Source organism: Lissotriton helveticus, chromosome 12 (assembly GCF_964261635.1).
Source record: "Lissotriton helveticus chromosome 12, aLisHel1.1, whole genome shotgun sequence".
NCBI lineage: Eukaryota > Metazoa > Chordata > Amphibia > Caudata > Salamandridae > Lissotriton > Lissotriton helveticus.
Window position 1 is genome coordinate 897032314 of NC_136073.1, and position 144179 is coordinate 897176492.

The 144179-nt window shown below is 48.3% G+C and overlaps 1 protein-coding gene across 1 annotated transcript; it reads left to right on the plus strand.

Annotated features, from left to right (window-relative positions):
- The first annotated feature begins 10993 nt into the window (after positions 1-10993).
- On the plus strand, positions 10994-119473 carry ZMYND15 (zinc finger MYND-type containing 15). The gene is made up of 14 exons (XM_078669537.1): positions 10994-11121; positions 15381-15737; positions 19555-19777; positions 23222-23377; positions 24227-24387; positions 32339-32473; positions 32678-32770; positions 36563-36679; positions 55663-55751; positions 58739-58840; positions 86516-86645; positions 96410-96468; positions 112649-112809; positions 119198-119473. The coding sequence occupies exons 2-14, from the start codon at positions 15383-15385 to the stop codon at positions 119382-119384; spliced, it is 1968 nt and encodes a 655-aa protein (XP_078525663.1). The 5' UTR covers positions 10994-11121; positions 15381-15382; the 3' UTR covers positions 119385-119473.
- Positions 119474-144179: the final 24706 nt, after the last annotated feature.

The following is a 144179-nucleotide window of genomic DNA, read 5'->3' on the forward strand; positions in this document are numbered from 1 at the left end:
CACAGCTCTTTATGCGCCACATGAAAATGGCCAAGTGGAATGTTTCAAACGGGTGTTGAAGGGTTACATTTCTGATGTTGTCAAACAGAGAGGTGATTGGAAGAACTTATTGAGAGAAAGATTATGGACGTACAGAATTACCCCACATACCATTACAGAAGTTAGTCCTTTCCGCCTTTTCAAGGGAAGGGATTCTGCCACATATATATGTCCATGGTGGTTTAAAGACAAATGTAAGGATAATCTCAGGAATGAGCATAATCTACACATTACTTGTGAAAGGGTTAAAGGAAAACAAACGAAGAACAAAGTGTGGTTTCATAAGAAGTGGAATACTGAGGAGCATGATTTAAAAGTTGGAGACAGGGTGAGAATTAAGAAACCAGGTTTTATTGGCAAGGGTATGAGCAAATTAAGTAAACCCATAAAGATTACTAAAATTGTCAGAAATAGTGTTATTACTCAAGATGGTAAATTGTGGAATGTCAGATGTGTTGCTGTTTTCTGAAGATTTTAGAATCACTACTGAATCCAATAGGCTTAACATTTATAATCCAAATACCAACTTGGAGATGCCTTACACGTCAGATTATGTACCACAAACTGCCACAGATTCTACAATTTCTTTGAATGACCCTGTGGCTTCTAGAGTTAAGGATTCAGGGGCCAGCTGTAGGTAATCTCAATTTACCTATTCTTAAATACCGAATTTTACCGATTCGGTATTTAAGAATAGGTAAATGGGATGTAGATCATTTTTAGGAAAAAATTACCGAATTGGTGAGATTCGGTAATTAAGAATCGGCATTTACCGATTCGGTATTTACCAAATCGTTAAATACCGATTCAGTAATTCCCATTCATTCCTATGGGTCTAGAGGCCCATAGGAATGAATGGGAATTACCGATTTGGTATTTACCGATTCTGTAAATACCGATTCTGTAAATACCGAATCGGTAATAGGGGGAACCCTTTCAAGGGTGGCAGGGTGTCACTTAGACACCCTGTTGCACCCCTGAATTGTGCATGGGTGCACATGTGGCACACATAATGCCCTAAGGGCATGTATGTCTGCCACATGGCACTGTCATTAAATGCAAAAAATTGCTTTTTTAGGGTTTTTGTAATATACCACCAACTTGTAGTTGGTGGTAAATAACGAATCCTTACAGGTGAAAAGCACTCACTTGAGTGCTTCCTACATTTCAGATTCAGTAATTTTCCGAATCGGTAATTTACCAAATTCTTAAATACCGATTCGGTAAATTACCGAATCTGAAATGTAGCCACCTTCATCCCAGATGCCTAATACCAGTCGGTAACGGCCGAAATTCAGTAATTTCAGCCGTTACTAGGGTTCCTACATCTGGCCCCTAGTCGCTCAAGATTGCTACAAGTGAAATTATTCGATTTTGCAAAATAGAGGGTTTTTTTGTTTTCTTTCTCATTGTGTACTATATTGTTTTTTTATATGAGGGAGATGTGTTACATTCCATCTTTTCCCTGTAACCTGCATAACATGTTATTGTATGTTTCACATTCTGATTCCACTTAGAATTCTTGTTAAGAACTGTTTGTATCTGAAAGGTCAGTTGCACCGAGCCTTAAGGATGATCAGACCGCTCAATGTTGCTGTGCTGCAATTTACATTAAGATATTAATAATTCAACCTTGATTTAATACTTTCAATAGATACCCCAATAAGTTAGAGGCAACACAGGGGGGTTGGGGTTCAGGCTTGTGGTGGTCTCTATTGTCAACCAAAATGATGCATCTCACAGGCCTACTGTGGTTCTGGTATTGAAAGGGGCAACAAGGAACATGTCATTCATTCATTTCATTTATTTCATTTGTAAAGCGCATCAATCACCCGAAGGTCTCAGAGCGCTAGCAGGCAAACAGGAACCTCAAGACCAACTGTTGCAGGAAGTAGGAGGGCTTAGCTGGCTAGAAGAGCTAGGTTTTAAGCTGTCTTCGAAATTTCATATGATCAGGCTCTAACCTCAGCTGGATGGGGAGGGAGTTCCAGGCTTCTGGGGCAGATTTACTGAAGGCTCTGTCTCCATTTCTGACTGTTCGAACTCTAGGTACAGAGAGAAGGGCTTTGCTGGAAGAACGTAACGTTCTACTTGAGACGTGGGCCTTGAGCTTATGTTCGAGATAGACAGGTCCGTGGCCATTTACAGTTTTATGGACTAGGCAGCATAATTTGAACTTTATGCGTGTTGGTATTGGTAGCCAGTGCAGAGTCTTGAGACAGGCGGCTGAAGGGGTATGAGGGGGTAGATCTAGTACTAACCTGGCAGCAGTATTTTGGAGGACCTGCAGTTTTTTCAATAGTGTTAGATTGATGGCTGAGAAAAGGGCATTACCGTAGTCTATCCTGTTAATAATGAGTCCTTGGACTAGGGGCATACGTGCTGAGAGTGGGATCCATTTAAAGATCTTCCTCAGCCTGCGCATCTGGCTGTAGCTATTTCCCACTATTTTCCTGATGTGTTCAGACATGGTTAACTTATCGTCTATTGTTATACCAAGATTCCTGACAGAGGGCTTGGGGACTGGGCAAAGCCCGAGGGAGACTGGCCACCAGTCTGATGTCCAAATTTGGTCAGCTTTGCCAAAAAGCATGTCCTCAGACTTTCCAGCATTCATCATCAGATAATTCCTGGACATCCATTCTTGTATACTGACCATACAATTTTGGAACCTACTCTTTATATCATCAGGTGGTGGGATTCTTGGGGGGGCTGGGCTCCCCGTGATTTTATTGCCCCGTCTCAGGACATGTTACAAGGTCCCTTGGTATGATTGTATTGAAAACAGATGCATTGGCACTGAAAGGAAGGGGCATGTTGAGAAGAGTGTCCTCCATTTTTTATTGCCCACCCTAGGGGGACATTCATATGGGGATGCTGCAATTGACAGTATTAAAAGGGGTCCCATGTTGTGTAGAAGGATTGAGAGTATGGGGGGATGTCTTGTGCGATATCCACTTGTTTATTTTCACACCCCAAGGGGTGCACCCAAAAAGGGACACTTGGTGTGGTGGTGGTGAAAGGGGTGATACAAGGTAGAGAAAGGGAAGGATTGAGAGCATGGAGTGACACTTGGAGGAGTGGACATCTGACCACAGATGGGCTACTCACAGAGAGATGCTATTAGTGCTCTCAGATGCCACTGCCTCTGAGAGCACTAATATTTGGTAAATAAGGAAGGTTTGGGACAGGATCCAAATGAGGCATGGAGAGGGTACCTGTGGTAAGTGGTTGGATGGGGCTGAGAAAATAATTATGGCATAATAAAAGGCAGCAGTAGATGGACTGGCAGCCTCTGCAGAGAGTTTGACTGGGCATATGATCCACAGAGCATAGTCCAGGGCATGCTGTGAGGCAGATTATGTGTATGGGCATTAAAGCAGTGTAGTCTGTGTGTGCTGAGCAGGACTGCATTGGGTGGTAAGTACCTGGAGAGGCCAACAATGTGAATTCAACCCATCACTAGACACTGAGCAGTGACAGAAGCTCCTAGCTTACTGAGTGAAGGCAAATTGAGGGTGAAGAGGAAGGGTTGTTATGGTCACTCAAAGTTGGAACATGGGTTGGTACACTACCAAAGGTGGGGTACTTGGAGGGAATGTTTGATGGGGCAATGGGGTGGGCTTATTGAGAGGTCAAAAAAGATGTCAAATGCACAGGTGTGTGGGGATCCAGGTCCCACTGTGGGGTTAAAAAAACCCTGTTAGAGTTTTCCTTTACCACTCTGGCCATTGTTGTGCAGCCTGGCTCCCTCTGTAATTTCTCTCCAGTGTCTTTCTATCCTGCAGGTGGTTGGAGCAAGCTCCGAAAGTTTTTCTTGGCCTTATACCTCCAAAGAAGTACCTGTCATGTTGACGCTAAAGACTCTCCCAAAGAGTGTGCTGCTGATATTCTGGGCAGCGCCTCACCAACTCTGCACATCTATACACCAAACATGGCAAATCCTCCAACCTGCAAAGCATCAAATTGCACATGGAAGCTTTGAGGTGGTGTAAAGGTTTTCCTTTTGGGGGAAATATCCTTCTGTGCTTCTCCAACCTGAGGACTTTAGAGCTGTTGTCCTTCTTTCACTTGTCCCTTCAATGGGACAGGTGACACACTCTCTCAATCCCTCATCAAACATCTATGCTTTGACACTTATACTGCTTTTTTCTTCCAAATCCACCACTCACCACAAATACAGGACAATGATTTCGCATTACTCATTCACTCAATAATTGCAGCCCTCCACTCCATAGGCCCATCAAAGGCCAACATGAACAAGAGGTATTAGCTAGATTTAAAGCCCCTCTGTGCCCTTATGTTCACACTGCTGCCCTCCAGTAATGCTACATACCAACTGCTATCGGGAGAAACAAAAATTAAATCAAGCAAAACTATGTTATGGACAAAAGTATGGATTCAATCAACTCATAAGTTCATAACAAATACATCAACTCCTGGTAAAATTTAACAAACAACCAGAAAAATTAAATTAGAGATGGTCGTCTGTTGGTGCCAATGCAACGTTTCTTGGAGATGATGGAAGTGTCGACGTCTGCAAGACGTGTAATCGCATGCCCATGTCGATGGTTGCCGTGTTCACGACATCTTTTCAAATAACTGTGCCTTCATTTGAAGTATATATAGAGTCTTACCTGACCGGATATAATACCACTATTAGGAGTTGTCTCCCTTTGGCTGTTGTACAGATTACCCCTACTCAGCTGCTTTAGACTGCAATCCGTCTCGATTTGATTCATCGCTTCAAACTTCCATCTTTCTTCAAATACAGGGGGTTGTCCCAGCAACGATCTAATACTGTCCTGATGATGGTCTTCTTGACGACAGCAATATAGACCGAAACGTCGACACTTCCATCATCTCCAAGAAACGTTGCATTGGCACCAACAGACGACCATCTCTAATTTAATTTTTCTGGTTGTTTGTTAAATTTTACCAGGAGTTGATGTATTTGTTATGAACTTATGAGTTGATTGAATCCATACTTTTGTCCATAACATAGTTTTGCTTGATTTAATTTTTGTTTCTCCCCATAAGATGCTTTGACACTGAATATAAAATAATTCTTTTGCATTTAATTTATTTATCTCCGTGTTTCTTTTTCCTTCCATTCCTTGCTTGATGAATTCTAGCTTTTAAGTGTGTAATCAAACTTGATTTACTGGAGGATGATATTTTTATACTACTCCCAACTATAACTAATTGTCACTCTCAAGCAAATCCCTTGTAGTACATACTGACCTCAAACGTTAGCTGCCCAAACCTACAAGGGTCTATTGGGTTCCCCTGTTCCCTTGTTACATACCAACTGCAGCAGCATAATAATGGGATTGAGAAGAGGGCTGTCCTACGCAAATAATATCCTCCCATGCTTACTCCCTTCTGAGGCAGTCGTCGGCTTACGCTGTGATACTGCCTCCAACATATGGTCTTCAGCAGAACTCTAAAGCTGCAGCCCTGTCTTATGCTAAGGATTTTACCTTTCAAAGGCTGCAGAGAAGGATGCCACCTTCATTTGGCAGGGTCCAGTACTGCCTGCAGTCATCCTCTGTACAGAACCTGGGCATTTGTGGGCTTACTGCAAGGGTTACTGATTGACACTGGGCTGTCTAAAGTGCCAGGCCCAGAGCCAGGCATGCCTGGTTAGGCCAGGCCAGGCCACATGCTCCACCCTACACCAGCTGCATCAGGCATGTTGAAGACCTGTGGAACTAAAGGCCTGACTATGTGCCCTTTTCTAGCTCTTACAAAATACAACATGTCTAGCTTCTGATTGCAGCTAATAAAGGGACTTCCACCTGCCCAGAACTTTACTGGGCATTTCATGAGCAGGAGCTCATGCTCTGCTTTTAGGCCTAGCCAACCAGACAAGCGCCATCCACCCAATCTGAGAGCCTGGCTCACACCAAAATGAAAAGCCAGCACCCGTCGATCTGTGTAATTACCTGTATGGCACCATCACCTAGGCCATAGTTGTGTTCTCCAATGACCAACTTTTATGAAAAATTGAATACATTGATAAATGAGGATAAGGCTTTGACCCTATTTGAGCAGGAAGTTTTAAGGGGAATAAGTTGTAATTTGCAGGCCCTAGCGCAATAGAATAAGGGCTCAAATTGCTCCTCTGTGTTTTTTTAAATAAACATTATATTTCTAAATGAAAAAAAAATAAAGCTCATTATTTTGCCACCTAAAAAGACTTAACAACTTTGGCTGGATCCAAACCCTCGTATGGGGGTGGGGGCGCTTCCCACCAGAGGTACTAGGCCTTGCCACTGAGCTATAGCTCCTTGATGTTTTCCTGGAATGCAGGAGATGCTTTCAGCAACATACAGACAGGCCTTGGTAGCATTGTGGCTCAGTGGGTATGTGTCCTGACTTCCATACAGGCAACCAGGGCTCGTATCCCAGGGTTGCCATCAGGTCAGTGATGTTAGCACCAGCCTGATCTGGGTCTAGATAGAGTGCCTCACGGAATGACGTGGCACAGCGTCCAAAGCGGCTGACTCCAGAGTGCGGGATTCACGGTTCGATCCCCGGCGCCAACGGTTGCTCTGCCCAAAACAATGTGACTCTGGGCAATAGCTCACTCGATCTTTCCGATGGCCCCAGCGACTTGAGACCCTTAGGGGTGATTAGTTTGCGCTTTACAAATACCGGAATACTGGACTTGAGCTTCTGTGGGTGCTGATGAGCTGTATAGGAAGCAGAAATGGACATTGTTTGCAAATCGCTGGTCCCAGCCCTGCCAGCCTTCACATGATTTGTAAGAAAGGTAAGAGCCTGCTGGGGGGGGGGGGGTTGAAAGGCAGCAAACCCTGGTGGGGTCTGCCCACTCATAAAGAGGCAAAGAATGCTGCGGGGTCGCCAGTGGTGCCACCCCATTCATGGAAGCAGTCGGGAGTGACTCTGAAGGACTATAAAACCTAATCAATGAGAGCGAGAGCTGCCCCTCGCTGACCATTGAGACATATCCACTGACAGCAAGAGAGAGCCCTCTCGCTGACCACAGGGACATATCCACTGACGGGAAAAGAGCTAACCACACACACAAACACTGACAGAAAGATGTGCTTCTCACTGACCGTAGAGACAGTCACACTGACAGCGAGAGAGGGGCCCTGTTAGATTTGGGGGTCTCTAGTTGGCACAGGTAGGTACTTGTGACAAATAAGAACCCTTGCCTCTAGTCAGGGTAAGGGGGTACACTCCTAAAATAACCCCTGCTCACCCCCTTGGTAGCTTGGCACGAGCAGGCAGGCTTATCTCAGAGGCAGTGTGTAAAGCATTTGTGACCACATACAGTAACCCAGTGACAACACTAAAATTGGATACCACACAAGGGGCCTCATTTATGAGGCTGTGCGTCACTTTTACGCCGCCGGTGCGTCACTTTTTGTGACGCACCAGTGGCGTAAAAAAATGCACCTTGTTGCATCATATTTACAAAATTACGCATCTAGGTAGATGCGTTACTTTGTAAACCCCTGCGCCACATTATACCTGCACCAGGTATAATGTATGCAAGGGGTGGTATTGACGCAAGAAAGGGTCGTAGAAGTGACGGAGTGAAATCTATGAGATTTCACTGCACCACTTCTAGGACACAAATGCGTCAATTTCTTACGCTTGCCTCACAGCAGGCGTAAGACTGACGCTGACCCTTTCACATGGGGCTTGCCCCATGTATTGTATTGTATTGTAATTGCATTTATATAGCGCTTACTACCCCTGACGAGGCGTCGAAGTGCTTTTTCGGCGGGTAGCACGCTACTCCGGGACCCATAGAGGATTAGTGTTGAATTAGTATAGTGAAACATGCAATTACATTTTAAGTGGTGAATAGGTTAGTCAGTTATTTGGATTTGGAATGATAGCAGAAGGATAGAGGAGGACAAAGGTTTGTATTTATTTATCGCTCGCTTGTTGACGCACGCTATTCAGGAAGCCTATAAAGGATTAGTGGTGAATTAATATGGTGAAATATGAGGTAATTTCAGTGGTGGATATTAGTCTGTTACTTGGAGTGAGAAGGTTAGCGGATGGGTAAAAGGGGAAGAAAGATTTACATTCATATAGCACTTGTTACCCCTGATGGGTGTTGAAGTGCTTTTCTGGCGAGTAGCACGCCACTCCGGAACCCATAAAGGATTAGTGTTGAAAATTAGTATAGTATAAATATGAAGTAATTTGAGTAGTTGATATGTTACTCAGTTATTTGGGCAGTATATTAGTATAGTTGAATATGGAATATGGAATTTGAGAAGTGAACATGTTAGTCTATTAATTTTGATTGAAACACTATCCAATCACAACACTAGCCCTAACATCTAGAACTAATAGGAGACCAGGACCTTGCAGCCAATCTTAGCCCTAGTCCAAGCACCCAATCAGTTCAAAAACCCTGATCTCTTTGTCCAATAAAGGCCTTAGCCCTACCACTAGTCCCAACCCAAGTCCAAGCAGCCAATGGTACAGGTAGCCCTAGTCCCTACTTCCAATAGAAAGCCTAACCCTACTCTTAGTCCCACAACTAGTCCAACAACCAATCACACCAGAAGCCCTACATAGCTACTTCCAACTAAAGGTCTAACCCTAGCCTTAGTCCCACCCTACCCCCAACAACCAATAACATATGAAGCCCTAGTCCCTACTTCCAATAGAAATCCTAACTCTAGCCCTAGTCCCAAACCTACAATGATTGAATCACAGACCGAGAAACCAATCAGAACCCTCAAATACCCAACCAATGAGGACATTAACCCTAACCCAATAGAAACACCAGATACAACCGCCAATCAGTGTACACATGTGCCAACCACTAGCAGACCATATAAGGTCCCAGCGACCTCAGACAAGGTTTGCTAGCCAGGGAGTTGGAAGCTGCTTCTCCTGTTCAGAATCTCCTAGGAGACAGACAGGCTCAATCCACAACTTTGGACTTCTGCAGGTAAAGGCTTCACTAACTCGAAATCTAACAATATTGTTTGAATAAAGCTTTACTCCCCCTGCTGGCCAAAAAACGAAGTGCACAGGCCCCAGTAAATACAGCTCACAGAAGCACCCTCTGATGTAGAAAATCCCTGTAGCTAGGGGGGGGGCAGGGGGGCTGGCCTCACTGGCTTGTGAACACAAAATGATGGCTGGGGGTGCACTGTTTTAGCACACAGGCCTAAGCACAGAGCAAAGGAGAAATTTGGAGGGAAAACAGATTTGTCACCAGGTAATGAGAGGGACAAACTACAGAGGTTGGACAGCAAATCCCACAATTCAACACACTAAATGGAGGCAATCATGAGTCCCTTGCTCACTTTGCCACTGGATTCAAGCAAGCCGGGCTGAAGACGGCTGAAATGCCAGAAACCGGTCCTCGGAAGCTTGTTTCCGGTCCAGGGAAGGCATGGCTTGGCAGTTCGGGCTGGACTGTTCCCATGAGGCACAGGGTCAGACTGATTTGCATATAGGCATGTCTGAACTGGGGTGGCAGAGTGGGCTAAAGAACGGTGATGGATTAAACCCAGATCTGTTGACTGGGTGTGAGTGTTTGATTGGTTCAGATGCTCCGTCCATCACCACCCCCTTTTGTACTGCTCATGAGAACAGACCCGCCACTGCGTTCCAACACACATGGAAGTCTTTTTAGTAACTTTTGATCTGTTTGAATTACAAACAATGTTTTGGTTCATATCAGCACATTATTGGCAGTTTGTGACAAATGTGTCAAATCCACAATTACAAAGAAATCACACCCTCCACATAATCACAAAATCCCACCGACAATGGCCATATGTCATCACTTGAGCACTGTGGGGCAGATTTACAAGCCCCTTGCGCCACTTTTTCCATGTGAAAAGTGACGCAAAAGTGGCGCAAAGGCTTGTAAATCTGCCCCTGTGTAACTCTCTCCAGCCACTCAAGGACCCACCGCACTGGTGATTGTCAGAAAGTTTTCCAATTAATCTCAGAAAGCAAGCTTCAGGCCCATGTGAAACATTGGAAAACTATATTTTGTTTTTTTCTAATTTATGTGTGATTTGGGAGAACCAGGGGGCTACCCTGGGAGGGCCTGGCCCGCCCACACCCCCTGCTGACCTCAGAGACATAAACAGAGCCAAGGAAAGACTTCCCACAGAATCACAACAAAGACAACGCACTTCCAAGCAAACACCCGCAGTGCAGCCTGCTACCCATGTAGACAAGCGCTTCATCGCCCCACATAGGGGTAGGAAGCGCTATATAAATGCTGCAATGCACAGTGCAAGGGAGGCATCTCGCACAAACCATGGAACATGTCACGGGGAGAAGGAAGGGGCCCCTCACACAGAAATGACTGCGGTGACAGGAAGAGGGCGCCACAGGCCTAGAAATGAATCTTACAACCCCTAAAATCATCCTTATTTATGTCTCTGGCGCTGAGACGCCCTCACAGAGGATGGGCGTGTCACGCGTGTGATCTGGCTGTGGGAGGCACGCACACAGGATGGACCTGTCACGCGTGTGATCTGGCTGTGGGAGGCACGCACACAGGATGGACCTGTCACGCGTGTGATCTGGCTGTGGGAGGCACGCACACAGGATGGACCTGTCACGCGTGTGATCAGAGGATGGGCTTGTCACGGGTGTGATCAGAGGATGGGCGTGTCACGCGTGTGATCTGCCTGTGAGGCGCACGCACACAGGATGAACGTGTCACGCGTGTGATCAGAGGATGGACCTGTCACGCGTGTGATCAGAGGATGGGCGTGTCACGGGTGTGATCAGAGGATGGGCGTGTCACGGGTGTGTCCTGCCTGTGAGGCGCACACACACAGGATGAACGTGTCACGCGTGTGATCAGAGGATGGGCGTGTCACGCGTGTGATCAGAGGACGGACGTGTCACGCGTGTAATCTGCCTGTGAGGCGCACGCACATGGGATGGACATGTCACGCGTGTAATGCTTTGAATGCGCGGACCCGCGCTCTGTGACGTCACGGAGGCTCCGCGCCAGAAGTATTTTCCTTCAAACGCCGCCAGCGGAGACAGACGCGCTCTGACGTCATCGGCTGCAGGGGAGACAGCGGCGGACCCCCGGGGAGGGTGAGTATGCGGGGGCCCCTCTACTGACAAGCAGGGCAGCATGGGCAGGGTTCACAGGGGGGGGTGAAGGGGCATCAGAGGGAGGGTAAGTGGCGGGGACCCCCTGTTCTGACCCTCGGGTGTCATGAGGGTTCACAGTGGGGGGTGAAGGGGGCATTAGAGGGGTTAGGGCGGGTAAAGGGCAGGGACCACTGCTCTTACTCTCAGGGTGTGGTCAGGGTTATCAGTGGGGCATCGGAGGGGGTCAGAGAGGGGCCCTCCAGGGTAAGTGGCAGGGACCCCCCCTTCTGACCCCCAGGGCGGGGGTCAGGGTTCACGGTGGGACCCCAGAGGCGCCTCTGCCCGTTGATGCGTTGGGACAGCACCAGGATAGATGCCCCCCCCCCCCCCCCCCCGGCGTCAGACCTGCCTCCTGAGCCCGGATACTGCCTCCTCCCTCGGTCCAGAGGGCTCGACCCTAATGTCAGGTGCGTCCTCCTGACGGCATCCTTTCCCTGGTGGCTCTGAACACCCCCGGACTTAGAAAGTGGCGGCACTAGTTTTACCCCCCAACCCCCCCTTCAGCCTTCATCCCCAGCAGCACAAGGGGGTTTATGAGAATGACGAGTTAGTCGAGTGCTGTGAAAGGAAACACAGAGGGGCATGTGCATAAGAAAGTGGCGGAGCGCGGGTTAGCGCCAACATTGCTGTGCCCCACCACTTTAGAAACGCAGGGATGTGCCATATTTACAAGAATGCAGCGCACCCCTGCATTGGGGCTAAATTCTGCTGCCTGGGGCCAACGCAGGCCCCCTTGCACCAGAGTGCAAGGGGGCCTGGGGGCAATGATTGTTTATGTGCAGGAAGGTGACCTTTCCTGCACATAAACAATTCAAAACAGCAGTTTGTATCTTCTATGTCTGCTGCATTGTGCCGCACACATACAAGTTACAAATCGTCAATTTTTAAATGGAAGGTCCGGCACATAAACAATCATTGATGGCGTTTGCTGTTTCTGTGTGCTGCACAACGCAGCGCACGTAGAAACAGCGAAAACGAGGAGAAATAAAGCATTTTTCCTTGTTTCGCCATGTTAGGACCAGATTTTCCCTGGTCTTAATTCTGGTGCTGCCTTTTATTTACGCCACCATTGTCAGTGTCAAAATCAATGGGTGTTCCGGCGGAACGCCCACTGCAACACCCATTGCACACCCTTTTATCGCTACGTGTAGCGTGAAAGGGGACTTATTTACAGAGTGATATTAAGCCATGTTAAGTGGCGTAACACCGCCTTGTAAATAAGGCAAAGGGTTTATCAGCACCGGAACATCACTAAAAGTGACATTCCTGTGGCGATAGGGGCTTGTAAATATGCGCAGCTCAAACATAACACACTCTCCCGATAAGTGCAACATTCTTTTGCCTCAGTTTCTCTTTGCAAATCGCTTCTAATCAGGGTATGTTAAACCCCAGTTTTGTTTTCACATAAAATATCGGTTGTGTAACTTCAAGTATCTCTTCCTGACTTTGGATAACCCCTTAGAACGGGGACGTACATCCATCTCCATATAGTTTCGCCCCGGCTTCAAGCACACTCTGAATTCTGGGAGAGTGCATAACCCCTACAGCTAGCATGTATATTGGCCACTTATCCTAGCAGTAAAACCAGGATGTGTTGACCCTGCTCATCCAAGGTTGCTACTGCCTCTAAATGTCCTTAACAACTTATTTATTTATTTATAAAAACTTAAGAGCCAGAGCAGCGCTTCTTCCTGTAGTTTCAACCCAGCACAGCCCGTTTCAGTCCCTAGTCCAAGAGCCTTCTTCAGGACATTGTCTCAGGTAATGAGATTTCTTGTGCTGGATTAGGAATGTTGACAGTCACAGGGATAGCTGCGTTACACCCACTCATGGGCTTCAGACAAACATTGGCCCCGGGCTCTAGTGCATCTTTACCACAAGAGAGCATTGGAAACCACAACAGGAGTCAAGTGAGACACCAAATCACTCAAAGGAGCACAGGTGCTTTCAATAATGAAGAAGAGCCCTGATGGGTGATTTGATGACAGCTCTTGTACCTCCCCTTGTATATTCTAGTTTTAAGCACCTAACATTGAAAAACTGGCATTCAGACCTAGATCACCTTCCTAGAAAGACCAAACAGTCTTAAGAAAAAAGTTTCCCACGAGTAACTCAAGATGCAGTGAAGAAGCTGAGGGGCCGATTCACAGAACTAACTTAAGCCAAAATCCTAAACTTACTACTTTTGGTATTTACAGAAGTTAGGATTTTGTCTTAAGTTTGTCTTAAGACAGACGTAAGACAGACTTAGGACAAACTTAAGACAAAATCCTAACTTAAGTCTGTCTTAAGTCTGTCTTAAATCTGTCTTAAATCTGTCTTAAGTCTGTCTTAAATCTGTCTTAAATCTGTCCTAAATCTGTCTTAAGTCTGTCTTAAATCTGTCTTAAATCTGTCTTAAGTCTGTCTTAAATCTGTCTTAAATCTGTCTTAAATCTGTCCTAAATCTGTCTTAAGTCTGTCTTAAATCTGTCTTAAATCTGTCTTAAGTCTGCCTTAACTCTGTCTTAAGTCTGTCCTAAATCTGTCTTAAGTCTGTCTTAAATCTGTCTTAAGTCTGTCTTAAATCTGTCTTAAATCTGTCTTAAATCTGTCTTAAATCTGTCCTAAATCTGTCTTAAGTCTGTCTTAAATCTGTCTTAAGTCTGTCTTAAGTCTGTCTTAAATCTGTCTTAAGTCTGTCTTAAATCTGTCTTAAGTCTGTCTTAAATCTGTCTTAAATCTGTCTTAAGTCTGTCTTAAATCTGTCTTAAGTCTGTCCTAAATCTGTCTTAAGTCTGTCTTAAATCTGTCTTAAATCTGTCTTAAGTCTGTCTTAAATCTGTCTTAAATCTGTCTTAAATCTGTCCTAAATCTGTCTTAAATCTGTCCTAAATCTGTCTTAAATCTGTTTTAAGTCTGTCTTAAATCTGTCTTAAGTCTGTCTTAAATTTGTCTTAAGTCTGTCTTAAATCTGTCTTAAATCTGTCTTAAGTCTGTCTTAAAGTTGCCTTAAGTGTGTCTTAAGTTTGTCTTAAGACAAACTTAAGACAAAGTCCTAACTTCTGTGAATACCAAAAGTAGTAAGTTTAGGATTTTGTCTTAAGTTAGTTCTGTGAATCGGGCCCTGAGAGTAAAAAGCAGACAGTGAGCCAGAAGTGTGAGACAAGGCCCATAACTAGCTTTCACCATAGGTGCGTCTTGAGTATCACTGGTAGACCCATAGTCCAGGGTTCAAGGGTCTATGGCTGGACGGTGTCTTCATCAGGCATGTGATTGTGATGAAAACCTGGGGGATCTGCAAGAAATCCAAATTCTTGCAGACACAGCTGGTTCCCCAGACATAAAACTAAAATTAAACAGAGCAATGAGAAATGTGTCAGCTGTTACAATAGTCTGTCAATGCACCCCTCCCCAAGCCAACTTCTTGTATTAAGCTAGTGAAATAATGATTTACTATATGCCATTTTAAGGCCAGCACGTCTAAGGGAAGGCATCAGGCATCTGTGGTACCAGGCTGTGTGGACAAGAGCTCATTTTCAGAGGAATAGTTTGACCCCTCAGAAGACCAGGGGCGTGGTGTGGGGGTGCCTTGGGTCTGGCACTCAAGGGTACCCGAAACAATGCAGAAAGTGTGGGCCCAAGCAGCCACTATGCAAACTCCATGATTAAACAGGCTGTCCACTCTCCACTGACTCCTGCTCCCAGGGCATCACTCACGCTCTCTGGTTCGAACAGCTCCCTCGGTTCAGGATTTCATTCCTCACAAATAGTTCCCAGGGCATTGTTTATTTCACCTTCCATTCCTTATTTCCCATCCCATTTCCCATCCTACTCCAGTGCTTTTTCTTGTTTCATGCCTTCTTTCTTCAGCAGCCTCATACTTCCTCTATTCCCTCATACATCCACCTTTTCCTGTCTTCCAGGTTCTCTCCATAGTCATTTGTAATACCAAGTCCTACAAAATCTCATTTATTCCTGCCTCTCTCCCTTCCTCCAACCAATATAGATCCCAGTATCTCCTTGCCTCCTTTATCTCATTCCCTACCTGCTTCACACCTTCTCTTCCTACCTGCATCACTTACCTCTTGCTCACATCTTCCTCTATTTCATCATTGCTTCCTTTACCCACTAAATCCTACTGTCTTCACCATATATGTTCACCAAGGAAGCCAAGACCAGCTATCCATCCATCAAGCCTAACACACTCTCTTCCTCAGCGATGGAGTTTGTGACCGGGTACCGCGAGTCCATCCTGGACTTCTCCGAGTTGCTCTTCAGCTGGTATCGCAAGTACTTGATGGACCACGCGGACAACCAGGGACTGCGAGCCGAGGAGAAGCAGCAGAAGTTGGAGGACACCATCCGGCAGCTCCCTGCGGACCAGGCGCAATGGGTGGTCCACGTGCTCCGGAACCACAGCCTGAGCTTCCGGGTCAAGAACCCTGACCAGCAGATCCAGGACAAGTTCTACAACGAGGAAGCCCTCAGCCTGGAGGACCTCGACAAGTTCATCAGCTTCGTTAGCCTGACCGGCGACGAACCGGAGGAAGACAGCGAAGGGGAGCAGGAGGAAGGTATGTGAGACCTCTGGAGCAGACAGAAATGTAAGTGAGATTGTTTAATTAGTTACTCTAGAAGGGAACTGATTTAATTATTTTTTCAGAATTTCTTAGACGGTAACAACTTACAGCTCATGAGGGGAACAAACATAGCGTCCTCGAAAAACAATACTTATTGGTCAAACACACCTCTATTCTGGATCATATAGGCTTGTGTAGCTAGAAGGGCCTGATGCAGTCACATGTAGGCTTGACAACAGCAAGCAGCATACTCCTGCCAGAGTTCCATCACTTAAGATAGATGAACCATGCCTGGTTGTCAAATATGGCCACTGGCGGGGACCATGGAAAGTAAAGGTTCTACAAGGGATAAAGGACGCGGGCAGGGTGGTGTTTCGATTTTTGTGGGTGTTTCTCCTACCGGTGTTTTGAAATGTTCCTTATCGGTAGTATAAGTTCTACAGGAACCGATTCATCACCATTAGAAATACTGCCCTTTTCTCAGGGTCCCAATTTACTCATTTGACAATGATCCCAAAATGTGGTACAAGCCTCATTTTACGTGATTGCCTTCTGAGTAACTATGGCATATCTTAAGTTATGACAATGATCAAACAATTGTCGAGGTCTCCTACCAGAGTACTGCCCACAGCTGCCTGTAGTGGAGCCTAGCCTTTGAAACAAGAATATGAGCAGTGCTGGGGAGTTACTTTGTTGTTTACGGTAACCCTGGGCGTAGTCCGCGTAGTAGCACTACGCGTAGCTACGCGAAGTGCACGTGGCGAGCTACGCGTAGCACTACGCTAACTGCGTAGTGCGGTAGGAAATGCTGTTCGCAATGATTGCACAGTGCCGGATGCTTGTTCGCACTGTGCAATCATTGCAAACGGCATCTTGCACAGTGCAATCGGTCGTTGTCTGCCGCTCAAGTAGATTTGTACTCGAGCAGCAGTTTTCTCAACACGGACTGGTAGTTTCTTATCGGAAGCGGTCGTGAGTATATGCGACCACTCGCAATGAGAAACCTGGCCTCCCCGCGTAGAGAATCTCGCCAGGAGGTTTATTTTCCATACTCGCGATCAGCAACTTGATGTTGCTGATCACAAATAAGGAAAAAGTCTTGCCGAATTGTCATTTTGCTCGCTCGCGGTCGCCAACTTGACGTTGAGGACAGCGAGCAAGCAAAAAATGCCCGCAATGCTATGCATTTTTGCACTTTTCTACGTGCAATTCGCGTAGCGCGTAGTTGCGCAAACTATGCGAACTACGCGAGCGTAGGGTAGTTTTCCGCCCAGTCCTAGTTTGCGGTCCACAGACAGCAAGCGGTGAGACTGTGACCTTTACACCGTTTAATGGAAGACAGAAAAGAAGGGTGCTATAACTGTCCCAACAAGCCTAGATTCAGAAAGGTCATTCACATCACAGCATATTTATAACACCACACCCAGCTTGGGAGGCTTACTCCAAGGGCGCCCCGTCTTTTAATGCTGAGAAACAAGGGTTAGCTACAGAGTTGTTCATGGCTCCGATGCGGGAATAGCTGAGTTCCTACCCTTGGACACCCTTCGAGGATCTCAGGACTGTTCTACACAAGGGTACAATGGTGGGCCAGGGAACACATATACAATCTACATACTGGGGCTTTACGGTCAGAGATTAAAGTGTTAAAGGGCGAATGGCCTCAAGATTGGTGCACCCGCCACTGACCAATCCACACGCTCCCTGAGTAAATTCAAACCTGGAACACTTAATCCTCAAGGAGGTAATAGGACCAGGACCAAGGGGTCGAAAGGCTGCTCTGTGTTCAAAGACCTGGTCATCTATGACAAAGAATGTGAGGACCACTCTAGGAAGACAGGATATCACCTATTGGAATAGGACCTCCTCGGTACACTGATAACATCCTAGGTAGACAACATGACTGACACCCCCCTTACTGACCAAACGATTCAAAGGTGGCTATGCTAAATACTTACACAAAATTTCAATCATAGAGGGTAGTAAATAAAGAGGTCCGGTATCCAAGTGTAAAAAGGAAGTCCTTTTCAGTGGTGCTCACATGGTGACATCACCGAGCCACCTAAGGTGCAAAATACCGTACTGCAGGACAGTGCGGAAACTTGACAATAAAGCACCAAAGCACACACTCTGCTGTTTCTGTAGAATCCTTGATAAGAAAGTTGAATGAATGAGCAGGTCATTTCAAATTCTCTGTTTAATTTGCATAAAAATCCTGTAAATGTCATGGACAATTTTGCCATGAAAACAGCCGACACGTGTTTCGTTCACAGGACTTTTTCAAGGCTCAAAAAATGTCCAACTCCCGAAATAGTAGACTGTTAGTTAGACAAGGCAAATCTGCCACGCTCAATATGTCCTTCCTGCAAGAAGTCAGTTTGTAAAGTTGCCAAGCAATCGCCCCAGTTTAAAAAAAGTAGTATTGACGGGCAACCCGGCCAAAGTAAAACACTTGAAGCAATTGGGTTGGAAATAGAAAAAAAATCTAAACCCAGCACTTTTTCCAAGTAACGGCCCGAAGACACCGAATGTAGGAGAGTCTCATACTTTTGGCATCTCTGGGCCGTTACTGGTGGCACCGAGCTTATCATGGTTCTGCTAGGAAAGAGTTCCTGATTTGGTTTTATTTAATTGACAACCCCCATTTGATGATGATTTTATGGCGTCTTCGGGTCGTTACTAGTGTTGGCAGGCGTTTTATTGGTCTTGTTTGGAAAAAGTGCCTGGTTTGGATTTTTTCTTTTGCAACCCCCGCTTAATGTGAAAGAACCCCGCAGTATGGGTACAAAATACCCTCCTCGATGTTCAACCCCTTGCGTGCTATGATAATTCTCCCGCTGTGTGGGAGAATTATAGAGCAGGCGGGGTTTGGACGGCCCCCGGCCGTCCTCCGCACACGCCCACCGTGACATATGACGGCCGGGGGCCATCCTGAGCACCGAAGGGGTTAAGGACATTTAGATGCTGGATATGAAGATGGGGTTGAAGGAGCTATTGCTGTGGGCTCCTGTAGCCATGGGGCAAGGGAGGCTTCTGAGAAGTCTACAAGTGAAACAAGGGTATAAATAAGACATCTATAGATTCTTTAGATGATTGCTGGGTTGTAGGCCTAACGTCTTCCCATATAAGACTCAGCTATGGATGACACAGACCTGGAGAAGATGGTAAGCACACAGTGCCTACAGGTAAGTAGCATTTCCATACCAAAAGCAGACAAGATGGTTTTCACACACGTATTCTGCAATGAACATCTATGGAATCATACTGTTCTGTCAGCGCTTGTCGACCTCACCGCTGGTTGTTCTCTTCCACCTGCACAGATCAGCCAGACACACAGTCAGGGCTTAATTTGTAAAAAAAAAAAATATGTGCCAGGGCTTTCGTCAGGAGACCACTGCAGCTTACACCGCCCATTGCCCCTTCCATGTGGACAGTGACGACACAAATACTAACCATCAGACTCCTACAAGTGTGACAGTTCAGACTATTTTAGGCCCCAAAACTATAAGAATGGCTTGGGCAGCAGATAATAGTCATTTTTAATGTGTACTGAATTAATAATTAACTTTTGTTGTGGTCATCTCTAAATTAGCCAGGCAGCGCCACCTTGTGGCAGACTGTCAAAACCACTGGTGTTGACAATTAAGTACCAGTGCCGGCCACCAGAAACCACTGGCTCAAATTAAGCACTGTCCTTGCAGGGTTCAGCTGTATTCCTATACTACAGACTACAAATGAACTGCCTGTCTAAGGGCTCTTCTTGCACAGTGCTTGCTCGTCAACGCTAACGAACCGCCCTTCTCTCCCCTTCCAGAAGAAGACCTGTTCCACTTGGACTACTTCCTGCTGGTGACCGACGACACTGGCACTGTCATGGGCATTGACTTTCTCTTCAGTTGCAACTGTCAATGTCCGAAGAAGAAGATGCTGGCGCGGCGGGCGTTCAACCTGCTCTGCTACAGCATGGCCTTCCCGATGGCGGCGGGCGAGCCTCACCGGCCGAAGCAGGTCACGACCGGAGACATCGTCGTGCATGGGTGAGGAGGAAAAGCCTGGGCATGGCTTTGGCTAGATTGGGATGTACCTGGTAGCAGAAATCTTTAGGTTCCTTTACTTTACCCTGGTTTCTGATTGCCCCCGTCATGCTCCACTCGAAGCTTTTGCTCAAAGTCTCTTGAGCTTTTGAGCGAGCATTGTTAGAGGATGGCGAGTGCACAGGCATGGGGGAATCCAAACATTCCCACGAGCCCCTCACACTGGGTTTTTAGGCAGAAGTGTGTATCGTAGCAGACTGCCTCATATCCCAGCAGAGCTCCCCCCTTTGCATTATGGTGAATGCAGTTCACAATTAGCGCTTTCTTGAATGCTGGGGTGTGAGGCACTACGCTCTCACCCCCCTATTGTTTAAAAGGCTCCCTTGAGCCAATCAGCTGATGAGCTTTTGAAGATGCACTTGTGCGCCAGAGAGAGGTACTGAGACCTGAGAAAACTGTGGCAGTATTCTCAGCGATCCCTGATAAAATTATCTTTTGATCTCTACTGATGAAGGATGAAATCCAGAAACACACGTGCCTAGAGTTAAACAGCACTATCAATCAATCAATCAACGCATTTGTAAAGCGCACTACATACCCGTGAGGGTCTCAAGGCGCTGGGGCGGGGGCTTCTACTGTTTGAAGAGCAGTCTTTTGAAGGTCAGCAGATCTTGGGTCTGCCGTAGGCGGATGGGGAGAGTGTTCCATGTCTTGGCGGCGAGGTGGGAGAATGATCTGCCGCCGGCTGTCACTCTTCGGATGTGGGGGACGGTGGCGAGGGCGCGGTCTGCGGAGCGGAGCTCACGGGTGGGGGTGTATGGGCTGAGCCGGCTGTTGAGGTACGCTGGTCCGGTGTTGTGGAGTGCCTTGTGTGCGTGGGTGAAATACTCAAGAAAGCGTAAATTGTGAACTGCAATCACCATAATGCACAGGGGCGAACTCTGCTGGGATGTGAGGCAGTGTGCTCCCAAACCCCCACTGGGTTTTTATGGTCTGGCTTGACAGCGGAGATGGTGCCAGACAATTATGTGAGCATCACTAGAGAGAGGCCTTGGCTCCGCCCACATGCTGAGAGCTAGGAGTACATGTTTTGATTGGACTGATGTTGTGTGCTTCCATAAAAAAGAGTGCTTGTCCACCACGCAACTGTGGACATTTTGTTTATCCAGCTGCCTAAGCTTGAACTTTTAGGGGCGCACACACAACATCGTAAAGCTACTAAGGTGTTTTAGATAACTAGATAATTTATGTTGTTTTTCTCTGGCAGCAGCACAGATGGGAGGAGGGCAGTCCTTAACTTACATGGATTATTAGGTCTGGCTTGACAGTGCAACTGTTACCTGACCTTTTAACCTACACCAATATTGTTCTACAGTTCTTTGCTTCCACACAATAGATATGCATTCCCATGATATTTACTTGTTGTTTATGGCACTGCTCAATGGACATTGGTCCACTGTTAAGCGGCACTTTGTCTCAAATCTCTGGAACATGTCCTTTTAAATAATCCTCAAGCTCACACAGGCCTTTGCTTTCTGCCACAGAAAGGATGGAGTAGTGTATGGAAGCCGAAGTGTGTGAGTTTGCAGGTTCACACACATCTGAGCCATAGTACTGCGAAAGACGGGGGCACTAGTAACAGGACAAACATTTTCCATATACCAATAGGTTTTTAAGTTTAAGAGAACATTCTGTGACATCCAAGAGTGGAACCCGTCTCATTACAGAGCCGCGGCGAGATGCTGCACCGATGCGAGAGACATCGAGTCTAAGTGGATGGTCCTTTCTAGTGGTTCTGGTGCCATGCCTATGGTAGGTGCTCTGAGGCAGTCATTAGATAGCACATTTACACTATAAATGCATCCCCTAAAATAGAGTTTAAATAACCAACAGGAAGAGAGACAAAAACAATGAAATAATATCAAATTAGAGGTTCTCCAGCAGCCCCGTACATCCTAGGTAGAGGACTGACCTTACATCTACCTCCTCAGCTGACATGAACCTTCCATTACCCAATAAGAAGTGAGACCATCCTTAGCAGTTCCATGGGAAGTGACACCAACCTCACACTGTCCAATGAGAAGGGACACCAATCTCACACTGTCCAATGAGAAGTGACACCAACCTCACACTGTCCAATGAGAAGTGACACCAACTTCTCACTGTCCAATGAGAAGTGACACCAACCTCACACTGTCCAATGAGAAGTGACACCAACCTCACACTGTCCAACGAGAAGTGACACCAACCTCACACTGTCCAACGAGAAGTGACGCCAACCTCACACTGTCCAATGAGAAGTGACGCCAACCTCACACTGTCCAATGAGAAGTGACACCAACCTCACACTGTCCAATGAGAAGTGAGACGCTGCCCTTACTGTGTTCAATGGAAAGACCCAGGGCCAGATTTAGATATTGGCTGGTGGGCTACTCCGTCGCAACGATGATGGATATCCTGCCCACCGAAATATAAATCCCATAGGATATAATGGGATTTATATTTCAGCGGACGGGATATCTGTCACCGTTGTGACAGAGTAACCCGCCCGCCAAGATCTAAATCAGGCTCCTAGTCCGGCTGTATAGTATCCAGAAGGGCATGAGAGCAACATTATATTATCCAATGGGAAATAATACATCAATCTAATATTATCCAATGAGAATTATATTATCCAATGGGAAGTAAGACATCACTCTCATATTATCCAATGGGAATTATATTATCCAATGGGAAGTAAGACATCAATCTTATATTATCCAACGGGAAGTAAGACATCACTCTTATATTATCCAATGGGAATTATATTGTCCAATGGAAAGTAAGACATCACTCTCATATTATCCAATGGGAAGTAAGACATCAATCTTATATTATCCAATGGGAATTATATTATCCATTGGGAAGTAAGACATCACTCTCATATTATCCAATGGGAAGTAAGACATCATTCCTATATTATCCAATGGGAATTATATTATCCAATGGGAAGTAAGATATCACTCCTATATTATCCAATGGGAATTATATTATCCAATGGGAAGTAAGACATCACTCTTATATTATCCAATGGGAAGTAAGACATCACTCTTATATTATCCAATGGGAATTATATTATCCATTGGGAAGCAAGACATCACTCTTATATTATCCAATGGGAATTAAGACATCACTCTTATATTATCCAATGGGGAGCGTGCATCCTCTCTACACCCCATGGAACGCGAGGCTCCAACCTCTCAATGTGCAATGTGAAGCCCTGCATAAACCCAAAAACTAGAGAAATACGTTTTATATCAGCCATATAACCTCCAGTACGAGACGGTCCTTGTAATATCAGCTCCAAAACTGGTAGCACCTGTAAAAACCAGTGCACCTCCCACCAAACCTGCACGGCGAATGGGAATTCATCACTTTGATCTTTTGCTCTTCTCCTGTGTTCTTTAGGTTGTTGGATCAGCTTGTGACCAAGCTGGGCGTGAAGATGGCCAAGAACCCGATGCGCGCCTGGTCGCAGCGACCGAACTTCACCTTCCCCGCCATGAGAGTGAAGGGGTGTCACGTATGTAAGAGGCGCAGCTTTGAGACGCAACTGGCTCCATGGTAAGGCAAGACTTTCGCTTAAGGGGCTGGCTGTGCAGCTGTTGATGGGTGCGGGGGCCCAGTATCTAGAGAGATGCCCTCTGGACATCCAGGTAAGGTGCCCATGGATCGGCAGGGTTGGCCCCTAGAAGCCTGTCCAGAAATGGCACACAGGACAGGTGACTTGCCAACCTAAGGCACATTATCTGTTCATGAATATGGTCTGTTATAAACATAACTACTGACACAGCCAAGGTGTTCAAAGGCAATGATACATAAGAAAATTTTAACCAATACTTCATGATCTGTAACTTGATATTCCAATGATTACCTCCTGTTATTGCCACATACTAGCAGTCCATGTCAACCTGTGTTCAGTCTTTATGGGCACCTTCTCAGGTTTGTGACTACAAAGCCATCCAAGGGAATCTCCTGCTCTAGATGAGCCCTTCAGAAAAAACGTCAATCTCCCCCTCAGCTGTGTCTTCTGGAGTACCTTCAGAGGCATCCGACATATGGTTGGTGGTTGAGAATCTGGGGCAAGCAACTACTCCAGGGAGCCCCACTTTTAGACCAGCACACGCAGTAGGGGTTTAACAACTGAGCGCATCTGACTCAGAGCATCTAAGGTTAATAAATCGCCCCGCCACCAGACGAATCTCATTGACCGCGATATCTTGTGATGAAAAAATCAGGCAGCACCGAATGATGTACCACTGTCATATAACTTGTTGCAATACTTTACTACTCAGCAGTGGTAGCTGTTGAAAGGTTCCCTTAATTCACCCTTTTTCCCAGGACTGTAAGAGGTCACACACCCCTTCTAACTAGTAATCCCCTGCCTGACTGACAATCCCTCTTCCTGTACAGCACAAGATGTAAGGCTGTCCTTTACTGCTCCGAGCGATGCAGGAAGATCGACTGGAAGAAGAGCCCTGAAGACGTTAGCCACCAGTACTGGTGCGAGAAGATGCGCGGGTACATGAGCCACGTCCAGGAGCTGGCCGACTTCCCCTTCAAATATACAGCTGGTAAGACTTCATACGCCGGTGGACCACCACAGCTGCAAGCCTTCATCCATTACAATGGATATGGCTAACTTTATTTGTCAGTAAACCTCTTTATTTTATCCAGATAGTGTCATTTATGTAAGCTTGGTCCTTGCTCTACCTTCCTCCTTGTATTTCCATCTGGACGTCCCCCCATCTCCCATCACAACTCTCTGTTCTCACCCTCACCATCTGCCTTGGTATCCCTAAGGTTTACTTCCACCTTGGCTCTTCACAATCCCCTTAACCACCTGAGTGTCTCCTGAGCTCCCCTTCTATCTCACATAACTTCCCACTCAAGGTTGCATGACCTCCCTCTGCACCTCAGAGTCACGTGATCACCCCTCCCATTTCAATGTCACATGGTCTCACCATCTCAGTAGCTGCTGATTTTTCTTTGTGTACCCTTCTCGATCCCATCCACTCGCACTATCACATCATCACCTTACCCTGCCCAGTTTCACATGACACATCCCACATCAGGGCCTGCTGACCTCCTCTCCCACATTCATGAACATTTCTCTTCCCTTCACACGCAGGGCCTGATTTCGATCTCAGCGGATGGGTTAATCCATCACAACGGCGATGGATATTCCATCCACAGAAAAAAAACTTGCTATATCCTGTAGGATTTATATTTCAGCGGACAAGATGGCCTTCACCGTTGTGACAGAGTAACCCATCCACAGATACCCAATCAGGCCTTTAGTAACTCATGCTGTAATCTACCTCCTCATGATATCTCTGGTCAGTCACCCCTCAGTGTTTCATGATGTAATCCCCCTTCATCGTCACATGATCTCCTCAGTCACCTGAGACCTCATCATCCCTGCCATATAGGATGGGACTTCATGTCTGCCATAAATACTTACCGCTTACCCTCTGGCATTCATGAAGGTACCATGACATAAAGGACCTGATTCTGATGCGGTTGGGTAAGCTTCCCAACCGAAGGGATTTGGGAATGGTTTCCAACCAAATCGGATCGGGAGAGTCCAACTGACCAAGTACGATGCACCCGGATGCTTCCAAATATGATTTGGTTGGACTCCCATTGTTAATGCATAGTTCATTTTCTCCAAACATATTGATAATTCCAAATTTTGACCACAAGTTGGAGAAAATGAACAATGCATTAACTGAAGACAATAAACATGGTGAAAACAAAGAGAAAATAGTTGGAACTCATCTGTTGGTGAACACATTACATTGCTGTGCATCCTGGGTTGTGTCCTGATGAGGTTCCTGCATATTGTTCAGTTCAGGTCACGCGCATGGATGAAGTGCGTTCCACGGTAGCACGCGAACATTCTACACCTTTGAGCATCATTAGAAGTTGATATGAGTAACTAAGTGTCCATCCTACAACATTTGAATGAATGAATAGTTCCGCACCATCCCTGGCATGAATGGTTCCGCACCATCCCTGGCATGAATGGTTCCACACCATCCCTGGCATGAATGGTTCCGCACCATCCATGGCATGAATGGTTCCGCACCATCCATGGCATGAATGGTTCCCCACCATCCCTGGCATGAATGGTTCCACACCATCCCCGGCATGAATGGTTCCGCACCATCCATGGCATGAATGGTTCCACACCATCCCTGGCATGAATGGTTCCGCACCATCCATGGCATGAATGGTTCCGCACCATCCATGGCATGAATGGTTCCGCACCATCCCTGGCATGAATGGTTCCGCACCATCCCTGGCATGAATGGTTCCGCACCATCCATGGCATGAATGGTTCCCCACCATCCCTGGCATGAATGGTTCCCCACCATCCATGGCATGAATGGTTCTGCACTATCCCTGGTATGAATGGTTCCGCACCATCCCTGGCATGAATGGTTCCCCACCATCCCTGGCATGAATGGTTCCCCACCATCCATGGCATGAATGGTTCTGCACTATCCCTGGTATGAATGGTTCCGCACCATCTCTGGTATGAATGGTTCCGCACCATCCCTGGCATGAATGGTTCCGCACCATCCCTGGCATGAATGGTTCCGCACTATCCCTGGTATGAATGGTTCCCCACCATCCATGGCATGAATGGTTCTGCACTATCCCTGGTATGAATGGTTCCGCACCATCCCTGGCATGAATGGTTCCGCACTATCCCTGGCATGAATGGTTCCACACCATCCCTGGCATGAATGGTTCCACTCCATTCCTGGCATGAATGGTTCCACACCATCCCTGGCATGAATGGTTCCACTCCATCCCTGGCATGAATGGTTCCACACCATCCCTGGCATGAATGGTTCCGCACCATCCATGGCATGAATGGTTCCGCACCATCCATGGCATGAATGGTTCCCCACCATCCCTGGCATGAATGGTTCCACACCATCCCCGGCATGAATGGTTCCGCACCATCCATGGCATGAATGGTTCCACACCATCCCTGGCATGAATGGTTCCACACCATCCCTGGCATGAATGGTTCCGCACCATCCCTGGCATGAATGGTTCCACACCATCCCTGGCATGAATGGTTCCGCACCATCCATGGCATGAATGGTTCCGCACCATCCATGGCATGAATGGTTCCCCACCATCCCTGGCATGAATGGTTCCACACCATCCCCGGCATGAATGGTTCCGCACCATCCATGGCATGAATGGTTCCACACCATCCCTGGCATGAATGGTTCCGCACCATCCATGGCATGAATGGTTCCGCACCATCCATGGCATGAATGGTTCCGCACCATCCCTGGCATGAATGGTTCCGCACCATCCCTGGCATGAATGGTTCCGCACCATCCATGGCATGAATGGTTCCCCACCATCCCTGGCATGAATGGTTCCCCACCATCCATGGCATGAATGGTTCTGCACTATCCCTGGTATGAATGGTTCCGCACCATCCCTGGCATGAATGGTTCCCCACCATCCCTGGCATGAATGGTTCCCCACCATCCATGGCATGAATGGTTCTGCACTATCCCTGGTATGAATGGTTCCGCACCATCTCTGGTATGAATGGTTCCGCACCATCCCTGGCATGAATGGTTCCGCACCATCCCTGGCATGAATGGTTCCGCACTATCCCTGGTATGAATGGTTCCCCACCATCCATGGCATGAATGGTTCTGCACTATCCCTGGTATGAATGGTTCCGCACCATCCCTGGCATGAATGGTTCCGCACTATCCCTGGCATGAATGGTTCCACACCATCCCTGGCATGAATGGTTCCACTCCATTCCTGGCATGAATGGTTCCACACCATCCCTGGCATGAATGGTTCCACTCCATCCCTGGCATGAATGGTTCCACACCATCCCTGGCATGAATGGTTCCACTCCATCCCTGGCATGAATGGTTCCCCACCATCCCTGGCATGAATGGTTCCGCACTATCCCTGGTATGAATGGTTCCACACCATCCCTGGCATGAATGGTTCTGCACCATCCCTGGCGTGAATGGTTCCACACCATCCCTGGCATGAATGGTTCCACACCATCCCTGGCATGAATGGTTCCGCACCATCCCTGGCATGAATGGTTCCACACCATCCCTGGCATGAATGGTTCCTCACCACCCCTCGCACGAATGGTTCCTCACCATCCCTGGCATGAATGGTTCCGCACCATCCCTGGCATGAATGATTCCTCACCATCCCTGGCATGAATGGTTCCGCACCATCCCTGGCATGAATGGTTCCACACCATCCATGGCATGAATGGTTCCCCACCATCCCTGGTATGAATGGTTCCCCACCATCCATGGCATGAATGGTTCCACACCATCCCTGGCATGAATGGTTCCACACCATCCCTGGCACGAATGGTTCTGCACCATCCCTGGTATGAATGGTTCCCCACCATCCATGGCATGAATGGTTCCGCACCATCCCTGGCATCAATGGTTCCTCACCATCCCTGGCACGAATGGTTCCGCCCCATCCCTGGCACGAAAGGTTCCGCACCATCCCTGGCATGAATGGTTCCCCACCATCCGTGGCATCAATGGTTCCTCACCATCCCTGGCATGAATGGTTCCGCACCATCCCTGGCACGAATGGTTCCGCACCATCCCTGGCATGAATGGTTCCCCACCATCCATGGCATGAATGGTTCCGCACCATCCCTGGCATCAATGGTTCCTCACCATCCCTGGCATGAATGGTTCCGCACTATCCCTGGCATGAATGGTTCCGCACCATCCCTGGCATGAATGGTTCCCCACCATCCATGGCATCAATGGTTCCGCACCATCCCTGGCATGAATGGTTCCACACCATCCCTGGCATGAATGGTTCCACACCATCCCTGGCATGAATGGTTCCGCACCATCCATGGCATCAATGGTTCCGCACCATCCCTGGCATGAATGGTTCCGCACTATCCCTGGCATGAATGGTTCCGCACCATCCCTGGCATCAATGGTTCCGCACCATCCCTGGCATGAATGGTTCCACACCATCCCTGGCATGAATGGTTCCACACCATCCCTGGCATGAATGGTTCCGCACTATCCCTGGCATGAATGGTTCCACACCATCCCTGGCACGAATGGTTCCACACCATCCCTGGCATGAAGGGTTCCACACCATCCCTGGTATGAATGGTTCCGCACCATCCATGGCATGAATGGTTCTGCACCATCCCTGGCATGAATGGTTCTACACCATCCCTGGCATGAATGGTTCCGCACCATCCCTGGCATGAATGGTTCCGCACCATCCCTGGCATGAATGGTTCCACACCATCCCTGGCACGAATGGTTCCACACCATCCCTGGCACGAATGGTTCCGCACCATCCCTGGCATGAATGGTTCCACACCATCCCTGGCATGAATGGTTCCGCACCATCCCTGGCACGAATGGTTCTGCACCATCCCTGGCATGAATGGTTCCGCACTATCCCTGGCATGAATGGTTCCGCACCATCACTGGCATGAATGGTTCTGCACCATCCCTGGCATGAATGGTTCCGCACTATCCCTGGTATGAATGGTTCCGCACTATCCCTGGCATGAATGGTTCCGCACTATCCCTGGTATGAATGGTTCCGCACTATCCCTGGCATGAATGGTTCCACACCATCCCTGGCATGAATGGTTCCACACCATCCCTGGCATGAATGGTTCCGCACCATCCCTGGCATGAATGGTTCCGCACTATCCCTGGCATGAATGGTTCCGCACCATCCCTGGCATGAATGGTTCCGCACCATCCCTGGCATGAATGGTTCCGCACTATCCCTGGTATGAATGGTTCCACACCATCTCTGGCATGAATGGTTCTGCACCATCCCTGGCATGAATGGTTCCACACCATCCCGGGCATGAATGGTTCCGCACCATCCCTGGCATGAATGGTTCCACACCATCCCTGGCATGAATGGTTCCGCACCATCCCTGGCATGAATGGTTCCACACCATCCCTGGCATGAATGGTTCCACACCATCCCTGGCATGAATGGTTCCCCACCATCCCTGGCACGAATGGTTTCACACCATCCCTGGCATGAATGGTTCCCCACCATCCATGGCATGAATGGTTCTGCACCATCCCTGGTATGAATGGTTCCCCACCATCCATGGCATGAATGGTTCCACACCATCCATGGCATGAATGGTTCCGCACCATCCCTGGCATCAATGGTTCCTCACCATCCCTGGCATGAATGGTTCCGCACCATCCCTGGCATGAATGGTTCCACACCATCCCTGGCATGAATGGTTCTGCACCATCCCTGGCATGAATGGTTCCGCACTATCCCTGGTATGAATGGTTCTGCACCATCCCTGGCATGAATGGTTCCGCACTATCCCTGGCATGAATGGTTTCACACCATCCCTGGCATGAATGGTTCCGCACCATCCCTGGCATGAATGGTTCCACACCATCCCTGGCATGAATGGTTCCACACCATCCCTGGCATGAATGGTTCCGCACTATCCCTGGCATGAATGGTTCCACACCATCCCTGGCATGAATGGTTCCCCACCATCCATGGCATGAATGGTTCCGCACTATCCCTGGCATGAATGGTTCCACACCATCCCTGGCATGAATGGTTCCCCACCATCCATGGCATGAATGGTTCTGCACCATCCCTGGTATGAATGGTTCCGCACTATCCCTGGTATGAATGGTTCCGCACCATCCCTGGCATGAATGGTTCCGCACCATCCCTGGCATGAATGGTTCCGCACCATCCCTGGCATGAATGGTTCCGCACTATCCCTGGTATGAATGGTTCCCCACCATCCATGGCATGAATGGTTCCACACCATCCCTGGCATGAATGGTTCCGCACCATCCCTGGCATGAATGGTTCCGCACTATCCCTGGTATGAATGGTTCCCCACCATCCATGGCATGAATGGTTCTGCACCATCCCAGGCATGAATGGTTCCACACCATCCCTGGCATGAATGGTTCCTCACCATCCCTGGCATGAATGGTTCCGCACCATCCCTGGCATGAATGGTTCCACACCATCCCTGGCATGAATGGTTCCACACCATCCCTGGCATGAATGGTTCCGCACTATCCCTGGTATGAATGGTTCCGCACTATCCCTGGTATGAATGGTTCCCCACCATCCATGGCATGAATGGTTTCACACCATCCCTGCCATGAATGGTTCCACACCATCCCTGGCAGGAATGGTTCCGCACCATCCCTGGCATGAATGGTTCCGCACCATCCCTGGCATTATTGATTCCACACCATCCCTGGCATGAATGGTTCCGCACCATCCCTGGCATGAATGGTTCCGCACTATCCCTGGCATGAATGGTTCCCCACCATCCATGGCATGAATGGTTCCGCACCATCCCTGGCATCAATGGTTCCTCACCATCCCTGGCACAAATGGTTCCTCACCATCCCTGGCGTGAATGGTTCTGCACCATCCCTGGCATGAATGGTTCCTCACCATCCCTGGCATGAATGGTTCCGCACCATCCCTGGCATCAATGGTTCCTCACCATCTCTGGCATGAATGGTTCCTCACCATCCCTGGCATGAATGGTTCCGCACCATCCCTGGCATGAATGGTTCTGCACCATCCCTGGCATGAATGGTTCCGCACCATCTCTGGCATGAATGATTCCGCACCATTCCTGGCATAAATGATTCCGCACCATCCCTGGCATGAATGGTTCCACACCATCCCTGGCACGAATGGTTCCTCACCATCCCTGGCATGAATGGTTCCACACCATCCCTGGCATGAATGGTTCCACACCATCCCTGGCATGAATGGTTCCACACCATCCCTGGCATGAATGGTTCCACACCATCCCTGGCACGAATGGTTTCACACCATCCCTGGCATGAATGGTTCCACACCATCCCTGGCACGAATGGTTTCACACCATCCCTGGCATGAATGGTTCCACACCATCCCTGGCACGAATGGTTTCGCACCATCCCTGGCACGAATGGTTTCGCACCATCCCTGGCATGAATGGTTCCGCACCATCCCTGGCACGAATGGTTCCGCACCATCCCTGGCACGAATGGTTCCACACCATCCCTGGCATGAATGGTTCCACACCATCCCTGGCGTGAATGGTTCCGCACCATCCCTGGCACGAATGGTTCCGCACCATCCCTGGCACGAATGGTTCCACACCATCCCTGGCATGAATGGTTCCACACCATCCCTGGCATGAATGGTTCCACACCATCCCTGGCACGAATGGTTCCGCACCATCCCTGGCACGAATGGTTCCACACCATCCCTGGCATGAATGGTTCCACACCATCCCTGGCACGAATGGTTCCGCACCATCCCTGGTATGAATGGTTCCACACCATCCCTGGCATGAATGGTTCCGCACCATCTCCGGCATGCTTTAGGTTTCCTCATTCCTCTGTAGCACCTGATGTAATCATTCTGATACAGATAGTCAGTGATTTGGAAGATCAAATGACAGCATTGCTCCCTCTCTTTCAGAAGTGACCAGCGACATCTTCGACAAGGAGATGTTTCTGGCTTCCAGGGATCTGAACACTGGATACTGGGCCAAGGAGAGCATGAACGACGCGGGGGTGCGCCACGGCCAGGAGAAGCGCTCCTGGTTCCCGCCAGGTGAGTCCGGCGAGGACCGCCGCAGTAAAGGTCTTTATATGTGAAACTGGACTTGAAGTCCTTCCCGTGGGGTGCTAGACAAAAACTGGATTACAAACCAACCTTAAATCTCTTTGAAGTTCTGCTACCCTGTGAGCCAGTCAAAGCAAGCTGCCATATGGCCTTAATGTGAGCCTTGAATCTCTTGTTTTTATCTTCATGCAGAGAAGACTGGCCCCTACCACCCTCTCAAGAAAGATGAGGAAATTCTGCTTGGCAGCTTCCCGGCAGAAATGGCCAGCACCAAGGCACCACATGGTAAGCAAAGATGGGGACAGAAATAGAGAACAAAGGTACAAGTGCAAGTCTTGTTCCCAACTCCTTCCCGGCATCCCTTAGAAGTCAGCAGCCAGAAGTCGGCTTCAGAAAATTTCTTAAAACCCAACTTTCCTGAAGCAGGGGCTCTAACCATATAGGTCCTGTGGGTATTCCGGAGAGGTTGTTGCAATAAGCGCCGGGAGGCTTGGTCGGGTAGCTATGCGCCTTGAGACCCTCACGGGTGAGTAGTGGGCTCTATAAACCACTGATTGGTTGATTGATTGATGCGCTATATAAAAACAACTTGAATTGAAGTACCAAGATGCAAGACCTATCCTGCGGTAGAGGTGTGGGGAACTATTCAGCCTCCTCTTCCTCCGTTGCATGCCAGTGCCCAGCCTCCTCGCCTCTGCCTCGCCTTGGTTTTCCAGTGATGCCTTCCCCCTGCACCGGTTGGAAAACTGGTGCTGGATGGGAGCCATATCAGGAGAACCTGCGAGGAACAAGGTCTGGTTCGCCCTGAACTCACTGGCACTGCGGTTTGCAGAGACCCGCAAGGGGTTGGACAGAAGGCTGCAGGGTAGGAAGAACCCACCGCTGCCAGGGAGAAGGTCGTAGATGCATACATGCCAACATTGTACAGCTGGAAAGTGTGAGATTTTGAAATAAAAACCAGGGGTATGTATTTTCCCCCATTGACTTATATTTTTGCAGAGGTAATTTTAGGCAGGCGACAGCTGAGATACCATTTTGGAGTGGAAGTGAGCGAAGTGGAGAGGAGTGAAACACTACTTTAGAGAAGAAACAGATTAAATATTGCCTCTCCCTTCGTTTAGCCACACCTTCTTGCTTTTGCTGGTGTGCTTAGCCCTTAGCTGTCACCTCACCTTGACCACTTAAACACCTGCTGGCTAGACTGCCCAGATCCTTCGCTCAGGGGGTGCTGAGTACACCACCACCTCTTGCCCACACACACTCTGTAGTGTCGAGGCCAGCCTGGGAAAAGTGTTTGGCCACGTCATGGCCATCGTGAACCATCTGGGCAGAAGTATTTTCCACATGAGTGAAATGAGCATTTCTAACATCATATACCTCTTTGTGCTGAAAAACATAACCATAGACTGCATGTCTGGAGGTCATTTTATTTTTTTAATGTCAATTTGCGTAACTAGAATTCAAGTTAAACATCAGCAGTGCCCTGTCACTGAAGCAAAACTGAAAGACATAAGGCATTGGATGCCCAAGATGTACAAGGTTGGATAAACAGCCAAGAATACTGCTTTAAGATCACAAATGATCACAGCTATATACTCTTCTGACTGAGGAACAATTTCCCAGGTCAGAACAGTTCTGAAACAGAGTTCATGGTCCTCGGAAACAATGTCAGCTCTGCGCTTCGCTTCGACTGCCGCTAGAAGTATGCACCAGTGCAGAGTGTAAACAATCTGGGTGACTGGTTAGTCCACAAAATATCTTTAACCAACAGATATGTTCAGTCATTAAAACATTACCATCCAGAAAGAACGTTCCCGAAGGTAAGTAGCTTGTTCATCTGATGGATACTTCTAGCTGCAGATTCCTCAAGTTGTAGAGTCTACGGAACTTTGAACTCTGCGTTAAAATCTGCTAAGCACTGGCAAAGAAGCAGCCTTCAGAAGGACTCAGGGCCCTTTCCAACAGGGCTACGGCTGCGCCACTGCACTGGCATGCTTAGCTCCTGTCCTTGACATCTGGTAGGCCATGACGTGGGCATGAGTGCACACGTTCACAAAGCTCTGTTGCCTCGACGACCAGGACCAATGGGAAGGGCATTTCACCCATTCTGCCCTGAAGGACTTGTCGGTCTGAGCCGTTCCGTAGACTCTACAACTTGAGGAATCTGCATCTTAAAAAACACTAGAGTGAGCTTTTATATAAGAATAATCAGGATGATAGTGCCTTGGAACTGATTTCCAAGAGGCTGCCTTACATATGATGGGAGCAGGAATGCTTCTCAGCCAGGCCGTTGCGGCTGCTTTCGCTCTAGTGGAATGGATTCTGGGTTTCCATGGTCCATGTATTGATAATACAGGGATATGCAGGCTACAGGCACCCAATGGTCTGGTTTGATGTGGCCAGATCTTGGTAAATTTGATCATAGTTAAGAAAGAGTTGGACAGGTCACACCGCGAAAAGGTATCTTGCACGAGTGGGGCAAACCGTGGTTTATCTTTTATCCACTGCAGAGAACTATCCGCCTCGTCAGAGTCCTTTACTTTACTCCAACACCATCCCTACTGTTGCACACACTGGAGTTGGAATATAAAATTAATCTATTCCAACTTCCAGCGCTGCCCCGACTGAAAGTCGATGCAAAAGTTGGCCTTACAGCGGCATGCGATGTAATGGCATATGTTGTAACGTCACATGTTCGTTGCTTGTAGTCCTGGCTCCTCATCGTTGGAACCTTCATTAACAACCATCTCCCCTGTCTTCTTTTCTCACGTGTTTGGATAAACACCTTCCACATTTTTTTCTAACATCAACTTTTTGCTTCAAAACCCATCATCAGAGTGTACAGTCCTTACCAGACAGTAGTTAATGCTGTACGGGTCAAGTGTCATACGAAGACCTCTGAACCCATGACACTCGATGCGACAGACCCTTTTCATAATAGGCATTTTATACTGTATCCTATTGTTCTATACCTTGCCCTCCGAACTCTATATAATATTTTAAATTGTTGTTTTACACCTTGCTCTGTGAAATCTTTGTACAGAGCATCTTATGTGACAGGTGTTTTAATGCACTGCAACCCTCTTCAACTCCCTCGTTGTATAGCTCTCTGATACAGTGATGGTTATATTCTTACTTTTTAAAACACTATAAATAAATAAAAAATAATTTAAAAAATCCTGCCCATCCCTCTCAGTTATATACACAGAGGATGTATGACATTACAACGCATTTTTTACAACACAACATCCTTTACAATGCATTCCATTACAACGCATGCTACCTTTACAATGCATACCATTACAACACATACTATTACATTGCATGTATGGTAAGCATTGGATAGTGTAGGGGTAAAAATTACTATTCTCCCTCCAGGGGGTGCAACCGTAGGGTAAGTGTTGGATAGTGTAAGGGTACTACGCGTTGTAATTGTATGCGTTGTAATGGTATGCGTTGTAATGATTGCGTTGTAATGACATGAATTGTAATTGTAAGCGTTGTAGTGTCATGCGTGATAATGGTTGCGTTGTAATAGCATGTGTTGTAAGGGATGTTGCGTTGTAATGACGGCGTTGTAATGGTGGTGCGTTGTAAAAGTTGCGTTGTAAAGGTTGTTTCCCATACACAGATACAGTGAGACACAGTGGCATTATATCCTCGTTCACTCATGTGCACAGAAGCAGTGCACATGAGTGAGAGAGTCAGTTCCTGTGGTATGATATACCTTCCTCCTCCCCCCACCTCCCAAGCCTCTACAGAGAGAGAGGGTGAACCATCCTGGGCAGCATAAACAGCCTGCCTTGGTGTCATATGCAGAGATGCAATGAGCCATCTTGGGCCCCCTAGCCTCTCCCCTCCCATCCCCCAGCCACATGCATGGAGACAGTGACCTGTCCAGTGTTTGCAGTCACTGCGTCCCTCCTATACAGGCACAAAAATACAGCCACAACCCCAGAGGATGACATACCTTCCCAGTCCTCCCCTTGTCCAAGGTGCATTACTCTGTAGGAAAGTCTCAAGAAAGGTCCACATATAAACGTGACGTAACACCTGTGCTTCTTTTGACCCTGCCAGTGACCTGGAAGGAGTACTACCAATGGAGGGCGCTGGACCTGGATTCACCAATGGCGGCCCTCCTGACCTACCCGCTGACGATCTACCACATCATCACTCACCTGGCTCCTCAGCACTGTGAGTACCAACCTCTGTCTCCTCTCGTCCAGCAGGAGCAGCTGTGACCTAGAGTGAAATGACAGCAGTGTAAATGTTATGCACTGAAAGAACTCTTGTACGCGCTGTGCTGAGGGTACAAACGGCAGCTCCCTCCAGTGGTAAACAGCGTTTATTTCGCATCCAATATTTCGCATGCTATTACAACGTGGTTGTTACAACGTCCGCATTAGTTCGCATAACTTTACTACGCGAGTCGGAACAAAGACTTGCGTTAGGAGGGAGAAGGTGTTGAATTTAAAATCCAACACCTTCCCTGGTGTCCGCACAGAGTGGAGTTGGAATAGTAAATTATACTATTCCAACATCCAGCGCCCCCTACAGCAATTCGTTGTTCTAAATTGCGTAGTAAAGGTATGCGAACTAACAACGCGGTCATTCTAACGACCTCGTTGTAATGGCATGTGTAGTAAACGCATGCGAAGAAACGAGTGCTATCCATACATTCATTTGATCAGCGTGCCAGCCTCGTGGCATCCGCGCCCCATTTAGAAGTAGAGCAACAGGTTTCTTTCTGAAGGCGGTTGGGCCATCAGACGCGACTACCTGGTGGACCATCCACCAAATGGTGGTCGGCTTCTGAGTATCGGTGGGCTCTCTCGTTTCAGTCAGGAGTATTTCTATTGGTTTCCCAATAGGGGTTTGTTTCAGAAGATTAAACAAAGCTGAGTGGCCTTCCATGGCATGGTAGCCCACATCAGCAGGAGGCTAGGGCCACATTGGTCAAGAGATCCGATGTCTTCCGAGGTCGCCCCATTGCAGATCTAGGTTGCTTGAGGCAGGGCAGCTCTGCCCACTCCTTGTCATTCACCTCAGTCTTCTTTCCTGTAGCAGAGTAGGGCTATCTTGCAATAGGACAGATATAAGTAGAAGAGGAGGTTAGTTCATTAAAGTGGTGGCTCCTCACCAGGGGCTTCAGGGCACAGCCCTACAATTATTTAAGGGGTGTGTTCATGAAAACACGGCCTATATGTTTTCATGGAATCTATGACGTTACAACGCATACATTTACAACGCATGCACTTACAATGCAGTTTTTACATCGCAACATCCACTACAACGCATTCCATTACATCGCATACTACCTTTACAATGCACACCATTACAACGCATACCGTTACATTGCTTCTAAGGTAAGTATTGGATAGTATAGGTGTAAAAATTAAAATTCTAACTCCAGGGGGTGCAACAGTAGGGTAAGTGTTGGATAGTGTAGGGGTAAAAATTACTATTCTAATTCCAGGGTGTGAAAAAGTAGTGAAAGTGTGGGATAGTGTAGGGGTACTATGCGTTGTAAGGGTATGCGTTGTAATGGTATGCATTGTAATGCCTGCGTTGTAGTGACATGCGATGTAGTGTCATGCATTGTAATGGTATGCATTGTAATGCCTGCGTTGTAGTGACATGCGTTGTAAAGGATGTTGCGATGTAATGACTGCATAGTAAAGGTTGTTTCCCATTTTCATGAACACTGCCAGGGCGCAAGTCAGCCCCTTCGGCCTCGTCTCTAAGCTCCTCGTGACAGGATGGAGAACGAGGGGGCTGACGTGGCTGGGTTACGATACAGCTACAGAGTTTGAAAACAGATCACGCAGGAAAATCCATTGTATTTAGCAGACATACAGCACATGCCTCGGGTAGCACAGTGTATCTGTTACAACAAGGCGGTCAGGGTACACATCAGTGCCTCACTGGGACCAGCAAGAAGCCTGTGTCATAACAGGGGCCCTTATCTTTTCTGTTTGAATGCTTCCAAGGGATGATGCTGATCCCCCATGCCTGGTGTTTCAGCTTACTTAACAGTGGTGGCTGGAATGCTTCAATTGATCTCATCCACTGGTAAACACTTGGGCCGCATCCCAATCCGAGAAACGGCCTTTACAACGAAGCCGTTTCCACGAAATCTTTAACCACGCATGCAGTACAACGCATGCATGGTTACCACTAAAGCCTTTACCACGCATACCTTTACTACGAGGTTTGTAGTAAAGGCATATGTGGTAAAGGTAAAAAATAAAACAGGGGGGGCTTGGGGGGGGTCTCCCCCCCAAATAAAAAACTCACCAGAAGTCACGTCGGGATCTGCACATAATCAGCGTTGTTTAAGAGAAATAGGAAAAAATATTCAATTTCCTCTTAACGACGTATGACGTCACCACGCAAGTAGTCGAGGTAAAGGTTATGCGTGGTAAACGAATTCCGTTGTAACGCATGCGTGGTAGAGGCATGCGTTGCAACGGAATTCGTTGTAACGTCATACATTCCCCAATCCATCGTTTTTTTGCTCACCAAGCCACCTCAGTTTGGACCCAGCATATGAAATCAGTCTGATCCTGTGCCTCATGGGAACAGTCCAGCCTGAACTGCCAAGCCAGGTCTTCCTAGGACCGGTTTCAGGGTAACACTCCCCATCAGCCGGATAACTTGACTCCAGTGGTGTAGTGAGTACGGGACCCACTTCTGAGCATACCCATTTAACTCGGGGTGACAAACGCAAAAACACAGTTGATGGAAAGAATGCAGAACATTGTCATACATTCACCCCAGTACAAGGATCTGGGCCTAAATCCATCGTTTTTTTGCTCACCTAGTTTGGACCCAGCCATATGCAAATCAGTCTTGACCCTGTGCCCCATGGTGACACTGCAGTCCATCCTGAACTGCCAGGCCAGGTCCTCCCTGAACTGGACCAGAAGTATCCCAGGACTAGTTTTGCCCTAGTTAAACTGGGTCCAAACTAGGTGAGGAAAAAAACTATGGATTTAAGCCCAGATCTCTGTACTGGGGTGAATGTTTGACATTGTTCGCATACAGTCTGCTACCAGGGTCATGCGGCTGCTGCACTTGGTTCTGCTGGTGTCTGCTTTGTCCGTCAGGGAGGAGATGTGTTGGGTGTCATCCGTGTAGGAGTTGACGGCGTTTCTGCTACAAACATGAATCTAAGAACTGAAGCTGCAGCCCAGAGTTCTGCCAGGAGACCAGAGGCCTCCTTTACAGCTCATTGATCATGGAAAATCCTCCTTTATGAAGGAAGCGCTACAACCCCAGGAGGATGAACCCCTGCATTTTCCTCCACCAAGAACTTAGTATGAAGAAGGAAACATCCCTGGTGGCTTCTTCGTCGTATTTAGTAGATCCTCCAGAAATCGGCCATGTAAATTACCATGCAACTCCAACAAAGGTAGTTAGTGCGGATGCACAATCCTTTCAGCTGGAACTAAAGCCCGGCCTCCTGCAGCGCTCCAGAGCCTGACTGTGTGGAGAGAGGGCTGTTCGTCCTCCACAATGCTCCAGACTGATTGAGAATTAAGAACTCTCCACCAGGGTCTCCGCTCCATGGATCCACCCGCGTACTCTTGACCAGCTCGTCCCTCATGGTTGGTCCCCATTGGAACCTCAGACTCAGTCTTGGAAGGTTTCTGAATATTCCATGAGTGATCATGGGAAACAACCTTTACAACGCAGTCATTACATCGCAACATCCTTTACATAGCATGTCATTACAGCGCAGCCATTACATTGCATGTCACTACAACGCATGTCATTACAGTGCATACCATTACAACGCATAGTACCCCTACACTATCCAACACTTACCTGAAATGCAATGTAATGGTATGCGTTGTAGAGGTATAATGAGACGTAATGGAATGCGTTGTAAAGGTAGTTTCTGAAAATCCAATGTAGTGGCATGCAATGTAAAAGAATGCGTTGTTAAGGATGGTGCGATGTAAAAACTGCGTTGTAATGGCATGCCTTGTAAATGTATGCGTTGTAACGTCATACATTCAATGTCCATCGCTTCCCGCGGCCCTGATCTGCCTACGACAGATGGGGCCTCACTACGCGGCCCCTCTCAGTTCCAATGTGGCCGGGAACAATAGTGACTGGACCCTACAGGAATCGATCAGAATTGTTTAAAAGCCCTCAGAGATATCAGCAGCTGAAAGCAGCAGGTATGTCTGGGTAAACGTCCATGGGGGAATGAGGAATTACCAAGGGAATCAGCCATTCTCCCAGTAATTCACCATTTTACAAGGGATTTTCATGGATTCAGCTGGAATCCAATTTAATCCTTCAGCACTAGGATAACAGCTTGCAATTATGGCCAGAACTGAGTAAAGAGCACTTACATTAGAAGCATCCTTCACCTCAAGTGAGATTTGGACCACTGAAGCTAGAATGCCTGAGCCTCCACTGAGTGTAAGAGCCCAGGGATGGAGGAGTGAGGCAGACTCACTGAGTGTAGGAGGCCAGGGAAGGAGGAGTGAGGCAGACTCACTGAGTGTAAAAGGCCAGGGAAGAAGGAGTGAGGCAGACTCACTGAGTGTAAGAGGCCAGGGAAGGAGGAGTGAGGCAGACTCACTGAGTGTAGGAGGCCAGGGAAGTAAGAGTGAGGCAGACTCACTGAGTGTAAGAGGCCAGGGAAGGAGGAGTGAGGCAGACTCACTGAGTGTAAGAGGCCAGGGAAGGAGGAGTGAGGCAGACTCACTGAGTGTAAGAGGCCAGGGAAGGAGGAGTGAGGCAGACTCACTGAGTGTAAGAGGCCAGGGAAGGAGGAGTGAGGCAGACTCACTGAGTGTAAGAGGCCAGGGAAGGAGGAGTGAGGCAGACTCACTGAGTTTAAGAGTCCAGGGAAGGAGGAGTGAGGCAGACTCACTGAGTGTAAGAGGCCAGGGAAGGAGGAGTGAGGCAGACTCACTGAGGGTAGGAGGCCAGGGAAGTAAGAGTGAGGCAGACTCACTGAGGGTAGGAGGCCAGGGAAGGAGGAGTGAGGCAGACTCACTGAGTGTAAGAGGCTAGGGAAGGAGGAGTGAGGCAGACTCACTGAGTGTAAGAGGCCAGGGAAGGAGGAGTGAGGCAGACTCACTGAGTGTAAGAGGCCAGGGAAGGAGGAGTGAGGCAGACTCACTGAGTGTAAGAGGCCAGGGAAGGAGGAGTGAGGCAGACTCACTGAGTGTAAGAGGCTAGGGAAGGAGGAGTGAGGCAGACACACTGAGTGTAAGAGGCCAGGGAAGGAGGAGTGAGGCAGACTCACTGAGTGTAAGAGGCCAGGGATGGAGGAGTGAGGCAGACTCACTGAGTGTAAGAGGCCAGGGAAGGAGGAGTGAGGCAGACTCACTGAGTGTAAGAGGCCAGGGAAGGAGGAGTGAGGCAGACTCACTGAGTGTAAGAGGCCAGGGAAGGGGGAGTGAGGCAGACTCACTGAGTGTAAGAGTCCAGGGAAGGAGGAGTGAGGCAGACTCACTGAGTGTAAGAGGCCAGGGAAGGGGGAGTGAGGCAGACTCACTGAGTGTAAGAGGCCAGGGAAGTAAGAGTGAGGCAGACACACTGAGTGTAAGAGGCCAGGGAAGGAGGAGTGAGGCATACTCACTGAGTGTAAGAGGCCAGGGAAGGAGGAGTGAGGCAGACTCACTGAGTGTAAGAGGCCGGGGAAGGAGGAGTGAGGCAGACTCACTGAGTGTAAGAGGCCAGGGAAGTAAGAGTGAGGCAGACTCACTGAGGGTAGGAGGCCAGGGAAGTAAGAGTGAGGCAGACTCACTGAGTGTAAGAGGCCAGGGAAGGAGGAGTGAGGCAGACTCACTGAGTGTAAGAGGCCAGGGAAGGAGGAGTGAGGCAGACTCACTGAGTGTAAGAGGCCAGGGAAGGAGGAGTGAGGCAGACTCACTGAGTGTAAGAGGCCAGGGAAGGAGGAGTGAGGCAGACTCACTGAGTGTAAGAGGCCAGGGAAGGAGGAGTGAGGCAGACTCACCGAGTGTAAGAGGCCAGGGAAGGAGGAGTGAGGCAGACTCACTGAGTGTAAGAGGCCAGGGAAGGAGGAGTGAGGCAGACTCACTGAGTGTAAGAGGCCAGGGAAGGGGGAGTGAGGCAGACTCACTGAGTGTAAGAGGCCAGGGAAGGAGGAGTGAGGCAGACACACTGAGTGTAAGAGGCCAGGGAAGGAGGAGTGATCCAGACTCACTGAGTGTAAGAGGCCAGGGAAGGAGGAGTGAGGCAGACTCACTGAGTGTAAGAGGCCAGGGAAGGAGGGGTGAGGCAGCCTCACTGAGTGTAAGAGGCCAGGGAAGGAGGAGTGAGGCAGACTCACTGAGTGTAAGAGGCCAGGGAAGGAGGAGTGAGGCAGACTCACTGAGTGTAAGAGGCCAGGGAAGGGGGAGTGAGGCAGACTCACTGAGTGTAAGAGGCCAGGGAAGGAGGAGTGAGGCAGACACACTGAGTGTAAGAGGCCAGGGAAGGAGGAGTGATCCAGACTCACTGAGTGTAAGAGGCCAGGGAAGGAGGAGTGAGGCAGACTCACTGAGTGTAAGAGGCCAGGGAAGGAGGAGTGAGGCAGACTCACTGAGTGTAAGAGGCCAGGGAAGGAGGAGTGAGGCAGACTCACTGAGTGTAAGAGGCCAGGGAAGGAGGAGTGAGGCAGACTCACTGAGTGTAAGAGGCCAGGGAAGGGGGAGTGAGGCAGACTCACTGAGTGTAAGAGGCCAGGGAAGGGGGAGTGAGGCAGACTCATTGAGTGTAAGAGGCCAGGGTAGAAGGAGTGAGGCAGACTCACTGAGTGTAAGAGGCCAGGGAAGGAGGAGTGAGGCAGACACACTGAGTGTAAGAGGCCAGGGAAGGAGGAGTGATCCAGACTCACTGAGTGTAAGAGGCCAGGGAAGGAGGAGTGAGGCAGACTCACTGAGTGTAAGAGGCCAGGGAAGGAGGAGTGAGGCAGACTCACTGAGTGTAAGAGGCCAGGGATGGAGGAGTGAGGCAGACTCACTGAGTGTAAGAGGCCAGGGAAGGAGGAGTGAGGCAGACTCACTGAGTTTAAGAGTCCAGGGAAGGAGGAGTGAGGCAGACTCACTGAGTGTAAGAGGCCAGGGAAGTAAGAGTGAGGCAGACTCACTGAGGGTAGGAGGCCAGGGAAGTAAGAGTGAGGCAGACTCACTGAGTGTAAGAGGCTAGGGAAGGAGGAGTGAGGCAGACTCACCGAGTGTAAGAGGCCAGGGAAGGAGGAGTGAGGCAGACTCACTGAGTGTAAGAGGCCAGGGAAGGAGGAGTGAGGCAGACTCACTGAGTGTAAGAGGCCAGGGAAGGAGGAGTGAGGCAGACTCACTGAGTGTAAGAGGCCAGGGAAGGAGGAGTGAGGCAGACTCACTGAGTGTAAGAGGCCAGGGATGGAGGAGTGAGGCAGACTCACTGAGTGTAAGAGGCCAGGGAAGGAGGAGTGAGGCAGACTCACTGAGTTTAAGAGTCCAGGGAAGGAGGAGTGAGGCAGACTCACTGAGTGTAAGAGGCCAGGGAAGGAGGAGTGAGGCAGACTCACTGAGTGTAAGAGGCCAGGGAAGGAGGAGTGAGGCAGACACACTGAGTGTAAGAGGCCAGGGAAGGAGGAGTGATCCAGACTCACTGAGTGTAAGAGGCCAGGGAAGGAGGAGTGAGGCAGACTCACTGAGTGTAAGAGGCCAGGGAAGGAGGAGTGAGGCAGCCTCACTGAGTGTAAGAGGCCAGGGAAGGAGGAGTGAGGCAGACTCACTGAGTGTAAGAGGCCAGGGAAGGAGGAGTGAGGCAGACTCACTGAGTGTAAGAGGCCAGGGAAGGGGGAGTGAGGCAGACTCACTGAGTGTAAGAGGCCAGGGAAGGAGGAGTGAGGCAGACACACTGAGTGTAAGAGGCCAGGGAAGGAGGAGTGATCCAGACTCACTGAGTGTAAGAGGCCAGGGAAGGAGGAGTGAGGCAGACTCACTGAGTGTAAGAGGTCAGGGAAGGAGGAGTGAGGCAGACTCACTGAGTGTAAGAGGCCAGGGAAGGAGGAGTGAGGCAGACTCACTGAGTGTAAGAGGCCAGGGAAGGGGGAGTGAGGCAGACTCACTGAGTGTAAGAGGCCAGGGAAGGGGGAGTGAGGCAGACTCATTGAGTGTAAGAGGCCAGGGTAGAAGGAGTGAGGCAGACTCACTGAGTGTAAGAGGCCAGGGAAGGAGGAGTGAGGCAGACACACTGAGTGTAAGAGGCCAGGGAAGGAGGAGTGATCCAGACTCACTGAGTGTAAGAGGCCAGGGAAGGAGGAGTGAGGCAGACTCACTGAGTGTAAGAGGCCAGGGAAGGAGGAGTGAGGCAGACTCACTGAGTGTAAGAGGCCAGGGATGGAGGAGTGAGGCAGACTCACTGAGTGTAAGAGGCCAGGGAAGGAGGAGTGAGGCAGACTCACTGAGTTTAAGAGTCCAGGGAAGGAGGAGTGAGGCAGACTCACTGAGTGTAAGAGGCCAGGGAAGTAAGAGTGAGGCAGACTCACTGAGGGTAGGAGGCCAGGGAAGTAAGAGTGAGGCAGACTCACTGAGTGTAAGAGGCTAGGGAAGGAGGAGTGAGGCAGACTCACCGAGTGTAAGAGGCCAGGGAAGGAGGAGTGAGGCAGACTCACTGAGTGTAAGAGGCCAGGGAAGGAGGAGTGAGGCAGACTCACTGAGTGTAAGAGGCCAGGGAAGGAGGAGTGAGGCAGACTCACTGAGTGTAAGAGGCCAGGGAAGGAGGAGTGAGGCAGACTCACTGAGTGTAAGAGGCCAGGGATGGAGGAGTGAGGCAGACTCACTGAGTGTAAGAGGCCAGGGAAGGAGGAGTGAGGCAGACTCACTGAGTTTAAGAGTCCAGGGAAGGAGGAGTGAGGCAGACTCACTGAGTGTAAGAGGCCAGGGAAGGAGGAGTGAGGCAGACTCACTGAGTGTAAGAGGCCAGGGAAGGAGGAGTGAGGCAGACTCACTGAGTGTAAGAGGCCAGGGAAGGAGGAGTGAGGCAGACTCACTGAGTGTAAGAGGCCAGGGAAGGAGGAGTGAGGCAGCCTCACTGAGTGTAAGAGGCCAGGGAAGGAGGAGTGAGGCAGACTCACTGAGTGTAAGAGGCCAGGGAAGGAGGAGTGAGGCAGACTCACTGAGTGTAAGAGGCCAGGGAAGGGGGAGTGAGGCAGACTCACTGAGTGTAAGGGGCCAGGGAAGGAGGAGTGAGGCAGACACACTGAGTGTAAGAGGCCAGGGAAGGAGGAGTGAGGCAGACTCACTGAGTGTAAGAGGCCAGGGTAGAAGGAGTGAGGCAGACTCACTGAGTGTAAGAGGCCAGGGAAGGAGGAGTGAGGCAGACACACTGAGTGTAAGAGGCCAGGGAAGGAGGAGTGATCCAGACTCACTGAGTGTAAGAGGCCAGGGAAGGAGGAGTGAGGCAGACTCACTGAGTGTAAGAGGCCAGGGAAGGAGGAGTGAGGCAGACTCACTGAGTGTAAGAGGCCAGGGATGGAGGAGTGAGGCAGACTCACTGAGTGTAAGAGGCCAGGGAAGGAGGAGTGAGGCAGACTCACTGAGTTTAAGAGTCCAGGGAAGGAGGAGTGAGGCAGACTCACTGAGTGTAAGAGGCCAGGGAAGTAAGAGTGAGGCAGACTCACTGAGGGTAGGAGGCCAGGGAAGTAAGAGTGAGGCAGACTCACTGAGTGTAAGAGGCTAGGGAAGGAGGAGTGAGGCAGACTCACCGAGTGTAAGAGGCCAGGGAAGGAGGAGTGAGGCAGACTCACTGAGTGTAAGAGGCCAGGGAAGGAGGAGTGAGGCAGACTCACTGAGTGTAAGAGGCCAGGGAAGGAGGAGTGAGGCAGACTCACTGAGTGTAAGAGGCCAGGGAAGGAGGAGTGAGGCAGACTCACTGAGTGTAAGAGGCCAGGGAAGGGGGAGTGAGGCAGACTCACTGAGTGTAAGAGGCCAGGGAAGGAGGAGTGAGGCAGACACACTGAGTGTAAGAGGCCAGGGAAGGAGGAGTGATCCAGACTCACTGAGTGTAAGAGGCCAGGGAAGGAGGAGTGAGGCAGACTCACTGAGTGTAAGAGGCCTGGGAAGGAGGAGTGAGGCAGACTCACTGAGTGTAAGAGGCCAGGGATGGAGGAGTGAGGCAGACTCACTGAGTTTAAGAGTCCAGGGAAGGAGGAGTGAGGCAGACTCACTGAGTGTAAGAGGCCAGGGAAGGAGGAGTGAGGCAGACTCACTGAGTTTAAGAGTCCAGGGAAGGAGGAGTGAGGCAGACTCACTGAGTGTAAGAGGCCAGGGAAGTAAGAGTGAGGCAGACTCACTGAGGGTAGGAGGCCAGGGAAGTAAGAGTGAGGCAGACTCACTGAGTGTAAGAGGCTAGGGAAGGAGGAGTGAGGCAGACTCACTGAGTGTAAGAGGCCAGGGAAGGAGGAGTGAGGCAGACTCACTGAGTGTAAGAGGCCAGGGAAGGAGGAGTGAGGCAGACTCACTGAGTGTAAGAGGCCAGGGAAGGAGGAGTGAGGCAGACTCACTGAGTGTAAGAGGCCAGGGAAGGAGGAGTGAGGCAGACTCACTGAGTGTAAGAGGCCAGGGAAGGGGGAGTGAGGCAGACTTACTGAGTGTAAGAGGCCAGGGAAGGAGGAGTGAGGCAGACACACTGAGTGTAAGAGGCCAGGGAAGGAGGAGTGATCCAGACTCACTGAGTGTAAGAGGCCAGGGAAGGAGGAGTGAGGCAGACTCACTGAGTGTAAGAGGCCAGGGAAGGAGGAGTGAGGCAGACTCACTGAGTGTAAGAGGCCAGGGAAGGAGGAGTGAGGCAGACTCACTGAGTTTAAGAGTCCAGGGAAGGAGGAGTGAGGCAGACTCACTGAGTGTAAGAGGCCAGGGAAGTAAGAGTGAGGCAGACTCACTGAGGGTAGGAGGCCAGGGAAGTAAGAGTGAGGCAGACTCACTGAGTGTAAGAGGCCAGGGAAGGAGGAGTGAGGCAGACTCACTGAGTGTAAGAGGCCAGGGAAGGAGGAGTGAGGCAGACTCACTGAGTGTAAGAGGCCAGGGAAGTAAGAGTGAGGCAGACTCACTGAGGGTAGGAGGCCAGGGAAGTAAGAGTGAGGCAGACTCACTGAGTGTAAGAGGCCAGGGAAGGAGGAGTGAGGCAGACTCACTGAGTGTAAGAGGCCAGGGAAGGAGGAGTGAGGCAGACTCACTGAGTGTAAGAGGCCAGGGAAGGAGGAGTGAGGCAGACTCACTGAGTGTAAGAGGCCAGGGAAGGAGGAGTGAGGCAGACTCACTGAGTGTAAGAGGCCAGGGAAGGGGGAGTGAGGCAGACTCACTGAGTGTAAGAGGCCAGGGAAGGGGGAGTGAGGCAGACTCATTGAGTGTAAGAGGCCAGGGTAGAAGGAGTGAGGCAGACTCACTGAGTGTAAGAGGCCAGGGAAGGAGGAGTGAGGCAGACACACTGAGTGTAAGAGGCCAGGGAAGGAGGAGTGATCCAGACTCACTGAGTGTAAGAGGCCAGGGAAGGAGGAGTGAGGCAGACTCACTGAGTGTAAGAGGCCAGGGAAGGAGGAGTGAGGCAGACTCACTGAGTGTAAGAGGCCAGGGATGGAGGAGTGAGGCAGACTCACTGAGTGTAAGAGGCCAGGGAAGGAGGAGTGAGGCAGACTCACTGAGTTTAAGAGTCCAGGGAAGGAGGAGTGAGGCAGACTCACTGAGTGTAAGAGGCCAGGGAAGTAAGAGTGAGGCAGACTCACTGAGGGTAGGAGGCCAGGGAAGTAAGAGTGAGGCAGACTCACTGAGTGTAAGAGGCTAGGGAAGGAGGAGTGAGGCAGACTCACCGAGTGTAAGAGGCCAGGGAAGGAGGAGTGAGGCAGACTCACTGAGTGTAAGAGGCCAGGGAAGGAGGAGTGAGGCAGACTCACTGAGTGTAAGAGGCCAGGGAAGGAGGAGTGAGGCAGACTCACTGAGTGTAAGAGGCCAGGGAAGGAGGAGTGAGGCAGACTCACTGAGTGTAAGAGGCCAGGGATGGAGGAGTGAGGCAGACTCACTGAGTGTAAGAGGCCAGGGAAGGAGGAGTGAGGCAGACTCACTGAGTTTAAGAGTCCAGGGAAGGAGGAGTGAGGCAGACTCACTGAGTGTAAGAGGCCAGGGAAGGAGGAGTGAGGCAGACTCACTGAGTGTAAGAGGCCAGGGAAGGAGGAGTGAGGCAGACACACTGAGTGTAAGAGGCCAGGGAAGGAGGAGTGATCCAGACTCACTGAGTGTAAGAGGCCAGGGAAGGAGGAGTGAGGCAGACTCACTGAGTGTAAGAGGCCAGGGAAGGAGGAGTGAGGCAGCCTCACTGAGTGTAAGAGGCCAGGGAAGGAGGAGTGAGGCAGACTCACTGAGTGTAAGAGGCCAGGGAAGGAGGAGTGAGGCAGACTCACTGAGTGTAAGAGGCCAGGGAAGGGGGAGTGAGGCAGACTCACTGAGTGTAAGAGGCCAGGGAAGGAGGAGTGAGGCAGACACACTGAGTGTAAGAGGCCAGGGAAGGAGGAGTGATCCAGACTCACTGAGTGTAAGAGGCCAGGGAAGGAGGAGTGAGGCAGACTCACTGAGTGTAAGAGGTCAGGGAAGGAGGAGTGAGGCAGACTCACTGAGTGTAAGAGGCCAGGGAAGGAGGAGTGAGGCAGACTCACTGAGTGTAAGAGGCCAGGGAAGGGGGAGTGAGGCAGACTCACTGAGTGTAAGAGGCCAGGGAAGGGGGAGTGAGGCAGACTCATTGAGTGTAAGAGGCCAGGGTAGAAGGAGTGAGGCAGACTCACTGAGTGTAAGAGGCCAGGGAAGGAGGAGTGAGGCAGACACACTGAGTGTAAGAGGCCAGGGAAGGAGGAGTGATCCAGACTCACTGAGTGTAAGAGGCCAGGGAAGGAGGAGTGAGGCAGACTCACTGAGTGTAAGAGGCCAGGGAAGGAGGAGTGAGGCAGACTCACTGAGTGTAAGAGGCCAGGGATGGAGGAGTGAGGCAGACTCACTGAGTGTAAGAGGCCAGGGAAGGAGGAGTGAGGCAGACTCACTGAGTTTAAGAGTCCAGGGAAGGAGGAGTGAGGCAGACTCACTGAGTGTAAGAGGCCAGGGAAGTAAGAGTGAGGCAGACTCACTGAGGGTAGGAGGCCAGGGAAGTAAGAGTGAGGCAGACTCACTGAGTGTAAGAGGCTAGGGAAGGAGGAGTGAGGCAGACTCACCGAGTGTAAGAGGCCAGGGAAGGAGGAGTGAGGCAGACTCACTGAGTGTAAGAGGCCAGGGAAGGAGGAGTGAGGCAGACTCACTGAGTGTAAGAGGCCAGGGAAGGAGGAGTGAGGCAGACTCACTGAGTGTAAGAGGCCAGGGAAGGAGGAGTGAGGCAGACTCACTGAGTGTAAGAGGCCAGGGATGGAGGAGTGAGGCAGACTCACTGAGTGTAAGAGGCCAGGGAAGGAGGAGTGAGGCAGACTCACTGAGTTTAAGAGTCCAGGGAAGGAGGAGTGAGGCAGACTCACTGAGTGTAAGAGGCCAGGGAAGGAGGAGTGAGGCAGACTCACTGAGTGTAAGAGGCCAGGGAAGGAGGAGTGAGGCAGACTCACTGAGTGTAAGAGGCCAGGGAAGGAGGAGTGAGGCAGACTCACTGAGTGTAAGAGGCCAGGGAAGGAGGAGTGAGGCAGCCTCACTGAGTGTAAGAGGCCAGGGAAGGAGGAGTGAGGCAGACTCACTGAGTGTAAGAGGCCAGGGAAGGAGGAGTGAGGCAGACTCACTGAGTGTAAGAGGCCAGGGAAGGGGGAGTGAGGCAGACTCACTGAGTGTAAGGGGCCAGGGAAGGAGGAGTGAGGCAGACACACTGAGTGTAAGAGGCCAGGGAAGGAGGAGTGATCCAGACTCACTGAGTGTAAGAGGCCAGGGAAGGAGGAGTGAGGCAGACTCACTGAGTGTAAGAGGCCAGGGAAGGAGGAGTGAGGCAGACTCACTGAGTGTAAGAGGCCAGGGATGGAGGAGTGAGGCAGACTCACTGAGTGTAAGAGGCCAGGGAAGGAGGAGTGAGGCAGACTCACTGAGTTTAAGAGTCCAGGGAAGGAGGAGTGAGGCAGACTCACTGAGTGTAAGAGGCCAGGGAAGGAGGAGTGAGGCAGACTCACTGAGTGTAAGAGGCCAGGGAAGGAGGAGTGAGGCAGACTCACTGAGTGTAAGAGGCCAGGGAAGGAGGAGTGAGGCAGACTCACTGAGTGTAAGAGGCCAGGGAAGGAGGAGTGAGGCAGCCTCACTGAGTGTAAGAGGCCAGGGAAGGAGGAGTGAGGCAGACTCACTGAGTGTAAGAGGCCAGGGAAGGAGGAGTGAGGCAGACTCACTGAGTGTAAGAGGCCAGGGTAGAAGGAGTGAGGCAGACTCACTGAGTGTAAGAGGCCAGGGAAGGAGGAGTGAGGCAGACACACTGAGTGTAAGAGGCCAGGGAAGGAGGAGTGATCCAGACTCACTGAGTGTAAGAGGCCAGGGAAGGAGGAGTGAGGCAGACTCACTGAGTGTAAGAGGCCAGGGAAGGAGGAGTGAGGCAGACTCACTGAGTGTAAGAGGCCAGGGATGGAGGAGTGAGGCAGACTCACTGAGTGTAAGAGGCCAGGGAAGGAGGAGTGAGGCAGACTCACTGAGTTTAAGAGTCCAGGGAAGGAGGAGTGAGGCAGACTCACTGAGTGTAAGAGGCCAGGGAAGTAAGAGTGAGGCAGACTCACTGAGGGTAGGAGGCCAGGGAAGTAAGAGTGAGGCAGACTCACTGAGTGTAAGAGGCTAGGGAAGGAGGAGTGAGGCAGACTCACCGAGTGTAAGAGGCCAGGGAAGGAGGAGTGAGGCAGACTCACTGAGTGTAAGAGGCCAGGGAAGGAGGAGTGAGGCAGACTCACTGAGTGTAAGAGGCCAGGGAAGGAGGAGTGAGGCAGACTCACTGAGTGTAAGAGGCCAGGGAAGGAGGAGTGAGGCAGACTCACTGAGTGTAAGAGGCCAGGGAAGGGGGAGTGAGGCAGACTCACTGAGTGTAAGAGGCCAGGGAAGGAGGAGTGAGGCAGACACACTGAGTGTAAGAGGCCAGGGAAGGAGGAGTGATCCAGACTCACTGAGTGTAAGAGGCCAGGGAAGGAGGAGTGAGGCAGACTCACTGAGTGTAAGAGGCCTGGGAAGGAGGAGTGAGGCAGACTCACTGAGTGTAAGAGGCCAGGGATGGAGGAGTGAGGCAGACTCACTGAGTTTAAGAGTCCAGGGAAGGAGGAGTGAGGCAGACTCACTGAGTGTAAGAGGCCAGGGAAGGAGGAGTGAGGCAGACTCACTGAGTTTAAGAGTCCAGGGAAGGAGGAGTGAGGCAGACTCACTGAGTGTAAGAGGCCAGGGAAGTAAGAGTGAGGCAGACTCACTGAGGGTAGGAGGCCAGGGAAGTAAGAGTGAGGCAGACTCACTGAGTGTAAGAGGCTAGGGAAGGAGGAGTGAGGCAGACTCACCGAGTGTAAGAGGCCAGGGAAGGAGGAGTGAGGCAGACTCACTGAGTGTAAGAGGCCAGGGAAGGAGGAGTGAGGCAGACTCACTGAGTGTAAGAGGCCAGGGAAGGAGGAGTGAGGCAGACTCACTGAGTGTAAGAGGCCAGGGAAGGAGGAGTGAGGCAGACTCACTGAGTGTAAGAGGCCAGGGAAGGGGGAGTGAGGCAGACTTACTGAGTGTAAGAGGCCAGGGAAGGAGGAGTGAGGCAGACACACTGAGTGTAAGAGGCCAGGGAAGGAGGAGTGATCCAGACTCACTGAGTGTAAGAGGCCAGGGAAGGAGGAGTGAGGCAGACTCACTGAGTGTAAGAGGCCAGGGAAGGAGGAGTGAGGCAGACTCACTGAGTGTAAGAGGCCAGGGAAGGAGGAGTGAGGCAGACTCACTGAGTTTAAGAGTCCAGGGAAGGAGGAGTGAGGCAGACTCACTGAGTGTAAGAGGCCAGGGAAGTAAGAGTGAGGCAGACTCACTGAGGGTAGGAGGCCAGGGAAGGAGGAGTGATCCAGACTCACTGAGTGTAAGAGGCCAGGGAAGGAGGAGTGATCCAGACTCACTGAGTGTAAGAGGCCAGGGAAGGAGGAGTGAGGCAGACTCACTGAGTGTAAGAGGCCTGGGAAGGAGGAGTGAGGCAGACTCACTGAGTGTAAGAGGCCAGGGATGGAGGAGTGAGGCAGACTCACTGAGTTTAAGAGTCCAGGGAAGGAGGAGTGAGGCAGACTCACTGAGTGTAAGAGGCCAGGGAAGGAGGAGTGAGGCAGACTCACTGAGTTTAAGAGTCCAGGGAAGGAGGAGTGAGGCAGACTCACTGAGTGTAAGAGGCCAGGGAAGTAAGAGTGAGGCAGACTCACTGAGGGTAGGAGGCCAGGGAAGTAAGAGTGAGGCAGACTCACTGAGTGTAAGAGGCTAGGGAAGGAGGAGTGAGGCAGACTCACCGAGTGTAAGAGGCCAGGGAAGGAGGAGTGAGGCAGACTCACTGAGTGTAAGAGGCCAGGGAAGGAGGAGTGAGGCAGACTCACTGAGTGTAAGAGGCCAGGGAAGGAGGAGTGAGGCAGACTCACTGAGTGTAAGAGGCCAGGGAAGGAGGAGTGAGGCAGACTCACTGAGTGTAAGAGGCCAGGGAAGGGGGAGTGAGGCAGACTTACTGAGTGTAAGAGGCCAGGGAAGGAGGAGTGAGGCAGACACACTGAGTGTAAGAGGCCAGGGAAGGAGGAGTGATCCAGACTCACTGAGTGTAAGAGGCCAGGGAAGGAGGAGTGAGGCAGACTCACTGAGTGTAAGAGGCCAGGGAAGGAGGAGTGAGGCAGACTCACTGAGTGTAAGAGGCCAGGGAAGGAGGAGTGAGGCAGACTCACTGAGTTTAAGAGTCCAGGGAAGGAGGAGTGAGGCAGACTCACTGAGTGTAAGAGGCCAGGGAAGTAAGAGTGAGGCAGACTCACTGAGGGTAGGAGGCCAGGGAAGTAAGAGTGAGGCAGACTCACTGAGTGTAAGAGGCCAGGGAAGGAGGAGTGAGGCAGACTCACTGAGTGTAAGAGGCCAGGGAAGGAGGAGTGAGGCAGACTCACTGAGTGTAAGAGGCCAGGGAAGTAAGAGTGAGGCAGACTCACTGAGGGTAGGAGGCCAGGGAAGTAAGAGTGAGGCAGACTCACTGAGTGTAAGAGGCCAGGGAAGGAGGAGTGAGGCAGACTCACTGAGTGTAAGAGGCCAGGGAAGGAGGAGTGAGGCAGACTCACTGAGTGTAAGAGGCCAGGGAAGTAAGAGTGAGGCAGACTCACTGAGGGTAGGAGGCCAGGGAAGTAAGAGTGAGGCAGACTCACTGAGTGTAAGAGGCCAGGGATGGAGGAGTGAGGCAGACTCACTGAGTGTAAGAGGCCAGGGAAGGAGGAGTGAGGCAGACTCACTGAGTTTAAGAGGCCAGGGAAGAAGGAGTGAGGCAGACTCACTGAGTGTAAGAGGCCAGGGAAGGAGGAGTGAGGCAGACTCACTGAGTGTAAGAGGCCAGGGATGGAGGAGTGAGGCAGACTCACTGAGTGTAAGAGGCCAGGGAAGGAGGAGTGAGGCAGACTCACTGAGTTTAAGAGTCCAGGGAAGGAGGAGTGAGGCAGACTCACTGAGTGTAAGAGGCCAGGGAAGTAAGAGTGAGGCAGACTCACTGAGGGTAGGAGGCCAGGGAAGTAAGAGTGAGGCAGACTCACTGAGTGTAAGAGGCTAGGGAAGGAGGAGTGAGGCAGACTCACCGAGTGTAAGAGGCCAGGGAAGGAGGAGTGAGGCAGACTCACCGAGTGTAAGAGGCCAGGGAAGGAGGAGTGAGGCAGACTCACTGAGTGTAAGAGGCCAGGGATGGAGGAGTGAGGCAGACTCACTGAGTGTAAGAGGCCAGGGAAGGAGGAGTGAGGCAGACTCACTGAGTTTAAGAGGCCAGGGAAGAAGGAGTGAGCTAGACTCACTGAAGTGTAAGAGGCCAGGGAAGGAGGAGTGAGGCAGACTCACTGAGTGTAAGAGGCCAGGGATGGAGGAGTGAGGCAGACTCACTGAGTGTAAGAGGCCAGGGATGGAGGAGTGAGGCAGACTCACTGAGTGTAAGAGGCCAGGGAAGGAGGAGTGAGGCAGACTCACTGAGTTTAAGAGTCCAGGGAAGGAGGAGTGAGGCAGACTCACTGAGTGTAAGAGGCCAGGGAAGTAAGAGTGAGGCAGACTCACTGAGGGTAGGAGGCCAGGGAAGTAAGAGTGAGGCAGACTCACTGAGTGTAAGAGGCTAGGGAAGGAGGAGTGAGGCAGACTCACCGAGTGTAAGAGGCCAGGGAAGGAGGAGTGAGGCAGACTCACCGAGTGTAAGAGGCCAGGGAAGGAGGAGTGAGGCAGACTCACCGAGTGTAAGAGGCCAGGGAAGTAAGAGTGAGGCAGACTCACCGAGTGTAAGAGGCCAGGGAAGGAGGAGTGAGGCAGACTCACTGAGTGTAAGAGGCCAGGGAAGAAGGAGTGAGGCAGACTCACTGAGGGTAGGAGGCCAGGGAAGTAAGAGTGAGGCAGACTCACTGAGGGTAGGAGGCCAGGGAAGGAGGAGTGAGGCAGACTCACTGAGTGTAAGAGGCCAGGGAAGGAGGAGTGAGGCAGACTCACTGAGTTTAAGAGTCCAGGGAAGGAGGAGTGAGGCAGACTCACTGAGTGTAAGAGGCCAGGGAAGTAAGAGTGAGGCAGACTCACTGAGGGTAGGAGGCCAGGGAAGTAAGAGTGAGGCAGACTCACTGAGTGTAAGAGGCTAGGGAGGGAGGAGTGAGGCAGACTCACCGAGTGTAAGAGGCCAGGGAAGGAGGAGTGAGGCAGACTCACCGAGTGTAAGAGGCCAGGGAAGGAGGAGTGAGGCAGACTCACCGAGTGTAAGAGGCCAGGGAAGTAAGAGTGAGGCAGACTCACCGAGTGTAAGAGGCCAGGGAAGGAGGAGTGAGGCAGACTCACTGAGTGTAAGAGGCCAGGGAAGGAGGAGTGAGGCAGACTCACTGAGTTTAAGAGGCCAGGGAAGGAGGAGTGAGGCAGACTCACTGAGTTTAAGAGGCCAGGGAAGAAGGAGTGAGGCAGACTCACTGAAGTGTATAAATGTGGTAGTGACTTAACTTATTCTCCGCACAGTGTCCGACCGCTGGTTCTTATTCACCTCCATTTTTCTCTTAGTTCCGGAGCTCAACATCCTGAACAAGCAGTCCCTGAAGATCCACATTATCGAGGCGCACAAGGAGCTGGACCTCATCATGGTGTTCTGGGTAGGAGGCTCAATCAATCAATCAATCAATCAGGGATTCGTGAAGCGCTCTACTACACCCTTTAGGCTCTCAAGGCGCTGGGTTCAGCTCAGAGTCAGCCGAAGAGCCAGGTCTTGAGGCTCCTGCTGAAGGTGTGCAAAGTGGGGCAACATCTGATTTTGAGTGGGAGCTCCTTCCAGGTCTTTGCCGTGATGTAGGAGAAGGCTCTTCCACCCGCTCGGGCTCTGCGGATGCGAGGGGGTTTGGCGAGGGCGAGGTCAGCAGAGCAGAGGTCTCTCTTGTGTATGTGTAAGGAGACTCTTCGTTGAGGTATTGGGGTCCGGTGTTGTGGAGGCATTTGTAGGCATGGGTGAGTAGCTTGAAGGTCACTCTCATCTCGACGGGGAGCCAGTGGAAGTCTTGAAGGTGCTGGGTGATGTGTTTGTGTCATGGGATGCCGAGAACGAGTCTGGCCTCTGTGTTCTGCATGGTCTGGAGTTTGCGGAGCAGGGGTTTGTTGATTCTGGCATAGAGGGAGTTTCCGTAGTCTAGTCTGCTTGTTATGAGTGCGTGGGTGACAGTCTTTTTGGATTCGAAGGGGGGTGGGGGGATCCACTTGAAGGTCTTGAGAAGGATGTGGAGGGTTTTGAAGCAGGTAGAGGAGATGGCGTTGATCTGTCGGGTCATGGTGAGGAAGGAGTCGAGTATGATGCTGAGGTTCTGGCCGTGGTCTGTGGGTGTGGGCGGTTCGCCGAAAACGGCAGGCTAACAGGTGTTATCCCATGCTGAGGGGGTGGGTCCGAGGACGAGGACTTCTGTCTTTTGCGAGTTGAGCTTTAGACAGCTGCTGCTCATCCAGGATGCGACGTCTTTCATTCCTTCCTGGAAGATGAGTCTGGTGGTGTGGGGATCCTTCATGAAGTAGAGGATGAGCAGGGTGTCATCGGAGTAAGATACTATGCTGAGTCCATGCTGTCTGATGATGGCAGCAAAGGGGGCCATGACGATGTTGAAGAGTGTGGGGCTGAGTGATGATCCTTGGGTGACTCCGCAGTTGATCTCTGTGGGTTCGGAGAGGAAAGGCGGGAGTCTGATTCTTTGGGTTCAGCTGGTGAGGAAGGAGTGGATCCAGTCGAGGATTCCCCCGTCCTTGCGGCACCAGTGTCCTGAGTATGAAGACCCTCGCACCCCCCAAGAGACTGAGCATGTTCTATGTATGAGAAACCTTGACCACACCCCCCAGATTTGAGATTGCTCTGTGAATGAGAAGCCTGAACCCCTCCCCCAAAGTCTAAGCATGTTCTCTGTTTGAGAAGCCTAAACCACCTCTCAAGAGTCTGAGCATGTCCTTTATATGAGAACTCTGAACCCCCCCCGTTAGTCTGAGCATGTTCGGTGTAGTGAGTCCTTCATGCTCTGTGTCTAGAAGGTGTTCTGGGTACAAAGAAACCCTTTCTGGTCTCATGGTGGTGTTCTGAGTGAGATGAGCCCAGTGTTTAGAAGGTGTTCGGGATACAAGATGCCCCTTCTGGTCCATGGTGTTCTGCGTATGATGAGTGCTTGATGTTCTGGGTGCAAGGAATAATTACGCTAAATCAACTTTTGCACCCCCATAGTTTTTTGTATGTGGAGCACTTCCTGTCCTGGGTTAACATTGTGGTCTTGGTGAGATGAGCCCTTCTTGTCCTGAATCTTTTCCTATTCAAGAGGAGCTATTCCTGTTCTTAAAATGTTTCCCATATGAGGAGCCTTTCCTGGTTGTGCGGTGTTTCAGATGTGAGGGGCCCATCCAGACCTGGGTCCCAGGGTGGTTTGTCGAAAGCTCTTACCAGTCTGAAAGTATTTCAGGTATCGTGCTGCGTTCCTGGTGTGGGAGTCTTGGCGCTATGAGAGGAGATGTCTCGGTCCTAGGGCTCAAGGTGTTCTAAGAACGCCTCGAATCGGAAGCAGTGAGTGTGAAGCTGCTTTTAGTTTCCTTTCCTGTTAGGTGGCTAAACATTTAAGAAACCATCCAGAGGTCTACCTCCACACAGGGGTCTACAGGGACAATTGAACTCATCCTTTCCTTTACCTCTTGGCAGGGTCATGACACCTGCGTTCTCTTTGCTGGATGGAGTAGACTTCTCAGTATTCACAGATTCTCCAGACTCTCGCGAGAAGAGCTTGGGGGCATATTATCAAGAAACGGAGTTAAAATTATCGCCACATTAGCAGCAGGAAACTGCCGCTAAAGCGGCGATAATGGGCTTGATAATGTGCCCTTGAGAATTCCAATAGAAGCCCAGGTTCTGGTGCATATTATCAAGCCCATTATCGCCGCTTTAGCAGCAGTTTTCTGCCGCTAAAGCGGCGAAAATTTTAACTTCGTGATTGATAATATGCCCCCTGGTTCTGTAATAGAAGGAGGCCTGCAGCCCTGCACACCTGTATTTGAGTCCTCAACTGGAATAGCTGAGTGCACTCTGGTTAACACTGAGATGCACTGGCAGAGCTGTGCAAGACTACAGCAGTGCAATAGCATGACTGAGGCCCGGAGGAAGAGTAGTGTGTAGGCCTAGTACTCAAATAGTAGGTGTACACCAAGTCAGGGTTGAAATCCACTGGCAGAGCTGGGTATGGGTCCAGTCTCGGAATAGCAGGATCTACCGCGGCAGGTCAAGATTGAGGTGTCATGGAAGAGCACTCTGTGGGGGTCTGGAATAGCAGAGAGTGTTGAAGGACAGGGTTGAGGTGCATTGGAAGGGCTGTGTGGGGGCCCCAGTACAAGAATAGAAGAGTGATGTGTGTGTGTGTGTGTGTACTTCTGGCCAGTAGTGAGATGTATTGGCCAAGCCCAGGTGAGGGCCAGTGGCAGAGATCTCTGTGGGATCAGAGGGGCAGGGGATGGGAGAGAAATGATCAGTTGCGTGGTTTCGATGGTTGCGACCGATGCACACTTCTTGTCGGTCAGTGTAAAAGTTGCCCTTCCTCAAAGTGTCCACTTGCTAACCTCAGTTCCTCCCTCCCAGGAGCTGTCCATCTTGTTGCCACACGTGGCCCTGGAGTTGCACTTCGTTGGTGATCTTCTGCCCCAGGAGGTCGATGAGGAACACTTCGTCCTACAAAGAAAGGTATGAACCACAGAACCGGGGCGAGGCGATGGAGGTGGGAGAATAGGGAGCAGTAATGTTGTGTCCCCGCGTGTGCTGGAGCTGGACATCAGCACCGTCACTGCTGGTTCTCCAGGGCTGGAATCATCCATAGATCTGCACACTTCCTTCACTAATTTAGTGGAATATTGAGCATGTGGGCTTACATAGAATCCAACAATGTTTCTCCAACACTGAAATCTACAGATGACTGCATGCTTTATTGACGTTTGCCCACACTGTGGAATAATGAGCATGTGAATCTTTGTAGGATCCAAGAAAGGTTCACCAGCACTGCAATCGTCAATAGACTTACATGCTTCATGGAATATTGAGCATGTGAATCTATGTAGGATCCAAGAAAGGTTCTCCAGCACTGCAATCTTCAATAGACTTACATGCTTCATGGAATATTGAGCATGCGAATCTATGTAGGATCCAACAAAGGTTCTCCAGCACTGCAATCTTCAATAGACTCACATGCTTCATGGAATATTGAGCATGCGAATCTATGTAGGATCCAACAAAGGTTCCCCAGCACTGCAATCTTCAATAGACTCACATGCTTCATGGAATATTGAGCATGCAAATCTATGTAGGATCCAACAAAGGTTCTCCAGCACTGCAATCTTCAATAGACTTACATGCTTCATGGAATATTGAGCATGTGAATCTTTGTAGGATCCAAGAAAGGTTCACCAGCACTGCAATCTTCAATAGACTTACATGCTTCATGGAATATTGAGCATGTGAATCTTTGTAGGATCCAAGAAAGGTTCTTCAGCACTGCAATCGTCAATAGACTTAAATGCTTCATGGAATATTGAGCATGCAAATCTATGTAGGATCCAACAAAGGTTCTCCAGCACTGCAACAAAGGTTCACCAGCACTGCAATCTTCAATAGGCTCACATGCTTCATGGAATATTGAGCATGCAAATCTATGTAGGACCAACAAAGGTTCTCCAGCACTGCAATCTTCAATAGACTTACATGCTTCAAGGAATATTGAGCATGCAAATCTATGTAGGATCCAACAAAGGTTCTCCAGCACTGCAATCTTCAATAGACATGCATGCTTCATGGAATATTGAGCATGCGAATCTATGTAGGATCCAACAAAGGTTCTCCAGCACTGCAATCTTCAATAGACATGCATGTTTCATGGAATATTGAGCATGCGAATCTATGTAGGATCCAACAAAGGTTCTCCAGCACTGCAATCTTCAATAGACTTACATGCTTCATGGAATATTGAGCATGCGAATCTATGTAGGATCCAACAAAGGTTCTCCAGCACTGCAATCTCCAATAGACATGCATGCTTCATGGAATATTGAGCATGCAAATCTATGTAGGATCCAACAAAGGTTCTCCAGCACTGCAATCTTCAATAGACATGCATGCTTCTCTGACCTTTGCCCACACTGTGGAATAAAGAGCATGTGAATCTATGTACTACATAATACTACACGTTTCATAAAAACAGCTTGGTTTGGGGATTCTCAAGTGTAAGGTAAACTCTTGGGGGCATATTTATAACAAACTGACGCAACGCAGCTCTGCAAGCAAGCTTGCTCTGGCACACTGTGCCATAAGGAAAGTACAGGGATGTTTCATATTTACAACAATACAATGCATCCCTGTCCTTTCCTTTGCGCTGGCGCACAATGGCTGTCTCACACCAACACAGGCTGCCTTGCACCATGGTGCAAGGGTGTCTTCGGTGGAGGGATTATTGTTTTTGTGAGGGAAAGGACACCTTCCTGCACAAAAACAATCAATGGAGGGGTTTTCCTCCTTCAATGCGTGATGCAGAATGCAAAATGCAGGACACATAGAAAGAGTTAAAAGCGAGGAGAAATAAAGATATTTTCCCCAGGGGCTTTTGACACATTCCCAGGTTTAAAAGTCCTTGTAAATATGGGAATATGTCAAAATCCATGGGTGTTGCGTGGGAACACCCATCGCAACGCCCATGGACCGCCTCCCCGATCCAGAGTAACTCAAGGCAGCGACTTGTGCTGCTTTGCCTTACTTCATATCTACGAGGCCATGAAAAGCGGGAAACATCCTTTACAACGAAACTTTCACCACGCAGTACCTTTACAACGCAGGTAAAACAACGCAAGTCATTACAACGACTTGCGCTGGGGGGCGCTGTTGGATAGGGAATAGTTTAATTTACTATCCAACACCTTCCCTACTATCCACGGGGACTGGAGTTGGAATAGAAAATTAAACTATCCACTAACCAGCGCCCCCAACGCAAGTCGTTGTAACGACTTGCGTTGTAATACCTGCGTTGTAAAGGCATGCGTGGTAAAAGCATGCGTTGTAACAACATACATCCATGAAAAGCCATGTAAAGTGGCTTTGCGTGGCTTTCTAAACATGGATCTGCAATGCTGCTGCATCAAAAAAATTATACTGCAGTGGTTCAGGCTCCTTGTAAATTTGCCCTTTTGTGCGCAGATAGAGCACGTCTTATGACTATGGAACCTGAGACACCTGAAGTTCCTCCTTCAGTCGTACAGGTTCCGAAGGATGCAGTTAGAAGTGGTGCATTACTCACGAATCTCCCTTGCGTCCTGTACGTTGAGTATCTTTCTATTCCTGGAGTCAAGGCTCCACCTTCAGTCGCTGGCTCTCAGGTAATCCTGGTGGTAGCCCGACATCACGCAAAGGGGCGTCTTTCCTAGGCTTTCTACTTCCCTTTTACTGCAGCTTACTCTCACATGAGGGAGCGATGAAGGGATGAACCTTCGGCTCTTTTGATCTTGCAGGGCCTTAGCTGAAGCTCAGGTGATCAGAACCGGTAAGTGGCTCCTTATTCTCCTCTTAGGGCCCGATTTACAAAGATAAAGTTAGACCAAAAGTTTAAGTTGGATCAAAAGTCTAACTGTACTACTAATACTATTTGTCATTGTTACATTTAGGTCCCTACGGCCAAATGTGCGACGCATTTTACCAGTCGCAAACGGCCCATTGGGCCATTTGCGACGGGTAAAATGCCTTTTCCTATGTACCAACCCTATTTTGCAAGTTGGTAACTTATTAACAACTTGCAAAATAGGGTTTGCAAGCCGCTATTAGGAATGGGGAACAGCGTTTACAACGCAACTTTTACAACGAAGTACCTTTACGACGCAACCATTACAACGCAACTTTTACAGTGACTTGCGCTGGGGGGCGCTCTAGGATAGGGAATAGTGTTAATTTACTATCCAACACCTTCACTACTATCCACGGGGACTGGAGTTGGAATAGTAAACGAAACTATTCACTATCCAGCGGCCCCCAACGCAAGTCGTTTTTGCGACTTGCGTTGTAAAACTTGCGTCGTAAAGGCATGCGTTGTAAAAGCATGCGTTGTAACGACGTACATCCATTAGGAATGGGTGTGTAAAGGGTGTCCATTCCGAATAGTGCGTCGCACTGGTTTGTATGAATGTTTTGTGCCCGGTAATGCAGTCGCAAAGCATTTGCAGATTACCACCAATTTCAAATTGGTGGTAAGCCATTTGCAACTGCAAGGGGTCCCCAAGTGCCCCCTCCCCTATGGATTGGGTACGCCAACAATTTTTCTAAGCAGGCAGTGGTTCCCTCTAAAAAAAATTAAAAGAAAGCTTTTCATTTTATTTTTGAAATGTATCCAGTTTTCTTTTGAGGAAATTGGGCTGCATTTAAAAAAAAAACTGCTTTATTTAAAAAGCAGTCACAGACATGGTACTCTTCTGACCACAGCAGGCCACCATGAGTGCCGGCCATTCCCGATGGGTCGCATCGTAATCTGCCTCTGAATATTAATGGGGCAGGTCGCTTTTGACCTATTTGGGAATCGCTAAACAGTGTCTGAGACACTGTTGTCCATCAAGTTTTGTGACTCACAATTTGTGACTCGTAAAACCTGGCGGTCGTACATGTGGCCCCAAGGGGGCAGAGAGAGGTGCTGATGCTTGGTATCACTAAGGTTACTCATGACCTGCAGCTCTCTCAAAGCGCTCCCTGCTCTCATATATTCTGCAGGAGGACCAGGGGTGTGGCTTGGGCAGAAAAGTTGGGGGTGTGAGCGTCAGATTTTCCATCAATCTGGGTGGCCTATGATGTTAAAAACATTACACGACAATCAGGGTGCATGAGAGGGGCCGGAGGGGCGGTGGAAAGAGAAAGGAATGCGGATTGGTAGAAGTACTGAGAGAAAACACAATATTTTGTAAAATAACCAACATTTTTGAAGAGTTCAAACCAGAGAGTGCTTTTTTGTATGTGTGTCTGTAAACATTCCTGGTGAAATCCGACAGCCACCTCACAAAATCCAACTGGAAGCACCTGTACCCAACTATTTACCCCACAATACATTTATTATGGGGTGTAACACCCCCAAACATCCTCTCTGAAGCTATGCCCCTGAGGAGCACTGTCCTTCCAATATGCCGTGTTGGAGGGACGGCTCTGCCCTCTGCGGAAACAGGGTTGAGTGCGTGGGTGAGAGTTATCCTGAGAGGACATGACCAGGGGTTGCTGTGTTTGTAAAGCGCACGTGCACCCAGAAGGGTATCTTGGCGCTGCATGGCAGATGTTTATTGTTACCCAACTCAATGGTACTCAGAAAGGAGTGACAGAAGGTGGCGGGTGAGAGAAGAGAGTGGCCGTGAGAGAGGGATTATCTTGTTCAGTTAATGAGGGGAAAAGAAACACAAGTGCGTGTCCTAAGTAGGAGGGAAACACATCCCCACACGTGGAAGCTCACCAGGCTCTCGGATCACTTTTTCACGGGTAGGGTGGAGGGTGGACCTCCAGCTCTCATTGCTGCTGGATTGGAAGACCCCTGAAGGCGCAAACAGAGATGAGAAACACTACTTGCTTGAGACAAGGACCCCGCTGCCACCAGTCAGATCACGCAGGGGCCGAGTGCTGAGCACCAGCAGTTTTTTAAAGGGGGCCTCGAAACGGGTCTCTATCGGGCTCAGATGGTCCGTTTGTTCTCGGACTGCAGTGACAGCAGGCACATCCATCAGGCCCGGACTGACTGTTGCGGGCACCGGGCAATCCCCCGGTGCGCCGCAAGGGTGGGGGCCGGTTTTGGGCCCCTGGGGACCGTTTTTGTTACAGGGCCGTTTATGCAGCATAGCTGCAAAATCGGTCCTGTAATAAAATCGGCTGAAAACCGGCCCCGGAAGAGAGCTCGATCGCACCCCCAACCTCCCCCAGGTGGGAAGCAAAGCACTTTGCCGGGCCGGTTTTGGTTCCCAGTCTGGCCCTGACATCCATGTGCGCGTGCTCACACTGCTCCCTTCTCACTAGTAAAGAAGTTACAGCATGACGTCACGCCAGGGGAGCCTTGTAGGGGACGAGAAATCCTTTAAAGAGAGTCATTTTCTCTCAGGATTTCTCTTCTCTTTTTGAAACTCAGGAGCAGCAACATTGTCGTGGTGTCACCAGGGCTTCATGTGGAAGCTTTTTCAATATCATATACAAGCCATACTTGCTGCTTATTTATCTTATGCAACTGACAACCATTGATCTCACAAAAAAGAGAGTTTCCCAGGGACCAGAAAGGACTGGGTCAAAAGTTATATCAAAAAAGGTTCCTTTCTGGGTACTTATTTTACCAGGTGACCATGAGGCCTATCCGTAACAATTGGCTGTATGTAACATTTACGTTTGGCAAATTCAAGAAGTCAAAATTTAAGTCTCCACACTAGGATATTTGTACTTTTTACTCAAAGTTTATTTTATAGAAATTCATATTTAGGCATTCATTTTAAATACACTGTATGATTTAACACCGTGGTCCTCTGGTACACATATATATCTAATAGCTAACAAATCCGTATTACGGTTATCTAACACAGAGTCACCACTTTATAGTATGCATTCAAGAAAAATTAAAATACAATAATACCACAAATTAATAAAAAAACATTTTATCACAGTTTTAAAAGGGTCCAAAGAGTCGACGCGTTTCGGTGCGTTTATTATACTGAATGCACCTTCATCAGGACAGAATGAATTAAAAACAGGTATTCATCTTCTTTCTGAAAAAATGAATAGAATGCATGTTAATGGTGCGAAATTTCTAATTTGAGTTTTTTATCCTAGTGTATGGGCTTAATATTTTGAATTTGCGGCACACTTTCCTTACTTTAAGTTTAAGAAAAAAGCTCGTCCTACAAATGAATTTCTGGGACGTATTGTTCTCTGGTTATTCTGGTAGCACGTGTTTATTAATTCACGGCCGTCAGTGATCTGTAAACATAATTTTCCTTATTAGTGATGTCTATACATTGTTTGTATTTTCAATTTACAACTCGATTATGATTTAATAGGCTGCACTTACTTATATTAATATTCAGAAACATGTAATCACAACACCGGGATAAATGATGTCTTCTCCAGGAGGCGTATTTTTCTTCGAGTATATACTCCCCTCTTGTGCGGTCTCCCGACAAAGCTCTTAAATAAGGGAAATATAACACGTCTTTTAAGGCTTTTGACATGTTTTAGAGGAACTGAATAACCAACATGCTGGTTTTCTACCTACCAACTCTGTGAATCCTGTCAGTTTCAAAGGCTTTTAGCTCATTCAGTTGATCTTGACGGTTCTAAGAATTGCTGTCGTTGCCCTCTCTTGCCAGCCGTGCTCCTTTTATTTAATTCAGAGCTGTTGGTTGGATATAACAGGAGTATAGATATTAATATAATGTAGACAGTTTGTACGCTGTCTTTACAACACATGTATTCTTATTATTCCCTGATAGTCTAATGTGGCCGTACTTTGCATTTATACCGACCCTTTTAGCATGACACTACGTAAGCAACAAACTATTTTCATAAGTCCCCATTTAAATTGAGACTATCCTGGTGTCCAGTTTTGGTTATGCGGGCACTCTTTAAGTATGAATATCAATATTTTCATAAGTCCCCGTTTAGATTTGGGAATATCCTCGTGCCTCGTTTTAGTTATGCGAGCACTCTTTAAGTATGCACCGTTAGAGTTTCCCCCGCCATCCCGCTAAACCTGCGGGCTCTCTCTTCTCTATACTAAGCGTACTTGCATTGTTCTCATGCTCCTTTAACTCCGGGTAGCGAATTACCGAGAGCGTTCTTACCTCAAGTTTGGCTCGTGCTTCCTTCGTGTGGCTGGCGTCCGCTTCACTGGAGATGACAACCACACGAAGGCTGCCGGGTACTATTTATACCGAAGGTAATTGAATTATTGTAACCTCGGCTGCATATCCTTAAGCGTTAAATATCCTTAATTTAGTTCGTTTCGACCATGATTGTAGTTTTTTTAGTCCAGCTTGCTTCATATGACCCGGGCACTTTCTAACGACACACCGGAAGTATTAAATGTTTGCTACGCACGGCGGCCATATTTGTAGTTTATCGACCGTGCACTCCCAACTACAGGACCAAAATTGCTAGACACACGGCAAATCTAATAGCTGGTGTCTAGCAATTTTGGTCCTGTAGTTGGGAGTGCACGGTCGATAAACTACAAATATGGCCGCCGTGCGTAGCAAACATTTAATACTTCCGGTGTGTCGTTAGAAAGTGCCCGGGTCATATGAAGCAAGCTGGACTAAAAAAACTACAATCATGGTCGAAACGAACTAAATTAAGGATATTTAACGCTTAAGGATATGCAGCCGAGGTTACAATAATTCAATTACCTTCGGTATAAATAGTACCCGGCAGCCTTCGTGTGGTTGTCATCTCCAGTGAAGCGGACGCCAGCCACACGAAGGAAGCACGAGCCAAACTTGAGGTAAGAACGCTCTCGGTAATTCGCTACCCGGAGTTAAAGGAGCATGAGAACAATGCAAGTACGCTTAGTATAGAGAAGAGAGAGCCCGCAGGTTTAGCGGGATGGCGGGGGAAACTCTAACGGTGCATACTTAAAGAGTGCTCGCATAACTAAAACGAGGCACGAGGATATTCCCAAATCTAAACGGGGACTTATGAAAATATTGATATTCATACTTAAAGAGTGCCCGCATAACCAAAACTGGACACCAGGATAGTCTCAATTTAAATGGGGACTTATGAAAATAGTTTGTTGCTTACGTAGTGTCATGCTAAAAGGGTCGGTATAAATGCAAAGTACGGCCACATTAGACTATCAGGGAATAATAAGAATACATGTGTTGTAAAGACAGCGTACAAACTGTCTACATTATATTAATATCTATACTCCTGTTATATCCAACCAACAGCTCTGAATTAAATAAAAGGAGCACGGCTGGCAAGAGAGGGCAACGACAGCAATTCTTAGAACCGTCAAGATCAACTGAATGAGCTAAAAGCCTTTGAAACTGACAGGATTCACAGAGTTGGTAGGTAGAAAACCAGCATGTTGGTTATTCAGTTCCTCTAAAACATGTCAAAAGCCTTAAAAGACGTGTTATATTTCCCTTATTTAAGAGCTTTGTCGGGAGACCGCACAAGAGGGGAGTATATACTCGAAGAAAAATACGCCTCCTGGAGAAGACATCATTTATCCCGGTGTTGTGATTACATGTTTCTGAATATTAATATAAGTAAGTGCAGCCTATTAAATCATAATCGAGTTGTAAATTGAAAATACAAACAATGTATAGACATCACTAATAAGGAAAATTATGTTTACAGATCACTGACGGCCGTGAATTAATAAACACGTGCTACCAGAATAACCAGAGAACAATACGTCCCAGAAATTCATTTGTAGGACGAGCTTTTTTCTTAAACTTAAAGTAAGGAAAGTGTGCCGCAAATTCAAAATATTAAGCCCATACACTAGGATAAAAAACTCAAATTAGAAATTTCGCACCATTAACATGCATTCTATTCATTTTTTCAGAAAGAAGATGAATACCTGTTTTTAATTCATTCTGTCCTGATGAAGGTGCATTCAGTATAATAAACGCACCGAAACGCGTCGACTCTTTGGACCCTTTTAAAACTGTGATAAAATGTTTTTTTATTAATTTGTGGTATTATTGTATTTTAATTTTTCTTGAATGCATACTATAAAGTGGTGACTCTGTGTTAGATAACCGTAATACGGATTTGTTAGCTATTAGATATATATGTGTACCAGAGGACCACGGTGTTAAATCATACAGTGTATTTAAAATGAATGCCTAAATATGAATTTCTATAAAATAAACTTTGAGTAAAAAGTACAAATATCCTAGTGTGGAGACTTAAATTTTGACTTCTTGAATTTGCCAAACGTAAATGTTACATACAGCCAATTGTTACGGATAGGCCTCATGGTCACCTGGTAAAATAAGTACCCAGAAAGGAACCTTTTTTGATATAACTGACAACCATTGACAAAGCCAATAGTTCTGACTTCTACTAGGTATGATGTTACTTGTTGTATCCTACATCTCGATGCAATGACAGAAACAGCAAAATACAAGTCGGGCGGCACACTATGCTAAGCACAGATTTTTAGCTTACGTGTTTTTAAGCCACACCCTTAATTACATTGACCACCCCCCAGTTTTTTCATCCTATTTAAACATTTTTTTATTTTTTTTTATTTCAAAGTATTTTATTGAAGATTTGTATATATATACAGTACAGTAGTAGTGCGCGAGGGTGAATACAGACGCCTTGGGGGTTACATAAGGCATAGTGGCTCGTATGGCTTGAAGTAAGTCACAAACGCTCGAATTGCTGGTTGGCGTAAATTGTTCCAGGTAACACTGTTGTACCCTCACTAAGAAGAAAGAGAGGAGTGAGGAAAGGAGGAGTAGAGGAAGGTAGGTGTGGGGGGGGAGACAGAGCATTATGATGTTTGATGTTTCTCCGCGGTGAGCATCCAGTGCCCATTATTGGCTTCGGTGGGCAGAGTACGACGGCTTCTATGGGGGTTTGTTTGAACCCAAGTGTCTATCCAGCGAGGCCCACATTTCGCCCCTTGCTGTGTGGTTGGGTGCATGCAGTGCCGTTATGTTGTCCGCCCCTCTGAGGAAGGTGATCCAGTTGACCCAGCCTTTGAAGGTCGCCTTCCCTGTGTCTTTCCAGTTCGCTAGTATTGTTTTGACTGCTGTAGTGAGGAGAAGGTCTATCCGGTCCCTGTCCCCCTTGGAGTCTAGATCTGGGGCCATGAATGCAGTGGCTAATACTACAAAGCCTGGTTGTATTTCCCGTCTCGCTATCCTTGTGATGAAGTCCCTAACCTTGTTCCAGAAACTCGTAACTTTGGTGCAGTAAAAAATCAGGTGAGCGAGGTCGCCTCTCTCCTTTTGGCAGTTCCAGCAGATGTCGTTTTCTCTGACTCCGACCTCCGCTACGCGGGCCGGTGTCCAGTAGGCCCTGTGTAGCAGCCAGTATTTAGTTTGTGCCACCTGGGGGAAGACTTTGTTTTGGGAGGCCGAGATCCACAGGCGACATTTTTCCCTCTCGCTCGGTTGTCTCTCGAGCAGCGTTTCCCAGAACACTACCGCCTTAGTGTTGAGGTTCGATGTCATAGGGCTTAGGAGTTTGTATATGTGGGAAGTCTCGTGGCCTATCTTATTCAGGTTGTGCATATATTGAATGATGGAGGGGACCTTCTTGTCTAAGTTTGCTTTTGTGATGGCCGCTTTAATTTTGAGAAATTCATAGAACTCTACCGTTGGTAGACTATGGGCTTGTTTTAGGGCTTCGAACGTTAGTGGTGTCCTGTTCTTTTCGAGTTGTGTGGGGGTGGAGATTCCTTTCCCGTACCAGGTGTTGTTGTCTAGAATCTTCGCTTTGTATTGCACCTTAGAGTTAAACCAGATGGATTCCCAACTAGTATTCCTGATTGTCTGTTCCATCTTTCTGTCTACTTTTAGGAGGGCGGCCTTTGTGTTCCTGAGGACTGTGTTCCTGATCTCTGGGTGTTTGTTAGCTGTGAGCATGGCTATGGGGTCTAGTCCACCTAGGGTCGCCCTCTCCAGTGCTAGCCAAACTGGTGTGTACTCCTGGTTAGGGACGGGGAAACATTCTTTAAAACGCAACTTTTACCACGCAGTGCCTTTACGACGCAACTTTTACAACGCAAACCATTACAACGCATTGCGCTGGGGTGCGCTCTAGGATAGGGAATAGATTTAATTTACTATTTAACACCTTCCCTACTATCCACGGGGACTGGAGTTGGAATAGTAAATTTAACTATTCACTATCCAGCGCCCCAAAGCACTATGCGTTGTAAAGGTATTCGTTGTAAATTCCGCGTTGTAAAGGCATGCGTGGTAAAAGCATGCGTTGTAATGTCATACATCCTTAGGGACGAGCCAGTGGGCTCCCTGTTTGGCTAAGCATGCTGTTTGGAATATTTTGAAGTTTGTAACGTTTAGCCCTCCTAAGCTTTTGTTCAGCCTTAGCTTCTGCAAACATTTAAAGCCATGGGATCACTCATCCCTGGAGCAGGTGTGTAGCATTCTTCATTCTTCAGCACTAGAAACACAGGTTTCATGAGTCGTGTTACTGTCGGCGCCCACTGGAGGGCAGTGTTGGCTCACAGAACTCACTGTAGGAACCTAGCAGGTTTTCAGAGGATGTGGGGGGGAGGAGGGGGGCACAGGAGCTTCTCACACCTTGACTGTTGCCACTACTACAGTCCACGTCCGCCTGGCACGTTAACACTGCTTCCATGACACTTTCCAAGAACGTAAAGAAGCTTTCCTGAGTTCACTGGTAATCTTTCCCAATGCAGCATCTAATGAATGGGATGGAGAAATCCACTCCAGCAGGGCTTCAAGTGGGAAGAAAAAAGGGGGAGGGGCGTCCCCCGAAGGGGGCGTGGTCTCTGCAAACAAGGGCGTGAGCTAACCCCAAATTCAATCCCTGTGATTGCCATAGTGCCATCGAACCAGTGGCTTGGTTCCTCCCTGAGTCTTTGCTGCATCCAGATATAACTGACACACCTAAAACCAGCCAGGACTACTGGCTTTGTCAATGGTTGTTGAATGTTTAAGCTACATGTGCAAGGACAATGTTTTTCTTGTAAATAATTAGTATTGAAAATGTTTCAATTCTGAAATTGCTGATCTGCCAACTTTAACAACAATATCATGTGAGGTGGGAGAGGGCCTCGGAGGGGGCGGGGCTAGTGCTGAGAAGCACATAAGAGGCACTTTTGCCCCCACCCTTCCCACAAGCTCCCCCCCCACCAAAAAAAAGAAAACCTTGCTGAGGCTGGTGCTGATGTCCTGGTATTTTTTAGTGTTTTTTTTTTGCAGTTTTATATAGCGTGAATTCAACTTGAAGGTGTCAGAGCGCTTTACATGAGCACCAGTTACTTTACACGAGGACGCATTTGTTTTTTTGTTTTTTTTGGGAGGCTCGGGGAAATTGAGGGGCACATTAGCAAGGAGTAGCGATATTTATCGCTAAATGCGCTTAACACACTTTTTTTATCGCTGCCTATCGCCGGATATTATCGCAGAGATAACGTGCTATTATCAACGTTTATCTCCAATGCGATAAATTATCCAGCGATAGCGGCTCAATGCGAGAATATCGCTGAATTAACCTCTTCCATGCTCATGTTTTGTTTGGGAGGCATGTGGAAATTCAGTGATTTGTCCAGAATCACAGGATATTGAGCTGACGCTGAGACTCAAACCTGGTTTCCCAGCTCCAAGGTCGGCAGCTCTGGCCATTAGGCCACATCCACACCCCTTAATGGACGTTGGTAGTTCAAGGCTGCGGGAAACGAGCTGGAAACCAATATTTACAGTGTTTTCTCCGATCGTCTTTCCTGCCACCGAGTGATATCGGCTCCTCACCGGGAGACTGTGTGATGGAAGCCGATACTGTGCGTCACAGGGCGACACCACGTGAGTTGGCAGGTCTGAAATTGTGAGTCTGTGCATTAAACATTCCTGAGGCCTGTGGAAGGGGCGGCGGCCTTCAGAGAGTCTCAGTCACTCCTCTTAGGTTCACTCGTGTGACGTGTGCTCTTTTTCTCTCCACATCTCGCCCATCTGCCCACCTTGCACCTCGTCTCCTTCTGCCCTCGTTTCTCTCTCACCAGGATGCACTTCCTCGCGTCTGCTTCACTTCACCCCCCAAACACTCAACGCACCCACGCACCTGTAAGCGCAGCATTTTCTTTTACTTTTGCCTCGTCAATATTTTGACAACTGTGTACCTCCCTCGCACACGTTTGCATAAAATCACAATTGCAACTGTACTACGTGACCATTGCTCTGTGCACTCTGCAGAGAGGCCAAGCATTGGATGATCATGTAATCTAAACACCTTTCTGACCCACTGACTGGCAGAGTGAACCTACTTCTGAACATTCTATGCTGATTTTTCTATGTTTTTAGGGCTGTGACGACACTCTAGAATATACAAAAAATGAATAAAAAAACCTAGACACAGCATGCCCAGTGACTTTCCGAGCTAATGGTTTGGAATGAAAAACAGTAGTGCTTTGACACCTGGTAAACCACCCCCGCCCCCGTCCCCGCCTTTACCTTGGGCTGTGGAATGAGATCTCACCCCCCTGGGCTAAAGCAGGCAAGTTAGGAACATGCTTTGAAAGTAATTAATCATCAGCCCCACTGACTATGCTACACATCTGCATTCCATCGTCTTCAGGAAGAGGTTCTGCTGTTCCTCGAATGCCCTCTGATGATCTGTGTGATCCTCACCATATTCCTGCCCTGCCTCGACTACTGCAGCCGCTCACGCGCAGGCCCCCCAACCACAGCTTCCTCTAGACCCCAAAGTTCAAAACTGTTGTTGCGGATGTATGACGTTACAACGTATACATTTACATCCCGGTACATTACATCGAGGTTTTTACAACACAAGTCGTTATAACCACTTGCGTTGGAGGGCGCTGGACTTAGGAGTAGTATAATTTACTATTCCAACTCCAGTCTACGTACAGTAGGGAAGGCGTTGGATAGTAATTTATACTATTCCTTGTCCTAGAGCGCCGTCCAGCGCAAGTTGTTGTAACGACTTGCGTTGTAAAAACCGCAATGTAATAGCATCGCGATGTAATCCCCGCGTTGTAAACGATATTTCCCATCCTGCCAGCATGGCCATACACATCCCACCGCCCTGAGACCTCTGCACTGCCTCCCAGTGAAAGAACAGGAACCTTTAAAACTCTGCCTAGAACACACGGCGCTCATTGGCTGCTCCCCTACATACGTCACAACACTGTGTGCCCCTGGCACTGCCTGACCAGCAGCATGTGGTCTGCTGAATGACGCGTCCCGACTCCCTGCCTGACCACGTACAAGAAACATGGCGGCCAAACCTTCCATGTGTGGTGGAATTCAAATGATACAAGACCCCTCCACTCTAGTGTCTCAACCTGGCCCGCCCCCTTCACCCTTCCCCTTCAGGCCTCTGTGCTTTTAAGGATTTTTTCCGAGTGTGGGACATTGCAGGCGCCTTCAACACGCCCCATTATTACCTGACGGGTCACCTGGTCCCCATCACCAAGTTCTGCAAAGAGCTATCTTGCTGTCTGCTAATCCATGTATGTCTCACAACCAAAGCACTTTGCGGGCAACTTTGGGTGCTCAGAATACCCCCCAAATAAATACATAAATAAATAAATATGTATACATTCAGAAAAATTTGACTTGGATAGACGACTTTTTGAATGAATTTAAAAATGGCACATTACCTCGGCATCCCTCGCTGGCATCCATTTAGTACAATATGAGGCAGTCTTGGCTCCAAGGACACCACTCCCTACTCTTTGAGTATTTATTTTTTATTTTTATTTATTTTTATTTAAGAAGTTTTATATAGCGCTAGCCTGACCGGAAGGTATCTGGGCGCTTCACAACAAGAACAGAGCAGAACAAAAGAAAGTAAACATAATACAGTCAGCAAGACATTCAGGGTACGAGTCGTAAGAGAGGATGCTGACGAGTTCCGAATACAAAGTCTTGACGAACCGCATCGGAGAGAGGAGCAGTGGCGCTTTACACACTCCGAGCTGCTCCTATCTGCTCGATAGGGAGCGGTCGAGGAAAAGGATTTTGAGCTGGCTTTTGAATTTAGGGAAGGAAGGAATAGTTCTGGTGTAGGGGTGAGTAAAGTCCCCTGCCTCCCATGAGCCTCCTGTCCGCAGACCAGGCCCAACTTAAGCATAAACTCCGTTCAGTGCAATATGAGATTTAGCAAGAAAAAAAAAGCCAGAAAACTGAAGATGATGTTTACGTCCAACACTGAACGTTAACTTGACAGAAAAACAACAACAGAAAGCCAAGCGGTGAGCTCTAGTACATCATAGAAGCCAACACTCTAGAGCCAAACACACCCTCTGATGAAGTATTGTGGTCAATTCAGGAATGATTAGGAAAAGTCAGAGGGGCAGACCAGCTGGCCGCCCCACAGATGTCCCTTACAGGGGTCCTTGCAACTCGGCTACAGATGTTGACATGCCTGGGGTTGACCCTCCCTGAACACCCTCTGTGATCCCCTGAGATCAAGATTCTTACCCAAGGGCCTAAAGAAGCAGTGGACGGAGAAGGACTTGGGGTGAGGCAGTTATCAGGTAAGTAATTGACGCATTTCTCCTATTTAAACATCTGGGGCAGATTTACAAGCCCCTCCCGCCACTTTTGCGTCACTTTTCCGATGTTAAAAGTGACGCAAGGGACTTGTGAATCTGCCCCCTGGTTTACAGGTTGTAATAATGTGTCACATTCAAGCAGGAATATTCTACTCCTTATGACTATCAATGGAAATGCTTTGATGTGAAACTTTAAGTGCAATGAATGAATGTTTGAATGAAGTGCATTGAACAATACTTACCTGGATGGCTTAGCAGGCTTTGACACTGCAGGCCCAGGTGAGCTCTGATGCTGCATCACACAGCCTACTAGCAACACTAGGGTATTTAGCTAGGCTTCTCAGGTTCAGATGCCTCGGTGTGGGGTTTTATAGTGCACAGATCACTGTACAGTGAACAGCATTTTAGAAGTCTCTTAACGTGGCGCGCAAAGAAACCTCTTGCTGTGCAGCTTGCTAAGCACAGAGGAACACTACAACAACAAACCCATTCCACAGGGAGCAGTTTTACTGTCGCCACCAGTATGTGTGAGGCACAGACAGCCATTACTCCTCAAGCCCTGGAATGTTTAGCAGCACACAAGCAAGCTGGCACTGCTAGCGTGTGAGCGCATTTTCTGTAACAGAGCGTCCCCATCTGTAGGAACTGGGGTCACCAGTTCCCCGGGGGTAGCTTGGCACGAGCAGGTAGGCACCTGAAAGCTCAGGTGTTAAGTGACTACACAGCACAGGCGTCCACTGAGACAATAAATGCACGCAAAGACTGAGACCACGCCGGTAAGTTTTGATTCAAATCAATAAATTTTATCTAAGACCAAAATCAGGGCAATCAAAAATCACAGCAGAATTGACTTATTTCCTTCCCTTAGAAGCACATGTTTTATATTACCCGGCCATAAATACTTAAATAAATAAATATTAAGTATTAAATAACAGTAGGCCTGGCAACAGCCCTGCTCCCTGCAAGAAATTTCCTTAGAAAGACATTTAAATAACATTCCATGAATTAGGAATAGTCGGATCTCTACATACCAGGCCTCATCTTGTTAGACAAGAGGAAACATTTCACCAAGTAATTATAAACATTGCATCAGGGATGAATAACCTTCCGATGAGTAGAAGTGAACCATTGCCTTAGGTAAAATGAATCAGGAATGAACATTTCATCAGGCCAGAAATAATCATAACCCTCTGGGCCAGCACAAGGCAAGCGTGAACAATCCGTTCCCCAACAGGGGCTATTTCCAACCAACGCAGGCCTCAAGGGAGTCCTGCAGGGCTCTGGCCCGGGTCCAGTACATTAACAGGCCAATTAGGGCCAAAGGGGCCCAGCAACAGTCTTCCCCAGGGGAGGGGCGTACTCGGGCCTCCTCCGGCCTTCCGCCCTCCTCCCCGGGGGTTACCTTGGTCTTCGGGCCTCTCTGGGCCCCTTGCGACGGTGTCTCGTAGTGGGGAGGGCCCTCGGTCTTCCCCGAGCCCTCCGGTGAGGTGGTGACCTGTTCCCGGGTCCGTGATGACACGGGCGGACTGGGAACCAATCAGGTGAGAGCCCCGAAAGGAGGCTCTGCCACAGCGGCCAATCAGCAGGCAGTACTGGAGGGCGCGGCAGCTTCAGCCTATCGCTGCGCGGTGCCTGATAGGGGCATCGTCTGAGCCCCCCGTCACGTGGGGCTGGTTGTCGGCCTCGTCAGGCCTAGTGCGGCCCGCTCTGGAGTAGCGGCGGCCTGACTGGAATTCACGGTGGCCGGCTTGCAGTTTGCGGCAGCCTTCCCCAAGGCTCCTGGGTCCGCCGCGGGGACTCTTCACGCTCGGGCCAGGCACGGCCCACAACAGCACGGCGGCGGCCCCCTCCTGGTGTCGGGGGCCGCCGGAGCAGATGCCAGTCGGGAGGGGGGTTTCACAGTGCCCACAGTGCTCGATCTTTACAGCGCCTCGCGGGAAAGAGGAGCGCTAGAAACTTCCTCACGGGTTCGTCCCTACCAGCGCTCCATAGGACCCAGCAGGTGAGCGCTTGAGGCCAATTTACAGCGTCTCGGGGGACACAGCGCTCCAATGGACAATAGCGCTTCAGCAGGCAATAGCGCTTCAGCAGGCAGCAGGCTGCAGGGGTCCAGTGCTTCTCGAAGGCACAGAGGGGAGCGCTGGAGGGGGGCACAATTCGGTTGCGCAGGACAAGCAGTCCAGCTGGCTAGGCAGTTCAGGATGCTAGCGCTAGAGAATGAGAGCGCGTAGCAGACAGTCCAGGCAAGACAGCAGAGAAGATGGGCAGGACAGCGCTGGGGCCACAGGGCAGACAGAGGGGCAGAATCGGCACACCACAGTACCTGGCTGATCCCCAGTAGTCCTGGTTAACGCAGGGGAGTTCCTTCTTGGCGCTTGTTGGTTCTGGCGCCCTTTGGTTGAAGTTACTTGAAGAGAGGGGGGGTTTGAGTTGAAGGCTTGGCAAGTTTCTTCAGCAGATCTCTTCAGGTGGTCCCTGGGTTCCCCTCCCGCCAGATCAGTGGGCTAGTTCAGTGTTCCTCACACAGCTTGGTGGGCAGCGCCTAAACCCTGTCACCCCCAGTGGTATAGGTTCCTGACTAGGCCCTACCGCCTAAGTCTCCTGCGTAGGGTGCCCCAGGTCTGTGATGCCCCATTTGCCTAGAAAGTTTCCCTCCATTTTCTTTTATAGTGGCAGTTGGCAGTTGGCAGTGGGCAGTTGATGACCACTCCCCTATTCTGGAAGGCTCCAGGAGCTCCCTCACTCTAGCTATGGGCAGGCAGGCAGGCATTGCTACAATGTTTAGGGGTTCCAGCCAGCTCCTGGCTACTAGAGGGAGTCTAACAAGACCACGCTGCGGTAGCAGGGGTCAGTGGCAGCCATGTTGGGGGAAGAGAGCACCGCACCTTATCATTGATTAGCAATGGGAAGGTGCCCAGAGACCTAAGGCCAACCAAAAAGAAGGTGGGAAAAATGAGGCAAAGGAGAAAAAAGTAGGGAAAGACCACCCTAAGGCTGACAGGTCTAACACCATCATTATCCAGTATTGGGTTATATTTCATAGATTCACATGCCTGAATCACTCCTCGTCGCCGAGAGGGGAGTCCCACGGTAAAATACAAAAGCAGTGCCATAAATAATAAATAAGCCCAAAGAGGCCAAAGGCTATATCTTAGTAGCCTATCTACGTCCTTATAGGAAAAGGACCAAAAGTCAGCTCCAACCAATCAGCTATCAGCACCCTCTAGAACACTCCCAACAGAAGCAGTTCCCCACAGATTTTCACCGCACGTCGTGTGGAAGGAAGTCTTCCTGTGTGCTACTCTTCAGCTCTTCAAACTAGTATGTCTGACAAGAAAGGTCCTGTAGGAAGAAGAGGGTCCATGTTGATGATCTTCATAAAGATTGTCTTTATTGCCTCTACCCCAAACATGAGGCCAAAGATTGTAAAATCTGCCGTACCTTTCCCAACAAGACTCTAAGGGACAGAGAGGCAAGATTACTTTTATGGTTCAAGTCTAAAGAAAGTCCTCCTTCTTCGGCTGAGGAAGAGGACCGAGCTTCCACATCTAGCAAGAGGGCTAGATCTCAAGAAGGCTCCTCAGGTGAGGGAAGGAAACACCTTAAAACTTCCCAGGATAAACCTGTTCATAAAGAGAGGAGTTCTAAATATTCCTCTGAGCCAGCGTCGTCTCCGCCTTCTACTCCACTCACAGAGCATCCAAGATCATCTTCTACAGACTCTGTAAGAAGAAAACACCTCAAGAAATCTGTGTCGACGACGACTGTTACCTCATCTCGACGATATGTGTTACGTCGTTGACTCCATCGTCGACGGCGACTGTTACGACGGCAGCTATTTCTCCTGCTATCTCGTCAACGAGAATCACTATTACAACGAGACCGTCGCCGAAGGCCGTCGACGAAGAAACCGTCGACGAGGCTACCATCGGCAAAGATTCCAGCGACGCCGTCGACGAGGACACCGTCGATGGCGACACCGTCGATGACTACACCGTTGACGACGAGCCCGCAGATGACATCTATGAACGCGCCTGTTATCCTGCCACCGTCAACGACAGTATCGTATCGGGCGGCTATCAGTTGATTCAACAATATCATCAATACCAGCCTCAATATCGCCAGTCTTACAACCAATCGTCTTACCATCAGTCATTGACGGCTGGTTTCTAGAGCCAGGGTGGCCGTAAGTGAACACAGCAACAAGGCTGTGACTCTGCCAGGAAGCAATGAGCTTCTAGGGGTGCCAGTCAATGTTACCTCCCTACCTGTGGGCGTAAAAGTTTCTGCTTATGCACAGCGGTGGCACTAGATCACTTCAGACCGCTGGCTACTGGACCTAGTCACCAAGAGTCACATTCTGGAATTTGTCCAGAAACCACCTACCACTCCGCCCAGGGGTCCCCCTGCCCATCGTCTTCACTTATTGCGCAAAGAAGTCTTGATCATGCTCCTAAAGGAAACAATAGAAGAAGTACCATCAACGCAGACAGGAACAAGTTTCTAATCTCGTTTCTTCCTAATCAAAAAGTAGTCAGGAGAATGGTGACCAATTCTGGAACTCCGCAAGCTCAACAAGTTTCTCAAGAAACAAACATTCCGATGGTAACACTTTCCGATATTCTGTGATGCTTAAACGAAGGGGATTTCATGACTTCTCTGGACATGGAAGACGCATACTTTCATATCCCTATCCATCCAAAACATCAAAAGTATCTACGATTCACAGTGGCTGGCATCCACTATCAATTCAAGGTGCTTCTGTTTGGCCTAAAATCAGCACCACGGATTTTCATCAAGTGCTTAGCACCAGTATCAGCGAATTTACGATCCCCGGGGATCCAAGTTTTCCCATACCTCGACGATTAACTGCTCAAAGCTCCGTCGGAGCAGGAAGCCAATGTTGCCACAACAATTTGTCTCCATCTGTTCAATACGCTGGGGCTCACTTTGAACAAGGGCAAATCGAACTTGCTACCAACTCAGAACGTTTTATTCCTAGGAGCATCTCCGGACACCGTCCAGTGCAAAGTATTCTTATCTCAAGACCCTCAAGTGCGCCTTCAAAAATTAGCGACAACCATTTAAAAAGAAGGTCATTTTCGGTTTGAACATTCAACTCACTCCTGGGGATGTGCTCTTCAGCAATAAACTTGATCCCTTTAGCACGGCTCAAGTTGAGACCTCTTCAAGAAGAGTTACAGAAACAATGGCAACAAGCATTGGGCTCTTTCGAAGATGTTATCCAAATAACTACAAGTATCAAGTATGGTGGATGCACTCCGTTGGTGGTCCCAAACAGCAAATCTCGTCCAAGGTCTCACATTTCTGCAAAACATCCCAGACTTCGTATTGACAACAGACGCCTCCATGGAAGGATGGGAAGGTCATTTGCAGGATTTGAAAATCCAGGGAAAGTGGTCTCAGATACAGAAGCAGCAACACATCAACAGTTTGGAGCTTTGGGACATATTTTTGGGAAGCACAGGAATTGCGGTAATGGATAACATACGACTGAATATCCCTGAAGGCCGAACATGTCAAGGGTCTGCACAATACCCTAGCAGATTCACTAAGGAGGTCTCAATCCGGCTGCCACGAGTGGGAGTTAGAGCAAGCTCAAGTGAACTAGATCTTTCAGACATGGGGCAAACCAGCTCTGGATCTGTTTGCATCGCAGGAGAACAAGAAATGCCAATATTATGCCAGCAGGTTCCCTCAGCGGGGGTTAAGGGGGAATGCCCTTTCAATGAGATGGTTCGGGATCTATGCCTACGCTTTGTCCCCCATTCCATTAATCCCCAGGGTGCTCAAGAAGTTGAAACTGGAGGGCTGCCGCCTCATTCTGATTGCACCCCGTTGGCCCAGACAGTATTGGTTCCAGTCAATCAATCAATCAATCAATCATGCCATTTGTATAGCGCACTACTCACCCGGGAGGGTCTCAAGGCGCTTGGGGGGAGGGGTATGCTACTGCTCGAACAGCCAGGTCTTGAGTTGTTTCCTGAAGGCGAGATGGTCCTGGGTCAGCCGAAGGTGGATGGGGAGGGAGTTCCAAGTCTTGGCAGCCAGGTAAGAGAAGGATCTTCCTCCGGCGGTGGCTCTTCGGATGCGTGGTACGGCTGCGAGGGCGAGGCTGGTGGACCGTAGCTGGTGGGTGGGCGTGTAGAAGGTCAGGCGGTCGTTGAGGTAGTTGGGGCCCAGGTCGTGGAGAGACTTGTGTGCGTGGGTGAGGAGCCGGAACGTGATCCTCTTGTCGACGGGGAGCCAGTGCAGGTTCCTCAGGTGGCTGGAGATGTGGCTGCGTCGGGGGACATCCAGGATGAGTCGGGCGGAGGAGTTCTGGATGCGCTGGAGTCTTTTCTGTAGCTTGGCTGTGGTTCCGGCGTAGAGGGCGTTTCCGTAGTCCAGTCGGCTGGTGACGAGTGCCTGGGTGACAGTCTTCCTGGTCTCGGTCGGGATCCAGCGGAAGATCTTGCGAAGCATACGCAGGGTGTTGAAGCACGACGAGGAGACGGCGTTGACTTGTCTGGTCATCGAGAGGGAGGGGTCCAGGATGAAGCCCAGGTTGCGTGTGTGGTTGGTTGGCTTGGGTGCGGTGCCCAGGGCTGGGGGCCACCAGGAGTCATCCCAGGCGGAGGGCGAAGATCCCAGGATGAGGACTTCCGTCTTGTCCGAGTTCAGTTTCAGGCGGCTGTCCTTCATCCACTCGGCGACGTCTTTCATCCCTTCGTGTAGGCAGGTTCTGGCGGTGTCGGGGTCTCTGGTGAGGGAGAGGATCAGCTAAGTGTCGTCGGCGTAAGAGATGATGTTGAGGTTGTGCTGGCGTGCGATGGCTGCGAGAGGTTTCATGTAGATGTTGAAGAGGGTGGGGCTGAGTGAAGATCCTTGCTGGACGCAGCAGATGACTTCGGTGGCCTCGGAGCGAAACGGGGGGAGGCGGACTCTTTGTGTTCTTCCGGCGAGGAACGAGATGATCCACTCCAGTGCCTTAACTTGGATACCGATGTTGCTGAGGCGCTGGACTAGGGTGCGGTGGCAGACCGTGTCGAACGCAGCGGAGAGGTCCAGGAGGATGAGGGCCACTGTTTCCCCCTTGTCGAGCAGGGTCCGGATGTCGTCGGTGGCTGCGATGAGGGCGGTCTCGGTGCTGTGGTTGGCTCTGAAGCCGGACTGCGAGGGGTCGAGGGATCCGTTCGTCTCGAGGAAGGCGGTCAGCTGTCTGTTGACGATCTTCTCGATGACTTTAGCAGGAAAAGGGAGGAGCGAGATGGGGCGGAAGTTTTTGAGATTGGTGGGGTCCGCTGTATGTTTCTTCAGGAGGGCGCTGATCTCGGCGTGCTTCCAGCTCTCCGGGAAGGTGGCGGTGTTGAAGGAGGCGTTGATGATGTTCCGGAGTTGGGGTGCGATGGTGGAGTCGGCCTTGTTGAAGACGTGGTGTGGGCAGGGGTCGGTCGGTGATCCGGAGTGGATGGTGTTCATCGTGCGGGCTGTGTCTTCGGTGGTCACCGTGGTCCAGGTGCGAAGGGTGGCGGTGGGGGGCGTTGGTTCGACGGTTGGGTGCGTGGGTGGGGCGCCGAAGCTGTTGTGGATGTCGGCGATCTTGCGGTGGAAGAACGAGGCGAGGGAGTCGCAGAGGTCTTGTGACGGAGTGATGTCGTTGGTGCCGGTGCTGGGGTTGAAGAACTCCTTGACGATAGTGAAGAGCTCTTTGCTGTCGTGGGCGTTGTTGTCCAGTCGTTCCTTCAGGGATTTCTTCTTGGTGGTGCGGATGAGCTGGTGGTGCTTGCGGGTAGCGTGTTTGAGGGCGGTCATGTTGTCGGTGGTCCGGTCGGGGAGCCAGGCTTTCTCGAGGGTGCGGCAGGTCTTCTTGGAGTCCTTGAGGTCGTCGGTGAACCAGGATGCCTTCTTGCTTCTGGGTCTGCTGGGAGGGTTCTTTAGTGGCGCGAGGTCGTCGGCGCAGGCGGTCAGCCACTGTGTGAAGTTGCGGGCTGCTTCGTTGGGGTCCGTTGTGTTGGCGGGTGGGCTCTGGCTGAGGGCGGTGGTGAGCTGGTCTGCGGTGATCTTGCTCCAATTCCTGTGAGGTACCTGTTGCGGGTGGTGGTGGATCGTGGATCTTTTGAAGCTGAAGTGGACGCAGCTGTGGTCGGTCCAGTGGAGTCCGGTGGCGTGGCTGAAGGTGATGTACTTGCTGGAAGAGAAGACGGTATCAAGCGTGTGGCCGGCGTAGTGGGTGGGGGTGTTGACCAGTTGCTTGAGTCCGAGGTTGGCGAGGTTTTCCAGCAGGGCGGTGGTGTTGCGGTCCTTGTTGTTCTCCAGGTGGAAGTTGAGGTCCCCGAGGAGGATGTAGTCAGTGGAGGGGAGGGCGTGCGGGCTGATGAAGTCTGTGATGTCTTCGCTGAATTGTGTGCGTGGTCCCGGGGGTCTGTAGACGAGGGTGCCTCTGAGGGTCGTCTTAGGGTCGGTGTGAATCTGGAAGTGGAGATGTTCAGCTGCGGCGAAGGAGTCGTTGGCGTCGGTCGTGATGCGGATGGTGTTCCTGTGGACGATGGCGATGCCACCTCCGGTCTGGTTGATGCGGTCCCTCCTGATGATCTTGTACCCGTCCAGGATGGCGATGGCGATGTCGGGTGCAGAGGAGGCGTTCATCCAGGTTTCCGTGAGGAAGGCGACGCCCGGTGATGTATCGTCGAGGAGGTTCCAGAGTTCCACGGCGTGTCTGTGGACGGAGCGGGTGTTGATCAGGATGCACTTGAGGTGGTTGCTGCTGGTGTTTGTCTTGGCGGGTGCGGGGCAGGTTCGTAGGCAGGTGAACTTGCAGGTGCAGCAGGTGAAGGGTCCGTGGGTGCGTCTCGGGGTGGCTCGGCAGCAGGCGTGGGTCCGGCCGGCATTGAGTGCGTTGAGAGTGGCGGCGTCGTAGGTCAGTCGGGTCGTCTTGCCTCGGCGGGGAGGGCCAGGGGTCCTGGCGCTGGGCGCGGGCCAGGCGCGGACGGGCGCAGACGGGCTTACCTTTGGCGCACCTTCGGCGCTCAATCTGCACTCCCGCTGCGCGTGTCCGCTGTGCGGTCGCTCTGGGGGCGTCATAAGTAAGGAGCCGGGAGGGAGGAGCAGCTGGGTGGCGGGAGCGGGGCGGCGAACGGAATCACAGGGGGGCGGGGCCGCGGGGAGGCAGCGGCGGGAAATTCCAAGAAGCAGCGGGCAGCGGGAAATTCCCAGGAGCAGCGGGAAATTCCCAGGTGCAGCGGGCAGCGAGCAAAGGAATCTGCAGGCAGGAGGCGGCAAAGGCAGGCAGGAGCGGCAGCAGTGAGTGGGGCGACCAAGCCCTGTGGAGGGCTGAGCGGTCACCAGGAGCTTCTTCTGTTGTCTCAGGACAGATCCATTCGCCTTCATCCAACAACGAAACAGGGGTCAGGTAGTCCATCCAGATCCGCAATCCCTGCACTTGCACGCATGGCCCATGAATTCTTAGAGTTCAAAGAGCTTAATATTTCACAAGACTGTCCGGACATACTGTTTAAGTCCCATGCTGTAAGCACTGTCAAGAAGTATTGTTTAAGATAGGAAAGATTTTGTTGTTGGTGTGAAACTAATAAAGTTCATGCAGTTCACCCCCCCTGCTGAACAGATTTTACCCTATTTACTCTCACTGGCCAAATCTGGACTCACTTTTTTGTCAGTCAAAGTTCACCTGGCTGCTCTTTCCAGATACAGGAAATCTCCACAGCTTCCCTCTTTATGTTCTTCTTCTTTTGTAAAACAATTCATGAAAGGACTTTTTCGCACTTTCCCTCCGGTGCGTTCACCTCCTCCGGAGTGGGAACTCAATGTTGTTTTAGCTCAACTGATGAGAAGACAATTTGAACCGGTCCATAAAGCAGAACTTAACCCCTCCCATGCTTGTGACGGAACCGTTCCGTCACGCCCCTCGGGTGGGCTGTGCTAGTGACGGAACAGTTCCGTCACGGCCCGCTCACCGCACCTGCGCGGCACTGATTTCGCGCCTGCGCGGCGCGTTCTATTGAGCGGGTGGGGCCGTGACGGAACCGTTCCGTCACAAGAACAGCTCACCCGAGGGGCGTGATGGAGCGGTTCTGTCTCCAGCGCGGGAGCGCCACGCGGCCCCCCCGCCCCTTAGCACTGCGGCGGAATAGCCGCCGCAGTGAAAGGGTTAAATACCTCACATGGAAAGTAGCCCTATTGCTGGCCCTTACTTCTGCAAAGAGGGTTAGTGAGATTCAGGCTTTTACGATCAAAGAACCCTTCTTACGCTTTACACAGGATTACGTAATCCTTCGGACAAATCCTAAATTCATTCCAAAGGTACCCACGCAATTTCACTTGAATGAGCCAGTAATGCTACAAACCTTCTTCCTGAATCCATCCAGTCCAGCTGAAAGGACCTTACATTCATTGGATGTAAAAAGGTGTTTGACGTTTTATCTTTTAAAAGACAAAGGATATTAGAGAGACGGATCTACTATTAGTGTCCTACGGTCAAGCGACACACGGAGCAGATGTATCAAAAGCCACAATAGCCAGATGGGTCGCATCTGCCATTCAATTCTGCCACGAAAAAGCCAATAAAACCTCTCAAGGTGAAGGCGAAAGCACACTCCACCAGGACTGTTGCTGCGTCTACAGCTTTGTTTTCTGGGCTTACACTGGACAAGATCTGCCGTGCTGCGACATGGAAGAATGTCCACACGTTCACAAGACACTACTGCCTCCAATCTGCACAAAAGGAGGATGCAGCGCTTGGACAGGCTGTGTTGCGTCATCTCTTTCACTAAGGTCAGATTCTTCACATTTCTTTAATATTTATCTATTTTAGCTTTCTTTACTCTTCAATTGCTTTCAGTATTCATGCGCCTATGTTTTCTCAATTTCTGATATTCACTGTATGATTATTGCTTTTATGCATTGTCATTGCAAGGTTTCAAGGTTGTGGATGTATATTGGGAGATTTAAATTACATGTCCCCCACCTTCCGCAAACAACAGTACAATTGGGGTACTGCTTGCTACTCTGATTCAAGCATGTGAATCTATGAAAGATACCCCAATACTGGATGAGAAAACAAGTTACTTACCTGTAACTACAGTTATTAGTATCAGTATCTTTCATAGATTCACATGCACCCACCCACCTCCCCGTGGAACCAGTTCTCAGTGATTTTGGGGATATTTACTTCCCACTTGTGCTTGGAAAATCTGAGGCGAACTGCTTCTGTTGGGGGTGTTCTAGAGGGTGCTGATAGCTGATTGGTTGGAGCTGCATTTTGGTCCTTTTCCTATACGGACGTAGATAGGCTACAAAGATATAGCCTTTGGCCTCTTTGGGCCTATTTATTATTTATGGCATTGCTTTTGTATTTTACATGGGGCTCCCATCCCGACGACGGCGAATGATTCAGGCATGTGAATCTATGAAAGATACCAATACTGGATAACTGTAGTTACAGGTAAGTAACTTGTTTTCTTACAGCTCACTTCCTAAAATATGAGAACAAGGTATGGTGTACCGCGACCCTTTCTAAGCTCATCTATACATATTGCGCCTGTATCCTGTTCCCACAGGCTAGGCTACATTTGACTCAGCAGGCTTGGATAACTTCTAAGCAGGTCTTTGCGGGGGAACAGACAACATGACATGTCAGGGGACGTTTTAAAGGGGTCGTGAAAAGAGACAGACGTGAAGTATGGCGCAGCGGGCATGGTCTCCCTGTAACCGGATGTCCGGACTGCGCGGCTGATGCTATCTGTTCAGCCGGGTCCGGTGGCTTAGCGTCCTAATGCATCCACTGTAGGGGTCTGTGTTTGAACTCATGGCCACAGGTTCGAATCCTAGCAGGTCCACTCAGCCTTTCCTCCTTCTGAGGTCGATAAAATGAGTACCATTGAGTTGGGTAACAATAAACATATGTTATTCAGCGCCAAGATACCCCTAGCAGTGAACGGGCGCTTTACAAGTGCATGTTATGCGTTGGCTGCTCAGAGAGCGATCACACATCATCCCTACTGTAATGCCCGAGTGGTTGAATGAATGAGGTGCCCCCGCCATGTCCTGGGGCAGATGATCGAGGCCCTTTTGGAGTCAGCCTTAATGCCGCCATGTTTTCCTTTGATTCCCAGGGGTCAGGGGTGGTGAGAGCCACGCCCAGTTTCGCCGTGAAGGAGAAGGGTGACAAGAAGAGGGTGCAGGTGAAGCTTTACTCGAGGCCCTACCACAGCTTGCAGGGTCCGAAGCCCGACATTGTGATTGGTGAGTATTGGGGGAGGGGACAGTGAGGGTGCCATGGGGGCCCGGGGGCTTGATACCCCTTTTGCCATACTACCAGTCGCACTTAGGGCTGTGGCTGCAGGAGCTGGCCAGAGTCAAAGCAAAGTCTGGAGCCCTACACGTGTGGCACAGTTTATTTATTTATTTATGCATTTTTCTATAGCGCTGACATTACCCAAAGGTGCTAGAGCACTTTACAGGAAACAAGGTTCATTACATAAGGTACATAGGGGTGGGCGGAATTTGCTTAATCGCATTACGCAAATCTCCACGAAACAGTGAAAATCTCCGCAAACACACAAAAATTCCGCGAACACACTGAATTGCTTGTTCGCGATGCTTTTTTCTCGTTCGCAATCGCTCTTTGCGTGCTCGGGGGGAAATATCTCGCGAACACGCATTTTGAGAACGCGAACAAGCAAAAGATGTCACGAAGTCGCAGAACTCAGAATTTTGGGCGATTTCGCGTTCTCCGCGAAAGGGAAGCAAAATTACCCAAATTCCACGAGCAGAACAGAATTTACCGCCCAGGCCTAATGACACAGGCCATAAAATTACATTATCCGTGGTAGTATGTGCCTTACTGAAGAAACAGGCTGCTGGCTAAGCTGAGGTATTCAATTACATGTCATAAAACAGGGCAGAGAATCAGATTATCCAGAGCAGTTTGTACATCAAAGAAGTAACAGGGCGTCCACTGATGCCAACTTTAAGATGAGGAAGTAGTGCAGTCGGGTTCAGGGTAATACTGTTTGTTGAGATTATACCCTCAGTGTTAAAAGGAGGAGACATTAGATAAAATGTCTTTGAATGAGTAGGGCTTCCAGCTCCGGTTTAAAGATGGCGTGACAGTGGTGGCGCGTAGGGTCGGCGGTAAGGAGATCCATATTCTGGCCGCGCTTCCTTTTTTTTTTTTTTTTTTTAACTCTTTATTCGTGACTGCAGCAGATATCATATTATACAAACATATGTATTGTTCTTTCCAGTCTTTTCCGTTTTTCTCCCCTTATATTCCAGCATCCCCGCCTTATTTCCATTGTTACACAACTATATTGCAAGGGTTCTGCAGTCGGGTTAACATATCTTATGAAGACATTCTTAGTGTAAATTTCCTATGTATTCTCGCTTATTGCGTCAGCGTTTACTTATCATTAGCACTATATATAAACGTCATAACCTGTCCCCATCCCGCCCAACTCCCACCCCATCCCGTACGCCTCCTAGGTTCTCCGTCTAATGGGCACCAGAGCCATTGGTGTGTCATCCCAGGAATCAATCACACCTAGAGTAGTGTGCACTCTGTCTTCTGGCTAACCAATGTGTACCTTGGACCATTCCTTCACTCTCAATCCCCCGGTTCACACCACCTGCCTAGCATTCGCAGTCATGGGGCTTCCCCCTGTGAGGGCGCTAGGTCTAGTTCCTCCATCTCCAACAACATTCGCTCCCAATCCTGTGCAATTGGATATTTGCGTAGCCCTTTCTCCTCCTCTCTTCGCAGGACCGTACCCTCCGCTCTGCCCCACTTTAATAAATCAGATCTCCACGTCGCTACCGCTGGGGGACTGGCAGACTTCCACCTCATAGTTAAAACTCTAACCGCCAGTAACAGTGCCAGGTCCAAAAGCTTCAGCTGGGCTCTATACTGTTTGGGATGTTTCCTGTGCCCTATCAGGCACAGCAGCGCTTCCCTCGGTACCTGCACGGCTGTGACAGTGTGAAGTACATGACAGACCGTCTCCCAATAGCTGCGTAGGTGTGGGCATGACCACATCATGTGGAGCAGGCCAGCCTCATCCGCCTGACACCGGGGACAACAGTGGGAAGAAGCGGGGAACATCTTGTGTATCCTTTTGGGGGTGAGATATGCTCTGTGTAGCACCATAGCCTGTATAAATTTGAATTTGACGTTCCTGGACACTCTCCCAGGATGTCCAAGTATGATATTCCAGGCCCCATCCGTCATAGCCTCTCCCGTGTCTTGGGTCCAAATGTCTCTAAGTGTGGTAAGAGGCATAGCGGCGTGTTCCCTAATCCCAGTGTATAGCCACCGCACCAAGTGTCCCCCGGTCCCCATGTAGTGGAGGAGATGTACCAATTCATGTTGCGTAGGTTTGTTTCGCTGTGAGGCCCACTTGGCCGTGCTTCCTGAGAAGGATTGTGCCATGAGTCGTTCCTTTTTAACGGTTGAGGGTTCAAGCAGCAGTGCTTCGGCATTTCGCAGTGGTCTCATCACTCCTGTCACTTTGGGGCAGATTTACAAGCCCCGTGCGCCATTTTTGCATCCCTTTTCCCATGTTAAAAATGACGCAAAAGTGGCACAAGGGCCTTGTAAATCAGCCCCTTTGAGTTTGTCGGCCCGGTGTCGTAGAGCGGATGTGTGTCGGGCCTGTGAGTGATACAAGGTGTGTCATACATGGCCCTGGCCTCAATGGGCAGCCAGTGGGGAGTGAACAGCATCAGTGAGAAGAGGTTGCCCTATAATGAAATGTGATGCTGAATGTAGGATTGGTTTAAGAGGAGTGAGGTGCGTCTTGGCGACCAATCAAGAGGGAGTTAAGTAGTCGATTCCTGAGAGCTCTAACGATTGATCAAGAGTTTTCAGATCTCTCTCTGGGCTGTAGTGGTGGATCCCCAAAAAAGACACAGTCGATAGCGCATGTTTTGGGCCATAGTGCTGATTTGCAATTGTAGGTTTAGCCTTTCATCTAGGATAGCAGCGCCTTGAGACCCTCACGGGTGAGTAGTGCGCTTTATAAACCCCTTGATTGATTGATTGATTGATTGATTGATTGATTGATTGATAGCTCATAGGGATTCCACGTAGTCAACGATGGGAGGTGTTCAGTTTAGGATGTACAGTGTGTCCATCCAGGATTGGACAGGAGGTGCGGCTCAGATGAAGAAGTTCCGTAAGGGTTCAGTGTTAAGTGCTGTGAAGTCAACCAGTCTTGAAGAGTGCTTAAAGTGCTGACGAGGTGTGAGATGCCATTTGGAGAGGATACCTTTAAGTGCAGCCGGGCGTCACCTGCATATCGAGGGTAGAGGATCCCGGATTCTCCTAGTAGGACTCCACCGGGCTCGATATAAGGGTTGAACAGGGTTAGAGCAAGGATGGATCGCTGAGGTACCCCTTGATTTTCCGCCTTCGATGTCGAGAAACGGTCTTCAATTTTTATCTTCTGCGACCTGACTATGAGGAATGATTCAAACCTTTATTAACCATGCCATAAATGCCCATTCGATTTTTGAGTGTGTCAAGGAGCGTAGAATGGTTACCTGTATCAAAGGGTGCTGATAGGACGAGAAGAATCAGGAGGCAGGAGATGCTTGAGACAAGACTCGGCGCGCATCATCGACCACCTGAAGCCCAGGGTCAGATTGGTAACGCGGGCACTCGGGAAATGACCGAAGGGCCGGTAGCCGAGTTCTAGATGTGAGCTGCTTTTTTGGGCAGCCTGGGAGCTGTCTGTGCTGTTAGGATGCCGCCAGCGGCCCAGGGGGTGCCTGGGTGGCCTTTCTAGAGGCAGATGGGCGGAGGTATCATTCCCTGTCTCTTGCTGGGCCGGCCCATTAATGTCTGCTGATTGAGGGGGCAGGGGGCCTGAGCAGAAGTGGTCTCACTTGCATTCATGTGTGGCTCAGCAGTGTGAACTAATCTGTGCATTTTTTTTTATCTAAGTGAAGTTATTAAAACATGCCCCCACCCCCTTTCGTTTCATAAAACTTCGCTGAAGCAGTGTTTTGCGGAAAAGCAATACGCAAATGTCGGCCGCTTCTTTTGGTGTGCCCGGGCCGATTTTTGATCCCAATCCAACCCTGGGTGAAGCCGCACTCTTCCAGTGCTGCAGCCGTGATGAAAGCCAGATTGGTATTCGTCCAGGAGGTTGCTGTCCTTCATGTGTTGGGTGACCTGATCGTCTGCACATTTTCCCCTGATTTTTGTCAGGAAAGGGAGGTTGGAGAGAGGGTGAAAATTGTTGAGGCCAATCGCATCTCCGGAGGTTTTTTTGAGGCGTGGGTGACTTAACCAGTCTTGAGACACTCAGGAAATGTTCCCTGCCTGAGAGTAGAGGAGCACGTGTGTGTTTAGGTCTTTGGCTTTGTCACCTCGGATAGCGGCCATGAAGTGGCTAGATGGTTTTGTGTTTGGGATGGTGTTACATCTTCCGCTCTAACTCTGTCAAATAGCTGCAAAGTCTTCTGGGATTTGCATATAGCGGTAGGATTACTGCGATTATATCAACGCAGAAGTGATTTCATTTTGGAGTCGAAGAACTGTACGGATTCTTCTTCTTTCGCGGTTGGTTTAGGCCTTTGGGGCGTACTGAAGCCAATCTACCAAATAGACTGCATGGCAACCTGCCAAGTTTCTTATTTACTCTTCTGCTGTGGGAGGGACATTCATGGGTGAATGACGGATGCTGTGGGAGGGACATTCATGGGTGAATGACGGATGCTGTGGGAGGGACATTCATGGGTGAATGACGGATGCTGTGGGAGGGACATTCATGGGTGAATGACGGATGCTGTGGGAGGGACATTCATAGGTGAATGATGGATGCTGTGGGAGGGACATTCATGGGTGAATGACGGATGCTGTGGGAGGGACATTCATAGGTGAATGACGGATGCTGTGGGAGGGACATTCATGGGTGAATGACGGATGCTGTGGGAGGGACATTCATAGGTGAATGACGGATGCTGTGGGAGGGACATTCATGGGTGAATGACGGATGCTGTGGGAGGGACATTCATAGGTGAATGATGGATGCTGTGGGAGGGACATTCATGGGTGAATGACGGATGCTGTGGGAGGGACATTCATGGGTGAATGACGGATGCTGTGGGAGGGACATTCATGGGTGAATGACGGATGCTGTGGGAGGGACATTCATAGGTGAATGACGGATGCTGTGGGAGGGACATTCATGGGTGAATGACGGATGCTGTGGGAGGGACATTAATGGGTGAATGACGGATGCTGTGGGAGGGACATTCATGGGTGAATGACGGATGCTGTGGGAGGGACATTCATGGGTGAATGACGGATGCTGTGGGAGGGACATTCATGGGTGAATGACGGATGCTGTGGGAGGGACATTCATGGGTGAATGACGGATGCTGTGGGAGGGACATTCATGGGTGAATTATGGATGCTGTGGGAGGGACATTCATGGGTGAATGATGGATGCTGTGGGAGGGACATTCATGGGTGAATGACGGATGCTGTGGGAGGGACATTCATGGGTGAATGATGGATGCTGTGGGAGGGACATTCATAGGTGAATGACGGATGCTGTGGGAGGGACATTCTTGGGTGAATGACGGATGCTGTGGGAGGGACATTCATAGGTGAATGACGGATGCTGTGGGAGGGACATTCATAGGTGAATGACGGATGCTGTGGGAGGGACATTCATAGGTGAATGACGGATGCTGTGGGAGGGACATTCATGGGTGAATGACGGATGCTGTGGGAGGGACATTCATAGGTGAATGACGGATGCTGTGGGAGGGACATTCATAGGTGAATGACGGATGCTGTGGGAGGGACATTCATAGGTGAATGACGGATGCTGTGGGAGGGACATTCATGGGTGAATGACGGATGCTGTGGGAGGGACATTCATAGGTGAATGATGGATGCTGTGGGAGGGACATTCATGGGTGAATGACGGATGCTGTGGGAGGGACATTCATGGGTGAATGACGGATGCTGTGGGAGGGACATTCATGGGTGAATGATGGATGCTGTGGGAGGGACATTCATGGGTGAATGATGGATGCTGTGGGAGGGACATTCATGGGTGAATGACGGATGCTGTGGGAGGGACATTCATGGGTGAATGATGGATGCTGTGGGAGGGACATTCATAGGTGAATGACGGATGCTGTGGGAGGGACATTCTTGGGTGAATGACGGATGCTGTGGGAGGGACATTCATAGGTGAATGACGGATGCTGTGGGAGGGACATTCATAGGTGAATGACGGATGCTGTGGGAGGGACATTCATAGGTGAATGACGGATGCTGTGGGAGGGACATTCATAGGTGAATGACGGATGCTGTGGGAGGGACATTCATGGGTGAATGACGGATGCTGTGGGAGGGACATTCATAGGTGAATGACGGATGCTGTGGGAGGGACATTCATGGGTGAATGACGGATGCTGTGGGAGGGACATTCATAGGTGAATGATGGATGCTGTGGGAGGGACATTCATGGGTGAATGACGGATGCTGTGGGAGGGACATTCATGGGTGAATGATGGATGCTGTGGGAGGGACATTCATGGGTGAATGACGGATGCTGTGGGAGGGACATTCATGGGTGAATGACGGATGCTGTGGGAGGGACATTCATGGGTGAATGACGGATGCTGTGGGAGGGACATTCATAGGTGAATGACGGATGCTGTGGGAGGGACATTCATGGGTGAATGACGGATGCTGTGGGAGGGACATTCATAGGTGAATGATGGATGCTGTGGGAGGGACATTCATGGGTGAATGACGGATGCTGTGGGAGGGACATTCATGGGTGAATGACGGATGCTGTGGGAGGGACATTCATGGGTGAATGACGGATGCTGTGGGAGGGACATTCATGGGTGAATGACGGATGCTGTGGGAGGGACATTCTTGGGTGAATGACGGATGCTGTGGGAGGGACATTCATAGGTGAATGACGGATGCTGTGGGAGGGACATTCTTGGGTGAATGACGGATGCTGTGGGAGGGACATTCATGGGTGAATGACGGATGCTGTGGGAGGGACATTCATAGGTGAATGACGGATGCTGTGGGAGGGACATTCATAGGTGAATGACGGATGCTGTGGGAGGGACATTCATAGGTGAATGACGGATGCTGTGGGAGGGACATTCATGGGTGAATGACGGATGCTGTGGGAGGGACATTCATGGGTGAATGATGGATGCTGTGGGAGGGACATTCATGGATGAATGATGGATGCTGTGGGAGGGACATTCATGGGTGAATGACGGATGCTGTGGGAGAGACATTCATGGGTGAATGATGGATGCTGTGGGAGGGACATTCATAGGTGAATGACGGATGCTGTGGGAGGGACATTCATAGGTGAATGACGGATGCTGTGGGAGGGACATTCATAGGTGAATGACGGATGCTGTGGGAGGGACATTCATGGGTGAATGACGGATGCTGTGGGAGGGACATTCATAGGTGAATGACGGATGCTGTGGGAGGGACATTCATGGGTGAATGACGGATGCTGTGGGAGGGACATTCATAGGTGAATGATGGATGCTGTGGGAGGGACATTCATGGGTGAATGACGGATGCTGTGGGAGGGACATTCATAGGTGAATGATGGATGCTGTGGGAGGGACATTCATGGGTGAATGACGGATGCTGTGGGAGGGACATTCATGGGTGAATGACGGATGCTGTGGGAGGGACATTCATGGGTGAATGACGGATGCTGTGGGAGGGACATTCATGGGTGAATGACGGATGCTGTGGGAGGGACATTCATGGGTGAATGACGGATGCTGTGGGAGGGACATTCATAGGTGAATGACGGATGCTGTGGGAGGGACATTCATAGGTGAATGACGGATGCTGTGGGAGGGACATTCTTGGGTGAATGATGGATGCTGTGGGAGGGACATTCATGGGTGAATGATGGATGCTGTGGGAGGGACATTCATAGGTGAATGACGGATGCTGTGGGAGGGACATTCATAGGTGAATGACGGATGCTGTGGGAGGGACATTCATAGGTGAATGACGGATGCTGTGGGAGGGACATTCATGGGTGAATGACGGATGCTGTGGGAGGGACATTCATAGGTGAATGACGGATGCTGTGGGAGGGACATTCATAGGTGAATGACGGATGCTGTGGGAGGGACATTCTTGGGTGAATGACGGATGCTGTGGGAGGGACATTCTTGGGTGAATGACGGATGCTGTGGGAGGGACATTCATAGGTGAATGACGGATGCTGTGGGAGGGACATTCATGGGTGAATGACGGATGCTGTGGGAGGGACATTCATAGGTGAATGACGGATGCTGTGGGAGGGACATTCATAGGTGAATGACGGATGCTGTGGGAGGGACATTCATGGGTGAATGACGGATGCTGTGGGAGGGACATTCATAGGTGAATGACGGATGCTGTGGGAGGGACATTCATAGGTGAATGACGGATGCTGTGGGAGGGACATTCTTGGGTGAATGACGGATGCTGTGGGAGGGACATTCTTGGGTGAATGACGGATGCTGTGGGAGGGACATTCATAGGTGAATGACGGATGCTGTGGGAGGGACATTCATGGGTGAATGACGGATGCTGTGGGAGGGACATTCATAGGTGAATGACGGATGCTGTGGGAGGGACATTCATAGGTGAATGACGGATGCTGTGGGAGGGACATTCATAGGTGAATGACGGATGCTGTGGGAGGGACATTCATGGGTGAATGACGGATGCTGTGGGAGGGACATTCATAGGTGAATGACGGATGCTGTGGGAGGGACATTCATGGGTGAATGACGGATGCTGTGGGAGGGACATTCATAGGTGAATGATGGATGCTGTGGGAGGGACATTCATGGGTGAATAACGGATGCTGTGGGAGGGACATTCATAGGTGAATGACGGATGCTGTGGGAGGGACATTCATGGGTGAATGACGGATGCTGTGGGAGGGACATTCATGGGTGAATGACGGATGCTGTGGGAGGGACATTCTTGGGTGAATGACGGATGCTGTGGGAGGGACATTCATAGGTGAATGACGGATGCTGTGGGAGGGACATTCATGGGTGAATGACGGATGCTGTGGGAGGGACATTCATAGGTGAATGACGGATGCTGTGGGAGGGACATTCCTGGGTGAATGACGGATGCTGTGGGAGGGACATTCATAGGTGAATGACGGATGCTGTGGGAGGGACATTCATAGGTGAATGATGGATGCTGTGGGAGGGACATTCATGGATGAATGATGGATGCTGTGGGAGGGACATTCATGGGTGAATGACGGATGCTGTGGGAGGGACATTCATGGGTGAATGACGGATGCTGTGGGAGGGACATTCATAGGTGAATGATGGATGCTGTGGGAGGGACATTCCTGGGTGAATGACGGATGCTGTGGGAGGGACATTCCTGGGTGAATGATGGATGGTGTGGGAGGGACATTCCTGGGTGAATGACGGATGCTGTGGGAGGGACATTCATAGGTGAATGATGGATGCTGTGGGAGGGACATTCATGGATGAATGATGGATGCTGTGGGAGGGACATTCATGGGTGAATGACGGATGCTGTGGGAGGGACATTCATGGGTGAATGACGGATGCTGTGGGAGGGACATTCATAGGTGAATGACGGATGCTGTGGGAGGGACATTCATGGGTGAATGACGGATGCTGTGGGAGGGACATTCATGGGTGAATGACGGATGCTGTGGGAGGGACATTCATGGGTGAATGACGGATGCTGTGGGAGGGACATTCATGGATGAATGATGGATGCTGTGGAGGTAGGAGGGACATCTATCCCAGAGTGAATGATGGATCCTGTCTGTGTCAGGGGGAGGGGGCTTGGGTGAATGATGGTAGAGCAGCTGGAGAAGTCACTGCAATGGGAGCAGCAGGTTTGAGGAGAGTGTCTGGTGTGAATGAATCAAACCCTCTGCAGTGTTCAGTCACTGAGCCTCTCTGAAACTTACTTTTTCTCATTTCAGGTTTTAATTCTGGTTTCGGCCTGAAGGACACTTGGCTGAGCTCTCTGCCAAGACTCCAGGTAATGGGACTGAGAAGAACCTATAGATTATGACCCCTCCTCCTGTAGACCATATTATAAACTAGACAGCTGCAGGAAACCCAAATGCTGCCTTTGTGTTTGCCACCTGTTGGGCATTATTTGTCAGGTAGGATCAGAGACTGGGACAAGCCTCACTGAAGGAACACGTCACACATCACTGCACCGCTGGCCCACAACAGGGGATTGTGAAGGTCACAGTGGTGTAATAAACAGCTGGAGTGTGGCAGAGCTCCCAGCCAGGACCAGCTCAGGCCCACCTGCTCCTGAACACACCAGTGGTGTCAGGCAGAGGATGGGCCTGAGATGGAAGCAGCTCAAGGAGGCCCTGCCAGGAGTCCCAGCTCTAGAGGCCCCAAAACACGCGGCACCCTTCCATGGGTCGGCCATAAATATGTAAAGTGTTTCCAGTCTGTGAACACACACTGTGTGCGCCATCACACTTTAGTTGTGCTGAACACATTTAGTGATAGCTGTTCCTGCCCTCCCTTTCCGGACTAAGACCTCTTTTGACATTTAGGACAGTTCATGGTTAATCTTTCCTAACTTTTAATCACAATCGATATCCAGGCCAAATCACTGTCCGAGAAAAAAGGCAAAATATAGAAATATTGAGCTTTTTTCCAAAAACTGCAAAAAAGTGTGTGCTGAAAGTGCACGTTTCTTTCTAACAAATAGCATACAACAAAAGGCTTGACATGCTAAAATAACTCCACCCCAGCTTTATGAGAGAGGCTGAGACAAATAAAATACTCACCATTTTTTGGACACTTTTGTGAGCAGTGGTCACCATGCCCTTCTTTCGTAGCTCCTAAGTGCTTGTGGCTTCTGGTGTACTGAGTGTGAACCCAGTGGATGAAACCAGAAAGTAATAGGTTTCCAAACAATAGACAACGTTCTGAATTCAGCGAGGGGTCATTTGTATAGATTAACCAAGGTTCCCCCCACAAAACAATCAATGAATTCACAAATAGCGAATATAAAAGCAAAAAAGGGAAATCGACTCACATCTGTCGGTTTTGTATCGAAGGCTGATTTGTAAAAGCGATGCATTGATATGTTTCACAGATTCTTCTAGTCACACACGAATGTAACTTTTATAATGTGCCCCGAAACACTTTATACCCAGTGCCAACAATCCAGCCTTGGAAACTGTTTTATTTTTATTTTATACCACGGTGCATCACCGAATAATGGAAAATAAAATGAATAAACGTTGGTTAGGTACCAAAACTGTGCAATTCTGAAATATGCACAAAAACCTTAGTCAAAGGTTAAGTGTCTTTCTTAGCAGCAAGAATTCTATAATATGCAACATCTTGTGTAATTGTGAGGACTAAAAGTGGGAAATCACTAGCAATAGAAACGCAAACATTTTCCAAACTTCAAATAACAGCAAATGTTCTGCTATCCTTCATTGCATAATGTGTCACGTTTTAATAAAAGGCACAGAGATGCATGGGCGGGATTATCAGAGGAACAAGGAACAGCCAAACCACATCCATGTCCAGCGGCTTTTTCAGAAAAAATTTCCAAATCAAATCATTTGGGTAGCGCTATCACCCCTAGCGGCATCTGGGCGCTGAGGGCGTGACGACTCAAAAAGCCAGGTCTTGAGTTTCTTCCTGGAGTCTGCAGGGAGGGTGGGGTTCGGCGATGGGGGGCAGGTCGTTCCAGGTCTTGGCGACGATATAGGAGCAGGAGCGGCCTCCGCTGCGGCGGATGCCGGGTGAGTGCACCGGTAGCTCGGCAGAGAGTCGGTGTCTTGGGGACGATGGAAATTCAGTCGATGGTTGATGTAGGCCGGTCCTGGGTCGTGTAGGGCTTTGTTGGCATGAGTGAGGATCCTGAACTGGCGTCTCTTCTGGATGGGGAGCCAGTGGAGGTGTCTGAGGGGGGGGTGGTGTGTGTGATGTGTGTCCTTTTATCGGGGTCCAGGGTGAGTCTAGTGGCCGCATTCTATATGGTCTGGAGTCGTATGAGCAGAAATGCCAGCATTGAGAGCGTTTCCGTAGTCGAGTCGGCTGCTGATGAGGGCCTGAGCAATAGCTTTTCTGGTGTCGGTTGGTATCCATCGGAAGATTCTGCGGAGAGTGCAGAGGGTGTAGAATCAGGCGGAGGTGACTGAGTTGTCTTGCCGTTTCATGGTCAGTTGGCTGCCCAGTGGCTTGCCTAGGTTATGTGCCAGGTCTGTTGGTGTGGGTGCGGGTCCGAGTTCAGTTAGTCCCCAGCTTTGGTCCCATAAGGAAGTGTTCTTCCCGGAGATCTGTACTTCTGTCTTGTCGGAGTTGAGTTTAAGGCAGTTGCCCTCATCCAGTTGGTCATGGCGTTGCAGAGGTTGGTTCTGGCAGTGGAGGGGTCTTCGGAGAGCGAGAGGATGACTTGAGTGTCGTCTGAGTGTGCGATCATGTGGAGGCCGTGGGATCTGACGACGTCTGCGAGTCGGGCCATGTAGACGTTGAAAAGGGTGGGGCTGAGGGATGGTCCTTGGCAGGAAACTGACAAAGAGAAAACACTGCAGGATTGAGGCCCAGGGCCAGCCAGCAATGAAGAAACCCTTCCACCCCAGGGGCCGGGGGAGGGCTGCGTAGCTCAATCAGGTCAATGTAAAGTAAACCTACGTAGGGAAGCCCCCTGGTCTGCCTGAGCTCCCCCATATTCTTCCGCCTCTAATGCTATTTTCTGGCCTCCTCGTCCTGTTGGCGTCCACTTCCAAACCTTTCCTGGCTTCACTACCCTGGTCCTCGTCAGCTGTGTGTGTCTGGGTAAGGGCAGCAGAAAGAAGCAGCAGCTGTATGAATGTGAGTCAGGATAGGACAGAGGCGCAGAGATGCAATGGAGTGGAGTTGGACTTTCCAATATAATACAGGAATTTCATTTTCAAGCCGGCCAGTGAGCCAAATTGTGGCAATTTCCTTCAGAATTGGGATTTAGGGTCACAGCACTTCATGGGTGTGTAATGTCCTTTCAAATGAAGTGTCTGTTGGCTATGCTGTAATTCGATTGGCCAGGTGGTGTCAATGCTACACTTTGAATGGCCACTAAATGTCCCTTTTGCCAAATCCAAACTGCCAACAGCACACTCTGATTGGCCACCAGGGGCCGCGTTACAAAGACGGCACACTGCCCCTCTCTGTGCCATGGCACACTTTCAAACTGGTGCGCTGGGCAAATAGGGACAGTGCGCACTATTACAGGTAAAGTACTGCCCCGGGGCAGCTGCAAGCACGTGGCTGCAACCGTGGTCATGTGGAAAAGTAAATTTTGTCATGTTCTGTGTCCCTACGTGTCATCCATCATATGTTATGTGTGCATGACCAATATGCATATGTTATTCCCCATGTCCGATTAATGACGCAATTATAGTTGTGTCCACCTCTGATCTGCCATTTCCAGTCCTCGTGAATACTACGAATATCAGGCCTATGTAAAGCTACGTTGCCACGTTTCTCAGTGTGCACGTTATTTCATTATAAAGTCCCCGTTTCCAGGCCTCAACAGGGCCTGGACACTAGATTCAGCTCCTGTCTCCTGAAGCCTCGCTGAGGAGCGATCCAGCCCCCACCTGTATCCTCGACCTTTCACTTACTTCCTGCCTCGCAGTGCCCGGTGTAGCTTGGCTCTGCCTCTGAGTCTGCCAAGACTATATTATGATTCCCATTATCAGTTTAGTCCTCCTTCTCTGCATTCCTAAGCTACTGAACTGCATCAATAGTTTCCGTCATTGTCTAGCCTTCACGTCTCCACGTTAGAGAAATACTGTATTTAATGGTCATTTAATATTCTTCATCACGCACTATATGTAGAATAAATGCATGCTCCAGTCTTAGAGTCAGTTAGCTTTTCCCCTCATGACTTCTAGTTTATATCAACATGTTCCCTAAACATCAGATACTAGATAGGGTTTAGGTACATGTCGCTCCGACCCTCCAGACTTTAGTCTCTGCTCCTAGCACAGAGTTCATAGCCCCCAGCTTCTCCTCGTAACACGTCATTGCCAGTTTGCGCGCACCACCAGGTTAGAGGTCCCGGCTCCTTAGGTAGCCCCCTCCTATGTTTCCGCCCATTCATGACATATTCTGTTACGTTTGCATCACATGTCTGAGTTACGCCTTCTTTTTACTCTTATCTTTCGCGACTGCTACGCGTCACGCCTTCTGCTCCACCCACTGCTACGCCTACTGCAATGTAATGCTATGTGTTTGCGCTATGTATATATGCTCATGTTTTGTTATTAAAAGTTAGCGCGCTCATCCCAGCCCCAGCAGCTGCTGGGCCCTGTCATCCTATTCCTATGCAGGTTGTCCTGTTCCTGTCCTTATGCTGTATTAAACCTGCAAAACTCCCACTACCTCGAATCTTGACTCTTATTTATTGAGCTATCTGTTATTCATTCATTCACTCAAAAATAGATCCGGTATTATTTATTTATATACCACATAATGGCGCCCGAATAGGGACTTGCCCTTTCCCCACGCGTCGGTGAAGCCACGCCGACCCCCTGACCCTCTGCAGTCGTGACGGAACTCTTCTGCGCAGTGGCAGATATTTCTGCTCAAGTATCCCTCAGGCCCACGGAGGAGACGGAGGAGGCGGTCCAGCATCCAGACGAGACGGTGGAGGAACGCGGCGAGTCCCGACCAGAGCCCAAGCCAAGAGTCCAAGGTCCGAGGTATCCGGAGGTCCACCCGTAACTGAAGTCCGAAGTCCGAAGTTCGTCGTCGTAGCAGTCCAGTCCAGTCCGAAGCTTTCCGTTCTTGCTGCCCGGTGAGTACCATTACTGGGGTAGTATCTAGACAGGGTCAATCTAAATTGACTCTGGTCCGTGGGTTGGTGGTACACAGACTCACAAACGAAGTGTTCACCTAGGTGGATACGGGTCTTGATGCGTCCCTTTATGGGACCGGTATGTTCCGTACTGTTTCAGCAGTGCATCTAGTTTCTGTTCTAGTCAGTTTCTGTTCTCGAGAAAATTCATGTGTTCTGTTCTCAGTATTTCCAGGTAGTATTCTGTCCGAACTGTTATTTTAAATGTTTTTCATGTATTCTAATGTCGTGGTATGAATGGGAAATAAGTATCGTGTTTATTGTGTATTGTATTGTGTCTAGATTACAGTTCAGTCATGCCCATATTTTCCAAGTTACGTCAGTTAAAAACTAAAAAGGGTCTGCTGGAAGCAGCAGTTCCCGTCCCGCCCAGGGACAGTCCAGGTCACTTTATGTATCAGAAACATGGCATAAGTGCCATATTGTATCTAGATTTATGGGTAGAGTATACCAAACAGTTAGAAGAAAAGTATAGATGGCCCGTATCGGGTACATGGGATGCCGAATGCATCATGCGAGTAGAGGAGGCATTATGGAAAAAGAAAGCCAGACAGTCACAGAAAGATGCCATCGAGTTATGGCGCAAAGAAGCTCATAAAAGAACCGAAAAAGAAATCAGAAAATCAGAATTAAGTAGAGAATCCCAAGAACGAGCCCAAGAAAGAGAATTAATCGAGATAGGTGAACGAGTTAGAACTGAGCAATCAGACAGACAGAGGCATGCCCTCATTAAGGGTATGTATCCTCTTCTTGCTGAGGGCTTGCCAAAAGCGACCCCGGAGGCATCCAGTAATTTCCCGCCACCACTAGTTCCGACCAAACTACGTCACAAACCGACCGCAGCTGATATTTTCATCTCGTCCTATTTGGACGACACAGTCCCCGAATATGCAAATCCTGTTCGCGCTCCGCCCGTCCCTGTAAATCAGGTAATTCCTGCTCCTCCAGACACCGGGGTGCCCTTAACAGCTCCCCCGGGTCAGCCCGCCATACAAGTCCAGCCCACGTTACAATTACCCACCCTGCCAGGACGAAAAGCATCAGTTGATGATTCTAGTTTAGGGGCCGCAGGAGGAGGTCCTCCCCAAACCCCGCCGCCATACAAGCGTTTATCAGCACTCGAATTACATGCTCAAGCATCACAGCGTACTCCCAAGAGTAATAAGTCTGTTGCAGAAATCAGGCAAACCCTTGGCGAATGTGTCTATGACCCAGTTCCAGGCGAGTTTAATATGGTTTTATATTCCGTACGCGTAAGGAGAGTGACCGAGTATCTAGTCACCCTGCCGAATATGAAAGAAGATCTAGACAGGATATATCGTTTCATCCGTACAGGGGATGACCCACAAAGTATTAGTGATGCCATGTCTCAAAGGAAAGCCGAGATTCAGCGCATGATATTAAAGTTCTTAATTAACTGTCTAATAAGAGAACAGGATTACCCGTCTAAAGACCCGGAAGAAATGAAAACTCTAACAAAGTGGAGTGATAATATAGCCGAAGGAAAGCACAATACCATTGGTGCCATGGAAAGTATGTACAAGAAAATCCGTAGAGAGATAATAAAGATACACGAACAGCGTAAAGCAGCACAAGTAAGCGAGAAAGAAAGTACCTCTGATCCTGAAGAGGAAGACGAGGAAAATACTGCCAGAATAGCATATGTAGGAAAACCTAGATTTCCAGATCGCCATTTACGTCTAGAACACAAGTCTACTTTCCATCATTCAGCACCAGAACAAGGTTCCCTAGAACAAGTATTCCAAGCTACCGATCACATTCTGAAATCACGAATCGGTTATAGTGAATTAAGTACTATGCATGAACAGGAACTAGTTCGGTCAGCAGTCCGATGGATTACTGATTCTACCACTTTTCCAGACGAAATAGTGGCACAAATGTTCCTGAAAATGCCCCCAGCCGAGCAACGACTGGTGGGTATGTATATGATTCAGCACCTCATTACTCTGTATGAGGGTCAACATTCTGATCCAGGCCCGTTACATGATATCTTGAACGAGTTACTCCAGTATAAATGGAGAGGTCTAGGTACCGATTTAATTAGTGTAATTCTAGAACAGCGTCACAAATATAGAACATTTTTGAACCCGCATTTTGTTCATGTCTCACCCCCAGAAAGTAAACCCTTCTACATAGACAGACAGAATCCGTTACGAGAAGTCCACCCAGTCAGAGGAGCGGGTGGCGAAATGCAACGAGTGTTTGTTTACACCCCGATCACAAAGATGGAACTCCTCGAAATGAAGAAATTAATTCCCTGTCATGACAAAGATCCAGCAGGGTTCCATAGAGAATTAAAAGACATGCTCCGTATGGGAGAATACACTTACCCAGATATCATTAAAATGTTAAAGGTTCTGTTGCCCGCAGGGGTGTATGAAAAGCTAAAGGAAAAAGAATGGGAGGTGGGAGAGAAAAAGATAGATTGGGCAGTTCTAGAAGCTGAAGATAAGATACGTGTACCAGGTACTGGTCTTGGAGAGAAATGTAAAGAATTACCAGAATTATTAATTCAAGTTTTACCCAGATTATTAACAACGAGAAAAGAAGACTGGGATGCAATCTCAGCCTGTAAACAGAAACAAGATGAAGATATTAGTGATTTTTATTCGAGGTTTGAAAAATGCTTTAGCATCAACAGTGGCCTCAAGACGAGTAGTGAGTCATACCCTCACCTTTTCGTTACCAAATTAGTCGAGAATTCAAGCCCACAAGTTAGAAACCGAGTTCTGAAAGTTGAAAGCACCTGGCAAGCAAATACTCCGTCCCAGATGCTCCAGATGCTCCAGTACCACCAGAATAGAATCAGGGAAGAGCAAGAACACGAGAGAAAACGTATGAAAGACACGAAAATGAAAGTGCTAGTTGCACAATCTGTTCCTCAAGACAGTCAGAAGAAGGGTCCGAATCAAGCCAGTCATCCTGCAGCTCCCGTTAAAGGGAACTGCAATTATTGTAAACAGCCAGGTCATTTTATAAATGAGTGTGCAGTTCTGAAACATAACATAGCTACTGGTAAGACTAAAGAAAGACCACGTCCGCCTAGACAGGAACAAGTTTCACAGATTCCTCAGCCACAGAATGCACCACAGACAGTTACAGTACCGCAGCCTATTGCTGCAACACAGCATGTTACATCGCAGATGTACCAGTATGCACAGTCTGAGTATCCAGAGTACCAGCCATATTCATGAAATAGCCTAGAGAGGGAGGTAGGCTTGCCTCTCATCGAGATACCTGTAGATCAAGAAGGTCCCTATGTTCACAGTCAAGTACTAGGGAAAGACAGAAAGTTTTTGATTGATACAGGGGCAAGTAGGACCACAATTAGTCATGCCGAAGTTCCAGGGGCTCCGCTCTCAGGCTCAAGAAATGTTTCCCTTGGATTTTCAGGAAAGCCTATCGTTAATGAGATTTCAAAGCCAGTCACTCTAGAAGTAGGTCCATTGTCCCGCACTACTGATCTGTTACTTACTAAGTCATGTCCAGAAAACCTATTAGGCATTAAAACACTGAAAGAGTTAGGTGCAGTTATATGTTGTTCCCCAGAGGGAATACGTCTGTTCCTACGTGACTTTAAGGGTCACTATGTATTACGAGATTTTGATTCAAGACTGTCTAAAGTTCCGCAGTATTTATGGGCGCAAGGTCCAACTGATGTAGGTTACATGCAAATCACACCCCATCGTGTGACTCTCAAACCAGGTGTAGTGTTACCACGAATCAGGCAGTATAGATTGCCACCTGAGGCTGTAGCAGCCTTATCCAAAATTATAGACGAGCTCATGGCTCAAGGAGTAGTTGTAGAAACTGACTCCAACGTATGTAACTCTCCGATCATTCCAGTTATGAAACGTACTGATCCAAATGCACCCCCAGTATATCGATTAGTGATTGATTTACGAGAACTTAACAAATGTATTATCCCTCAGTACCCAGTTGTCCCAGATATCTCTTCCCTATTGACAGCTATTGATTCCGAAGCCACGTTCTTCACTGTCATAGACCTCAAGAACGCATTTTTTAGTGTTCCCATCCATCCAGACAGCCAGTTTCTTTTCGGATTTTGTTTAAATGGAAGGAGCTATATGTTTACACGAGCTCCTCAAGGTTTCACAGAAAGCCCTAGTATTTACAGTCAAGCACTCAAGAGACAACTAGACAATGTTCACATGCCAACTGACACTGCCCTGCTCCAGTATGTCGATGATCTACTGATCACAGCCCGTTCTGAACGTGACTGCGAGCGAGCGTCACTCACGGTTTTGTATTTCCTAGCCGAGATGGGGCACAAGGTGTCACCTTCGAAGCTTCAATTCTGTGTCCAGCAAGTGGTCTACTTAGGACACTTACTGTCCAAGAGGGGTAGGCAGTTGACACCAGACCGTATCCAGTTGATAGCGAGTTTTCCCCAGCCCAGAACCCAGAAGGAGGTACGTGCCTTTGTTGGCCTTACTTCTTATTGCAGACAATGGATTCCCCAGTATGCATTTCTAGCCAAGCCACTGATACAGTTAACGACACAGGAGGCAGCCGTATCGACTGTTCTCCCTTGGACATCTGAACATACACTTAGTTTCAACGAGTTAAAGAAAGCTTTATGTCAAGCTCCAGTTCTAGCAACACCGAACTACAGTAAGCCTTTTACACTTTTCGTTACTGAACGTGAAGGTACAGCATTATCTGTTCTTACACAAGATCAAGCAGGACAATACAAGCCCTGTGCTTATTTTTCTAGCACATTAGATCCAGTCGCCCAGGCTCTGCCTGCGTGCCTCAAGTCAGTTGCAGCCACAGCACTAGCTATCAGACAAAGTGATTCCATAGTCTTAGGACATACCTTGACAGTACAAGTCCCACACTCCGTGGAAGTTCTTTTAAACCGAACACAAACACAGCACTTGACAATTGCACGTTTAACAGGTTATGAATTGACACTGTTTCAGCCACACATAGATATTAGACGCTGCAACATCCTGAATCCTGCTACACTGTTACCATCAGTTAGTTCAAATCCTGCCGCACACGACTGTGTGGAAGTAGTCAACATTACGACAAAGCCAAGACAAGACCTGACAGACGTTCCGTTACCAGATCCTGACCTGACACTTTATGTGGATGGTTCATGTATGAGAACTAGTACAGGAGAACTAGTCGCCGCGTATGCAGTGACTACTGATACTGAAGTTATTGAGACACACCGTATTGATACCCTGTCCGCTCAAGCAGCAGAGCTAGTTGCTCTGACACAAGCCTGTATACACGCCAAGAACTTGAAAGTTAATGTTTACACAGATTCACGTTACGCATTTGGAGTTGTACACGACTTTGGAGTGCTCTGGCAGGAGAGAGGTTTCATGACTTCTCATGGAACCAAGATTCAGCATGGTCTCCTTATTCAAGCTCTGTTAGATGCCATACACTTACCGACATCTATCGCTATCATGAAATGCAAAGCACATACGAAAGTTACTGACATTATTTCTCAAGGTAATGATCTAGCAGATCGCACAGCCAAGCTTACAGCACAGACTCCAGACACTCAAGTTAATCTAACACAGACACATACTCCAGATCTGACTACATGTATGACAGTTAAGGACCCTACACAAGATGTCATAGATATCCAGTTACATGCTACTCCCGATGAAATCAAGAAATGGTCTGAACAAGGAGGGGTCCAGACAGATCAAGGATGGTTAACAAAGGGTAGAGCCACATGGTTTCTCCCCGACTCTATGGTTCAAGTCATTATTAATACCGCACATAGTCCAGCACATTTAGGAGAAAAAGCTATGTTAGACAGTATCCAGAACATTTGGTTCAACAGGCATTTGCGAGCTGCAGCCAAGCAGAAAGTCCGTACCTGTATGATATGCTGTCAGTTTAATCCAGGTAAAAGTGTCCCGGTGGAACAAGGGGGTTTCCAGCCTCCTGACCACCCTTTTGAGGTCCTCCAGATGGATTATATTCAGATGGAGCGATGTCGAGGTTTCAAGTATGTCCTTGTAGTTGTATGCGCTTTGTCCAGATGGACAGAAGCATATCCAGTCCCAGATTACACAGCCGCGACCACTGCCAAACAGTTGGTTCGTGAATTTTTCCCTCGATATGGACTCCCTAGAGTCGTATATTCTGATAACGGTCAGCCATTCTCATCTGAGTTGATGAAGCACGTTTCCCTGTTGTTGGGGTACCAGTGGAAGTTTCATTGTGTACGCCATCCTGAAGCAGCCGGTCTAGTCGAGAGACATAATCAGACTCTGAAAATTCGAATTGCCAAAATATGTAAAGATAAGGGTGTGGACTGGCTAGTAGCTCTGCCAGTTGCTTTGTTTTATATGCGCATGGTCGCACATTCCAGATCAGGTCTGTCCCCGTATGAGGTCGTTTTCGGCCGCCCCCCTAACATGTGGGGTACTCCTAGACCCCGAAGTATTACTGATGTTTCATGTAATATGCTGACAGATTACCTAGCTTCCTTGATGTCTGCCCTCAACTCATGTCGTTCACAGGTTGCCGCCGCATTTCCAGACAATACCGAGGTGGCACCGCATGAGATCGTTCCAGGTTCGATGGTGCTCGTCCGGAACTTTGACAGATCAAGTCCGCTGGAGCCACGTTGGAAAGAGCCCCGTCAGGTCCTCCTCACCACCCGTACAGCCGTGAAATTGGAAGGACGCCGCGGCTGGGTGCACCTTTCGCACGTCAAGAAATTCTACGGATTAAAACCGGTCTCTAAAAACATTTCCCAGGATATCAAGACTTGTCAAAACATTGTTCCTAAGGACTGTCCCGCAAATGACATTGACACAACCCCTCCCCTGTTAGAGAAAACTCCGCAGCAGGAGTATAAGCAAAAACTCCGGTCTAGTAAAATAAGTCAGTCAGTTTGATTGTCTAAGTCCTCCCCTAGGTGAAACGGTTAGACTGTTTCTGACATGTATAAAATAGACCCCCATAGTGAGAGAGTCAGTCAAAACTCAAACCAATGTATCGTTTTTCTAAGTTTCATATTATTCATCAGCATAATGATTTCCTGCACTAGTTACGCATTTTTCCTGTGTTTTCCAGTTCCTCATGTAAATAAGCCTTCTAATGTTACAGTAGAGCACACGTTTAGTGATCTGCCCCCTCATGAACTGTTCTACCGCCTCGCTATGCGTAACAATACATTTATCCGCATGTTACATTATTCACACCAGACCAGCAATGCCACTAATTGTTGGGTGTGTGGTCGACTCCCCCCTTTCCAGACGTCAAAGGGAGTTCTGCCACTCTTTCCTTATCCTTTTTCCCATAATGGTTCGTGTGGAGCATGGTCCACGTTAACGTCATCCTCAACAGATATGTCTTTTCTTAACAGTATATGTTTCCCAGACAAGAAAGGTTTCCCCCACAGAACAGGTTTAGATCTAGAAAATGAAGTGTACAATTTAGGTAACTATTCTTCGAATTTTATGGTCCTGAATGTTCAGTCTGATACTACTCCAGACTCACCTGCTATTTCAGTACTACCAGTCAAAGGCGAATTATGTGTCCGTAATTATGGTTCTGTACACGTAGGACATAGTGATTGTACTACTATTATCAAGTATAGTGACAGTGGGAAATCTATTTTCAAAGCTTCACGTCATTCTTATTTTGTTTGTGGTCAAACTGCATATGTTCGTCTGCCCCTCGATTGGGAGGGAACCTGTTACATTGCCTTCCTACTGCCACCTGTTTTCCTAGCCCCACCTGACTACCATAGGAATTCCTTCCTAGTACATACTAGACACAAGAGAAACCTACCGATTGTCGATTATACTGAAACTGCTGCAGAGCAATTCATTGATATTGATAAAGGTGTGTTCCCTTATTTAGGTACAGTTGTAAACAGTAAGCTAATCCGTAGGTTAACAAGAACCCTTGAAGCAGTAGTAGATGAGACTGCCTCCGCTCTAGGTAACTTAACCGAAGAGCAATCCTTTATGAGAATTGTTGTGCTCCAGAATCGTCTCGTCCTTGACGTCATACTGGCCGATAGGGGCGGGGCCTGTAGACTCATCGGATCTAGTTGCTGCATTTTCATTCCAAATAACGCGCCGTCTGTTTATTTAGCTATAACCAGACTTCATAAAATTGCCCATCTGTTACACCAAGATCCAGGCACCTGGACATGGTCCGGTTGGTTCTGGAATATAATTTCCGGCTGGGGATGGAAAATCCTGTCCTTTCTAGGTATTGCAGTAGCGATCATATTCAGCTGCTGCCTCTGTATACAATGTGGCCCTGCGATTTGCGGCATGTGTGCTACCTCTTGTATTCCTAGTCCCAAGCCCCGTTCTAAATCTCGTTCCAAGACAATTCGAGATGAACAAATGGTACTGTATGAAATGATAGATGGTATCATGAATATTGATGTTTCCTGATGGAAACGTAGTGACAAGGAGGGAATGTGGAAAAGTAAATTTTGTCATGTTCTGTGTCCCTACGTGTCATCCATCATATGTTATGTGTGCATGACCAATATGCATATGTTATTCCCCATGTCCGATTAATGACGCAATTATAGTTGTGTCCACCTCTGATCTGCCATTTCCAGTCCTCGTGAATACTACGAATATCAGGCCTATGTAAAGCTACGTTGCCACGTTTCTCAGTGTGCACGTTATTTCATTATAAAGTCCCCGTTTCCAGGCCTCAACAGGGCCTGGACACTAGATTCAGCTCCTGTCTCCTGAAGCCTCGCTGAGGAGCGATCCAGCCCCCACCTGTATCCTCGACGTTTCACTTACTTCCTGCCTCGCAGTGCCCGGTGTAGCTTGGCTCTGCCTCTGAGTCTGCCAAGACTATATTATGATTCCCATTATCAGTTTAGTCCTCCTTCTCTGCATTCCTAAGCTACTGAACTGCATCAATAGTTTCCGTCATTGTCTAGCCTTCACGTCTCCACGTTAGAGAAATACTGTATTTAATGGTCATTTAATATTCTTCATCACGCACTATATGTAGAATAAATGCATGCTCCAGTCTTAGAGTCAGTTAGCTTTTCCCCTCATGACTTCTAGTTTATATCAACATGTTCCCTAAACATCAGATACTAGATAGGGTTTAGGTACATGTCGCTCCGACCCTCCAGACTTTAGTCTCTGCTCCTAGCACAGAGTTCATAGCCCCCAGCTTCTCCTCGTAACACGTCATTGCCAGTTTGCGCGCACCACCAGGTTAGAGGTCCCGGCTCCTTAGGTAGCCCCCTCCTATGTTTCCGCCCATTCATGACATATTCTGTTACGTTTGCATCACATGTCTGAGTTACGCCTTCTTTTTACTCTTATCTTTCGCGACTGCTACGCGTCACGCCTTCTGCTCCACCCACTGCTACGCCTACTGCAATGTAATGCTATGTGTTTGCGCTATGTATATATGCTCATGTTTTGTTATTAAAAGTTAGCGCGCTCATCCCAGCCCCAGCAGCTGCTGGGCCCTGTCATCCTATTCCTATGCAGGTTGTCCTGTTCCTGTCCTTATGCTGTATTAAACCTGCAAAACTCCCACTACCTCGAATCTTGACTCTTATTTATTGAGCTATCTGTTATTCATTCATTCACTCAAAAATAGATCCGGTATTATTTATTTATATACCACAGTCAGACATTACTAGAGGAAAGACCATCTTGACGCGGCCGCTCCATTATTCACTTTGCAGAGTGCAGTCAAACTCCACTCTGCAGATAGCGTCGGTGTCTCTGTGTCACAGGAGGAGCCGCACAAGCATCTGCCGCCTCTTCTGTAGCACCACAGAGTCCCACAGGGGCAAAAACGGGCACACGCACCCGGGGCGCTGTACGTAATGGGCCCAGATGTCACTGAAACCAATTCCACACTCCTTTTGGGCACCAATTGCATTGTTCCAAACAGTGCCGGGTGGGCAACGGGCATGTGCACCCTTTTTCTGCACCCCCTGGGCACCGTCATATTACAGAAGATATCGTAGATGCTCGTGCGCCCTCTTCTGTAATACGGATAGCACTGGTCGACGCAGAGTGCCGGCGATGTCTTCAGGGGCCTTTCCCTCATTAGCATGGGCTGGCTGACTGACGGAGACGGTTTGTCTTCCTCTGTGGAGGCAGCTCCCGCCTGCACTTCAAAGAGGGTACTGAGATACACCTGCAAGAGGGTGCAGTGAGTATTGAACCTGCAGTAAGATCGGACTGGCCCTCTATGTGCACCGGCACTATTGGTATTACAGATGAGGACGCCCTTTCTTCGTTAGTACTACAGAGCCTCCCCCCAGGGGTGCAAAAACGAGTGCAAACATCCATCGCACCCCAGAGCACTGCTTGTGATACAGCTCCACATGTCAAGGTAGCCAATTCCATGTGCCGAAGTCACTGTAACTAATTCCATACACAGACTCACTAATCGTTGCCACTAACGCCTCGGTGTTTGCATTACAGTGAAACTCGGAAACCTGGGGCCAGATGTACTAAGATTGGGAATCGCAAGTTCCAAATTGCGATTTTCTCCAAATTGCAATTAAGAAATCCCTATTCCAACTGCATCAAATGTTTATTTTTATAATTATTGATTCCTTGTGGTTCGCAAATCAACCTACCTCATGAATATTAATGATGTAGGTCATAATTTGCAATACTTTAAGAATGACAGCCGTCATAGGCATGGTGACGCGCTGAGGTCAGCAGACCACCATGTCTGTGATTGCTTTTAAATAAAGCAATCTTTTTTTTTTTAAATGCAACCTGTTTTTCTTAAATGAAAATAGGATGCGTTTTAGAAAAAAAATTAGGAGTCCAAATTTCATTTTTTAAGAGTAGGCAGTGGTCCTTGTGGCTCTTGTGCCTACTCTTAAAAAACATTCTTCAACATTAACAAAGTGGAAGGCGTCTCTTGGGGAACCCTTGCTGTTTGCGAATGGCTTACCAGCTCCTTTGAGGAGGTGGTATATTGTTAATTTTTTGCGACCAGAATTTGCTTGCAAAACAATAATACATACCAACACGATTCAGTATTTGGAAGGGACGCCCGAAAGAGACCCCTTCCAAATACTGAATCGCACACCTAAACTTCGATTTTGTGGAATCGCAGTTTAGTGTTTGTACATAAAAAAGGAATTTTTGCTGTTGCAAATGGCACGATTCTGTGAACCGGGCATTTGCTACCTCAAAAATGCTTTGTAAATCTGACCCCCGGGAGGCACTGGTAAAGACATTAGGTAGTGCCTGCATTTAACCCCTCTGATCGTTTTCATTCTTTGCCCTAAAAGGGATGAGACCTCTTCCCTTAAATTCTCTTGTCTCTGACTCCACAGTCTCTACGGGTGCCGGCATACTTTACGGAGTGCAGCGAGTACAGTTGCGCCATCGACGAGCAGATCATGGGCATAGCAACAGGCGGTACCATGAGCAAGGCAGCCGTGAACCCCTTCCGCTCCCCTTTTCGCATTGTGGGGATCGACAACTGTATGCCATGGTAAGTACTGCGTGAAAAGCGGTAAGTACTGCGTGGGAAGTGGGAGTACTGCTTGGAAAGTGATAAGTACTGAATTGAAAGCAGTCAGTAGTGTGTGGAAAGTGGTAAGTACTGCGTGGAAAACGGTAAGTACTGCGTGGAAAGTGGTAAGTACTGTATGGAAAGCTAAGGAGGGGCTAGCGGCCGTCCAATCAAAGTGTGACTTCAACCACAAAGCAGGTACATGATGCTCAATCTCATCATTGGCTTCTCTTTAAGTCCAGAAGCATACCTTCTTTTTATCCAGCTACAGTGTGCGTTGGGAGAGTTCTGGGGGAGTCGCATGCGGCCACTAACGGAAACACACTTACTTGTATACAAGCACCGGAACGTTGAGCGCTCCACTAAAAACAATGAGGTGTCTAAGGGCCAATAATGGCTAGTACAGACCTTCTGCTTCAATGTTCCTATTTAGCTAGAGCGTGGACCCCTTAGGGCATCTCGAAGGTGCTTCTCATTAGGACATATTTTTGGAGAGAGGCAAGGAGTCGTCCTACCCGTTTCTGAGAACCCTGAATAAATACGTCACACAGGCACCCTGAAATCTGATGTAAGAGCTTATATTCTTTGTTCTAGAAGTGAAATTGTCACACTATTGGGCATCACAACAAATTTAACACAGGAAGTAGATAAGGGTTTTCAACTTTATGTCCTGGTGAATTGCCACAGAGCAGTTCTGGACTAGCAGGGCAAGAAACATGTCAACCTCATTTTATAACCACAAGCTTCTTACCACGCTCACAGGTTCTTTGATATTTGTTTTAGTCTTGGCTTGGACAATCCCTGAGTATAAATCTCCAGTGGCAGGGTTGTCCATAGCCAAATTTAGATCCCGTTCCCTCCCAGTCTATCACAGCTCCCTCACAATTCTGAAACGAGCCATATGTCTTCAATTATCGTGCCCATGTCTGGGCCCGATAATTGAAGACATATGGGCTTTGCTGCGCGTAACAGACGCCAATAGGCCATGGGCAGAGCAATGCACCCGCCTTTGGCCTATTGCGTGCTCTGTTTAAAAAAAACACGCCCTCAAAGCCCAATAGCGGAACCCGAAAGGAAAAGCACGAGCGTGTGCGATTCCAGTGTTCGTTTTCAAACCCTGGACAAAAGGGCTCGCCTGCGTGAGCAGTGCTGCGCACTGCATCACGAGGGGCGAGCCCTAAAAAGGGCATCGCCTTTTGCCGTGTATAACACCAGGCATGAAGATTGAAAAGATCTCCAGTAAAGAGCCCCAAATGGGGTCTGGTGGGTATTCCAGCGCCCACCCACAAGGACCAGAGCCCGGTGATGAAGCGTGCCACCTTGGCGGGTGAGGGTTTGTGCATCCGAAAAGGGACTCCCTGTTGATCTAATACTGACCCCTTGTTCACAACGCGATCTGGTGGCCTAGCGGAACTGCACACTTTTTTGATTTTGCATACGATGAGGGGGATCTGTTCTGGAGCATCCAATTCCTCTCACCCCTCTCCTCTTAGGTTGTGGTGTTACATGAAATATCATCATAACATTCTGGTTATTGTTGATAACTTACAATCAAAACAATGCACCTCACTAAGACTCTGATGGTACTTGCGGCGGTGAGCACTGGTCTCAAAAGCATCAGAAGTTAATTGGGCAAAAACATATAATGAGCCTTACATTCCCTCTGTACCTCCAGCACAAACGAACTTCCCCAGGCATCGCCTTCAAAGAGCTCCTGAGCGCCTTGATTGACATATGGGGAACAGAAGTAAAGTCAAATGCAGAACATTTCTGAGGTAGTGTCCCCCCTTGCCCAAGGACATCTCAGGAGGGGCTTGGGGACCTCACGTGAGAGAGACAGTCATGAGGAAAGCAAAGCTTGCGTCACTCACATGGATCTGAGACCCCTGTGGGTCTTTGTCCTAAGCACGGGTGTCAATAGTGCAGGTGAGAACAATCACCATTGAATAAGGATTTCAAACATCCCCTCACACCGAAGACACACCAGAGCAGAAGAACCAAGGGGCGTATCAACAAGGCCCGCAGTTAAACTTATCGCCGCTTTAGCGTCTGTTTTCGGATGAAAAGCTGCGATAAATTTAACGCCCTATTAGCAAGGACACGCTAACGTGTGAATCCACGCATCTTCGTCCATTTGCTTTGCGCCTCGCATCGCTAATGAGATGCGAGGTGGGCGTGCCCATCTGAAATACTGCGAAAATCGTCACTAACACATTTTCTCTGTATTTACAAGGGTATCGCTGACCTGACTAGCGACTTAAAAATTTGCGCTAACCAGGTTTTTCGCTGGTTTCTTCCACCTGCTTTTTTTCCTACTATGCCATTTCTATCGTGGGAGGTGGATTATTATGCTGAGTCCACATCTCCCTATTTACAATATTTTTCCCTAACGCTGTTCCCTATCACTGGACTTCCAGTGATACTGCCGCTTATCACCGCTATTGGCCGGATTTCTATCGCCTCGGCGATGTGCCTTGTTAATAGTGCACTGACTGGGCGATAGAATCTGGCGATAGACGGCGTTAGGATTTGTCACGCTAACAGCGGGCAGCGATAAATATCGCGGCCGCTTGTTGATATGCTCCCAAGACAGTGGAAGGACAGTCAGAACTGCTCAGGATCACACATGCGGCCTGCAGAGCTTTCTAGGAAAAGACCTGCACGAAACTAATGAGAACCAAATAACTCAGGGGCATATTACCAAGCCCGCGATAAATGCCTCAGCGACTTTTTAAAGTCGCTAACGCATTTGTTTTTTCATCGCACTATTACCAATATGTCTCTAACCTGAGTTAGAGACGTATTCTTGACGTCCTCTATTGCCCCGCGCTGGGGGCGATAGATAACGCTAATCGGATGCAGGGTGGGCGTTCCCACGTCCAACCACATGTAAAATGTGGTTGGAGGTGTTAACACCCTATTATCAAGGCAGGCATTGGGAGAAGGAGACCTGCGATAAACTCGTTTATCGCAGGTCTCCGAACGCCTGCTTTGATCAGGTGTTAGGCATTGATAACATGGGGGAGTGGATCATAAAGCTGAATCCACCCCCCCCCATATTATCAAGGCCCACATTAGCGCGTGAAAACAACGCTTGTTTTCATGCGCTGATGTTCCCTATTGCCGACTATCGCCGGATTTAATTTTGCCTACGTGTTGCGTGTTGATAATTACACGCTATCATGGCGATTAAATCCGGCGTTAGCCGGCGATATGGAAATGTGCGATGTGCTTTTATTATCGCACATCTTGTTAATATGCCCCTCAGTTCGACTCATTCCTAACCTATCAGTGCTTCAGAATAACTGTCCTTCAGTGCAGCAGCTCAGGGGAGACACAGTTCCTTTCCGAGCTGCAGACAGGCCTTAGTGTGGGCCCACCAGGCTTCTCTCTGCTTTGAGAAGCTGAGGTCTGTTTACTCTTTTGTTTATAGCTTTACCTCCCACCGAGGCCACTTTACTCCTGAAAGGTATGCGGTGACGCAGCTCCTCGCCTCTTCCGTGACAGTTTAAAAGGATTCGTGGACAGACTCCTGTGCAGAGGAGACAAAACAGAGGAAAGAAGGAATGCTGCAGCTGCCCCTCAAACTCTGCCCTCTCAAGGAAAGTCTGCCCGAGGGAAGGAAACATCTGCTCCCGGATGTACAAAAGAGAGAGCAGGTCCTAAAATTCAGTGGGGCATAATACCAAGGGCAAGAATCGCCGCTTTTTCGGCGAATTGTGCCGAGAAAGCGGCGATACTGCTAGAGCCCTATTAACAAGGGCATTTTAAAGCCTGCCGCAAGCCCACTTTGCATGTCTGCGATAAACATCGCTAATGACACGTCCAACCACATGTAAAATGTGGTTGGAGGTGGGAACACCCTATCACCAAGGCAGGCGTTGGGGGAGGGAGACCTGAGATAAACTCGTTTATCGCAGGTCTCCCAACGCCTGCTCTGACCAGGTGTTAGGGCATTGATAACATGGGGGAGTGGATCCTAACGCTGATTCCACCCCCCCCCCATATTATCAAGGCACACATTAGCGCATGAAAACACGTTTGTTTTCATGCGCTAATGTGCCATATCGCCGACTATCGCCGGATTTCAATTCGCCTACGAGATGCGCATTGATAATTGCGCGCTAAAACGGCGATGAAATCCGGCGATAGCCGGCGATATGGGGATGTGCGTTGTGCGTTTACTAATGCACTTCTTGGTAATATGCCCCAGTGTGCCCCAGAGTGTCACCTCTGCTAACCAGCACCTAACAGGCCATTTTTAACTTACTCACTAATTTAATGCAGACCAACCCCTTTCAGAATGGAGAGAAAGGCCCTGTGAAGAGCATGCTTTTGTGTACGCATTTATTGTCACAGGAGAAATCCGTCATCATATTCACATTGAGATATCCAAGCTAAACATATTGCTGCTCTACATTTCTAAAGCATGAACCGCCTCATAGTGTGATCCTCTGCAGCCCAAAGCAAAGCTTGCCCAGCTGTGGCAGGTGACTCAGGGGAGGCTGCTCTGACTGAGGCTCTCCTGGGGATGATGAGATGTTGAACCTTCGATGGAGCCCGGGGTCCGCGCCTCTCGCCTCCGCAGACTGCGGATAGTACGATCCTGGGGTCAGATCTACGTAGCTTTGGGTTTGCGATTACCTAGTAGCACATTTTTGCGATTCACTATTTGGCAAAGGCAATGCGCTATGTACAAATGTGTTTCAGACATACTCCCCAGATGCATCAAGCACCCATTTTGCGATTCCTTATTAGCGAAAAACAAGGATTTGCTAATAAGGAATAGCAAAATGCTATGCATGAAGATCTCGCTTTAAAAATTGCGATTTCTTAAAATTCCTTAATTGCGACTCACAAATTGCGAAATACCTCCCCATTCATTCCTATGGCCCTCCAGGCCCATAGGAATGAATAGGAAGACAATCTCAATTTGCGATACTCAATTACAGAATCGCAAATTGAGATTGCAATTTCAAGACTGCCAGGGTGTCAAAAGGACACCCTGTTACACCCCTGAAATCTGCATATGGGTACATCTTGCACACACACATGCCCTAAGGGCATGTGTGTGTGTAAAATGGAACTTTGAAAAATGCACTTTAGCGCATTTTTCAAAGTTTTTGCAAATTACCATGAAGTTCAATTTCATGGTAATTTGCGCCCCCTATTAGCAATATAGCTAATTTTTTAACTTTTATGCATTGCATTTAAGGAATCTCAATCTGAGATTCCTTAAATGCAATAGAAATTTAAGTAATCGCAATTTTGCGATTTCTTAAATTGCCATTTTTGCATTTGGGATGATGCATCCCAAATGCAAAAATACCGGTCGCAAAGGGGCAGATTCTGAGAATCTGCCCCTTTGCGAGCGGATTTAAGCTTGATGCATCAGGGCCTTAGTGGTCCCCAGAGGGTCCCAAATAGACCCACCTCATTAATATTCATGAGGCAGATCTTGGTTTGAGACCCACTGGGAATCGCTAAAATCACAGGGATGGTGGCCTGCAGGGGTCAACAGATCACTAGTCTGTGATTGCTTTTAAGTAAAGCAATCTGTTATTTCTGACATGCAGTCGGTTTTCCTTAAAGAAAACATTTAAGTTTTCTTTTCATTTTTTAAGAGTAGGCAGTGGTGTCAAGGCCACTTCCTGCTCTTAAAAAACATTTTTAGATACTTTCACAAAGTGGAAGGGGTGCCTTGGGGCCTGCTTCCGGTTTTGAATGTATTATCGCCTACTTTATCGCAGCTGTAAAATGTGAAGGTTTTGCAACTGAATATCAGTCGCAAAGCATTCATACCACTGCGAGTCGCTATCAGTAACGACGCCCTGACCACCCCTTCCTAATACCGAATCGCAAACCCTATTTGTGATTCAGTAATAGGTTACCAAATCACAAAATGGGCATTTGTACATTAAAAAAATGCTTTTTTGCAGTTGCAAATAGCCCAATTCTGTGAATCGGGCCATTAGCTACCTCAAAAAGCTACGTACATCTGGCCCTTAGTATGCAAGAACTATTTTCCTGAGGTTAAGTATAAAAACATGTAAAACTCTTTTTCTAACGATTAACACGTAAAATACCGCAGATGCGTTTTACCATCACAGACCTGACTCGAAGAGATACCTCCAAATAATGACCTTCTAGATCTAACCCTTTCAGAGCGTCCGTGGAGCAACTTTCCACGGCGTAGTAAAATAAGATGAGGTATGCAAAGGGAGAGCACAACACCTTCTAAAACATATCCACCGAAGAACCCCCCCACAGGGGCGACTTCCGGTGGATCATAAAGGGGCCTGTGGATTAAGATGAAAATGAAAAATAAGTAATGTAATGGCGGCCATTTTGTTTTCTTCTGTGCCAGGTATCCCAATGCCTTTGTCTTTCATCTGATTTACAAATCCATGGTAAACAGCACAAGATTTCAGGGGCAGCAACAACAGCAGCAACAACCGGCTGCAGCCGCCGCCATGCAGGACGAGGCGCCCGACCACAGCCGCCGGAAGAAGGAGAAGCGGCAGAGCCGCAACAACTGCCGTCGAAGGAAGTAGAAGAGGGCGCACCGAAGCCACGGTTCCAAGCTTGGTGCAGCACCATTACCTTTCATATCAAAATAAATTATACTACTTTGTTATAACAACAGACTGGGGTAGAGTCTTATTAACCCCTTTGCCGCGGGGGTAATTTCCCCACGGTGCGGGAGGGGGGGTGGTGCTCGTGACGAGCCCAGCTCATCACGAGTCACAGTAGAGCTGTGCTCATGACAAGCTGGGCTCGTCACGACTCCACCCACAGATTAATTCTCCCGCACAGGCGGGGAATCAATCGTGCGTGGGCGGACCGCGGCAATTATGACAAGCCCAGTTCATCATGAGCACAGCTCCACTGTGACTCATGACGAGCTGGGCTCGTCATGGGCATGGAAGGGGTAAATGGATGGAGTGCAGTGGCGGCTGGCATCTACAGGGGTGGGCGGCTAATGGCGCAAATATAAATAGAAAAATGAAACTTACCTGAACTGACGTCCTCCCCTTTGGGCCTCATTTGAGGAATGGATGCTGCAGTGCGGGCACCAATGCTGGTGCTGCTCTCATGCGGTGAGAGCAGCGTCCTGATTGGAGGGAGCGACCTCACTCGGCGCTCCCCAGCTCCCTGGAGGCGTGCACTTACTCTAACCCGGGTGTCTTAAGACAGCTTGGTTAGAGGTTTCAAATTGTGCATGTCTAGCGGGCCATCACAAGATGGCCGGTTAAAGGGACATGCGCACTATGAAAAGTGCACAAACAGCCCACCCGCCTCCCTGCTGCTGTCATTCGGCAGCGTCCCCGCCCCCATTCTGACGCTCAGTTCAGGACGGGAGGATGAAAAAAAAAAGGTTGTGAATTACTATTTTATTTTTCATCTTTGGGGGTAATTTAAGTGGGGCGACACTCCTCCACTCCAATGGAAGAGCCGCCCTTCGTTTATGTTTCGTAAAGCGCATGGCTACCCGAAGTCTTACCCTCGCTGGTGAGTACTGTGCTGAGAGTAGGGCTTCTGGTACATTAACGGGGAAACATGGCTTAAGTTTCTTCCTGAAGGAAAGCTCATTTTCCAGTGCTCTGAGACCGGGTTGAAGATTGTTCCACAACTTCGGTACCACGTGTGCAAACGATCTTCCTCCCCATCTCATCCCTTTTATCCTGGTTGTACTCAGGATATGAAGACGCGAGGATCTCAGGTGTGTAGTTGGAACATACATTGTTACCAACTCTCTGAGCTTTACTGGGCCCTTGGTATTTATGGCCCTCTGAGCAATTCAGAGGGATTTAAACATAATCCTCACTTCAATTGGGAGCCAATGCAGCTGTTTGAGGGGTTCTCTTGCAGAGACATAGCTAGAAACCTTTAGAAGGAGCCTTGCTGCCGCGTTTTGCACAGTCTGAAATCTCTTTATTACGTATTTACGCCCACATAAAGTGAGTTGCCATAATTCAGATGAAAGACTATGAGGGATTGAATGGCCGTTTCCCTTAGATGCTCTGTGATCGATACCAGTATCTTCCTGAGCATTCGGCGTAAAGAGAAACAGATGCTCGACAGTTTATTTGCTTGGTTATCCATTGCTAGCCAGTTGTCCAACCAGATCCCAATTTTTTTATCACTGGTTTGGGAATGGGGGTGGGGCATGTCAACAGGCCAGCTGATCAGAGGTCTGTGAAGTGATGGTTGAGCTGACCCAACAATCATTCAGGTGTTGGAAAATATATTTGCGGAGAGGTGTGAGGAAATGTTTTATTGAGATTAGGAAAAGAGCAATAACTCCCATTAATTATAGAACTCGCCAACCCATTCATGGCAAACATTTGACAAAGGACCAAGATACTTACCTGTCACTCAGAAGACCTGGTGCTGCACAGCAGGTTACACGTCTGGACAGTCCAAGTTCGTCAAGACCGGATCTGACCAAAGTGCATGTAGGAACTGGGGTCACCAGTTCCCCTGGAGTAGCCTGGCTCGAGCAGGTAGGCACCCGGAAGCTTAGGTGTTAAATGACTACACAGCACACGCATCCACTGAGTCAATAAGTGCACGCAGAGACTGAGTCCACACCAGTATGGTTGTTTCAAATAAATACGTTTTATCTGAGATCAGCATTAGAGCAATTGAGAATCACAGTAGGCTTAACTTGTTGCTTCCCCTTAAAAACACTCCTTCGGCATTACTCGGCCGTAAATACTTAAATAAATAAATATTAAATATTAAATAACTTTAGGCCTGGCATCAGCCTTGCTCCTAGTCAGCACCTGCAAAAGAAGTCATGGAAGAGACATTCAAGAAACAGGGCATTAACCCGGTGTAGAATGTTTCATTAGGGTCAACTAGAGGCTTTCATCATGCAAGGTTGAGCATCTCATTAGGCAAGAACTAATCTCTTATTAGATCAGGGTCAGCATTTCTGTAGCATAAGCAAATCAATAATCACAGTAGCACTCTTCTTTAAAACATTTCATTAGGGGGAGCACAGGAAACATGTCAATCTTGTAAAACCAGCGTTTCCTTAGTTATGCATCAACGTTACATCAGGTAAAATTGGATCAATTCATTTAGTCAAGAACTACCACCTTTTTCAGGTAAACAAACCTTCCTTTAGACCAGAATAAACATTTTATATACACAGGCCACACTAGCCAATACCATACCAGGGATTTACTCTTCTGGCTTAAAAGTTACTTGTGCCTTCACAATGCTAGCGTAAGTTTTTAGGGACCTGTTAGGCCTGCAGTCACACTTCCACAACAACCGAGGGCCAACGGGGCCCCACTACAGTCTCCTTCAGGGGAGGGGCGGTCTCGGGCCTCCTCTGGCCATCCGCCCTCCTCCCCAGGGATTTACCTCTCTTGTTCGGCTCCTCGGGGAGCCCTTGCGGAGATTCTCTTGGCTGAGGTGACACCCGGGGAGTCGCGCGCTCTGTACAGCACCCTCCGGCGGTGCCTTCAGCTGTTGGAGTTGGTACCGGTGGATGGGGGGCTCTCCTTCGTCGGGGAGCCCCCAGTGTTAGGTCCGGCAGAGGTCTCAAGCCTCCTGATGCCTTCAAGGCCCCAGGACCAACGGGGCGATGGCAGGAAGGAGGCGCGCCCGAGCCGCCAGGAGCAGCGCTGCCTGCGGGGGCGTGTAGGCCTCACTCTCGGCAGCCGGGCAAATCTACTGGGAGGGCAGCTGGTGACGCAGCTAGTGTTTCCCCCACCACATGACAGGAGTCTCCGCGGCTTCTGAGGCCTAGCGCAGCCTCTTGGAATCCCTATTTGAAGTCGGGGCCGCGGCGGGACGCAGCAGCTGAGTTTCTTGGACCGCTGAGGTGATCGGTCGAGAGGAGCCCAGCGCAGCCTACCAGACGTTGCGGCATCCCTGTCCTGGCTCCGGGGGCCGCCGAGGGGACAAGGAAGATGGGGGAGGCGCTCTCAAACAGAAAGGGGGTGAGTTCTGTGATGAGGCGCCCCACTGGTGGAGCGCTCGGTCCCCGCGGCGCTTTTAGAGGGGCAAGGTGCTTCTAGGCACCTCACAGCAGTCCACAGCGCTACTCAGGTTACAGCGCTCAGGGCAGTACCACTCTAGCAAGCACAGGTGGCAGGGGTCCAGCGCTTATCCAAGGGCACAGAGGGGAACGCTGGAGCGGCACTACAATTCGAGGGGCAGGACAGGCAATTCAGTCAGTAAAGGCCAGGCAGTTCACTCAGGACAGCGCAGGGGAGGGTCACAGTCCAGGCAGGAGAGATGACCAGGGCTGGTTACCTGTTTGTCCCCAGTAGTCCTGGTTAGGTTTGTTCTTGGAGCTTGTTGGTTTCTGCGCCCTTGTTAGGTTACAGTCTCTTGGTTTCTCAAAGAGAGGGGGGGGGGGGTTGAGTTGAAGGCTTTCCTCAGCAGGTCACTTCAGATGGTCCCTGGGTCCCCTCCTGCCGGGCTAGATCAGTGGGCTAGTACAGTGTTCCTTACAGAGCTTGGTGGGCAGCGCCTAAACCCTGTCACCCCCGGTGGTATAGGTTCCTGACTAGGCCCTACCGTCTAAATCTCCTGCGTAGGTTTCCCAGGTCAGTGATGCCCCAACTGACTAGAAGGTTTCCCTCCTTTTCCTTATATAGTGTTAGTTGGCAGTTGGCAGTGGCAGTTGGTGTCCACTCCTCTGTTCTGGAAGGTTCCAGGAGCTTCCCTCACTCTAGCTATGGGCAGGCTGGCATTGCAACATTGTTTAAGGGTTCCAGCCAGCTCCTGGCTACTAGAGTGCGCCTAAAAAGACCACACTGCAGTAGCAGGGGTCAGTGGCAGCCATGTTGGGGGAAGAGAGCACCTGCACCTTAGCATTGATAAGCAATGGGAAGGTGCGCAGAGACCTAAGGCCAACAAAAAGTAGGTGGGAAAAATGAGGCCAAGGCGAAAAAAATAGGCAAGGACCACCCTAAGGCTGACAGGTCTAACAGTGCAGCGCACACAACATTTAATCCAGGATAAAGGATATGGACACCGCAATGATTGTCGAACATTCTGTGTTTAAAGGTCGGGGTTGCCCCAAGAAATGGGATTGAAAATGGGGAAATTGCAACAAATATAGGGGGGACATTTGCATCTCCTCGATGGTGGAGCTCCAGAGGGAAAGGCGAACATTAATGGCCCGCTGACGGCAGAGGTGATGGCTTCTCCGCCTTAGATGTATTGTCTTTGCTATTTCCTAGCCCCTGCTGCCTACCATACTATGATCTGAGCTCTTTGGATTGGATTGTCTCTTTTGAGGGATTAGGTACTGTATGGATGTAAAAGCCTGTCATGAATTTCATTTTGTCTGTATGTGGATGTCAGAAAGGATGATATTAGTATTGGAAGGGGAAAGTCCTATAGTAAATTTGTATGGCTTGTCACGGCACGCGGTTCTTGTTGTAAATCAATAAAAAGTTTTTTTTTTAAATCCAGGATATATTTTAAGGAGTTCTTTGCATTCTGCTGGGATTCCTTGCCAATCTTGGTGGATCTTTAGCAGATCCAAGCTCCTTGTTTTGTCGCTGTTGTCGGCCTATCCCGCCTTTGAGCAAGATAGGAACTGTCTGTACCACCAGTGGTACCGTAAGGCCCAAGGAAGCTTCTAAGAGCAAATGTTGTCACTTTTAAAGAATGTTAGTGCCTTCTATGCATGGACAGGCTTTCACACCCATTAAAGGCCCATCACAGGCCTTCAGGCCAATTTCCGCCTTTTGCATTTGATCATGCACGACACCGCCACACCCCATTTTGAGTGATTTGGTTTTGTTCTTCCACTTGGTGCCTCTTCTGAAGAGGCTGGTTTTGCTGCATTTTTATTTCAGACTGAATCCTGAGAACTTGCCTCCTACTGAGCATCGAGTTTATAATTGACTTCGAGGAGTGCAATTCGGCTTCAGAAGTCAACACCGCACTGAATCCGCTTTGGTCACGGCGGCCGAGGAAATGAGGTTTACTATTGAGAAGGGTGGGAGGGCTGCGTTGATTTTATTCAGATCTGCCCGAAGCCTTTGACGCAGTAAGCCACTCCATTCTCAAAGGCCGCCTCGCTGCCATAGGGATCGGGGGCAGGGCTCCAAACCTCCTGTCCTCTTTTCACTCAGCAGACAGCAGTTTGTAGAGATTAATGGGTTTAGGTCTAAGGCTTTTTCGCTTTCATGTGGAGTGCCACGGGGATCTTCCCTAAGCCCTACGCTATTTAATATCTACGTATCACCATTAGCTAGGCTCATCAAGTCTTTCGGTTTCTCTGTGGTTTCCTATGCAGATGATACACAGATTGTGGTTTCACGGACCAGCGACCTGGAAGCGACTTAGATTTCATTATTGTATGTGTGATATGGGAAACTGGATGTCTGGAAACTGTCTTAAATTGAATACGGCTAAGACAGAGGTCCACTTGTTCGGGAAGGACAGGTCCTTTTGGTCACCAAGGTGGTGGCCGGTAGAGATGGGATAACTCCCCATCCCTGGTGGGAAGGTAAAAAACCTAGGTGTTTGTTTTGACTATAAGCTCTCTTTTGAAGGTCGAATTAATTCCATAACATCCTCCTGCTTCCTAACTATAAAAATCCTCCAGAAAATCCTACCTTTCATTCCCTTGGAGCTGCCAAAATTCGTAATTTCTGCCCTTATTCTGTCTAAATCTGATTATTGTAGCGCCTTGTTTTTAAACATTCGGATAAAAGGCCTAAATAAGTTGCAGGTTCTGCAAAATGCAGCTGCTCGACTATTGCTTGTGATTCCAAAATTCCAACCAGTTTCTCATCTCTTATCACTCCTACACTGGCTCCCTATGGAAAAAGGATTCAGTTTCAATCTCTTTGCATTGCCTTCAAGGCACAGCAAGGCCACGGCCCAGACTCCTTTAAAAGTACATTTCGCAGATATGCCCCTCTACGACAACTGAGATCTTCATCGGCTTTCGATCTTGTCACCCCCAAAGCCAAAACAGCCTGCTGGGCTGGAAGGAGTTTCATAGTAGGCACAGTCAAACTCTGCAATGGTCTCCCAATTTCTCTTACTAAAACAGATACTTACTTACTACTTTCGGGATTCACAGAATGAACTTACTACTTTCGGTATTCACAGAATAGATTTAAGACTACTAACTTTACGTCTGCACTCGGGCCGGAAATTCCGGCCCCGAGGCGGAGTTTCCGGCCCGGAGGCTGAGCTTGCGGCTTGGGGGCGGAGCTTGCGGCCCAGAGGCGGAGCTTGCGGCTTGGAGGCGGACCATCAATACTGGAGTGGGGGTTTGTTTACTTTTTTATTTTTTATTTTTTGACATTTATTTAAGGATGAATATGGAAATACTTTTATTGCACTGGTGCTTCGACGTCATGGCTTTGGAGCCACCGGCGAACAGTTAATCTGGAAACAAGCCCCCACTCCAGTCCTGATGCAATCAATATAGGTGTATAGGCAAAAACACTATCAGTGCTCTCTCATATCCATCAGTCATAGCACGCCCCTTCCCATAGCAGGTTATGGAAGAACCTGATGATGAAACATGCCACCAAGGGGTAACCTTGGTGGGTGAGGGTTATTTAAAAGAAAAACATTCTTTCCTTTTCCACTGCAAGATTGACGCTACATTCCCATTACCTATCCATCCTCGGCCAACAGTAAATCAGTCTTAGTCTATTCTTTGTGCCAGTCACCCCGGATGAGCAAGGAACTAACATGTTTCCTCCTTGCCCCTTCAAGACTCATCTCCGCTCCCACTATTGAAAATCTCATTAACTCTCTCCCAATGCAACCTTCCCTAGACCAACCATTGACAATAAACCGTTTACCCGAAGACACACATGCATCCCTATTGCACACCCATTCCCATTCTTGCTGAGATATTACATCTTCTGAGACAAAGACACCATCCAACAACCCAACGGCACATTGTCCTTCACTACCATGAGAATTATCCAACGCCTCATTGAGAAGACATCTAGACAGGTAGTCAGTCCTCAAGTGTAAAAACTTGAAGATCAGACGTTTCCCGCACACGCCGATATTCTAAGGCCTATACTCTTCGCTAAACACTAATTATTTGAACTCCTGGTACGATGGAACCTTAATGATTACTTCATCCTGAGAAAACAATTGAACTCTTTGAGTTAGGACTGGCAACGAGCTTTACCAAGAACCTTGCTTGAGCCCTGAAGAAGTCCGGTCACGGAGGAAACGCGTTGGCTATTGTGTTTTATCTTCATATATGAATAAAATAATCTTTTCTGATGAAGAAAATCTGACTTGAGAATTCTTGGGAGAACATCGATGAGAACTACTGTATTTCATTAATACATATTGCTGATATTGTATTGACTTGATAACGACATTTGTAGAGTGCGGGGTACATTTTTGTGTAAAGTGTATATGTTTCACCTTGAAATTAAATTCTTGCATCTCTGACAGAAGCCTGAAAAGTCTTGAACTTGCTTTGCCAATACCATTCTCACTTAGGAGAGCGAAGGGCGTAGGGTCCGTGATCAGCACAAATTTTCCTCCTGACAAATAAGTCGCAAAATGGCTGGCAGCCCAGACACATGCTAGTGTCTCTCTCTCAATCAAATTTTAATTGCGTTCCACATTTGACAATTATCTTGATGCAAACACTGCAATGTTCTTTGCCATCTGAGTTTTGACTCAACACTTCTCCAGGCCCCACTGCACTGGCATCAATTGTAATGATACTTTTAATGTCATCTCTAAAAGGCCTCAGATTGGGTGCAGTTATAATCAACTTTTTAATTTCTTCAAAAGCCTCTTTTTCTTTATCTCCCCTTGTATAATTCATCCTTTTTTCTATTACCTCTTCAAGGGCTCTGTGTTTAATGAAAAATTATCTTAAACGAGAATAGTATTCATATAACCCTGGAAATGAAGGCACATGTTCTTTATCTATAGGTGTACAGGCCCTTCCCTTATCACTTCTAATAAATCTTTCTTTAGTCTAATCCCGTCTCTGGATCCATGATGTCCTAAATATTCTACTTCCCCAAGTAAAAAGTGTCACTTTTCTATTTTTGCAGGAGTTCCCTTGTTCTTCCAGAATCTCCAAAACTCTATGCAAGGTCTCATAGTTTTCAAAAACATCAGGACAGCATCCTGATATGCTTTTGCCCCATTTATGTTCCCCTCAAGTTGGTACCTTATTGTCTTGAACGCTGATGCCGCTGACGCGATGTCAAAAGGTATATGGAGGAATCTGTAGGCTCCAAAAGGAGGATTGAAAACAGTTAATGACCTTGAATCCTCACCCAACTCCACCTAATAAGCTGCCCTCAGATCTATGGTTAAAAATTCCTTTGCTTTCCCAACTTAGCCAACGATTTTCAGGTGCAGAAAACAATTTACCTGAACGTGTTTGTTGGGTGACCTAAGGTCCACAGGCAATGTCAACTTGCCTGTTTTCTTTTTCGCTACAATAATCAAGGACATCCATAGTGAGGAGTCTACTCTTTCTCTCTCTGCAGCTTATTCAAATGTTCTTGTAATTGACCCCTAACTCTCAATGGAGTCCGCACTTTATGTACCATCAAAATAGGTATCAAAGAACACGAATCACAGTGGATGAGAAGGGGTCCAAGGCTCCCAAAATGCTTGTTTTAGGAAATTTCGAAGAACACCAACATCAATCCTTATTCAAAGATGTGATTCAGAAGAAAAGCCAATGCTGTGTACAAATCGTTTTTTGTTGGTGCGGGCCCCCCGATTTGTACACAGCATTGGCTTTTCTTCTGATTGCAACTTATCATGGTTGCTAATACAACCACTACTAAAGTACGGGTTTGATGACTGTTAGCCGACCGTATTTGTTTCTCTACTAATCACTTTAATTGTGAGAGCCCGCTTTGTTTTCACCCTTGAGTCACATCTTTGAATAAGGATTGATGTTGGTGTTCTTCGAAATTTCCTAAAACAAGCATTTTTGTTGCCACGCATTGCAGCCACAAGTTTCGCTGTTTTAACTAGATGGTGCTCCATCACTTGATGTCTGCAGTGTGCCTTTTAACTCTAACACATCAACATGACATTCCAACATTTTTCATGCCTTGATGAAGTCTCAGTGTGAGACGAAACACGTGTTGGCGATTTACGTGCTGGGAGAACTTTTTATGAAATTTGAATAAAGAATATATTGAAGATAATTGACTCGGACTTCAAATAAATTTGTTTTGGGAGCCTTGGACCCCTTCTCATCCACTGTGATTCGTGTTCTTTGATACTTGTTTATTGTTCAAAGTCAGCCTCTAACTGTTTTTGGTGCTGATGGGCCAGATACCAGAGCCTATAACTGTCATATATACATTTGTTTGGAGTGCTGTAATTAGAATTTCTCTTTGAAAGTTTCATTGGCATGCACATCCTGTGTCTGCCTATAGCAACTTTGGGTAGTAGGTGCCTTGAATTTCTTTAGCACCCAAGAGATACTTATTGTTTTGAATGCTCATTTGATATTTTTCGTGTACCATTTGAATATACATACATGTACTTTAAAGATTAGTGCGGACGTTTCCTTCGGGAACACTACTATCCAAACAGTCTGTAAGATACCATCAGAATAGCATCAGGTTTTAAGACAATCTTGTGTTTTAAGCCCTTAACAGTTCCTAACCTATCCTCAAATATAGTTGTATGGCAGTGGTTCCCCATCTGTGCGCTACGGCAGCTTTGTGCGTTGTCAAAACTAGCCAGGGGCGCTGCGCACCAAGCACACAGTTTCGGAACCGCTAATAAACAAACATACACACAGATACTAAGAAGCACACAATTACAGACTCACGTGCTATGCGCTTCCACAGGAGAGGTAGGGCGCAACTTAGTATTAGTAGAAAAATAATGCAAAGCTGAAAAATTGCATTAAAAAAAAATTATGGCAAATTTCTATTTTGCGGGGGCATTGAAAATCCTGTCAACGTTCTCAAATCTTGCACGCGCGCATATCATGCAGAACACCCCCACCCGGCTTTGACGTTAACAGAGACAAAGGGAAAAAAATTGCGGCAAATCTGTATCTACAGGCTTGAGGACATCATTCTGAGTTTAATATGCAGAAAAGCTGAGCTGTTTATGTTTGCCCTGGAAACCAAATGTGTTCATTACTTGCATTTCTTCATCTGGACATGGACCTGACTTGCACCAGATCACTTTATCAACAGAAGGGCCCGATATTGAGTTCGGAATATATACACACTTAGAAATATTCCTACAGATCCCTGTTCTAGATTGAAGCCAGTTGAGTCAATGAACAGGAAGTTGTAATAAGGCAAGTGAGATACATACCACTGTCCATCCAAGAAGTACAAATAAGTGTTACATGCTACATCTGTTACTGCGGTAGTGGAAGTTTCGCAATCTAAACTCAATGCAAAGCACCCTTAGTTTGCTTAAATAGAGAAACACTTTGCGCTGTTTTATACATAATGCATGTAGACAGAAACACCGGCCTGGGTTGCTCCTTTATTTATTTTTAGGTCGAACCTAGGCAGCGCTTGCACTGTCTCTTCAAGACATTCTGTATTCACTCTATGGGCTTTGAGCCTTCCCCCTGCTTTGGATTGGCTTTTGTCTGTGTCATTCAAAAAACGGTAGCCTCCAAATGTCTAATGGTTGTTGCATGTCCCACCTTGTTCTCAAAGTTAACTCCCATGGATTATTGCAGCAGGATTTGTCTGCTCCTTCTTTTGGAATTGAATTTTGTGTCTGTAGAACGAGCAGCAATGCGGTGGCTCTGGTGCTGTACTGGCTGCTGCGCGGGATGCGCCGTTTGCTTGTGCTACAATTGTCCCCTTGTCTGGCTTCCTGGCTCATACTAGCAGGGTGCGGCAGTCAACTGGGGAAAAGGGAAGCAGTGGCTGCACTGGAAGCAACCTTCGGCAGGCCAGCTGGGGATGCACCCAGAGTAGCAGTGATGCGTTGAGGGGTCAACTGGCCGCCAGTAAGCCCCTGTACGAGGTGCTGGCTGGAGTCTCTTACCCCTCTGACTGCATGCCATTAGCACAGGGGTTACGTTTCAGAACGAGCAGTGACGCATGGCCACTCGGGTTCCAGGCACGCGGGCCTGACTGCTGTGGTGGGAAACAACGGGGCATCCACTTTGGATTCGCTGCCATTGTCCCATTGTCTGGCAGCTTGGGCTCATTATTTTGTGGGAAGGTCTGGAAGCTACACACGGCCCTCTGGACCGCTCTCTTCCATACTTATCAGCGGCATTCAATGCATAATGAATCTCTTGATGTACTATTTGAAAATTGCTGTCTGTCATCTCAAAATAGTAAATTAATAATGCATTTCCAAATAAAACTTTAAAATATCCACCGGTGCATTAGAATGCCTGTGCACGCTTTGTCTTGGCTTTTGTTACGAAGAACAACAAAAATAATTCCAAAATGGCCACCTATGCATTTGCGTGGTGAATAAATATACAGTTTAAAACTACATCCGTCCTTCATCACGTAAAACGCGTGGTTTTTTCTTCTTCAAAAGTGTAATTCATATAGACACCCTCTACTATATCAATATCTCTCTACCGGTGCACGGTGACGACATTTTGTCAGATGTCTTCACAGGGGCTACAGCTGCCCTCTCTGCTTGGCTGAACACAGTGCACCCTGTGCATTACACTGCATGCACCCCATACATTACACTGCATGCACCCTGCACAATATACTGCATGCACCCTGCACATTACACTGCATGCACCCTGCACATTACATTGCATGCACCCTGCACATTACACTGCATGCACCCTGCTCATTACACTGCATGCACTGTGCACATTACACTGCATTCACCCTGCACATTACACTGCATGCACCATGCGCATTACACTGCATGCACCCTGCACATTACACTGCATGCACCCTGCTCATTACACTGCATGCACCCTGCACATTACACTGCATGCACTGTGCACATTGCACTTCATGCACTGTGCGCATTACATTGCATGCACCCTGCCCATTACACTGCATGCACTGTGCGCATTACACTGCATGAATCCTGCACATTACACTGCATGCACCATGCACATTACACTGCATGCACTGTGCACATTACACTGCATGCACCCTGCACATTACACTGCATGCACCCTGCACATTACACTGCATGCACCCTGCACATTACACTGCATGCACCCTGCACATTACACTGCATGCTCCATGCGCATTACACTGCATGAATCCTGCACATTACAATGCATGCACTGTGCACATTACACTGCATGCACTGTGCACATTACACTGCATGCACCCTGCACATTACATTGCATGCACCATGCACATTACACTGCATGAATCCTGCACATTACACTGCATGCACTGTGCACATTACACTGCATGCACCATGCACATTACACTGCATGAATCCTGCACATTACACTGCATGCACTGTGCACATTGCACTGCATGCACCCTGCACATTACACTGCATGCACCCTGCATGCACCCTGCACATTACACTGCATGCACTGTGCACATTACACTGCATGCACCATGCGCATTACACTGCATGAATCCTGAACAATACACTGCATGCACTGTGCGTATTACACTGCATGCACCCTGTGCATTACACTGCATGCACCATGACCATTACAGTGCATGCACCTTGTGCATTACACTTCATGCACTGTGCGCATTACATTGCATGCACCCTGCCCATTACACTGCATGCACTGTGCGCATTACACTTCATGCACCATGCACATTACACTGCATGCACTGTGCGCATTATATTCAATACACCATGCCCATTACACTGCATGCACCCTGCACATTACATTGCATGCACCATGCACATTACACTGCATGAATCCTGCACATTACACTGCATGCACTGTGCACATTACACTGCATGCACCATGCACATTACACTGCATGAATCCTGCACATTACACTGCATGCACTGTGCACATTACACTGCATGCACCCTGCACATTACACTACATGCACCCTGCATGCACCCTGCACATTACACTGCATGCACTGTGCACATTACACTGCATGCACCATGCGCATTACACTGCATGAATCCTGAACGATACACTGCATGCACTGTGCGTATTACACTGCATGCACCCTGTGCATTACACTGCATGCACCATGACCATTACAGTGCATGCACCTTGTGCATTACACTTCATGCACTGTGCGCATTACATTGCATGCACCCTGCCCATTAAACTGCATGCACTGTGCGCATTACACTTCATGCACCATGCACATTACACTGCATGCACTGTGCGCATTATATTCAATACACCATGCCCATTACACTGCATGCACTCTGCACATTACTCTGCATGCACCATGACTATTAGACTGCATGCACCGTGTGCATTACACTGCATGAATCCTGCACATTACACTGCATGCTCTGTGTGCATTAGACTGCATGCACCATGCACATTACACTGCATGAATCCTGCACATTACACTGCATGCACTGTGCGCATTACATTCAATGCACCCTGCCCATTACACTGCATGCACTGTGCGCATTACATTGCATACACCCTGCCCATTACACTGCATGCACTGTGCGCATTACACCGCATGCACCATGTGCATTACACTGCATGAATCCTGCACATTACAATGCATGTACTGCGCGTCTGCCCATTACACAGCATGCACCCTGTGCATTACATTCAATGCACCCTGCCCATTATACTGCATGCACCCTGTGCATTACACTGCATGCACTGTGCGCATTACACTTAATGCACCCTGAACATTACACTGCACGCACTGCACATTACACTTCATGCACCCTGCGCATTACACTGCATGCACCCTGCACATTACACTGCATGCACCATGCACATTACACGGCATGCACCCTGCACATTACACTGCATGCACCCTGCACATTACACTGCATGCACCCTGCATATTACACTGCATGCACCCTGCACATTACACTGCATGCACCCTGCACATTACACTGCATGCACCCTGCACATTACACTGCATGCACCCTGCACATTACACTGCATGCACCCTGCACATTACACTTCATGCACCCTGCACATTACACTGCATGCACCCTGCATATTACACTGCATGCACCCTGCACATTACACTGCATGCACCCTGCACATTACACTGCATGCACCCTGCACATTACACTGCATGCACCCTGCACATTACACTGCATGCACCATGCACATTACACTGCATGCACTGTGCACATTACACTGCATGCACCATACACATTACACTGCATGCACCCTGCACATTACACTGCATGAATCCTGCACATTACACTGCATGCACCCTGCACATTACACTGCATGCACCCTGCACGTTACACTGCATGCACCATGCACATTACACTGCATGAACAATGCGCATTACACTGCATGCACCCTAAGCATTACACTGCATGTTGACGTGGACTCCGGGCCCATTCAGAGGGAGTCAGTCACTGTTAAGTGTCCTGGCCCTCCCTTTCGCACTCCCAAATGTCCACTCTGTTCCCAGTCTGTCCTTCCTGGGGCCACCCATGTCGATGCACGATTGTGCTCCTGTGATCCTAGTGTGAGGTGTGAGGGTGGGAGGGACCTCAATCCTCAGCACCGGATGTGGGGGGCGCTCAAGGCACATTCTGAAGTTTGTTCTAATTTCTACACCAATCATGACGCCACTGGTGAAGAACTCGTTTGACGGTGGAAAGTGTGTTATTCGATGTTACACTTGGTGATACCTTATGTGAATTGTGGCTTATAGCAGGAACACAAGTGCTGATGACGTATCACTTCCTCATAGCTGCCAAGGTTTCAAATTGCAATGCGTGATATTTTCATAATTAAATTGTAATTATGAGTGACATTTCAACGACTATGAGTGACACTTTTTTGCGAGCAAAACTCAAGCAATAAAGATGAGGGAAACACATATATATTATATATATATATATATATATAAATATATATATATATATATATATATATATATATATATATATATATATATATATATATATATATATATATATATATATATATTAGCTCCAAAGTCCCAGGAAAATAAATCCAACAGGAAGGTAGCACACTCAGGGGAGGTTTCACAGAAGATTTAATTGGGAAACCAACAGCAACGACGCGTTTCGCCTTAGGGCTTTGTCAAGTAGTGCAGAGAGCCGAGGCGTGCGTCGGTTTAAAAAGAGGACAACATGCAAATTCAAATGTCAAGAAATCAAGGTAGGACTGTGTAAACACAAACTTGGTCGCCATATTGGAACGGAGTAAGATACAATACATGCAATAGAAACATCATGCTTCAAATAAATGCCTAAACCAAATACAATGTGTGAATCACAGAATATCCAAGTTCCGAATGAACACGCTAGCGCAGTCATAACAATGAATCCTGTCGCAATGATCTCGCCCAGAATGGGCGTGCGGTGAACACTGAATGCAGCTGTAACTCGGAGCAAGCTCAATTACAATTACAGAATGCGATGTGTAGCAAACAATCAAGCCCCGAATGGGCACACAATTAATGCTAAATGTATTTGTCTATGCATACATCATGCAAAAAATCAAGGAGCGAGCATTGAAGACTGAATTCTATCAAAATCATAGCTCTTTGCACCAATTATGCAGCATCCCGTCAAACCACACAATAATTCCATCCTGGATGGATAATGCATCAAATATAAGCATGTGTCACAAAATTCATTAAATATCATATATACAAAACTTAAAAGAGTATTTCATATGATACATATAAAACATCACAAAATCACTAAGGCACAGTCGAGGAAATATGAGGGAAATACATTGTAAATTATATCTAGAACAGAAGAGGCCTAACCAATCAGCCCAAATGAACTGATAGTTCTTCATGCATATTAAGGCCAAGCGGATGCTTACATTGTAAGTCAATTATGTATCTAGATTCCAGTCGTCTAAGTCTAAGTAGACGATCTCCTCCCCTAATGCTCAAAGGCACATTATCTATGCATGTATAAGTTAACAGATCCCTGTTACTTTTATGCATTTTGGCAAAATGCCTAGCCACTGGGTAAGTCTCATCCTTTTTAGCGATCGCACGCATATGTTCAAGTATCCTAAGTTTGACAGCATTAGTAGTGCTCCCGATATAATTCAGGCCGCACGGGCATGTTAAGCAGTAAATAGCATATGACGTGGAACATGTTAAAAATTTGTTAATTCTTTTGGGGATGGTCACACCAGGTATCTTGTAAGTAAGCGTCCGCTTACTGAATTTGCAGGCCTTACATCGGCCACATGGATAAAAACCATTGAGCACAGGCAACTTGGGGGTCTTTTCAGGAGCAGAGTAATGACTGGAAACCAAATGATTTTTTAAAGATCTCGCTTTTCTGAATGTAATAAGGGGGTTAGGTGGTAAATCTGCTTTAATGGTATTATCCGACAATAAGATGTTCCAATTTTTCCTTAAAATTTGCTTAATCTGGCCTGCATTATGAGAAAAGGTTGTGATAAGACGAAATTTACCGTTTTTAGATTTGTTTTGATTTTTCGTTTTCAACAACTCTTTGCGTTTCATTTTTTTGACCCTCTCATAGGCCTTACTGAGCACAATGTCGCCATAGCCCCTAGTTTTAAACCTTTGCATGCTGGCCTGAGCTGCTCTCTCAAAATCAGTATCACTAGAGTTATTTCTGCGTATTCTAAGTAGCTCCCCATACGGTATGCTCTCCACTAGTTGCCGGGGATGACTACTTGTGGCGAACAAAGTGGAATTGCCCGCCGTTTCTTTTCTAAACAGTTTAGTCTGAATACAACCACAATCATCTATGTATATGGTGAGATCAAGATAATCTACTGACGTGGTGCTGATTTGTCCAGAAAACTTCAGATTGATGTCATTATCATTGAGGGCGTCTACAAAGCTATTGGCAGTATCTATTGGACATTCTAATATGATGAATAAATCGTCAATATAACGATACCACCTTATTATTCGGCTGTTCCACTCAGGATATTTCTCGCTCCAGGATGCCTGCTCCTCCCACCACCCCACGAAAAGATTCGCGAAGCTGGGGGCGGAGCAGGCTCCCATCGCGACGCCGGACATTTGTTGATATAATTGCTTGCCAAATAAAAATATGTTATTATTAAGGCTAAACATCATGAATTCCATTAGCATCTTGTTGTGCTCATAAAATCTTATGGGCCGTTTATCCAAGAAGCTGGCCATCGCTTTGAGACCATCACCATGAACTATACACGTGTATAGACTGGTGATGTCAAGCACCAACATACAATATGTATCCTTCCAGACAATTTCTTCAACACAGTTTAGAAAATGTTTAGTATCTCTAAGATACGATTTCAGGGACATCACCAAAGGAGACAAAAACGAATCTACATAAATGGAGAGATTCTCCATCAAACTACCATTGGATGCAACAATGGGCCTACCAGGAGGATTTAACAAATCTTTGTGAACCTTGGGCAGGTAATAAAAGGTGGGGATCACTGGACTCAAACACCTTAAGAATAAATATTCATCTGTATTTAGCATGTTCACATTATGCCATCTGGATATCATCTCATGATAATTAGCCACACTTAGATTGTATGTTCTTTCATTCACAGTGGCATAGGTGTCGGTGTCTCCCAAAAGGCGGCAAGCCTCTGTTTCATATTGGATCGCAGTGAGTAAAACAATGTTCCCCCCTTTATCAGAAGGCTTTATTACCAAACCTGAGTTTTCACAAAGAGTAGTGAGTGCAAGCTGTTGAGTTTTGGTAAAGTTATCATTTTTGGGTTTGTATTTACTGGTGATGCGCAGTCTGGTGAGATCCCTCAACACAGCATCTGAGAAGATGTCGATGGCATCGGCACCCATGATTGGCATGAATGTCGAGACCGGTTTAAATTCACTGGCCCCACCTTTTTGTTGTACATCCCAATTATCAAGCATCTGAGTGTTGGTTACCTCACCATCACCGTTAGTGTTGCTTTCCAAACTGAGGCCTTCTACCGCTCTAAGGCCTCGTAGCTCGCTGCAAATGAGTTCTGTATCCTCCACAGGTTTGCTACACATCGCATTCTGTAATTGTAATTGAGCTTGCTCCGAGTTACAGCTGCATTCAGTGTTCACCGCACGCCACTTCTGGGCGAGATCATTGCGACAGGATTCATTGTTATGACTGCGCTAGCGTGTTCATTCGGAACTTGGATATTCTGTGATTCACACATTGTATTTGGTTTAGGCATTTATTTGAAGCATGATGTTTCTATTGCCTGTATTGTATCTTACTCCGTTCCAATATGGCGACCAAGTTTGTGTTTACACAGTCCTACCTTGATTTCTTGACATTTGAATTTGCATGTTGTCCTCTTTTTAAACCGACGCACGCCTCGGCTCTCTGCACTACTTGACAAAGCCCTAAGGCGAAACGCGTCGTTGCTGTTGGTTTCCCAATTAAATCTTCTGTGAAACCTCCCCTGAGTGTGCTACCTTCCTGTTGGATTTATTTTCCTGGGACTTTGGAGCTAATTTGGAACTCGGGCACCCCCCCGATTTGGCGTGCACCCACTCGTGTGTGCAACTGGTTGGTGTTTGAAGCCTTCTATATATATATATATATATATATATATATATATACATATATATATATATATATATATATATATATATATATGTACGCTCCCTTTCACACCAAAAGAAACGAGTCACTCTTAAAGCGGGTGCTTCAGACCGCGTTGGTGTCCGCGGTTACACATAACAGCTCCGAAATCCCTAAAAATACCCAGCCGGGTTGATCAGGACAAATAGCACTCACAGGCACAACAGTTGCTCTCAGCAGGGGGTAGATTTATTCAGATAGACGCGTTTCGGGAGAGAACTCCCCTCGTCAGTATTTACATCTGTGAAACTGAATACTGTGCCCTTATCTATGTTTGTCATATATCATAAACATAAACGAGGGACTACGCAAAGCGCCTCTTGAGCGCCATCTTTGAATGTACAAATACATTATTTCCCAAACATTGCTTGCAAGTGTGTTACACCATCAATTGCGCCGTGTATCGGCATAACCATCATCTTAGTAATTATCCACATCACTTATAATCAGAAACCATTATTATCTGAATTATGTGGCTAGGATGACTGAAAAGCAACTTCAGCCTGTGTATCAAGTCATAAATCGGACATAGAAACATCAGGTAAATCTCGCCGTGGATCGGCAATGGCAGCCCCTACGGACTGCCTACTTAAGGTGCAGCAAAATATGCAGCAATGTAAATTACAAATGTTAATAAAATGTTAATAAAGATGGCATCTTCAACCCCAAGCCACAACTTTTTTAAAACACCAAAATACAATTCATCTCAGAGTCATCATTCCATCATTTTTTACAGATTCAATACACTTATCTTTATCAACCCAAATGTGAGGCCAGTTCTTCTCCCATGTTCAATCCCTTAGGTGCTCTAGTCTCTAAGTCTATGATATAACGAGACTCGAGTCTGCTTAACGTAAGCAGCCTATTACCCCCTCTTGGATTAGCTTCAACTCTGTCCAAACAGAAATATCTCAGAAGGTTCCTGTCACTATTGTGTTTGATAGAGAAGTGGCGTGCCACAGGATAAGTAAAATCCTTATTAGCTATGGCCCGCATGTGCTCTAATATCCTCAGCTTGACAGGATTGATCGTGCTGCCCACATACCTCAACATGCAAGGGCATATAAGGCAGTAGACTGCATGGTCAGAGTGGCAAGACATAAATTTACTGATCTTCTTCCCTCCAATGTGCCCAGGGACCTCATAGCTCAATGTTCTTTTACTCGAGAGGCAGGCCTTACACTTTCCGCAAGGAAAGAAGCCTTTGGCATCCTTTAGTGTACCCTGTCGCTTCTCAATAGGTCGTAAATAGCTATGGACTACTTGGTCGCGAAGTGATCTCGCCTTCCTGTATGTAATTAATGGCACATTGGGTATGTCAGAACCAATGATAGGGTCTGCTTTCAGAATATGCCAATGTTTTGACAGAACTGACCGCAGTTTGTAGGAGTCCGCAGAATAAGAAGTAATCATGCGGAATTTACCTTCTGTAGTAGAAGCTGGCTTTTTGACGAAAAGACTAGAGCGAGGAATGGTTCTAACCTTATTCAAAGTCTCTCTTAGAAGATGGGGACTGTACCCTCTTATCACGAACCTCTCCATACATTCCAAGGCTGCTTTTTCGAAACACTCATTCTGGCTGCAGTTGCGTTTGAGCCGCAGAAATTCCCCGTACGGAATGTTATTAATTAATTTACGGGGATGACTACTGGACGCGTGTAAAACGCTATTCCCAGCAGTAGATTTGCGGTACAAATTAGTGCAAATGTGCCCATCCCTGATGCTCACTTCCAGGTCCAAGTAATTAACTTTTTCCCTGTTGATATCACCAGTGAATCTCAAATGAAATTCATTGTCATTGAGAATGTTAATATACTGATTTGCTTCCTCAATCGAACCATTCCACACTAGGAACAGGTCATCAATGTACCTGCTCCATAGCACCACCTTGGTGTTCCAGGTGGAAAGTCTGGGGGCCCAGGCTACCTGCTCCTCCCACCAGCCCACGAATGAATTCGCGTAGCTGGGGGCGAAGCAGGAGCCCATGGCCGTACCAGTCAGTTGGCGATACATGGTGTCCTGAAAGAGAAAAATATTATTACGTAAACAGAATGCAATTAATTCTAACAGCATCCTATTATGTACTGCATATTTAAGCTCTCTCTTGTTGAGGAAGTACTCTATAGCATGGAGGCCCTAGTCATGATCTATACAAGTATACAAGTTTGTTATGTCCAGGGTAATCAGTATGTAGGATGGTTGCCAGTCCAAAAATTCCACCTTCTCTATGAAGTCCGTGGTGTCTCTGATGTATGATTTCAAAGACAGCACAGAACTGAATAGGTGGTGGTCTAAGAATTTGGAGAGGTTCTCCGTCAGTCCTCCCATAGAGGAGATTATGGGTCTCCCAGGGGGGTCATTAATGTCCTTATGGACCTTGGGAAGATGGTAAAAACAAGGTAACACAGGGTTAGTAGTCTTGAGAAAAAGATATTCCTCCAGATCTAGCATCTGTTTGTCATGCCATTTCTTGAGTAAAACATAGAGATCATTAATGCTGGATAGATAATCGTGTTTCTTTATTATGGCATAGCAGGAAGCATCCTGCAGTTGACGCATAGCCTCAGCCACATATTTAGTCCTGGACATGATGACAACGTTGCCTCCCTTGTCCGAGGGTTTGCACACAATGGTTTCGTCATCCATGATGGTCTTAATGGCTAAATGTTGTTCCTTGGTGGTATTGAATTGTATTCTCCGATTTTCTTGTGTAGTTCTCATGGCCATCAGATCCCTGGTGACTATTTCGGAAAAAATGTCAATAGAATCCACCGCAGTCTGCGGAACAAATTTAGAAGCCAACTTGAAATTGCTTTTAGGTGCAGTCTGATCGATGTCAACATTAACCAGTCTTTGAGTGAGGGTATTGCCTATTGTTTCCGTTTCCATATTGCATTCTTGTCTCAAACTATGTAAAACTTCACAGGCGGTGAGATCATTGACGGTTAAAAGATCCGTGTCCCTTTTGCTCTGTCTCAGATGCTTAGCTTCTTGAGCTGTTGGTTTAATTTTATGAAACTTGTGCAATTTAATCTTCCGGACGAATTTAAACAGATCAATACGTGTCTGTGTGTACTCCATGCTTTTATTTGGACAGAATGTTAGTCCCAACTTTAGAACAGACTCTTCTGCTGGAGTTAAGTGTCTTTCTGATAGATTCAAAATGGTAAGTTGTTCTGAAGGGCCTACCACCTTCCCCTTCTTTGGCTCCTGGTGATTCTCGCAGTTGGTTTGTTTTGAGTGTTGCCTCTGCCTCTTCCCCTTCCCCTTCCAGCCCCCTCGTCGGGTTTGTCTCCTACTTCCGGGGGTTTGTTCTTGCCATCTCTTAGCCAACTTTCTCGGATGACCTTGAACTCCTGCTGAAAAGGGGTCTTTTTCAATGGAGGTTCAGGAGCAGTTGTCGTTCCTGTTGTTTCGTCCCCAGATAACTCACTGGCAGTGACATCAGAGTCCGAAGTTTCCACTCTCACTTCTCCGGTCACATTTGGCATTTGGTCTTTCCTAGCAACTTCTTTCCGTGGTTGATCATATTTTTTCGAGAATGTCAGCACTCTTCCCATAACGTAATCCCGTTCGTCACGGTCAAATTTTTCTTGTTTTCTCAGTTTGATTTTAGTTTCATATTTTTGGAGTCTCTTCTTCATATTTGCTCTGAGGAGATCTTGTTCCTCCTTATTTGTATTCTGTGCAATTAGACTTTCCAACTCCTCAATTTCCTTGATATTTTTATCGCGGTCACTCCATGCGAATTGGACTAAAATTTCCAACATGCCTTTGCATGAATTGGCTATATGTATAGCCCAAGTTTCCAGTAGGAGGGGGTCTGGGTTTTCATAGGCAGGGACTGTAAAAATTCTCAGTCCTCGAGGGACCCTCTGTACCTCGATGTAGCCCTGCAGTGAAGTACCCTCCCACCACTTGCGAAGTTCGCGTTCGCATAATTTTTCCAACTTATGGAATTGAGAAGTTAGAGCATTCGGAATTGTCGTGGTGTTAGTCGGTGGTGGCTTGGACACATCCGGGTTTTTATTTTTGAAGATGTCCACAGCTGTGTTCCGTCGTTCAGACATATTTAACATGATTCAGTAATTTGGTTGGAGAGGTGTCTAATCCCAAAGTCCAACTCACACCCCGCTTCCTCAAACAACTGTCGGCTCTCGCTTAACCGCTCTGGAAAAGATACGAAAGTACTATAGGGTCGCGTATTTAAAAAGCAGGCTTACCGCTCTGGAAGATAGCCGGCAGATGTACATACTGACGAGGGGAGTTCTCTCCCGAAACGCGTCTATCTGAATAAATCTACCCCCTGCTGAGAGCAACTGTCGTGCCTGTGAGTGCTATTTGTCCTGATCAACCCGGCTGGGTATTTTTTGGGATTTCGGAGCTGTTATATATATATATATATATATATATATATATATATCAGTAATTACACCCATTTGAGCAATGAGAAACTCTAAGAAGACTAAAAGTGGTGCAAATGTCTGTGGCGGCGGACTCATAATTACAATAAAATTATGAAAATATCACACCTAGCATTCTGAAAGCTTGGTAGCTCTGCACTTTGACGCTGTTCTTTACCAAATGACGTTGGAACTACTCAAAACAACAATGTTCAGTAGAACGCTTCTTACTGTGTAACATCTGTGACTTGTCCATGCACATCAAGGGTTGAATCTCTGGGGCAGTCCCCCCCATATGTCATTTAGATTGCACAATTTTCTTTTCTAATGTATAATTCAGATATAGCTTACTCAAATTATTTTAACTTATATTGGTAATATATTTTAATGGGCATATCTAATGGGGTCACGGTAGTATAGCACAATACAACCCATCCCATAATCTCCATGATTATCTCATGAACATCCAGGCGTCGATGCGGTCTGTGTGTTCTTTTTTGTACGGCCAGTCACCGGTGTATTCAACTGTGTAGCCTTGGACCGCGTCGTGTATGTGCATGTAACTTGCATGATCGAGGTAACTATTAGCGCCGATACTACGTATCTCTCGGACCTCTTTCAAGTGCTCGCTGTCCTCTTTCCCCAGTACCCCCCCAAGGGGCGGCAATCTGAGGGATAGCCCCGGGCGCCACAAGCTATGTGTGTTTAAGCCACGCCCTTAATTACATTAGCCACTCCCCTTTGGGAGACACCCTCCCACCTCCCCCCCCCCCAGATTTTCCATCCCACTTAAAGCCCTGGGTACAGGTATACTTTCTATTTGTTAATGATGCATTCTGATTTATTGTAAAGCACCGTGATGACTATGGGTCATGTCCACGCTATATAAAACACAAAATGAAATAAATAAAACTATTAAATGCGTTCCTCCTGCGTGTTGTCAGCTATCAAAGCCTCCAGGCAGCACCCTAAGAAAGTCACGGTGCATTCCAAGAACAGTGCCTGTCTGCAGCCAGCAGTATGGGCGATGGAAACACCCGCCCTCTGACAGCCATGGACATGAACAGACACGTGCTCAGATTCCTGACATCCCCGAGGGAGGGGGGCAGCGGGGGTCTCAAGTCTGCAAAGTTAAAACATGGACAACAGGAAGGCGCGGTCTCTCGAGAGGCTCCTGTGTTTACAATCGGAGGACTTAGCCGAAGGATTTCTTTTTTGAATATTGAAAATTCTTATATATTTTAATGTAGGATATTTATGTTAAATGTAAACATTAAAGTTGTGAACACGAATATTCTC

Bases quoted from the DNA above. Each gene is read 5' to 3' on its own strand.
- ZMYND15 (XM_078669537.1), top strand. From the start codon at position 15,383: ATGGAGTTTGTGACCGGGTACCGCGAGTCCATCCTGGACTTCTCCGAG. The intron at 15,738-19,554 runs GTATGTGAGACC...CTCCCCTTCCAG, and splicing joins CGAAGGGGAGCAGGAGGAAG to AAGAAGACCTGTTCCACTTG. The intron at 32,474-32,677 runs GTGAGTCCGGCG...ATCTTCATGCAG, and splicing joins GCGCTCCTGGTTCCCGCCAG to AGAAGACTGGCCCCTACCAC.